Below are 115,866 nucleotides of genomic sequence, written 5' to 3' on the forward strand. Positions count from 1 at the left end.
CCCCACCCCAAAGCACCTTGTCCCCATGTTGACAGGACAAGGGCCTCTTCCCGACAACCCTGGCCGTTGGTTGTCGGGGTCTGCGGGCGGGGGGCTTATCGGAATCCGGGAGCCCCCTTTAATAAGGGGGCCCCCGGATACCGGCCCCCCACCCTATGTGAATGAGTATGGGGTACAATGTACCCCTACCCATTCACCTGTAAAAAAAAAAAAAAAAAAAGTACAAAAAAAAACACAACACACGAGATAAAATACTTGCACAGCTCCGGGGGTCTTCTCGCCGGACTCCTCCGCTATCTTCTTGTAGCTCTTTTGCTAGCGGAGGAGTCCGGCTTTCTTCCTCGCCGTCGGCCTCTTCTCCCGACTTCAGGGGTCTTGTCCCCCTCTTCGGTTCTTCTGCCGGGCCACCGCCCCTTCTTATAGCTCTTTTACAGGCGGTGGCCCGGTCTTCTGTCGCCGCCGCCGCCGCCGCCTTCCGTTCTTCTTCTTCTCCTGGAGATGTTGACTTGACGTTCTCTCCGGCCATAATGCCAGGGACGCACTGCGTGGCCACTTATATAGGGACAAGGGGCGGTGTCACATGGCTTTATGTCACATGGGTTGGTCACATGGGTTGATGTCACATGGGGACTGTGACATCGTAAGGGGGCGGGGTCACCATGTGACACCAACCCATGTGACATAAAGCCATGTGACACCGCCCCTTGTCCCTATATAAGTGGCCGCGCAGTGCGTCCCTGGCATTGTGGCCGGAGAGAGCGTCGAGTCAACATCTCCTGGAGAAGAAGAAGAAGAAGAACGGAAGGCGGCGGCGACAGAAGACCGGGCCACCGCCTGTAAAAGAGCTATAAGAAGGCGCGGTGGCCCGGCAGAAGAACCGAAGAGGGGGACAAGACCCCCGAAGTCGGGAGAAGAGGCCTGCGGCGAGGAAGAAAGCCGGACTCCTCCGCTAGCAAAAGAGCTACAAGAAGATAGCGCAGGAGTCCGGCGAGAAGACCCCCGAAGACGGAAGACCACCGGAGCTGTGCAATAAAGTATTTTATCTCGTGTGTTGTGTTTTTTTTTGTACTTTTTTTTTTACAGGTGAATGGGTAGGGGTACATTGTACCCCATACTCATTCACATAGGGTGGGGGGCCGGTATCCGGGGGCCCCCTTATTAAAGGGAGCTCCCGGATTCCGATAAGCCCCCCGCCCGCAGACCCCGACAACCAACGGCCAGGGTTGTCGGGAAGAGGCCCTTGTCCTCATCAACATGGGGACAAGGTGCTTTGGGGTGGGGGGGCCGCGCGGCCCCCCCCTTCCCCAAGGCACCCCCCCATGTTGAGGGCACGTGGCCTGGTACGGCTCAGGAGGGGGGGCGCTCGCTCGTCCCCTTTTCCTGGCCGGCCGGGTAGCGTGCTCGGACAAGGGTCTGTTGTGGACTTGGGGGGACCCCCACGCCGATTTTTTTCGGCGTTGGGGTTCCCCTTTAAGTTCATACCAGGCGGCGGGGCCAGCGACGTCTCCTTCGCGGGCCCCGCCTACCTGGAGACCCGCTCGAAATGAGCGGACTTTTCTCCGGGCGGGAAAAGTCCGCTCATTTTAAAAGTACGGCGGACTGGCATACACACGGCCGGATTGTCCGCCAAAATGCGAGTACGACGGACAGAATTTCGAAAAAAACGAAATTCTTAGTACGCCGGACTGCACGCTGAAAAAGTCTGCTGAAGCCCACACACCAGCGGATTGTCCGCTAAAATGTGTTTCAACGGACTAAGTATGCCATACAGTCCGCCCGTGTGTACGCGGCATTAGAAATTAAGAATGGGAATCTTTCAGAATCTCCAGCTGTAGATATTTAATGACTCTGTTCCCAGATTTCTTTAAGAAGAATAGTATCCAAAGGACCAGACAAAAAAGCGTCAGTGGAAAATTTACAAAAACTTACACCACAACCACATGTAGAAGGCATCCGTTCCATAAAGGCAATGAAGCTAAATAGAGTGCTGCAGGAACAGGCAAGAAGTAAAGTAAGTAAAGAAGTGTGGTAAAAAAAAAATCACATAGAGACACTAAGCTGCTAGAGTGAAGAGAGCAGTAGTCATACTGTTGAGCATACGAAGAGCTCTGTAACTTAACCGTCTCCAGCACATGGATGTAACCACGATATGGGCAGGATACTACATTTTCTATTTTATGTGAATCATAGCAGAAGTATGAAGTAAAAATTAAAGGCAGTAGACAGGGTTGCGGGGAACGGGGGGGAGCTTGGAGACAGGGAGGTTATGGGGTTGGGACAGGGGTAAGGGGTGGAGGGGAAGTCATATTGGCACAATAGCATGGAAATGGCAAAGCAGTGGGTGGGTGTTGAGAAGAGCCTTGCTCTCATCTGAGTAATCAAACATATTCCAATGGAGCCAGGTTTTGGAGTACTGTTCATGTTTGTTTTGAGCATAAAGCACAAGGTCTTCCATCTGATTTGTCCCCTTCACCCTATGAAGCCATAATGAGATAGAAGGAAGTAAAGGGTCTTTCAATCATAATGAAATTCACAACTTTAAGAGGTTAGGCGGGTGGCGTATAACAGATTTCTTATAGGTCTTGGCAGGGAAGTCTGAAAGATGTAGAAGAAAGAAGGAAGGATCCACAGGGACCAGATACTCAACACATTTCTGAGAGATTCTGCGGACCTCCTTCCAAAAGAGCTCTAAGCATGGACATGACCAAAATATGTGAAGCATGATGTTATTGTAGTCTATCACTATTGTGGCTTCGTGATTTCCTTCACATTTTGTGCGTACCATAAGAGTGGCGGTATTATGAACTGTACTCATTAGGCACAAATCTTTCTTGTCACGCCATCATCGCTCTTCCCAGCATCTCCAGCACTGGTCCATGGCCGCAGGGAAGCATGCATGCAATACCAACAGCATATGATATTATCTGGTCAAGATCTTAAAATTATTTTCTCGTATCCGTGTACAAATAGATGATTTTAGCGCAAAGTGGACAATGGTTCTGCTTTGATCTGCTGTAAAGGTTCTATCTACATTATTCTCTCACTTTTGTAAATAAGGCAATTTAAAGTCATCTGGTGGTGAAACCAGGAGGATATGCATTTTAGAGAGAGTGTGTCAGAGTGCCATGGTCAGAGCCAAATTCTACAAAGCTAGTTAATAGACGTCAAAAAGCGGTTCGGATGATTCAAGAACTGAAAAGTGTTGAAGCTGTAAGGCTTTCGAGAAGTCCAGGCCATAGCGTCCTGTTGGGGACATTAACCTGGCGGTCTGATTATGTCATTAGTTTTAAATGGCAAAGCGGTACATTGTTTTGCATGTAAATTTGTTGTTTTATATTGTAGGCCTGTAATACTAAAGGCCCATACAGATGATCAGACTTTTTGACAACAAAAATGCAAATTAGCTGTTTTGAAGCAACATCCGACCATGTGTACGCTCCATTGGACAAACTTTTTTGGTTTTCATCAGACTTTTGTTGGCTGTGCGAACGGACAAACTTTCTGGCAACAAAAGTCTGATAGAGCAAAGTCTGATCGTGTGTACAGAAAACCATAGGACTTTTGTACAAAGTACAAACAGGCATGCTCAGAACCAATGCAAAAGATCAGACAACAATACAGAAGTTGACCAAAGGTGGCGGTAAAGAGCAGAAAAATCACATGATTTGGTGAAAGTTGGCTGAAAAAGTCCTGCCGCGTGTATGCAATACAAGTTCTCGGCCGTCGACCTTTGTACAAAAATCTACAGGAAAGTTTGTACAAAGTCCGATCGTGTGTATGAGGCTTTAGGAATAACTCACATAAATCTGTCCAAACAAGAGTCTAGTAGACATCCCAGGTATGATAAAGTTTTCAACACAAAATCATATATGATAATATAATAAATAATTATAAATAATGAGGGGGGCGTGGCTACCGAGCTACTGCATGGACGTGTGAGCAGATAGCTCCGTGCTGGAGACCGGGGAACGACGCTTAACGGAGAGGACTTTAACTCTATCTAACCACTACCTGCGTGGGAACTATCCCTCATTCCCTCGGCATGGCCAAAAAGAGGAAAGGAGTCTCACAGCTCCATAAACTTCAACACCTGTTCCCGCAGAAAGACCGCGGCCTACTCCAAGATGGCGCCGGAGATGCCTCGCCGCCTACCTCCAGCGAATCTGCGACATCCTCTCCGAGCCCGAGGCACAGCACCAGCGTGTCCAGAGACCCTCCGGATGTCTCCTCTCCGCTGTCCCGGAGCCCGGCGAAATCTAAACCCCGTCTGACGGTAGACGTGACCGCCGACAAGGTGAGCGGGGACCACGAGGGCTTGGATGATACTAGGGAACTAGCTGAAACGCTCCATTCGTTCCCCACCACCAACCAGCCGGTGTCTGACACCACGTTGAAAGACATGCTAGTGTCCCTTCGCAGCTCCCTCCACGCGGACCTAATGGACTGCATGCGGAGTTTTAAGGCAGACATGGGGGAGCTGGGAGACAGAGTATCTCATGTGGAGGAAAAAATGGGCGATTATGCCACCTCTTATAACTCATTAGTTGATGCCCACAATGAGCAGGCTGACGAGGTGTCCTGGCTTAGGTCAAAGGTCGCTGACCTTGAGGATAGATCCCGCCGCAACAACCTCAAAATCAGGGGGATCCCCGATGTGATCACCCCGGGCCAACTATTGCAATATGCTCAAACTATGATGAGATCCTTTCTGCCGGACGCTACTGACTCTGATTTAGTGATTGACAGGATCCATCGAATCCCCAAACCGTCCCATCTACCAGACAACATCCCTAGGGGTGTTCTTATGCAGGTACATTTTTACCACATTAAGGAAAATTTCATGTCTGCTCATCGCAAAAATAAACAACCACCTGAATGCTTTGCACATATTCAGCTTTTTGCGGATTTGTCCCAGTACACCATGCAGAAACGTAAAGCCCTGCTATCCATTACTAAAGCTCTGCGTAACCACGCCATCTTATACCGCTGGGGATACCCGGCTAAGTTACATATCACTAAAGATGAGCAGGTGTCTGTGGTCAATTCCCTGGAGGAAGGACTGAAGCTGCTTAGAGCATGGGACATCCTTCCAGCTCAATCAGAACCTCACACTTCTCCACCAGCTTCAATGGATGTCGGCGACACCTGAGTGTTTTCTACACCCCATGACATTTAGTGCAGAAATTCTGCCACGGGCTCCTGGAAAGGGCCCTTTTCTTAGTCCGGAGCAGGATAAAGCTCCGAGTTTATTTTTTTTACTGCTTCTCTTTCTCTACGTGCAACCATGTTGGTTTTGCTTTCCCCTGTTTGCTGTTTTTTTCTTTTTTTTCTCTCTCCCTTCTGTTCTATTCCCCCCTCACTTCTTCACAGGATGGACTCGTTCAATTTCTCGGATTCCCAGTCTTACTGCTGAAGATCGTTTCCACAACAGGATACTCGAGGACCTTTATCTGACCAGGACCGCTTGGGTATGCTTACTACACTCTCTTCCCTATAATGGTTGCCAATGGTAAAGTTTGTTTCTTTTAATACACATGGGCTTAACCACCCGGCTAAAAGAGCTGCCCTCTGGAAGGAGGCCGGCAAGCTGAAGGCCGATGTCCTTTGCATACAAGAGTCGCATCTCACACTACAGGACCAACATAGACTCCATCATAAAAAATTCCCACATATTTTCCAAGCCTCGGTGTCACGTAAACATAAAGGAGTTGCTATTCTCATCAGTGCTTCTGTAACCTTCACTCTCAAGTCTTTTACTACTGACCCGGGAGGTCGCTATGTCATTGTTATTGGAGAAATCAACAACAAACTCTATACGGTAGTTAGCCTCTACGCTCCAAACTCTCATCAGCTGAGATTTTTGAAAAGGCTACTGAAAAAAATTAATGAAGTTAAACAGGGTGCTTTACTTATTGGTGGCGATTTCAACATCACTATGGACTACAATATTGACACTACATCTAAGTCCAAGAGGCTTTTACCCACACTCCAATCCACTTTGCACTCCGCAGAACTGTATGACATCTGGAGATGTAGGCATCCTGGTGAAAAGGATTTTTCATTTCACTCAGCTAGGCATAATACTTATTCCCGTATAGATATGATTGTTGGGGATAGAGGTTTATTGCGGGCAACATCCTCCTCCGCTATCCATGACATAACTTGGTCAGATCATGCGCCGGTATCGGTGGTGGTGGCGGAGAGGGATGTCCCTTCGGGAGATTTTGTATGGAGGGCTGACTCGAGTCTGCTTCGGGTACCCGGATATGTGACCTCCTTAACAAAAACACTACAAGAATTTTTTGACATCAACAAAAACTCTGTCTCCGACCCTATGACCCTATGGTGTGCCCACAAGGCGTATATGAGGGGTATTTTGCTACAACTCAGCTCCAGGCTTAAGAAACAGAGATCGAGCAAATTAGATTCTCTGCTTCAAGAAATTAAAACCATTGAGGCTCAAAATAAGGTCACTCCTGGGGCTCCCTTGGCAGACAAGTTGACAGCCCTCCGTTACGAGCTGAGGGGTTTACTTTTGGACTCTCATGATAAATATATCAAGGCTTTGCAAATCAACCACTATGCTTATGGTAATAGGGCTGGGAAACTTCTCGCTAACAAATTAAAAGACCACAAAACCCGTAACAGAATCCCCTTTATTAGGCGAGCTTCTGATGGTGCTAAAATCTCAGATCCTAGGGGTATAGCGGACGCTTTTGCCGAATACTACTCCTCTCTCTATAACATAGATAAAGACCCTGACACAGTCCAACCCTTAGAAGATGATATCCAGACTTTCTTGCAGTCCCTTAATCTCCCAACCTTGTCTCACTCGCAGTTAACTTCCCTCAACGCCCCTATATCTGTGAAAGAAATACAAAAAGCCATACATACCTTACCCCTAGGCAAGTCTCCCGGTCCTGACGGCCTCCCAAATGATTATTATAAAGTATTTAAAACGATGTTATCCCCGACATTACAAGACGTCTTTTCTAAAGCAATTTTAAACGCCTCCTTCCCCCCAGAAATGCTTAGAGCTTATGTAGTTACTATTCCCAAGCCTGGTAAAACTCCTGATGCCCCGTCAAATTTCCGCCCTATATCTCTCCTAAATACTGATGTCAAACTGTATGCAAAAATACTAGCCTTAAGACTTTTAGACACCCTGCCTTCCCTGATCAACCCTGACCAGTCCGGATTCACGACTGGGAGACAACCCTCGGATGCGACCCGAAGAGTTGTCGACCTGCTCCAACACGCGAAGTCCTGTCGGACGCCTTCTCTGCTCCTTTCTTTGGATGCGGAGAAGGCGTTCGACAGGATACACTGGGGGTATATGGTTCAGGTTCTTAAAAAGTTTGGGTTCACTGGGCCCATACTATCTGCTATTCTTGCCCTCTACTCATCTCCATCTGCGCAGGTATACACGTCAAGTACATTATCTCAGATTTTTAAAATTACGAATGGCACGAGGCAGGGGTGTCCCCTCTCTCCTTCCATCTTTAATTTACTTATTGAACCCCTTGCGGAAAAAATCAGAACACACCCAGACATAATTGGCTTCACTTTCCAAAACACCTCCCATAAGATCAACCTGTTTGCAGACGATGTCATCTTATTTTTAAATGCCCCCGCGAAATCCTTACCCGCTGCTCACTCTATTCTACAAAATTTTAGCCAAATTTCATATTATAAAATAAATTTTTCCAAATCCTTAATTTTACCAATCAATGTCCCTACCAATCTTAGCAATACCTTACAAGCCTTGTTTTCCTACACCTGGAGTGAAGTGGGCATAACTTATTTGGGTCTCCGGATAGTTGCTGACCCAACTGAGCTAGCTGACATTAATTACCGCCAGCTCTCCGACCATTTGATTACAGAGACTGCCCGATTATCCAAAGTAGAACTCTCTTGGTCGGGGAGACTGGCTTCATTCAAAATGCTCCTCTTACCACAGATCCTATATGTTTTTCGTACACTACCTGTACCTCTCTCCCCTGCACATTTCAAAAGACTAGATGCCATAATTACTAAATATGTCTGGCAATCCAAAAGACCCAGATGCTCAAAAACTTACTTATTGAAACATAGGAATGCTGGTGGGGTAGGATATCCCATACTCATAGATTACTATAGGGCTTCGCTTCTTGTCCAACTTCGACACTGGTTTCGAAATACGAAGTCCTCGCCTTGGGGATCTATCGAGCAAGCGATATGCCCTACTAGTACGCTGTCAGCTATGCTTTTAATAGACAGGTGGAAACCGTTTCCACTCAAGCAGCTCCCTCTGACCATACAGGCCTCTTTGCTGGCTTGGCGGGCTCTCTGTGCAGCCCCGTCACCTGGCGAAAACTTAATTAATATCCCCGTCCCCATAGATACACTAGCAGACATTATTCCCAACATTCCCACTAAAAGATGGCGGGATAAGGGAATTGAGACGATTGCTGACCTTTTCCATGATAACTCTTTAAAATCCTTTGATGTTCTTGTCCAACAATATGAGTTCCAAGTCCAGGATAACTACCCTTATAGTCAAATCTCCCACTTTTTTAAGTCACTTCCATCCCACAAGTTATATCTCCACGAATCAGCGTGGAATTACCTCACATCCACACAAACTCAAAAGAAGGGAATATCTATATTTTACCTGCTCTTTCAACAAAAAACAGTATTTGTTAAAACCACATCTCATATAAAATGGGAAAGGGACTTGGCAACCACTTATACCATTCAACAGTGGCAGGTAGCATTTAGAACCCTGTATAAGGCCACTAGATGTATCAACCACTGGGAACTCCACCAGAAGATCACCCTGAGATGGTATCTGACACCTTATCGCTTGAGCAAGTTTTCCTGCGATCACTCACAACATTGTTGGAGAGGTTGTGGCGAGATAGGTAATCTTAAGCACATCCTATGGTCTTGCAAAAATCTGAGCAGTTACTGGAACTCAGTGTTTCGTCTGATCTCCTCAACCACTGGAATGCTCACCCCCCCTAATATGAGCCTTGCTCTTCTAAACTTAGGTATAGAGCTTTTCCCTCCCGATCTCCGCACCGTGGTTATCCATATACTCCTTGCTGCTAAATCACTTATAACCAAACAATGGAAAAGTGCCGTAGCGCCAAATATATCTGATTTATACCGTATCCTCCAAACTACTTCCACATATGAAATCCTCCTCGCCCGGAAGCGGGGATCGGAGGGAAGGGCCATTCGGCTCTGGAAGGTTTGGCTAGATCAGTTTCCTGCCTAAGTTCCATCTATCACTAACTTGGAGATTATATTATTATAATTTAATAACTATCCCCTTTGATGAAATGTCTATTTCGACAATGGGCCCCCCGATACCTTTCTGATACTTACCCACACAACTCTCTTCCACTCTTCTCCATCCTCTTTTGCTTAACCTTCTTCTCCTCTTTCTGCTTCCCCTTTTTCTGCCCTCCCTCTTTCCTTCACTACATATGTCGGAATCTCTAGGGTCCTGAGTATATTTTGTTGTAATCTATCAACATTAGATAATGTTCTATACTATCTTAATGCTATTGTTAACAACATTGATGTGGAGTTACTTGTCTAATAATACAACCGATTGCTACATGCTATATGTTTCTCCTTTTATTCTCTGATGTATGTATTACTTTTGTTCTGTTAACCAAAAATCTTTTCAATAAAAATATTGTGAAAATAAATAAATAATTATAAATAATTATAAAAAATTATAATATAATAATTATACATTTTATTCCATAATGTAATCAAATCAAAAACCCTGAAATGTGTCCAAACAAGGGTACAATATTACTAGTCACTGTAATACTAGACACTGCATATTGGTTTAGTAAACATCCCGGGTATGAAAACTTTTGAAACATGGGACTGCACAAAGTCCGACGTCACAATCAGGACAATGGAACCTGGTTTCCTTTCTGATTTTCTTTCCACTGTCATCTCGTTTCGAGCAACAAACAACACACATCCTTCTAGGTGCTGACTTTTTCTTGGTTGGTGGGGTGTAGTCCATGAATTGGCGACCAGTCAGGCGTTCCGGGTTGACAACGCCAACAACACGACCTACAGCTCTATTCACAGCCATTGATGGTGTTTGGTGGTTCACAAAGATATGTTTGGCAACTTACCAAATTAAGTCAGAATAAATCACGGGTTGTGACTCTTTTTTTTCAGTAGAATGTAGGCATTCAACAAGCATTGCTCAAGAAGATGCCTGAAGATCTTCTTGTAGTACTTCTTTTGAGGTTTCCTCATTGCTGGGTAGAATGACATTGCTTGGTCAACTCTGTCGACACCTCCCATGGTGTTATTGTAGTCTATCATTACTTGTGGCTTCATGATTTCTTTCCCACCTTTCGTGCGTACCATAAAAGTGGAGGTATTATGAATTGTACTCACTAGGCACACATCTTTCTTGTCACACCATTGCAGTGCCATCATTTTGCCTTTCTGCCAGGCAACCATTTCTCCAGTCTTCAGCTTCTTATTGCCAAACATTGGCGGCATGTCGCACTGGTTAGCCCTAGCGGTTCTATAGGCATCTGTTTTTTTTTTTTTTCAGAAGAAGCTCATGAAGTTCAGGAGACGTATTAAAGTTGTTTGTTGTTACGCAATAGCCTTGATTTAGCAATGGCTCAATGAGTGAAAGAACGGTAGATGTTGTCATTCCATAGTTGCTGTATTTTGGATTGAATTTTGTTCTTTTTCCAGTGTATATGACTGAATTCCAAATGTAGCCAGTTGACGATTCACGTAGCATGTAAGACTTTACACCAAATTTTGCTCTCTTTGATGCAATGTATTGTACCCAGCTGAGCCTTCCCTTGTAGGCCGTTAGACTTTCATCTATGCTGATATCTCTTTCTGGCACATAGCACCGTTGGAAACTCTTTAGAATTGCTGTATTTATCAGCTTATAATACCCACTTTTTTCCCCTTAAAATTAGGGGGAAATTGTGGGTGCATGTTATACGCCGATCCCCGCCGATCTCCGCTGATTGTGAGCGGAACAGAGCGAGCACCGCCGATATACATATAGCAGAGTGTACGCGGCTAGGCTCAGCTCATCTCGGCTCCGCTCACAGTCACGCCCAATCTTGCCCTATGATGGACATAACACAGGTCCAATGGCGGGACTGGGCGTGACTGTGAGCAGAGCCAAGAGGACCCGAGCCTAGCTGAGTACCCTCGGCTATGTGTATGCTCGTCTCCTCTCAGCTCCGCTCACAGCCACAGGACTGGGAGGGACTGCAAAAGGAGCCGAGAGGAGCCGAAAGGAGCCAAGATACACAGAGACAGATATCCTGTGTATCTCGGTGGCGCCATATTTAAACTGCAAGGCTGCAATGACACTGGGGAAAGGCTGCAAAGACACTGGGGAAAGGCTGCAAAGACACTGGGGCAAGGATGCAATGACACTGGGGCAAGGATGCAATGACACCGGAGCAAGGATGCAATGACACTGGGGAAAGGCTGCAAAGACACTGGGGCAAAGATGCAATGACACTGGGCCAAGGCTGCAATGACACTGGGCCAAGGCTGCAAATAACACTGGACACGGCTGCAATAAGATTGGACACGGCTGCAATGACACTGGGGCAAGGCTGCAATGACACTGGACAAGCCTGTAAATGACACTGATAAGGCTGCAATGACACTGGACAAGGCTGCAGATGGACACTGATAAGGCTGCATTGATGGGCATTTCAATGTAAGTTTTTTTCCTTAAACTTCCCTCCTAAACTTGGGGTGCGTGTTATACACTGGCGCATTTTATACGCCGATAAATACAGTATTTGAGATTCTTTTGTTTTTCTTTTCTTTAGTTTTGGTGCAGGATGAGTAGTTTCATCAAATTCTTTGCTGTTTTGGAAGTATAAATATTTCATGATCAGGGAAAATCTGTACTCTGACATGACCGTGCCAAAGAATGGTGTTTTAAGAGGGAGCCCCATATATTTTTTCCCCAAGTAGTCCCAGAAAAAGAACCTCTAGCGCCCCTAAAGGGAGAAAAGGAGTTAATAAAAATAACTAAAGTTTTAGGATTAAAAAATCATTAGGACTGATCAGTCCTGCACAGTGCAGGACACGACTGGGTGGATACAGAAGCAGCAGGGGCTCTTGCCCCAATTGTGCCACCCCCCTCCCCTCCAGCACAGCACCCAATGTCTCAGCTCGTGCTTGGCAGACCCTTGGCAGTTCTAAACTTTAACCTAATATTTGAGGGCATTATAAGAAATAAAGGAGAAGTTTCCACCCTGTAAAAAAGTTAAACGTTATTTTTACCAGTTTAAAATGGTGAAATCTAATTAGAAAAATAGATTTTTGTAGGATAGTTACACATTAACTGGAAAACATATTCCAAATGTATTTATTTTTTTGCCAAGTCAAGAGGGGTGAAAACAAAATGAAAAAATAGAAAACAAGTGGCCAAATTTTAATTTGTTACCATTTTCATGGCCGAATCCCATGTGGTTGCGACAGGCAACAATTCAGCTATTGCTCAAGCTTGCACATTTTCTCTTGCCTCCAGCACAAACCTACTGGTTGGTAAGGCTGCCCATCACATTGAAGAGGCAATAGCAATGTGTGGGGACAGGGCTTAGTGGCAAGTCCCAGAACTATCCAGGAGTGTGTGCGCTTTGCAAGTCACAACCGGTTGACAGGAGGGAACATTTGGGAAGGTACTGCAGGTAAGTGCCTGTTGTCTTCTTTGTTATTTCTAAGTCTCTTTAAGGAAGTGATATAGCATGATGGTTACCTATACTGAAAATGAAATAATTTATAGGCAGAAAGACTTCATTTTATCTGCTGTAAAATAATTAGGTTCCGACTAATAACTCATGTACAATGTTTTATCTTGTAGGATCTTTGGGGAGACCACCTATGGTGACCTTCAACCCAAACTGGGACAAGATCTTTACAACTGAGTCTTTAACAATGTCCTGTAATGTGAGGTCACCTATTCCAGCAGATACGCGCTACACCTGGTACAAGGATAATAACCTGATACACACAGGGCAAACCTTTGTAATCAGAAATGCAAAACGAGATAACAGTGGAAATTACCAATGTAAAGGCACCAACACAAACCTAAGTGACCCTGTCAAACTAATTGTTAGTAATGGTGAGTAAATACAGTTTTATCATCCTTAAGCTTACCCATAGGAACATAAATTATTAATAAAGGTCCTTCCATTTAGTACTTAGGTGGTTCATTAGGTGTGGGCATTGCCTGTAATAAGTAGGTTCTTATACCTCATTGGTCTGGGGTGTGGTGGTAGATTGTGGACCAAAGGATCCTGAGGAGCTGACCAGAGCTGACCAGGGGTTTCTAGTACAGCTCAGATTTTCCACCAAAAAAAGAAAAGAGAGGGAGGTGGGAGAGCCCCGATAGCAGTGATGGTGAACCTTGGCACCCCAGATGTCTAGGAAATAAATTTCCCATGATGCTCATGCACTTTGCAGTGTAGTTGAGAATTATAGAAAATGTAGTTCCAAAACATCTGGGGTGCCAAGGTTCGCCACCTTTGCCCTAGAGTGTAGTAGATTAATTTAAAAACAAGAATGCAATGCTTGCACAATAAAACGAAAAAAGGTCAATATGGACTTTTGAGGATGCAGTCACCCAACTGTGGGGGAACACGTGGCCTTCCTTGTTCGAGGGTCAGTGTGATCGGTCTCTATGCCTCAGGCATTCCCATTCTGGGTGCTCTTAATGCCGCGTACACACGGTCGAACTGTATGACGTACTTAGTCCGTCATACAATCCGACGGACAATCCGGCGTACTTTCCACTGAACGGACTTGACCACACACGGATACACAAACAGTCCGACGAAAGCTTGCGCGATGACGTACAGCACGTACGACGGGACTAGAAATAGGAAGTCCAAGACACAGCAAAGCCCTGTAAATCCTTTCCGGGCATGCGCCATTCTTAGTCCGTCGGACTAGCATACTGACGACCGTATTGTCCGCTGAAACCAAAGTACGACGGAAAGATTTTTGGAAAAACCGAAATTCTTAGTACTCCGGACTGCACGCTGAAAAAGTCCGCTGAAGCCCACACACGAGCGGATTGTCCGCTGAAATGTGTTTCAACGGACTAAGTACGTCATACAGTTCGACCGTGTGTACGCGGCATAAGGGCTTCTTAGGTGCAAAGGTGAGCAAAGTAGTTGAAAGAGTCAGCGAAAAAAGGGCCCCTGGTTAGTTCTATTGGCAGAGGTGCCCAAAGTGGTTATTTAAAGGATGGGCACCAGTCATCTGCTTTATTAAAACATCCAACTATTTTATTTCACCAAATAAGATGCATTTGTGGCATTAAATTGCCACTTCCTCGGCTCAAGGTAATACAAATTGAATCAACTTGAACTGTGAGTGCAGGGATCAGGAGTATATAATTGTAGCACTAAACCCCGAAGGAGCTGCTGCTTTTATTCGGCTTACCGTTACCTTTTCTGCTCACCTCTTCATCTTAGGGGGGTCCCGTGGAAAGTAGCCCAAAGGAAGATATATCAGACACGTGGTCCTTTTTGAAGATTTATTTAGGGGTCACACCAAAGAAAGACACACAAAGTCCAATAGAGGGTTAGAGGATAAGGGGAGTTCAGGCACCTGGTAATTGCGGGTTAGAGGTATCAGTCAGATCCAGAGGACAAACAGCTCCACAGACGGGATCCGGCAGTCACCGGATAGACCTCTCTCACTTGATCTAGCAGCCGATGATATGCCAAACAAAGTCTCTGCCACAGACTTGTTAACCGAACTTAGAGATTCTTGAAAGTTTTTAGGAAGAACTACCATACAGTACCAGATTCTTTCAGCCAACCCAGCGATACTGTAAGGATATTGATCGGGGATGCGTCCTTAAACTGAGTTTCCAGGCTCCTCCAGAGACACCAGCCTTGCGCTCGGTCCTCCACTGGAAAAGTCCTCCCCTGGATCCTTCAGCTTTCCTTGGCTTCTCCCCGCAGGTGAGACAGCACAGGATCACCCCTGGATCAGTAGGCCCCAAGACATTCCTGGGCCTACACTCTCAGCTGCGAAGCCTCGGGCCAGCCAGCCCCGAGGATAAGGACCATGCGACACAGACCCTAGGCCAGGAGGGCCTTTGGGTTGGGATCACGGACCCCGGAAAACGAACGAAGAAAAATGGCGTTGGCACCTTAAATACCCTCTCCCAGAATGCACAGCAGGAACCATTTACGAGCAAGAGGCGGTATTCAGTGCATCCAGCCTGCTACTGTTCCACACCCACCGATGGTGACAGCGACACCTACAGTCAGGTGGGAAAGACTGCAACCCAACTGGACTGGTACAGAAACCAGAACTTTTAGAGAAATTAGTCTGAGCCAAACTACATGTTCAGATATTTAAATAAAATAAAAAAACAATAGCGTCTGCTCATCAGGAGCAGGGCGCTACATAATTTAGAACATATAATTTACCATTCACAGTGCGGTTGTCATGATTAGGTAACGTACAACATAGCGTGACCCCAAATTACACTTTTTGGGAACCAGTGACATTATTACATTGATCAGTGCTATAAAAATGCAATTACATTGGTAGGGTAAGGGTTAACACTGGGGTGTGAGCAAGGGGTTAAGTGTGTTCCCTAGGTGTGTTTTAATTATGGGGTGATGGGCTTACTGGGACATGACAGAGATCGCTGTTCCTGATCACTGGGAACAGTAGATCTCTGTCATGTCATCTGGCAGAACAGGGAATCGCCTTGTTTACATAGGCAGTTCCCTGTTCTGCCTCTCCTCACCATGATCGCGGGTCACCAGCATACATCGAGTCCGCGGGACATGCAGGTGCACGCCGGCTATCCTCCTTACACGGATCGAGGTACAGCTACGGTTCGCGCAGGAGAGCCGACCTGCCACAGTATATCTACGTGAGCTGGTCGGCTAGTGGTTAATTGATAAAATAGTGATAAGTAGGCATGTAAGTGCCAATACGTCTGAGGCAGTGGCATTGGCGGGGGGGGGGGGGGGGCTGACAGTGGCTGAAGCCCAGAGTGGGACCTCAAATATCCCCGGGTCTCGGGTGGGTACTGTTCTATTATTAGCCCCGAGCGCCGCTGCCTGCCACCGAGCGGGGACCGATCTGATGCCGATCGCCACCGAGTGCGGCTGAGTCACATAGCAGGTCCCGCCTTCTGGAGCCTGCAGCGCCTATGATGGATGTACCCCTGGTCCAATGGCGGGACCTGTGACGTCCATCATAGGCGCTGCAGGCTCCAGAAGGCGGGAATTACAATGCGGCCGCCGCGCCACATCGATCCCCGCATGGCGCTCAGGCGGCTCTCCTCTGGCTGCCTCGCACACCACAGCTGAGCTGAGCTTTAGAACATGTGAAGTCTGTCTCCTGGTCAGGTAGGTCAGTGTGTGTATGTCAGGTAGGTAGGTCAGTGTACGGCAGGTAGGTAGGTCAGTGCATACCAGGTAGGTCAGTGTATGTCAGTGCATGTCAGGTAGGTAGGTCAGTGCATGTCAGGTAGGTCAGTGTATGTGTCAGGTAGGTCAGTGCATGTCAGTGCATGTCAGGTAGGTCAGTGTATGTCAGGTAGGTAGGTCAGCGCATGTCAGATAGGTCAGGGTATGTCAGGTAGGTAGGTCAGTGTATGTGTTAGGTAGGTCAGTGTATGTCAGGTAGGTAGGTCATTGTATGTGTCAAGTAGGTCAGTGCATGTCAGGTAGCTCAGTGTATGGCAGGTAGGTTGGTCAGTGTATGTCAGGTAGGTTAGGGTATGTCAGGTAGGTAGGTCAGTGTATGTGTCAGGTAGGTCAGTGCGTGTCAGGTAGGTAGGTCAGTGCATGTCAGATAGGTAGGTGAGTGTATGTCAGGTAGGTAGGTTAGTTCATGTCAGGTAGGTCAGTGTCAGGTAGGTAGGTCAGTGTATGTGTCAGGTAGGTCAGTGCATGTGTCAGGTAGGTCATTGCATGTCAGGTAGGTAGGTCAGTGTATGTCAGGTAGGTAGGTAGGTCAGTGAATGTCAGGTAGGTAGGTCAGTGTATGTCAGGTGGGTAGGTCAGTGTATGTGTCAGGTAGGTACAGTGGTGTGAAAAAGTGTTTGCCCCCTTCCTCATTTCCTGTTCCTTTGCATGTTTGTCACACTTAAGTGTTTCGGAACATCAAACCAATTTAAACAATAGTCAAGGACAACACAAGTAAACACAAAATGCAATTTGTAAATGAAGGTGTTTATTATTAAAGGTGAAAAAAAATCCAAACCATCATGGCCCTGTGTGAAAAAGTGATTGCCCCCCCCCCCTTGTTAAAACATACTATAACTGTGGTTGTCCACACCTGAGTTCAATTTCTCTAGCCACACCCAGGCCTGATTATTGCCACACCTGTTCACAATCAAGGCATCACTTAAATAGGAGCTGCTTGACACAGTAAGGTCCACCAGAAGATCCTTAAAAGCTACACATCATGCTGAGACCCAAAGAAATTCAGGAACAATTGAGAAAGAAAGTAATTGAGATCTATCAGTCTGGAAAGGGTTATAAAGCCATTTCCAAAGCTTTGGGAATCCAGCGAACCACAGTGAGAGCCATTATCCACAAATGGCGAAGACATGGAACAGTGGTGAACCTTCCCAGGAGTGGCCGGCCGGCCAAAATTACCCCAAGAGCGCAGCGACGACTCATCCAAGAGGTCACAAAAGACCCCACAACAACGTCCAAGGAACTGCAGGCCTCACTTGCCTCAGTTAAGGTCAGCGTTCATGCCTCCACCATCAGGAAAAGACTGGGCAAAAATGGCCTGCATGTAAGAGTTCCAAGGAGAAAACCACTGCTGAGCAAAAAGAACATCAAAGCTCGTCTCAATTTCTCCACAACACATCTTGATGATCCCCAAGACTTTTGGGACAACATTCTGTGGACCGATGAGACAAAAGTGGAACTCTTTGGAAGGTGTGTGTCCAAGTATATCTGGCGTAGAAGGAACACTGCATTTCATAAAAAGAACATTATACCAACAGTAAAATATGGTGGTGGTAGTGTGATGGTCTGGGGCTGTTTTGCTGCTTCAGGACCTGGAAGACTTGCCGTGATAAAAGGAACTATGAATTCTGCTGTCTACCAAGAGATCCTGAAGGAGAATGTCCGACCATCTGTTCGTGTACTCAAGCTGAAACGAACTTGAGTTCTGCAGCAGGACAATGATCCTAAACACACCAGCAAGTCCACCACTGAATGGCTGAAGAAAAACAAAATGAAGACTTTGGAGTGGCCTAGCCAAAGTCCTGACCTGAATCCTATTGAGATGTTGTGGTATGACCTTAAAAAGGCCGTTCATGCTCGAAAACCCTCTAATGTAACTGAATTAGGACAATTCTGCAAAGATGAGTGGGCCAAAATTCCTCCAGGACGCTGTAAAAGCCTCATTGCACGTTATCGCAAACGCTTGGTTGCAGTTGTTGCTGCTAAGGGTGGCCCAACCAGTTATTAGGTTTAGGGGGCAATCACTTTTTCACACAGGCCATGATGGTTTGGATTTTTTTTCACCTTTAATAATAAACACCTTCATTTACAAATTGCATTTTGTGTTTACTTGTGTTGTCCTTGACTATTGTTTAAATTGGTTTGATGTTCCGAAACACTTAAGTGTGACAAACATGCAAAGGAACAGGAAATGAGGAAGGGGGCAAACACTTTTTCACACCACTGTAGGTCAGTGTGTGTAAGGGAACTGGTAAGCAAGGCAGTAATCAGCAAGTGAGCTTACCCCCCCGCCACACAACCCCACTGCCAAGCCAAAAAACCCCGCTCCACTACCCCGTGCTGACCTCGGGCTTCGGGCTGAAGCCCCTGGTCTTTTTTCTACCTAGCAAATCCCCTGGTCTGAGGGTGACACAAGAATCCCCTGGGAGGTGGGGATTTATATGAAGGGGTAGAACGCTCTTTAGTTATCTTTGTTCTTATAGGTTGTCTGTGGTTCTGTTTTTCAGACTTTGTGATCCTCCAGGCTCCTCTCTATATTCATGAAGGTGACGATGTGACTCTGAGATGTCACCATTATCCTACATATTATGGAAGAGAGACTATATTTTACAAGGATAATGACGTCATCAGGAATTGGGTATCTGATCCTGAGTTCCGTATTTATAAAATAAATTTGGGAGGATCCCGTGGATATAAATGTACGAAAGAGGTTTATCACAACCTCATATATTATCGGCACAGTGGAGAAACTTCCATACCTATGAAAGGTAAGTCCTGCAAATTGATTTGGGTGGGATGGGGCAGATTTGACCTCCTCAAGTATTCAGTATTCCCAGAGATCTTCTCTACTCCTCTAGCTTTGATTCCTAACTAGTGATGGCCGAGCGGTTCGCCCGGCGGTCGTTTTGCGGCGAATTTCGGCTGTTCGCGGTCCGCCCGTTCGGCGGACTATTGGCGTCGTTCGCCCGGCGGACTTCGGTGTTTACTGTGTAAAAGAACTTTGACCTATGATGACACATCCATCATGGGGTACAGGACAGCCAATCGAGACATTACAGCACATGGACTCTTGGACAGTCCCCCTAATTTATAAATAGACCCGATCCGGCGGCCATTTTACATTCTTTCTTCTGTCACTATAGGGAGAGGTTGCTGTGTGGAGCAGGGAGAGATTGCAGTGACCCAAATCGCTAGCTATTTGGTACACAAAAGTTCTTTTCAGGACTGGTATAGGTGTTAGGTGTAGTTCAGGATAGGCAGTGCTGTGCTAGTGATTGTTGCAGCAGTCTGAGTGTCTTTTGTCAGTTTAGAGAAAGGGACAGGACGGTGTGCGCTGCAGGGACAGTCAGTTTAGTCATTAGCTGTTACTATCAGGTCCACAAAAGTGCTATTCCAGTTATTGTTCCAGTAGCCTCTGTTTTGTCAGTTTATATAGGGACAGGCAGGAAGCAGTGTGTGAGGCAGTGAGGGTCAGTTTAATCAGTAGCTGTTACTATTAGTTCCACAAAGATTATTTTCAGGACTGGTATCAGTGGTATGGTAATAGGCTTGTACACGTATAATATTCTTTCTTCCAAATATAGAAAGAATATTATACTTGACTGCTGCCCTTCTGCTGCAGTCTGCTAAGGACTGGTAACTTGGTCTGTCTAGGGTGCTACAGCACATAGGGTTGAGTGAGGTACAGTCTGCCATTCTATAAGGACTGGTATAGGTCCACAGTACATAGGGTTGAGGTGCACTACTGCTGACCGCTGCCCTATACTGCAGCAGTCCTTCATCGGTATAGGGACTGACGTACAGTCTGCTAATCACTCACACACAGCCTACTTGGTCCACAAAGGTCCTTATAAGGACTGGTAAGGTATAGGGTACTACAGTACATAGGGTTGAGTGAGGTACAGTCTGCCATTCTATAAGGACTGGTATCGGTCCACAATACATAGGGTTGAGGTGCACTACTGCTGACCGCTGCCCTATACTGCAGCAGTCCTTCATCGGTATAGGGAATGACGTACAGTCTGCTAATCACTCACACACAACCTACTTGGTCCACAAAAGTCCTTATAAGGACTGGTAACTTGGTTTGTCTAGGGTGCTACAGTACATAGGGTTGAGTGAGGTACAGTCTGCCATTCTATAAGGACTGGTATAGGTCCACAATACATAGGGTTGAGGTGCACTACTGTTGACCGCTGCCCTATATTGCAGCAGTCCTTCATCGGTATAGGGACTGATGTACAGTCTGCTAATCACTCACACACAACCTACTTGGTCCACAAAGGTCCTTATAAGGACTGGTAAGGTATAGGGTACTACAGTACATAGGGTTGAATGAGGTACAGTCTGCCATTCTATAAGGACTGGTATCGGTCCACAATACATAGGGTTGAGGTGCACTACTGCTGACCGCTGCCCTATACTGCAGCAGTCCTTCATCGGTATAGGGACTGAGAGTTTTGTCACAGGGTCATTTAAAAAATGACAGGCAGAGGAAGAGGCAGGCCCTTCCGCAGGGGTGGTAGGGGTAGGGCAGGAGCAACAGGCTTGAGCCAAAGTGAGAAGTTGCAGAAGGTGCGTTCAATTACTTTAAAGGATGCACCAGACTTGGTTGTGTGGCTCGCTCAGCCTTACTCTTCTGCACCCTCCTCATCCTCTCGATCTGCACCCTCTTCTTCACTCTCTGCTATGTGCACCCCCAAAGACACTACCACCAACAACACCACCACCACCACATACCTTCCGCTTGAGTCACAGGAATTATTTTCCGATCCATATCAAGACATTTCTGATGCGCAGCCACTCTTGGTATTGGATCAGGAAGAGGAGGCAGCAACAACCGCTACTCAGCAGTCTGACGACAGTACCCAGATCAGCCCAAGGAGGAGGTTGGTCCCTGGTGTTGCTGCCTACTCCGAGATCTCTACTTATAGCGGTGGGGAAGGTGACGTTGATGATGACGTGTCTAGTGATGTCACGTGGGTGCCCACATGAGAGGAAGAGGAGGGGAGTTCAGAGGGAGATATGGACCAGCAGATAGGGAGGAGAAGCAGAACTTACATTGCAAAGGAGGGACAAAGCAGACTGCAAATGTATCAGGAGCGAGTCATCGACCATGTACGGTCACATCTGGCGCTCCCATGACACCGGCACATGGCTCCGCAGTGTGGGTCTTTTTTAACGTGTCCGCTGCTGACAATAGCGTTGCCATCTGCAATCTTTGCAGTCAACGCATAAGTCGCGGTAAGCCCAACACTCACCTAGGGACGACCGCCTTAAGAAGGCACATGAGCAGCCATCACCGAGCCCAGTGGGAGCAACGGAACACACAAAGCCACACTCCAGGCTCTCACTGTCCAGCCTCGTCTTCTACTTCTCCTTCTCCTCTCTCCTCACAATTGTCCTCCACTCCACCTTCCATCACGCCAAGCTCACGTTTTTCTGCAAAAAGGCAGGCTTCCGTGGGCCTAATGTTCGAGCGTAAATAAAATGATGACGCCGGATAACCCTCTTGCCCAACGGTTGACGGCTGGCTTGTCAGAACTCATAGCCTGCCAACTACTGCCATATAAACTGGTGGACTCGGAGGCCTTTTGCAAATTTGTGGCCATTGGAACACCACAATGGCCAGGAAGGAAGTATTTCTCAGAGAAGGGCATCCCAGAGCTATATGGCCATGTTCAGCGGCAAGTGAATGTATCTCTGGCACACAGTGTCGGTGCCAAGATACATCTGACCACCGACACGTGGTCTAGCAAACACGGGCAGGGAAGGTATATCACTTTTACTGCCCACTGGGTGAACCTTCTGATGGCCGTCAAGCATGTAACCCGTGGCACCCGTGTAGATTTGGTTTTACCGCCACGGATTGCATGCAGGCCTGACTCTTCTTCTCCTCCTCCTACTCCATCCTCCTCCCTCTCCTCCTCAGCTGACTCCTCCTTTTCCGCTGCTAGCGTCTCTTCCGCTGCACCGCCCAAGCTCCTCAGAACCTATTCCACATGCCAGGTGAGACGTTGCCATGCCGTGCTGCGTCTGTTGTGCCTGAAAGCCAAGAGCCACACTGGCCCGGCACTACTTTCAGCTTTGCGTTCACAGGCAGATCAGTGGCTAACACCGCTCAATTTGACAGTTGGTAAAGTGGTGTGTGACAACGGTGCCAATCTGCTTAGCGAATTGAAACAGGGCAAATCACGCACGTGCCATGCATGGCACACGTCTTAAACTTGGTCGTGCAGCGATTCCTTGTCAAATACCCTGGGGTCCAGGACATCTTGCGGCAGGCAAGGAAAATCTCGGCCCATTTCAGAAGATCTTACATGGCCATGGCTCGCCTTGCTGACATTCAGCGGCGACACAATCTGCCGGTCAGACGTCTTATTTGCGATTGCCCGACGCGATGGAACTCAACCTTCTATATGCTTGATAGGCTGCTCCAGCAGAAACGTGCAGTTAACGTCTACCGGTATGAACTCTGCGGCAGAACCGGTTCTGGGGAGCTGGGGTTTTTTCACTGCGCCAGTGGCTGCTCATGCGCGACGCATGCAGACTTCTGCACCAATTTGAGGAGATCACCAAACTGGTCAGTCGCAGCCATGGCGCCATCAGTGACATGGTACCTTATGCCTTCTTTATGGAGCATGCATTGTGTCGTGTCATTGATTAAGCTGTGGAGAAGCAGGAGCGGGAAGATGAGGAAGTCGCAATGCTGGATGAATTCCCAGGGGGGGCTACTCTATCTGAGACAAGTCAACAACAGGAGTCTGAAGAGGAGTCAGAAGAGGATGGTGCCGGGGCGGATGAGGAGGAGCAAGAAGAGCATGCTTTAAACCTTTCTGGGACCCCTGTTGTTGTGCATGGATGGGGAGAGGAGAATGAAGAGGACGACATTATCCTGGATGATGAGCAGGAGCCAGGCCACCACACTGCTTCCACTTTAGTGCAAATGGGGGCCTTCATGCTCCAGGGTTTTAATAAGGACCACATATAAAAAGCATAAGGGTCAAGGACCAGTACTGGGTGGCAACGTACTTAGACCCCCGGTACAAACACAAAATGGCGGAAATGTTACCGCCGTCACAGAGGGCTGTCAGAATGCAGCACTTCCAGGCTTTGCTTCGAGAAATGCTGCATTCTGCTTTTACGTGCGCTGGCAGAGGAGCAATTCCCACTCCCAGAGAAGGAGTTGCGGGTACCAATCCAACAGCGCCTGCAAGAAGAGGCCGGTTTGAAGATGTGTTGGTGACTTCTGATATGAGGTCATTCTTTCAGCCGACCCATCGACAGGTGTCATCCGGATCCAGCATCAGGGAACGCCTAGACTGTCAGGTGTCCGACTACATCGGGTTAACGGCCGATGTGGACACTCTGAGGAGTGATGAACCCCTGGACTACTGGGTGGGCAGGCTTGACCTCTGGACAGAGCTTGCCCAATTTGCAATCGAACTGTTGGCTTGCCCCTCATCCAGTGTCCTGTCCGATAAGTGAACTCGCCTAGCTCACGACAGTGTTAACTACCTCACATTTCTAAAAATGAATGAGGCATGGATCTCGGAGGAATTCAACACATGTGACCAGTAGACCATGTATATGTCTATAAACAATTTTTTTAATCGAGCACAGAGACCTTCTTTCTTCATTTGGCTCACTTCCTTGTCCAAAAAAAGCACACCGTACTATATGCCCGTACCCTCCTCTTTGAAGGGGTTGAGCGGTGTCATATTTCTACTGGGGCTGCTTATTATGAGGGGCTCCCACCATCCCTGTGCTGTGCTGACATCCTCCTGGGGCTGTACCTCTGCTGTGCATAATATGAGGGGCTCCCACCGTCCCTGTGCTGTGCTGACTTACTCCTGGGGCTGCTTATTATGAGGGGCTCCCACCATCCCTGTGCTATGCTGACATCCTCCTGGGGCTGCTTATTATGAGGGGCTCCCACCATCCCTGTGCTATGCTGACATCCTCTTGGGCTGCTTATTATGAGGGGCTCCCACCATCCCTGTGCTATGCTGACATCCTCCTGGGGTTGCTTATTATGAGGGGCTCCCACCATCCCTGTGCTATGCTCATTATGAGGGGCTCCCACCATCCCTGTGCTATGCTGACTTCCTCCTGGAGCTGCTTACGGTGCTGGTGTCAGTGCTGTATATCACGGTGCTGATGTCAGTGCTCTCTGTCACGGTGCTGCTGTCAGTGCTGTATATCACGGTGCTGGTGTGAGTGCTTTATGTCACGCTGCTGATGTCAGTGCTCTCTATCACTGTGCTGCTGTCAGTGCTGTATATCACGGTGCTGGTGTGAGTGATTTATGTCACGCTGCTGATGTCAGTGCTCTCTATCACGGTGCTGCTGTCAGTGCTGTATATCACGGTGCTGGTGAGAGTGCTTTATGTCACGCTGCTGATGTCAGTGCTCTCTATCATGGTGCTGTTGTCAGATCACTCTATCACGGTGCAGGTGTCATTGCTGTATGTCACGCTGCTGATGTCAGTGCTCTGTATCACGGTGCTGCTGTCAGATGACTCTATCACAGTGCAGGTGTCATTGCTGTATGTCACGCTGCTGGTGATCATCTCCTGCACCCTCTTCTTTGCCTACCCTGGTCCCTGACCTTCCCTCTCCTCCATTGCCTTCATGCGCTCCACAGTCCTGAATTGTCACAACAATTTCCCATATAAAAAAAGAATGCTTGTAGTTGTCGATCCCAGATTCACCTCATACATGTGTTATGTCATTGGCCATGTGGTGGGACTATGTTTGCACAGCTATTAATTATTTTGTGGCTGCAAATTTGACCTGTAGGTTTGCGAAGTTCGCCTCCCATTGAAGTCAATGGGGCCCGCCGCGAACGTTCCGGTTCGCAAACTATCGGCCACGTTCGCGGTCCGCGTTCGCGAAACGTCCCCTCGGAAGTTCGTCCATCACTATTCCTAACACTGTCCTGAGGAAAAGTGAGAAAAATGAAGGTGACACAACAATGTTTATAATATATGTATATCTGACAATATATGAGCCTTTTCCCCCCTAGTGCCCCGTGTTGTGACAGCTATATCCATACCTCCCAACTTTTTGAGATGGGAATGAAGGACACCTATTAGCAAAAGCATGTAGGCAAAGGGAACACACCCCTTGCCACACCTTTAAAGAAGAGTTATACAAAAAAAAAGAAATTAGTTAAACCCAAAGGTGCTTTTTTTACCACTATTATATCTTTATATTGGTCTTTGACATCTACAAATTCTGCAATTTAAAAACTGGATACAAGATTTAGCACTGGGAAACACTTTTTAACCACTTGCTTACTGTGCTCTCACACTTTCAATGACAATTACTCAGTCATACAACACTGTACCCAAATGAATTTTTTGTCCTTTTTTTCCCACGAATAGAGCTTTCTTTTGGTGGTATTTGATCACCTCTGGGGTTTTTTATTTTTTGCGCTATAAATGAAAAAAGACAGAAAATTTTGAAAAAAAAACGAATTTTTCTTTGTTTCTGTGATAAAATTATGCAAATTATAAATTTTTCTTTATACATTTTGGCCACTATTTATACTGCTACATATCTTTGGTAAAAATAGCCCAAATTAGTGGATATTATTTAGTCTTTGTGAAAGTTAGAGAGTCTACAAGCTGTGGTGCGAATCATACAAAATTGATCACATCTGATGTACTGGTGGCCGATCTCATTTCTTGTGACCCGAACAAGCCAGGAAAGTACAAATCCCCCCAAATGACCCCTTTTTGGAAAATAGACATTCCAAGGTATTTAGTAAGAGGCATGGTGAGCTTTTTGATGTTGTCATTTTTCTTCCCACAATTCTTTGCAAAATGAAGATTTTCTATTTTATTTAAATTTTTTCCACAAAATTCTCATTGTAATAGGCTATTTCTCTCACATGGCATTTGTATACCACAAATAATGCCCCAAAATACATTCTGCTACTCCTCCTGAGTATTACGATACCACATGTGTGGGACTTTTCTACAGCCTTGCCACATAGAGAGGCCCAACATGCAAGGAGCGCCGTCACGTGTTATAGGAGCATAAATTACACATCTAACTTGTTGACTATTACACTTTTGAAGGCCCTGAAGCACTAGAACAATGACACGTCACACTGACGTGGCACTGATGACAGATGGCACTAATACGTGGCACTGATGACATGTGGCACTGATGACATGTGACACTGACAGATGGCACTAATATGTGGCACTGATGACAGATGGCACTTATACGTGGCACTAATGACATGTGGCACCGATGACACATGGCACTGATACGTGGCACTAATATGTGGCACTGATGACACGTGACACTGATGACAGATGGCACTGATACCTGGCATTGATGACATGTGACACTGATAACAGATGGCACGTGACACTGACAGGTGGCACTGATGACAGGTGGCACTGATACGTGGCACTGATGACAGATGGTACTAATATGTGGCACTGATGACACGTGACACTGATATGGCACTGATGACAGATGGCACTATGTGGCACTGATGACACGTGGCACTGATGACACATGGCACTGATGACAGATGGCACTTATACGTGGCACTGATGACAGATGGCACAGAGGACAGGTGGCACTGATGACAAATGGCACTGGGGATAGATGGCACTGATGACAGGTGGCAGTGGGGGCAGATGGCACTGACAGGTGGCAGTGGGGACAGGTGGCAGTGGGGACAGATGGGCACTTTATTTTCGTTTTATTTTATTTTTTTATTTTTATTTTTTTCTCATATAAAGCATGAGGTTTTCTTTAACATGAAAAAAGTGTAAGCGTAGGAGGACATCTCGAGGTATTTGCTCAGATAGGTGGGAAGGTTTGGGTAGCCTGTGTATTCGATCAATGGTAACGTCCAGATCTGTGAGATCAGGAATGAGGGCCTTAAATAACGCTGTGACGTAGGAGTTTAGATCAGATTGTTGTACTGATTCGGGGATCCCCCTTATTTTTAGGTTGTTTCTCCTAGATCTATCTTCCAAATCGGCCAATTTTGCTTTGACCCATGCGGTGTCACTTTCTTTTTCCTCATAAACATCCACTAAGTCATTAATCGTATCAGCATATTCACCCATTTTCACCTCAATGTGGTCAACTCTGTTACCCAGATCACTAATGTCCCGGTTAAACTTAGACATGCAGGATGCCATATCTGATTGTATGGTGCTTCTAAGGGACAGCAACATGTCTTTTAACACAGTGTCCAGTACTGGCTGATTAAGCGTAGGGAAGGATTCGATTGATTCCGGCATGTCCCTCGTGTCATCACCGGAGTCTGGGCCGGGGCTATCCGCAGTTCGCAATCCGTTGCCATCGAGTCTGGGTTTGGACTTGACCGGGCTTCTAGTGGCTGGGGAAGGCGGAGGGGAAGGTCTGAGGTCAGGTGTGGGGGTCAGTGTAGCAGGATTCTCTGCATTGTGAAGACTCTGTGCCGTTGAGGCCGCAGGCCTGGAGTAGGCCTCGGCGCCATCTTGCCTCCCCTCCATACCTTTTGCGTGGAAGAAGTCCGTCAGCCGGTGCGGGTGCCTAGCGTTCCGCCGCTTGTTAGGCATGATCTCGGTCGTTGCCCCCGCTAGGACGCTGGTAGTCCGAGTGAAATCGGTGCACGGAAGGTCTGCTGTTAGCCGCTGAAACCCTGAAGCGCCGGAGCTCTGGTTCTATGCGACCATCCGGCTCCGCTGCAGGCCACGCCCCCCTATTTTTATTTTTTTTACACTCACCGCTTCATCTCTGCAGCTGTTCATCTCTCCCTCCTCACACGCTGTCTGTGTGAGGAGGGAGAGCCGGCGATATGAGATCATCTCTCATTGGGCACGCCAATCGCGCTGTAAACGGCCACTGTGATTGGCCATTTACAGCGATCTGTAACTGGCTGTGTCCGGGGGACACGAGCAGCACAGAACTTCCCAGATGCGTGCCCGCGGCGGCGCGCAGAGGGGAAGTTAAAGGGAGGATGTCCAGGGACGCCCTCCCGGCAGATAGCGTCCGCGCTGTAGCCGTCTTTTGGCTATAGCGTGGGCGCGAAGTGGTTAAAAGATAAACAGTGCATTTATATACAACTATATAGATCAGACCAATATGAGGAACAAATGAGGAAGAAAGAGGGACAGAGGGGCTTTATTACAAATCAGGGACAGTCCCTCAAAATCAGGGACAGTTGCAAGCTATGGCTACATCACTTCCTGTTAGCAGACTAGAGCCAAGCCTCCTGGACAGCAGAGGATCTTGGGCCACGTAGTCCTACAGTCAATGCATACTGTATTCCTGAGTGCTGACTGAACTACAAATACAGAAAAAAGGGGGGCGGCCTGGATACTATATATGATACAACTCCATCCCTAATACATAATACAAAACAAATTCGCCCATGGGACTTTAAATGAGTTGTTCATAGAGGTCATAACAAATAAGTGTAGTACATTGATAAAGATTTTATTTGCGTTTCACAGACATAATCGTAGATAAATATAAAAACCATCATAAACCATAGCTTAACCATGAACATATTTGTTACAATATTAAAAGTACATAATATACATATACAGCTTATTTATTTGGCGCGTTTCGCGAGCTCTGCTCGCTTCCTCAGGAGTAGATGTATATGTGGAGTATCTAAAAAGACAGTAAGTATCGGTAAGATATGGCAGACAGTGATGATTATATTAGAGAAGAAGCATGTGGCCTCAAAGAGGCACTCCATACTCACATTGTAGTCAGCTGGTCCAATGGACTGATCTCCAGGGGTGAAAGCAGTGAATGCCTCCACCGGGAGCTGAAGAGACATGGTTCGCAAACGCATGTGGAGCAGGTGGAGGGCGGGTGTTGCAACAAGAAGAAGAGTGGATGTGATGTATCCTGAAATACCCCATGGCCAAATATGTCGTAAAACTGAAAATAAGAATGTAAGTATTATCTAAATAAAATTATCAAAGTACTTAATAAAGACCTTAGAGTATAAATAGTATGATATCACTGTTGTAAAGTGAAATACATGGCATTGTGGAGGTGGATACATATAGGAGAAAGTGTATGAAAAGGAGGATTCAAAGAGTGCAAAAATGTGAGAAAGGAAATAGGGAAAAGGAAAAGAAAAGAGGAAGAAGGGAGGACGAGAAAAACACAAAAAAAAAGTGTGGTCAGATCAGGAAGGATCCAGAGGCACCCTGACAGAGGTAACCGAAGACTCCTGTTGACCTTGTGAAGTTGAACAGCGTGACGGCGTGGCCGCATCAAACAGACTGAGACCAGCGGAGCCGAGCTGTTCCATTATTCAAACCCAGTTTGGTGAGAGGGCTGTTGCCCACAGTTTCTTACGCACTTGCACAGTGTTGCTGGGACATGTAATCCCACGGAAGAGAACTGAACAAAGAGACTGAGTTAAGCAGGCCTCAAGCCTATTCATCACAATACTATTAGCACTCTGTTATTCCAAAGCAGTTACAAGTGTATCACACTACAGGAACAGTTCTGATATTAATCTCACGTTAACCCTTGTTTTTCCACTGTTGGATTACAAATTGTTACAACGACTATAGCTAGCAGAAGAAAGAAGATCAAAGACTGCATCTTGTATTGCAAGGCCTTGGGCCTAGAACTAAAGTAGGGGGAGCTCCCTTGTAGTTGTGCTGTGCTACATTTATCATTCTCATTCCTGTATTCTCCTGAGTGTTCTGGAAGTGGGAAGGTGCCCAGAGTAGGCCGTGGTTGCTCTGAACACTAGTCCCAATTGGAGCCGCATTCTCAGGGATCACTTAGGACAGTGATGGCAAACCTTGACACCCCAGATGTTTTCAAACTACATTTCCCATGATGCTCAACTACACTGCAGAGTGCATGAGCATCATGGGAAATGTAGTTCCAAAACATCTGAGGTGCCAAGGTTCTCCATCACTGACTTAGGACAACTGTACCGGTACAAATTGTTGTGTATGCCTACTGTGCTGTCACATTATGTTGGTGTGACGGTTCAAATGCTGTAATTGCTCTTTTACTCTAACCTCAGTAAAAATCTATTTCTGGTTAAGTACAACTGGTGTGGAGTGTTGTTCCTTTTACAACAGGTGGAGCCATTGGATACCCAGGTAATAACAAAGGTATACCGTTATTATATTGCATATTGTGGGGTTATCCTTTACCATTAGCTTCATACCAACATTGCACCACAGCTGTGTCAAGGGGACTGAGCCAAGTCAGTGGGGGTTCACTAGCAGAGTACAGGCCCAAACAAATTCAGCAGCTCCTTTGGGGGTCAGTGCTACATCAATAATATTCACGGCCCCACCATTGCTAGCAGAAGACAATGGATACCACCATACTAGGAACCTTCTGCATCACAGGATTCAAGCTGCAGTTTCTAGTTAAAGGGAACTCTTCCTTTAGAAGGCCATTATTAAGCAAACAAGGGTATCTACATATATTTATATATCAGTACACATCTATATAGGATTTTCTGCATGCCAGCTTGATGTCCAGTCAGTGATTAGCCATGGCCACTTCGGCACGCAGAACCTGCTTTGAACCTTTCCCCCTTGAAATCATCTGACATGGCACATGAACTCTCTCTGTTGTCAAGAACGGCTGGAGAGCATCCTTGTTCCATGAATAAAGCCTCATGCCTTAAGTCCTGGAGGCATCCAAGGACTGTTAGGTCTACTTTCCATTAGGGAAGGATGGCTGCTATAGGTTAAAATGTATTCACCCCCTTGGCTTTTTACCTATTTTGTTACATTACAGCCTTTAGTTCAATGTTTTTTTTTTAATCTGAATTCTATGTGATGGATCAGAACACAATAGTCTAAGTTGGTGAAGTGAAATTAGAAAAATATATACATAAAACCATTTTTCAGAAATCAAAAACTGATAATTGGCATGTGCGTATGTATTCACCCCCTTTGTTATGAAGCCCATAAAAAGCTCCGGTGCAACCAATTACCTTCAGAAGTCACACAATTAGTGAAATGATGTCCACCTGTGTGCAATCTAAGTGTCACATGATCTGTCATTACATAGACACACCTTTTTTGAAAGGCCCCAGAGGCTGCAACACCTAAGCAAGAGGCACCACTAACCAAACACTGCCATGAAGACCAAGGAACTCTCCAAACAAGTAAGGGACAATGTTGTTGAGAAGTACAAGTCAGGGTTAGGTTACAAAAAAATATCCAAATCTTTGATGATCCCTAGGAGCACCATCACATCTATCATAACCAAATGGAAAGAACATGGCACAACAGCAAACCTGCCAAGAGACGGCTGCAGACCAAAACTCACGGACCGGGCAAGGAGGGCATTAATCAGAGAGGAGCACAGAGACCTAAGGTAACCCTGGAGGAGCTGCAGAGTTCCACAGCAGAGACTGGAGTATCTGTACATAGGACGACAATAAGCTCTACGGTCCATAGATTTGGACTTTATGGCAGAGTGGCCAGAAGAAAGTCATTACTTTCAGCAAAAAACAAAATGACAGGTTCTGAGTTTGTGAAAAGACATGTGGGAGACTCCCAAAATGTATGGAGGAAGGTGTTCTGGTCCGATGAGACTAAAATTTAGCTTTTTGGCCATCAAATAAAATGCTATATCTGGTGCAAACCCAACACATCACATCACCCAAAGAACACCAGAACACTGTGAAACATGGTGGTGGCAGCATCATGCTGTGGGGATTTTTCAGCAGTCGGGACTGGAAACTGGTCAGAGTTGAGGGAAAGATGGATGGTGCTAAATACAGGGATATTCTTGCGCAAAACCTGTAGCACTTTTTGTGTGATTTGAGACTAGGATGGAGATTCACCTTCCGGCAGCACAATGACCCTAAACACACTGCTTAAGCAACACTTGAGTGGTTTAAGGGGAAACATGTAAATGTGTTGGAATAGCTTAGTCAAAGCTCAGACCTCAATCCAATAGAAAATCTGTGGCCAGACTTAGAGATTGCTGTTCACAAGCGCAAACCATCCAACTTGAAGGAGCTGGAGCAGTATTGCAAGGAGGAGGAATGGGCAAAAATCCCAGTGGTAAGATGTAGCAAGACTCATAGAGACTTATCCAAGCAACTTGGAGCTGTGATAGCCACAAAAGGCGGCTCTACAAAGTATTGACTTTAGGGTGGTGAATAGTGATGCACATTGACTTTTTCTGTTATTTTGTCCTATTTGTTTTTTGCTTCACATAAAAAAAAAAAAATCCTCAAAGTTGTAGGCGTGTTCTGTAAATTAAATGATGCAAATCCTCAAACAATCCATGTCAATTCCAGGTTGTGAGGCAACAAAACATGAAAAATACTTTTGCAAGACACTGTATATATCAGTTAAAAAAAAGGGGGGTGTCCTGGACAGGAGACGGAACTGGGGGAGGGGGCACAGGTTATTTGAAATTAGACTTTAAGAAAGGATTTTACTTCCGCTCAGCAAATAATGAATCTGAAGACTGTGGGGTATTAACTGCTGTTCTTACTAAGAATATATTAGCACTCCAAGCTCATTGGTGTAAGGAAATGTACAATGTCATTGATAGGTATTATACTGCAGCTATGGGCAGTACCGGGACAGGGCCGTCCATCGCCCAGGGCAAAGATCCAGAATTGCGCCACCTTCCCCCACTGTTAATACCACCCTGCATCCATTTTTTGCCCCTTTGGTTCACTGAGCCCAGGGCAGCTTCCCCTCCTGCGCACCCTGTGTCCCGTCCCTGGCTATGGGCAATGTGTTTACACCTATAAAACAAAATCTAATTTTAAAAATGCAGAGAAAGTTATATTAAGTAACGATACTCCTATTATTGAATCTGGTAAAACCTAATGGTTCATTCATGGTGAAATAATGGAGGTCTACTGTTTAATATTTGTGTTTTACAGAACTCTTCACAACTCCAGAAATAAAAGTGACCCCGCTTCCGGTAGCGGAAGGAGATAATGTAACTGTGACATGTCACTCGAATGTGTCTCCATACAGACCAGAGACAGAGCTGCAGTTTGCTTTCTACAAAGATACTCAGAATGTCCAGAGTTTTAATTCATCCAACCAATATGGACTCCAGTGCGCTAAGGTGGAGAATTCTGGGAGATATCACTGTGAAGCGAAAACAGTTTCTGGCAGAATAATAGTGAAAAAGAGTAAAATGTTGAACATTGAATTAAATGGTAAGTATAGAATTCACAGATATGGTGAAGTTTCAGACAACTGGTAAGGTTGACAAGAGAGAAATACTTTCTGAGAGCGGCATATAGACAGCTTGTAAGTATAGAATATAGTAAATATGTAGAAAATTGACCACTGCACAGGAATCAAAGAAGAAACACAAATTATGGAAATAAATGTAATAAAAGAAAACCTAGCGAAAAAGGACATCAGGGAGTTACTATTGCTGATCTCCTTCTGACAATGCCAGTCACCTGGCTTTTAAGTGAAGCCAGATCCCTCAACCTGTATAAATGTTCTGAGTCAATGACTCCTAGCTAATTAAATAAAGAAGATCTGCTGTACATGAAAGGGCAATGTGTACTTCCCAAGAAAGTTACAAAGGCAGCTGCACATCTCTATAACAATTTGTTCCCTTGAAACCAGTGATGAGCTGGTTGGAGGTTCAAATCAGCCAGCATGGATATTTATCAGGTTCCAGCCAATCCCTGAAGGGGAGTGTCCAGTAGGGGGCTGGGATGGTGATAAAAAGTCTGAGGCACTAAAGAGCAGGGTTCCTTCTCCCCAAGGGGGCTCCAGAGGTAAAGGGTTGCTGCTGTGAAGAAATCCATGGACTGTAAAACTGCTCTAATGCCGCGTACACATGTATCAGACTATCCGGCGGACTTAGTCTGGCAGACTGTCCGCCGGACTTTCCGAACGACCTACCTGCCCACACACTGATTCAACCGGATCATCCACCGTACTTTTGAAATGAACGGACTCGCCCACACACGCGGAGGAAAGTCCGCTCATTTTGAGCGCGGCTCCAGGTAGCCGGGACCAGCGAAGGAGGTGTCGCTGGCCCCGTCACCTGGTATGGACTTAAAAGGGAATCTCTACGCTGAACAAAACGGCGTGGGGGTCCCCCCAGGTCCATATCAGACCCTTATCCGAACACGCTACCCGGCCAGCCAGGAAAGGGGGTGAGGACGAGCGAGCTGTACCAGGCCACGTGCCCTCAACATGGGGGGTGCCTTGGGGAAGGGGGGCCGCGCTGCCTCCCCACCCCAAAGCACCTTGTCCCCATGTTGATGAGGACAAGGGCCTCTTCCCGACAACCCTGGCCATTGGTTGTCGGGGTCTGCGGGCGGGAGGCTTATCGGAATCCGTGAACCCCCTTTAATAAGGGGGCCTCCAGATCCCGGTCCCCCACACTATGTGAATAAGTATGGGGTAAAATGTACCCCTACCCATTCACCTGTGAAAACAATGTAAAAAGAGGCACCCCCCATCCACCCTGCCTGGTATGGCTCTTGGGGGGGGGGGGGGGGCGCTCGCTTGTCCCTATCCCGTTTCCTGGTCGGCCGGATAGCCTGCTCGGATAGGGGTCTGATATGGACCTAGGGGGGGACCCCCACTCCGTTTTTTCAGCGTAGGGATTCCCCTTTAAGTCCATACCAGGTGATGGAGCCAGCGATGCCTCCTTCGCTGGTCCCGGCTACCTGGAGCCGCGCTCAAAATGAGCGGACTTTTCTCCGGGCGGGAAAAGTCCGTTCATTTCAAAAGTACGGCGGACTGGCACACACTCGGCCGCACTTTTCCACCGGATTGTTTGATCGTGTGTAGGCGGAATTAGAGGCAGAAGCCCCAGGATTTCATGGACTTCACTATTTCATGGAACTTATAACTAAATGCAGACCCACATAAGAGATTGATTGCTTAACTAGACAAGAAGCACAGCATGCCCAAGTAATAAGCAAATCTGGTTGCCCCTTCTACTTAAATTATTTACAACAAAAAAGAAATGTTCTTAAAACCTTAGCACATACGTGAGTGAGGTTATCACATTCACTCAGGTCACATTTTACCACTAATGCATTTTTATTACTTTTATTTTCAGCGATTTTCACACAACCAGAAATCATAATGACTCCAAATGAAATGACAGAAGGAGACAATATGACCCTGACCTGTCACACAGAACGTAGCAAACTCATTCCTGATACAGGTCTGGAATTTGCTTTTTACAGAGATGGACAAAATGTTCAGGAATTCAGATTATCTGACCGATATGAAGTCCAGTCCATTGAGCTAAAGCATTCTGGGAGTTATTCCTGTGAAGTGAGGGCTTCAACCAAAAACGTCACAAGGAGTAGTGAAGAGTTATACATCCAGATACAAGGTGAGCAGAACGGGTGCCATGGTCTTATCCTATAAGAGGAAAAATAGATTTACTATTTACTATACTGTCCATTTGTGAATTATACTATATATAATTCTGTATACTGATCGTGTGTAATATGCTTTAACTTTATCTCTTTATTAATTTCTTTTCAATTTAAATAAAACACATAACATTCCCGTATAAAAACAAGCGAAAACACAGATACAGGTTTTGTAAAAACCCTTTTACACCCTTCCATTCCCTGCATTCACCCCATTTCCCCCCTCACACAAACCCTCTCCTCACACTATTTTCATGACTAGCAGCCCTTCCACTTTTAAATTTAAGCACCTTTATTCGTTTTCTCACTCCACAACTTCCAAATCTTATCAAATTTTTTCTTTCAAACCAGAGTTTGAGTTTACAAACCAGAGAGAACAATACAGCACAGTACAGTCATCACACCTCTTGCGTCGAAGACATAAGACACTGTTAACAAATTCAGATATGGTTACTTAGAAGATAACATGGAACTAGGATTTTAGCATTCTTGATTATAGTCTCCTTTCCCAACTACTTGTGATATATTTAGGTTTTACCTGAGGAACACCTGCTGGGCCTCCCCTGCACCCCAATTGGGAACATGCTGTGCAGGGTGAGAGCCCCGTGGTATCTTGCGTCCTCTGCAAGAGGTGAAGGACCTCAACTGTAATGGAGGAGGGGGATTCTGTTAGGGGTGTGACTAAAGCTCCAACACCTCTTCTCTCCAGTACTATATAGCAAATAAAAAAGGGGTATGTTACAGGTCCTGGAGATTGAGGGAGCAAAAGGAAACTCTGTACAGACAAACAAGGGATGGGGGGTGTGGGTAGGTGGGAGAGGGGGGGAAGGGGGGAAGCGTGTCAGCGGGCGAGCGACACCCACATCCCAGAGAGGTCTGGGGAACTAGGGCTGGACTCCTGGAATCAGCGATATGCCCATGTATTGAGCCCAAGGCTCCCATGTAGCCTCGAACTGGGCTGTGGAGTCTAGTAGAATGCCGGTAAGTTTCTCTTGTAACATTAGCCAAGAAATTTTTTTAATGGTAGCTGCAAAGGAGACTCTAGGAAGTTTCCATTCTTTGGCTATTGTCATTTTGGCACCCAGGAATATAAATTGAATTCGTTTACGAGTGTGTTTCGAGACCTTAGGAAGATTAGCATTAAGGAGAGCAATGGCAGGGCTTCTCGGGAGGGTAAGATTTGTGATTTTCCTTATTAAGGCCAGGATTTTTTTCCAGAAAGGCCTTATTCTGGGGCATTCCCACCAGATGTGGGTCATGGTCCCGACCAGTTGGCATCCCCGGAAGCATTTGGGGTCAGCTGTGGGATACATTAAAGAGAGTCTCGAGGGAGTTAAGTACCATCTGGTAAGGACCTTTATGTTGGCCTCAATTAGTGAGACATTTCTGATGCCTTTAAAGGCTCTGGAGAAGGAGGCCCGCCATTGCTCCACAGACGTGCTGATTGCTAGGTCAGTCTCCCAAGCTGTCATGTAAGTGAATTTATTCCGTTGATGAGCCAGAGCCTTGTAAACAACTGAGACTGCCCCTCTCTGCTCCGTGGCCTGTCCGCACCATGATTCGTACGGAGTGCAGCCCAAGGAAGCCTTCTTATCCGTCCATAACTTTAGTAGGAAATGACGGATCTGGTGGAATCTAAAGCATTCTGCGGGAGGCATCTCGAGCTGGTTCACACAATGTCCCAATGTGATAGGGCCATGAGCATCCAAAAAGTGCCCTATTCTATATAGACCCTTGTCCAGCCACCACATAAAAGCTTTGATATCCTGGCCTGGTGGGAAATCCGGGTTGTTGAACAAGTGAGCCAAAGGTTTTAGGGGCGATATGAGGTGGGGGCATTTTTTCATCCTGTCCCATAGCTGTATCGATTGTGATAGAATCGGGGAGAGAATAGGGGGTCGGAGCCTGGGAGGGGACCAGAGAAGAAAATCAATGGTATAAGCCGGGACTGCCTGACTCTCCAGGGAGACCCAGTCTGGTTTCTCATTTCTACTGTATACTGTGGATAGCTGTGCTATTCTTGCTGCCTGAAAGTACCAGAGCAGTCTCGGGAGACCCAAGCCTCCCTGAGATTTGTGGTTGTACATGGTCCGCTGGGGGATCCTATGGCCTCTCCCTCCCCACACAAATTTGTTTATCTTGGCTTGGAAAGACCGTAAGTGATCTAGTTTGATATTAATGGGTAAGGCCCTGAAAAGGTATAGCAATCTCGGAAGTAAAGTAATTTTAATGGAGTATATCCTTCCTAGCCATGATAATTCTCCCTTCTCCCAGTGTCCCAGATCCTCTTCGAGCTTTCGATATATGGGGGGGTAGTTAGCCTCATATAACTGTTCCACCTTGGCAGTGAGGTTGATTCCCAAGTAGTCTATGGAGGAATAGCTCCATTTAAATTTGAAAGCGCTCTGCAGAGCTGATTTAGTTTCAGGTCTGAGAGAGATATTCAGGGCATGGGATTTAGTGTAATTTACTATGAGTCCTGAGACGACTGAGAGTTCTTGAAGGAGTTTACATAGGTTGGGGAGGGAGATGGTCGGTGAAGTCAGGAAAAGGAGTAGATCATCGGCGAATAGACCGCATTTATGAATTTGTTTCCCGTCCGTGACACCTTGTATGTCTGGGTTTGATCGAATTGCAATGGCCAGGGTCTCTATCGCCATTGCAAAGGTTAGAGGGGAGAGCGGGCAGCCCTGCCGGGTTCCCCTGGCTATTGTTAGTGGTTCGGAGTGTTGGCCTTGTATGCGAATCATGGCTTTAGGGTTAGAGTACAAAGAGCCCAGGATCCCTTTAAAGCGGGGACCAAATCCCCATTTGTCTAGTAGGATGAAAATGTATTTCCAGTCTATGGCGTCAAATGCCTTGTGTAGGTCTAGGGATAAAAGCATCCCTTCCTGAGCTTGTTTGCCGTTCCAGCCCGATTGGAGGAGGGAGACAATATCGACCGCTCTTCTAATTTGGTCAGGTCCCTGTCTGCCCGGTATAAAGCCCACTTTGTGAATGTAATTTTTAATAAAGGAAGAGAGGCGATTAGCTAAAATTTTGGTCAGAATTTTGAGGTCATTATTGATGAGGGAGATGGGCCTAAAATTTTCAACTTCTTCGTGGTTTTTGTTGGGTTTGGGAATCACTGTGATGTAGGCAGTGTTGAGGTGTGGGTCTAGGGGGGATCCCTCTGTTTTGAAATTGAAAACAGAAGACCGGGCCACCGCCTGAAAAAGAGCTATAAGAAGGCGCGGTGGCCCGGCAGAAGAACCGAAGAGGGGGACAAGACCCCCGAAGTCGGGAGAAGAGGCCAGCGGCGAGGAAGAAAGCCGGACTCCTCCGCTAGCAAAAGAGCTACAAGAAGATAGCGGAGGAGTCCTGCGAGAAGACCCCCGAAGACGGAAGACCACCGGAGCTGTGCAATAAAATATTTTAACCCTGTGTTGTGTTTTTTTTGTACTTTTTTTCACAGGTGAATGGGTAGGGGTACATTGTACCCCATACTCATTCACATAGGGTGAGGGGCCGGTATCCGGGGGCCCCCTTATTAAAGGGGGCTCCCGGATTCCGATAAGCCCCCCGCCCGCAGACCCCGACAACCAACGGCCAGGGTTGTCGGGAAGAGGCCCTTGTCCTCATCAACATGGGGACAAGGTGCTTTGGGGTGGGGGGGGCGTGCGGCTCGCCCCCCTTTCCTGGCCGACCGGGTAGCGTGCTCGGACAAGGGTCTGTTGTGGACTTGGGGGGGAACCCCACGCCGATTTTTTTCGGCGTTGGGGTTCCCCTTTAAGTCCATTCCAGGCGGCGGGGTCAGCGACTTCTCCTTCGTGGGCCCCGCCTACCTGGAGACGCGCTCGAAATGAGCGGACTTTCCTCCGCGTGTGTGGGCGAGTCCGTTCATTTCAAAAGTAGGGCAGATAGTATGGCGGACTTAGTCCGCCGTATTAGTCCGCTCAAAAAGTGCCGTGTGTGGGCAAGTCCGTTCATTCGAAAGTAGGACGGACTGTCTGTCGGATTGTCTGACGGACTTAGTTGGCCAGACAGTCCGCCCGTGTGTACGCGGCTTTACACAGATTTGCATAGGTTTTAGATATTAACCCTTTCCCCGATTTTGCTCGCAATATATCCTTAATTACTGGTATCTCACACCATTCTATTGCGACATCCCCGAATAGTTTTTCCAAAGCGTGTTTAACCTGCAAATATCTAAAAAAGGACTTTTTCGGGATTGCAAACTGATCTCTTAAATCTTGGAATTGTTTCAAATGATCATTCTGGTAGATCTGGTAAATAAACTTTATGCCGCTTCTTTCCCACTCCCTTATTTGCCCTATTTTTTGTATCTCGCCCAACTTGATATTAACCCATAGGGGAAGTACTCCCTATATCCCAGTATTCTTTTGGTTGTTTCCCACACCTTTGTCATCAACCCTAGAGTAGGAATATCTTGCATAGAGATCCCTGCCTCTAGTGCCACTACCAGCGCTCTACCGAGAAATTGTTCAAGGGGCATTTTCTTTTTCAGTCCACCATCCTCTATGTCCTCACCAGGCAGATGTTGTAGCTGGGCCGCTAGAAAATAACTAAATGGGTGTGGGAGTGCCACTCCCCCTTCATTGCTTGGAAGTTGCAGGGTCTTTAAGCTGATACGTGCTTGGCCCCCTTTCCAGATCAATTCTCTGAATATGGAATCCACCTTATAAAACCATTTCTTGTAGATCCATATTGGAGAATTATGTAAAATGTACAAAAGCTGCAGTAAAAATATAATTTTAATTAAGTTACATCGGCCTGCTGCCGATAAAGGAAGTTTCTTCCAGATGTTGATTTTATCCTTAAATTTTGATAATAATGGAGCCAGGTTATTCACTATATACTGTTTGAGATCTTTGGTGATACAAATACCCAGATATTTCATTTGACTCACTATTTGCAGATGTGCTGCTTCTCGGGGTAGAGGGCTATCCAGGGGATCAATTGGTAATATACAAGATTTCTCCCAATTTATCTTTAGTCCTGCAAGGTCCCCAAAGTTTTTAATTCTATACATTACTTCCCCTATTGAGTTCTGTATATCTCCGAGAAGCAGAAGGAGGTCATCTGCAAATAGTACTATTTTTTCTTCCTCCTCTCCTAAATCCTTTTATCCCCACATTTGATCTAAGGGACACGGCCAGGGGTTCAATCACCATAGCAAACAGGAGGGGAGACAGAGGACACCCCTGCCTCGTACCTCTCTTCAGTCGAATCCCAACCGAGCTGTCATTATTTATTCTTATCCTTGCTTCCGGGGATCTATACAGCATGTTTACCCATTTTACAAATACCGGTCCCACGTGGAATTCTTCTAAGACTCTCCACAGGTAGCTCCATTCTAAAGTATCAAAGGCCTTGGCGGCGTCCAAAGAGAGAACAGCTCTCTGACCATCTCCATCCACTGGTATTTGAAGGTTTAAATAAACCCGTCTTATGTTTATGCTTGTGGATCTACCAGGAATAAAACCTGATTGATCGGGATGAATGAGCTTTTCTATCACTCTGTTTAGTCTAGCCGCCAAGACCTTTGCCAAGATCTTTGCCAAGATCAGGGTCTTTGTTTTCTTTTGGTATCACTATTATAGTTGATTCCATCATTGAAGAGGGAAGTTCCCCTTTTCTTATCGCCCAATTAAAAACTTTTAACATTTCCGGGATTAGCACCTCGCCAAAGTGGCGGTAGACCTCCGCCGGGAGGCCGTCTGGGCCTGGGGCTTTTTGTCCTGCCATTTCCTGCACAGTACGCTGGATCTCTTCCAGCGTTAGAGGGCCATCGAGGGTAGCCCTATCTTCCTTAGAGAGGCAAGGGATTGTCAGTGCCTTAAAAAATATGCTTACAGTTATATTAATTTCCTATACAGAGCTTTTCTCTAAGCCAAACATTGAGATGATCCCAGACGTGGACATAGAACGCAATCAAACGATCCTAACATGTAATACAATTGTAATGAGAAATGACATTGAACTGCAGTTTGCTTTCTACAAGAATGGACAGAAAATTCAGGAATTTGGTTCTTCTCATCAGTATGTAATCCAATCAACTCAGCTGGAGGATCCGGGAAATTATTATTGTGAAGTAAGAATTTCAAGGAACGGTGTGAAAAAGAGGAGCGAGGCATTAACTGTGGGCCAACAAGGTAACTATAACATATTTTGAAATGGAGGTCTCAATAACATTTCAGTTGACTGCCTTTACACGCACATGAAATTTAAAGGCATCCCAGTCTTAGTCTGTAGGGTTCAATATTGGGTTTGGCCCGCCCTTTGCAGCTATAACAGCTTCAACTCTTCTGGGAAGGCTGTCCACAAGGTTTAGGAGTGTGTCTATGGGAATGTTTGACCATTCTTCCAGAAGCACATTTGTGAAGTCAGGTACTGATGTTGAACGAGAATGCCTGGCTCACCGTGTCCGCTCTAATTTATCCCAAAGGTATGGAGAGGAATGGATGGTGCTGGGCGGCGGTGGGTATATATTATGGAGAGGGATGGATGGTGCTGGTCGGAGGTGAGGATATATTATGGAGAGGGATGGATGGTGCTGGGCGAAGGTGGGGATATATTATGGAGAGGGATGGATGGTGCTGGTCGTAGGTGGGGATATATTATGGAGAGGGATAGATGGTGCTGGGCAGAGGTGGGGATATATCATGGAGAGGGATGGATGGTGCTGGTCGGAGGTGGGGATATATTATGGAGAGGGATGAATGGTGCTGGGTGGAGGTGGGGATATATTATGGAGAAGGATGGATAGTGCTGGGCAGAAGTGGAGATATATTATGGAGAGGGATAGATAGTGACGGGCAGAGGTAGGGATATATTATGGGGAGGGATGAATGGTGCTGGGTGGAGGTGGGGATATATTATGGAGAGGAATGGATGGTGCTGGGAGGAGGTGGGCACATATTGTGGAGAGGGATGGATGGTGCTGGGCGGAAGTGGTGATATATTACGAAGAGGGATGGGTGGTGCTGGTCAGAGGTGGGGATATATTACGGAGAGGGATGGATGGTGCTGGGAAGAGGTGGGAATATATTGTGGAGAGGGATGGATGGTGACGGGCGGAGGTGGGAATATATTATGGAGAGAGAGGGATGGATGGTGCTGGGTCAGAAGTGGGGATATATTATGGAGAGGGATAGATGGTGCTTGATGGAGGTGGGGATATATTATGGAGAGGGATAGATGGTGCTGGCTCGGAGGTGGGGATATATTGTGGAGAGGGATGAATGGTGACGGGCGGAGGTGGGAATATATTATGGAGAGGGATGGATGGTGCTAGGCAGAGGTGGGGATATATTATGGAGAGGGATGGATGGTGCTGGTTGGTAGTGGGGATATATTATGGAGAGGGATGAATGGTGCTGGGCAGAGGTGGGAATATATTGTGGAGAGCGATGGATGGTGATGGGCGGAGGTGGGAATACATCATGGAGAGGGATGGATGGAGCTGGGTGGAGGTGGGGATATATTATGGAGAGGGATGGATGGTGCTGGGCGGAGGTGGGAATATATTGTGGAGAGGGATGGATGGTGAGGGGCGGAGGTGGGAATATATCATGGAGAGGGATGGATGGTGCTGGGTGGAGGTGGGGATATATTATGGAGAGGGATGGATCGTGATTTGCAGAGGTGGGAATATATTATGGAGAGGGATGGATGGTGCTGGGCGGAGATGGGGATATATTGTGGAGAGGGATAGATGGTGCTGGTCAGAGGTGGGGATATATTATGGGGAGGGATGGATAGTGCTGGGTCGGAGGTGGGGATATATTATGGAGAGGGATGGATGGTGATGTGCGGAGGTGGGAATATATTGTGGAGAGGGATGGATGGTGATTTGCGGAGGTGGGAATATATTATGGAGAGGGGTGGATGGTGCTGGGCGGAGATGGGGATATATTGTGGAGAGGGATAGATGGTGCTGGTCAGAGGTGGGGATATATTATGGGGAGGGATGGATAGTGCTGGGTCGGAGGTGGGGATATATTATGGAGCGGTATGGATGGTGATGTGCGGAGGTGGGAATATATTATGGAGAGGGATGGATGGTGCTGGGCGGAGACGGGGATATATTGTGGAGAGGGATAGATGGTGCTGGTCGGAGGTAGGGATATATTATGGAGAGGGAAAGATGGTGATGGGCGCAGGTGGGGATGTATTATGGAGAGAGATGGATGGTGCTGGGTCGGAGGTGGGGATATATTGTGGAGAGGGATAGATGGTGCTGGGCGGAGGTGGGGATGTATTATGGAGAGGGATGGATGGTGTTGGTCGGAGGGGAGGATATATTGTGGAGAGGGATGGATGGTGCTGGTCGGAGGTGGGGATATAATATGGAGAGGGATGGATGGTGCTAGGCGGAGGTGGGAATATATTATGTAGAGGGATGGATGGTGCTGGGCGGAGGTGGGAATATATTATGTAGAGGGATGGATGGTGCTGGGCGGAGGTGGGAATATATTATGGAGAGGGATGGACGGTGCTGAGTCGGAGGTGGGGATATATTATGGAGAGGGATGGATAGTGCTGGGTCGGAGGTGGGGATATATTATGGAGAGGGATGGATGGTTCTGGGCGGAGATGGGGATATATTGTGGAGAGGGATAGATGGTGCTGGTCGGAGGTGGGGATATATCATGGAGAGGCATGGATAGTGCTGGGTCGGAGGTGGGGATATATTGTGGAAAGGGATGGATGGTGACGGGCGGAGGTGGGAATATATTATGGAGAGGGATGGACGGTGCTGAGTCGGAGGTGGGGATATATTATGGAGAGGGATGGATAGTGCTGGGTCGGAGGTGGGGATATATTATGGAGAGGGATGGATGGTTCTGGGCGGAGATGGGGATATATTATGGAGAGGGATAGATGGTGCTGGTCGGAGGTGGGGATATATCATGGAGAGGCATGGATAGTGCTGGGTCGGAGGTGGGGATATATTGTGGAAAGGGATGGATGGTGACGGGCGGAGGTGGGAATATATTATGGAGAGGGATGGATGGTGCTGGGCAGAGGTGGGGATATATTATGGAGAGGGATGGATGATGCTGGTCGGAGGTGGGGATATATTACAGAGAGGGATGGATGGTGCTGGTCAGAGGTGGGGATATATTACGGAGAGGGATGGATGTTGCTGGGCAGAGGTGGGAATATATTGTGGAGAGGGGTGGATGGTGACGGGCGGAGGTGGGAATATATCATGGAGAGGGATGGATGGTGCTGGGTGGAGGTGGAGATATATTATGGAAAGGGATGGATGGTGCTGGGTGGAGGTGGGAATATATTGTGGAGAGGGATGGATGGTGACGTGCGGAGGTGGGAATATATTATAGAGAGGGATGGATGGTGCTGGGCGGAGATGGGGATATATTGTGGAGAGGGATAGATGGTGCTGGTCGGAGGTGGGGATATATTATGGAGAGGGATAGATGGTGCTGGGCGGAGGTGGGGATGTATTATGGAGAGGGATGGATGGTGCTGGGTCGGAGGTGGGGATATGTTGTGGAGAGGGATAGATGGTGCTGGGCGGAGGTGGGGATGTATTATGGAGAGGGATGGATAGTGCTGGGTCGGAGTTGGGGATATATTATGGGGTGGGATGGATAGTGCTGGGTCGGAGGTGGGGATATATTATGGAGAAGGATGGATGGTGATGTGCGGAGGTGGGAATATATTATGGAGAGGGATGGATGGTGATGTGTGGAGGTGGGAATATATTATGGAGAGGAATGGATGGTGCTGGGTCGGAGGTGGGGATATGTTGTGGAGAGGGATAGATGGTGCTGGGTGGAGGTGGGGATGTATTATGGAGAGGGATGGATGGTGTTGGTCGGAGGTGAGGATATATTGTGGAGAGGGATGAATGGTGCTGGTCGGAGGTGGGGATATATTATGGAGAGGGATGGATGGTGCTAGGCGAAGGTGGGGATATATTGTTGAGAGGGATGGATGGTGACGGGCGGAGGTGGGAATATATTATGGAGAGAGATGGATGGTGCTGGTGGTAGCTGGGGATATATTACGGAGAGGGATGGATGGTGCTGGTCGGAGGTGGGGATATATTATGGAGAGGGATGGATAGTGCTGGGTCGGAGGTCGGGATATATTATGGAGAGGGATGGATGGTGCTGGGTGGAGGTGGAAATATATTATGGAGAGGGATGGATGGTGCTGGGCGGAGATGGGGATATATTGTGGAGAGGGATAGATGGTGCTGGTTGGAGGTGGGGATATATTATAGAGAGGGATGGATGGTGCTGGTTGGAGGTGGGAATATATTATGGAGAGGGATAGATGGTGCTGGGCAGAGGTTGGGATGTATTATGGAGAGGGATGGATGGTGCTGGTCGGAGGTGAGGATATATTATGGAGAGGGATTGATGGTGATGGGCGGAGGTGGGAATATATTATGGAGAGGGATGGATGGTGACAGGCGGAGGTGGGAATATATTATGGAGAGGGATGGATGGTGACGGGCGGAAGTGGGAATATATTATGGAGAGGGATGGATGGTGCTGGGTCGGAGGTGGGGATATATTACGGAGAGGGATGGATGGTGCTGGTCGTAGCTGGGGATATATTACGGAGAGGGATGGATGTTGCTGGTCGGAGGTGGGGATATATTATGGAGAGGCATGGATAGTGCTGGGTCGGAGGTGGGGATATATTGTGGAGAGGGATAGATGGTGCTGGTCAGAGGTGGGGATATATTATGGAGAGGGATAGATGGTGTTGGGCGGAGGTGGGGATGTATTATGGAGAGGGATGGATGGTGCTGGTCGGAGGTGAGGATATATTATGGAGAGGGATTGATGGTGATGGGCGGAGGTGGGAATATATTATGGAGAGGGATGGATGGTGACAGGCGGAGGTGGGAATATATTATGGAGAGGGATGGATGGTGACGGGCGGAAGTGGGAATATATTATGGAGAGGGATGGATGGTGCTGGGTCGGAGGTGGGGATATATTACGGAGAGGGATGGATGGTGCTGGTCGTAGCTGGGGATATATTACGGAGAGGGATGGATGTTGCTGGTCGGAGGTGGGGATATATTATGGAGAGGCATGGATAGTGCTGGGTCGGAGGTGGGGATATATTGTGGAGAGGGATAGATGGTGCTGGTCAGAGGTGGGGATATATTATGGAGAGGGATGGATGGTGCTTGTTGGAGGTGGGGATATATTATGGAGAGGAATAGATGGTGCTGGGCAAAGGTTGGGATGTATTATGGAGAGGGATGGATGGTGCTGGGTCAGAGGTGGGGATATATTGTGGAGAGGGATAGATGGTGTTGGGTGGAGGTGGAGATGTATTATGGAGAGGCATGGATGGTGCTGGTCGGAGGTGAGGATATATTATGAAGAGGGATGGATGATGCTGGGCGGAGGTGGGGATATTTTGTTGAGAGGGATGGAGGGTGATGGGCGGAGGTGGGAATATATTATGGAGAGGGATGGATGGTGACAGGCGGAGGTGGGAATATATTATGGAGAGGGATGGATGGTGTTGGGTGGAGGTGAGGATATATTATGGAGAGGGATGGATGGTGCTGGGTCAGAGGTGGGGATATATTGTGGAGAGGGATAGATGGTGTTGGGCGGAGGTGGGGATGTATTATGGAAAGGGATGGATGGTGCTGGTCGGAGGTGAGGATATATTATGGAGAGGGATGGATGGTGCTGGGCGGAGGTGGGGATATATTGTTGAGAGGGATGGATGGGGATGGGTGGAGGTGGGAATATATTATGGAGAGGGATGGATGGTGACAGGCGGAGGTGGTAATATATTATGGAGAGGGATGGATGGTGTTGGGTGGAGGTGAGGATATATTATGGAGAGGGATGGATATTGTTGAGTGGAGGTGGGGATATATTATGGAGAGGGATGAATGGTGTTGGGTGGAGGTGGGGATATATTACGGAGAGGGATGGGTGGTGCTGGTCAGAGTTGGGGATATATTATGGAGAGGGATGGATGGTGCTGGGTGGAGGTGGACTCACTGGGGCGGCCAGTAGGTGGGCCCTGGGGAATGTTGGTGGTCAGGCCCCAGGGGGCCCAGGCCTGAAGCTGTGTAAGGGGTCCCAAATTTCTGATGACTGGCCTGGCTACATTCAGTCCTTCAATGCAGCTCTGGAGGAGAACGTAGACACCCTTGGAAATCAGCATTGTCAAACCTAAAAGTGGAAGTAAACTCCCCTATCGTTTTCAGCCAAGGAAGCTGCCATCTTTGCCTCTGTTTAATCTTCAGCTGCTATGCATAGTGCTGCACATGTGATTCGTTACGACACCAGCCATTGGATGATAATGTGCAGTTAGCATTCCCGGCATGCCTTTTATTTTAAACTGTTTAAATCGATGGGTTTACTTCCACTACAGACAACACCACATTCAAACAACCTGCAAGTTATTATTTGGTATTCTTTGGTTGCAAATTAGTGGAGAGCTTACTTTATTTTTTATTTTTTCCTTAGGTGAATATGACCCAGTAGTGATACAGAACATGACCCGGGTAATACTATCAGGATTTCTGCTGATTATTATTTTTCTTTTCATCTTTTATCACATAAAATTTATCAAATCTCTTGAACCTGTAAATAAAGGATCCAGGGCTCCAAGACTGTGATAAGAATGATGGCCTACTACCTACCGGACTGTCAGATTACGTCTACATACAATAGTGACATCCTCTTGGATCACCAGTCTAATTAAAGAACAACATTGAGATAAATTTGAAACTGTGCTATAGGGAATGTCTGTACCGAAAATAAAATAAGGGGAGAGGGCATAGGCGTGCGCAGCCTATTGCATATGTATGTGTATATATATATATATATATATATATATATATATATATATATATATATACACACACACACATATACACTGTATTACCAGAAGTATTGGGACGCCTGCCTTTACACGCACAAGAACTTTAATGGCATCCCAGTCTTAGTCCATAGGGTTCCATATTGGGTTGGCCCACCCTTTGCAGCTATAACAGTTTAAACTCTTCTGGGAAGGCTGTCCACAAGGTTTAGGAGTGTGTCTATGGAAATGCTTAGCCATTCTTCCAGAAGAGCATTTGTGATCTCAGGCACTGATATTGGATGAGAAGGTCTGGCTCGCAGTCTCCACTTTAATGTGAAGGCCAGTCAAGTTCCTCCACCCCAAACTCATTCATCCATGCCTTTATGGACCTTGCTTTGTGCACTGGTCCATATCATTTGGTGGAGGGGGGGGGGGGATTATGGTGGGGGGTTGTTTTTCAGGGGTTGGGCTTGGCCCCTTAGTTCCAGTGAAGGGAACTCTTAAAGTGGTTGTAAACCCTTATAACACACTTTGACCTACAAGTAAGCCTAGATTAAGGCTTACCTGTGAGAATATGGATGCTCCGGACTACAGGGGACAGTGGTGACTTTGCTGGCTCCTGTGTCAGGTAAATGACACATAATGGACTACTATGCGATGCGATGTGATGTGATGCATAGTAGTCCATTATGCTTTGCCTTTACAGGGAATCAAAGAGGAAGTAAACTCATCAGGGTTTACTTCCTCTTTAAGGCGTCAGCATACCAAGATATTTTGGATACTTTCATGCTCCCAACGTTGTGGGGACAGTTTGGGGACGTCCCCTTTCTGTTCCAACATGACTGCCCACCAGTGCACAAAGCAAGGTCCATAAAGACATGGATGAGCAAGGGTGGTGGAAAATTAACTTCAAGCGCAAAAATTCACATTATAATAGTAACTAAAACATATAAAATTAAGTGTAACAATTTAAACAATAAAAAATCCAAAGGGCTATAATGGTGTGAACTTCCCAACTAAAAAGTTGTTGCACTTGAAGTTAATTTGTATTGCAATTATCTGTAGAGGGGTTTCCACCATCCCTGCCAAGTAAAAAAAAAGATGTCTTATTATCATTTTGATCTGTATTACATGTGAAATCACATATCAGTGGAATTATTGCACTTGTAGTTAATCCCTGCTAAGTTTAATTTTTTATTTCTTTTTTCAGTTTGATGTGTATTATATGTGACATTACATATCACCGGTATTGTGGTAATATTGACGTTTATTGAGATTTCCATACATTTGAGGGTTCCACAATTATTGTTACGTTATTGATTAGTAAGTTAGCGCTGCACTTTTTTTTTTTGTGCCGTGGGAACACATAACAGTGCTTATGGCAGGCCTTTTACTGACACTTTTTTAATTTACCTCCATTCGTTTATTGTAAATAGTAGTGTGGTGATTATTAATTATACTAAAGATCGCCACGTGGCATTAATAAACAGACGGATTTCAGTCGTGCCCCACCAGGCCATCCCCCATAGACAATGTGCCTAGCTGCTGAGTTCAAGTGCCCATCCCTGCACTCAGTGCACTGATGGGCACTGATAGCCAGCACTGATTGGCACTGATAGATGACACTGATTGGCAGCACTCATGGGAACTCACAGCTGAGGAAAAAACCTCAGTAATATATACAGGGGTTGAAATGCCAGAAGCAGTTGCAGCCCCTGACCCCGACGGCTCACTCTGACCAGCCTCCCCAGGTCTTTCGGGGGAAGATGGCATTGCAGAGGTGAGTCCTCAGAGCCTGGCGAAGATCTCTTTGAGACACCATTTTTCAGGGAATTTGTACCTCCCCTTCTGCCCATAGTGCTAAGCACAAATGCAGAGATACTAACAGAAATGCACCCACCGCTGAGCAAAATAGTTCAGCAACTGCCGCTACTATCAAGGCTCAGTCTGATGCTAAGTAAACGTGCCTAGGAATGCCTGTGTCACCCACACTCACATGCCATCCACCTGCCGGTGTCCCTCCTTTAGCTGTGTGCACCTGCAAAAAGTGCACCCTTATAGCTATGCATGGCCCGTGTTGTGGGCGTTGAACAGGGGCGGACTGACAACTCATGGGGCCCCCGGGGAATAGGAGATTATGGGGCCCCCGGGCAATAGGAGATTATGGGCCCCCCCGGGCAATCAGAGATTATGGGGCCACACAGTGTACACACACACAGTATACAATCACACAGTCATGCTTCTATTGGCTGAGAAGGTACTGGAGAGGTGGGGCAGCTATAATCTCGGGATTTTTAGGATGTCGGTAAGGGATATTTCAGAGACAGATGTAAAAAAAAACACAGATTTTTACATACTGTCCCTGGTTTTACTGAGGCTGGCAACCCTGAAACGGCCCCCTAGTGGCCCGGGGCCATCGTGAAGTGCTCGTGTAGCCAAATGGTCAGTCCGCCCCTGGCGTTGAACCACGCCGACGCCATGCTGATGCTCTGCCCCCCCTCCGTCGTCCACCCTGGAAGGAAAGCTGTGGGGGGACATTCCTAAAAAGAAAAAAAAAACCTTCCCACATCCTACCTGGAGCTTGGGCTCGGAGGAAGCCTGCAGCTTGTGACACAGAGCAAGACCGACAAGCATGGAACAGGTATGTGCTCTTGACAGCCCCCGGTGGCGACTTTAGGCATAGCAACGTTTACTTAAAGGAGAAAACCCACAAGAATTAGAAGAATTCCTTAGGAATCTCCCTTACCTTATCCGGCTGCAGGGTTCTGTGGTAAACCAAACAGACCCAATCTTCACCACTCACGGTGGGCTCCATTAAAAAACCTTCAGGAACCGGGGCCCCTTGTTATCGGGTGATCCACAATCCTGGGTCTGTAAAGCACCCCGCCAGGAAAATATGGTTGAAAAAAACCAAACACTGGATCCCGGGGTCCAGCTCTCTAGAAAGAGAAGCGTTACAGGTAAAACCTTGTTTATTCAGACACAAGGCCCGGGTACCATTCAATTCGGCCTGGAAAAGACATTAGAATGGATCTGGTTGCATGGCCTGCCCCAGCAAAGATTTCTCCAGTGGAGCTCAGTACAGCACATTTTTAATCGTGACCAACATATTAGACACTGGCAAAAAAACTGAGGTACTCCCAGTAAGGGGAAGGGTTATGTAGGGAGCTAAACTTCCTGTCTAGGGTGTGCCAGTATCCATGACCTAGAGGTGCCTATATAACCCATTCAGTAAATACTGTGGCCCTGTGTTCCGTGATGTACGAAAAAGAAATTGAGGTAGTGTGCTTTCCCAGAGGCCCAACAGGAGAAATCCTGTTCCAATATTACCACAAATTGATCCACTTAGGGAACATCTTCGCTACACCAGCAAAAGGGGCCAGACTGAAGGGATCTCGCAGGGCTACAGGGATCTTTCATTTTTATACTTCCTCATTGTTCACCTCAGTACATCTGTGGTGTATTACAACATGTCTGCTCTGTGTGCACACAGATTCACACAGATTCACACGGTCTCGTAGTTCCCACTCATTATCTATAGTATTGCAATACTATTATTGTATCACTGCAGCAGACTTCACTATTTTTGTCACATTACCTTTTGCTATACAACGAGTGATGTGCAATTTTGGAATAACTGGCAATGCCGGTTGTCACTATTTCCATTAATTCTCATTAAATGTGGCTTGATTATGCAGATAGGGAAAACTTGGCCATTGTCACACAGAGATATAGGATGTTTTAAAGCGGAGAAGTTTTAGGGTCTATTTGTTACCAAGGGCCACAATATTAATAAAGTGAAACTGATATAATAGAAGATAGCAGAATGGTGATAGAAGCCTGCTTGGCATGTACACTATATTACCACAAGGTTTAGGAGTGTGTCTATGGGAAGGTTTGACCATTCTTCCAGAAGCACATTTGTGAGGTCAGGCATGGAAGTGGATGAAAAGGTCTGGCTTGCAGTCTCCACTCTAATTGATGCCAAAGGTGTTTTATCAGGTTGAGGTCAATTCCTCAACCCCAAACTCGCTCATCCATGTCTTTATGGACCTTGCTTTGTGCACTGGTCCAAATCATTTGATGGATGGGGGATTATGGTGTGGGGTTGTTTTTCAGGGGTTGGGCTTGGCCTCTTAGTTCCAGTGAAGGGAACTCTTAAGGCAGGGGTAGGCAACCTCGGCCCTCTAGCTGTGGTGAAAATACAAATCCCATCATGCCTCTATGAGTCAAGTCTGCGATTCATATGCCCCGTACACACGATCAGACCAGAGTCCGCTGGACAATCCGCCTGTGTGTGAGCTCCGGCTGACTTTTTTTTCCCAAAAGTCCGGTGGACTTAGAAAGAAGTTTTGACTCAAAATTGCCTGCTGGACTTAGCAGACAATTCACCCGTCTGTGCGCTAATCCGCCGGACTTTTCATATGAATGGACTTGCCCACACACGGAGAAAAGTCTGTTAATTTTGAACGCGGCTCCAGGTAGACGGGACTAGCACAGGAAGTCAATATTGCCGCCTCCATTGGCGAGATTGACACGTCGCTAGCCCCGTTACCTGGTATGGGCATAAAGGGGAGGACCTACGCTGAAAAAAACAGCGTGGAGGTCCCCCCAAAGTCTATATCAGACCCTTATCCGAGCACGCAGCCCGGCCAGTCAGGAAAGGGCGTGGGGACGAGCAGTGGCGTAACTAGAACCTTCAGGGCCCCAATGCAAGAAACCATGAAGGGCCCCCCTGAACCCCAGCCAGAGCCCTTCCTTCCGAGTCCGGCGGTGGAACTCCAGGGCATGGTCATAGGTATGACCTTTGTGAGCCCTGTAGTTCCACCACTGGCATCAGTAGTTTTTTTTATTTTATTGTTTTACATTTTTTGGTGCCCCATTGGGGGACTGTCCCTAGGCAGGATGGGGTCCCCGTCCCCAGAAGAAATTAGGTCCTTTTCTCCAGGGCAGATCAAGTTACTGCCCCCAGGTGAGAAGGGGTCCCTGTCCCCAGGGGAGATGGGGGTCCCTGTCCCCACATGAGATGGGGCCCCTGTCCCCAGGGGGAGATGGAGGGGGTAAGTAATGGTTTGTGGGGGATGGGGTCCTCTCACTCACCATGACCAAGCTGCAGGCCACGCACGCATCCATGTTGGCCTGGGCTCCATCCAGTGTGCTGGACGGGTGATCAGCATATCTCCCAGAAATACCTTTCATCATCTTTGTATGACGGGGGAGGAGGGGGGCTGGTAGACAAGCCTGCAGTGTCCTCCGGGGAGCTCTCATAGGACTGCACTGCATCTGTGTGCTTAAAGTTTGTTTACCCGGGAGAAGTATGTAGTGCAGTGTGGGCCGGACTCGGGGGGGGGGGGGGACTCTGGCTGGGGAGAACAGACATTGGACTAAGAGGCAATGCATGGAGCAGGAGAGGGGTACTCTGAGGAGCCAGCTGAGGACACAGGTCATGTGAGGAATGCACAACTAAAGAGCAGCCAGTGCGATAGTCGAGCATAGAGCTCTGCTAGTCACCCTCCACCTCCAGCCACCCGTGTGCATGGTGCACTGGTACCCCTAGCTGCCTATGCTGCTGCCGGCCATATGTAGAGGGGGCTGCATGGGCCCCCTGCAGCACAGGGCCCAGTTTCAGTCGCGACTGCTGCACCCCCTATAGTTACGCCCCTGGGGACGAGCACCCCCCTCCTGAGCCATACCAGGCCGCGTGCCCTCAACATGGGGGGGATGCTTTGGGGAAAGGGGGGCCCTGCGGCCCCCCAACCCCAAAGCACTTTGTCCCCATGTTGAACAGGACAAAGGCCTCTGCTGCAAAGTCTGGCCTAGGTCCGACTAAGTCCGCCGGATAGTCCGATTATGTGTACGTGGCACTAGGGTGTTGCAATTTCTCATGGGACTTGTAGTTTCACTTAGGGAACATCTTCACTTTTGGATAGGACTTTGCTTTGAAATGCTCATGTGTGAATAACCATTGAAAGGAACCCTCTACTATCTCCTGAAATGTGGCCATCAGGCTTCTCTATAATACCACTTTGCAAAATGTATAGAGTCTTGTCCAATATATGTTTATGAGTAGAAAGCAACAGATTTTTTTGGATGCCACAAATAAATGTAATGTTGATCTGTTTTTATTTTGGTTTCTTTTTGCAAAACTGCAGCAAAAACTTGAATAAAAAAATAAAAATTTCCAAACACATTTTTGTCTTTTAATTTGACTTTTTATTTTTATTTTGTTGCTATAAAAAAAATAACATCTAACAGGATGGTTGCATTTTATTATTACTTAATTGTCCCTAACTTTATTTTTAAACATACAAGAAAAGCATTTTATCCCGGAAAACAAGTATTATTGTTCTATGGACATATTATTAAATCATTCGAAAATCTCCCAGCACTCCATTCAGACAACCTAATTAATAAATAAAAAATTCTGGTGTAGAGAGTTTGTTTCATACATTTGCTAATACATATGAAGCCACCCTGTTGTATCCTGGCACATCTACAAAGTGGGCCCTCGAACTGTAGACTATCTGAGCTCCCAAGATGGAGGACAGCGCCATTGTTCCAAAAGGTGCAATAATTCATCGGAAACCCAGATAGGTTGAAGGCAACTGAAGAACCCCTGTGTGTGTCTACAAGATGTTCCCCTACCCAATGTAAGCCTGTCCTTTGATGGTTATAAATTGAGGACTTGACATTTTTTATTTTTTTTTGCAATGATAAAGTAGATGTAATGACTAAGCCCTTGTACACACGGTCGGAAATTCCGATGGAAAGGGTCCAATCGGATTATATTGGCGGAAAATCCGATCGTGTGTCTATTGGACTTTTTCCATCGGTATTTCCGACGGAAAAGATTCGAGAGAAGGATCTCAAATTTTCCGACAACAAAATCCGATCAGACTTTTTCCAATTGTTTGTAGAGAATTCCGATGGGACAAAGTGCCACTCATGCTCAGATCAAAGTACGAGAGCAAAGCTATTGGCTACTAGGCTGAACGTAGTCCTGTCAGAAAGAACGAACGTCATCACGTTCCAAAAGATCGGATTTTTCGACAACTTTGTCCGACCGTGTGTATGCAACACCAGTTTCGGACAAAATTAGTCGGAAAAAATCGGAAAACGGATATTGTGGTCGGAATTTCCGACCATGTGTACAAGGGCTTATAGTTTTCTAAAGTACTGTGCATCATTTTAAAATACAATACTAATTTTCACATTTTTTTTTTTCATCCATTGCTGCATAGCAGTACCTTCTTGTCTTCATGCTCTCTAATAATGGTTGCATTGCATTTCTCAAGGTGGGTTTGTTGACACTGACAGCAGTAGGCCATGCCTGTGTAATGTATGTTGAAATACGCACTTGTTGCCTCCATCACCAACCCATGTCAAGGGAGGGAAATTACAAAGCTGAAGCAAGAGGAAGTTAAATTTATAGTTACATAATCAGATTGAAAAATGTAAATCTATTTCATCCAACAGAGAAAAAAAATAGAATAATACATAGAAAGCCTTCATATACCATACCCTATAATCACCGTTGACCCAAAAGGATGGCAAAAAAAAACTATAAGCCCTATACACAGGGTCGGACATTCCAACAGAAAATGTCCGATTGGACCATGTTGTCGGATAATCCGACCGTGTGTGGGCTTCATCTGACTTTATCCGTCGGAATGTCCAACCAACAAACTTTGAGAGCTGGATATAACATTTTCCGACAACATGATCCGATCGGACTTTGTCCAATTGTTTGTAGAGAATTCCGATAGGACAAAGTGCCACACATGCTCAGATCAAATTCCTAGACCAAAGCTATTGGCTACTAGCCTAAATGTAGTCCCGTCGTAACTAAATAACGTCATCACATTCTGTCCAACCGTGTGTATGCAACACCAGTTTTGGACAAAATCCGTCAGAAAAAATCAGACGGATTTTGTTGTCGGAATGTCAGACCGTGTGTACAAGGGCTTAGACATTCCAAATTGTTCCAGTGGGGGGAAAAAAAACTTCTCTGTCCCCTCGGCACTCATCTTCTGCTGTGGCTAACTAGTGTAGCACCCTCCTACATAAGCTGTTAGGTAAAATCTAGTTTGAAGCTTCTGCTGTAGCTACAGGAGCCAGAATTGTTTAGTTTGGTCTACTCAAGACTCCACAAGACTGGGAGTTTAATTACCGGTACCTTCCCCTGACTCTGAATCAAGCTTCTGGACAGTAGAGTGAGGGGATTCAAATACCCAGCCTGAATATTTAGTAGGGTCTATCGAAACCTTGGAGAGCTGTGCCCATATGGTGGATGGGTTCCTGTTAAATATGCTGGAGTCTAGAAGCGGAGAGGGTCTTCCCCTGAATGAGAATGGATCCATGAGTGCCAGGGGGCTGTGTGCCCTAGAACACTCCTGGGCTGGATGCTGGACAGCTTTGTTTGGGCTGCACCTATGGACTATGTACATTCTGGGACCCTCTGAGTAAATTTTCCTCTCTTTTGCTGAAAGTTTCTTGGACCCCATCTGTGAAAATGTGGACTTCTTCAGTCTCCATTGACTTGCTCTACATTTTTTGGTGCAAGGTCTCCAGCTGTGCTAATATAGACTGTCCTAGCTTACCACCATGACCTTGGTGATTACTGATGCTACTACTACGATTGAAGTGTCCTCTGTTGGCAATCTGTTCCATTTTGGAGTATCCTGCATCACTCCTGGAAATTCCTTCCTCAAGTTATACTAGCAATACCTTCATAAAAGTCCCCCCCAGTGTTTATTGAGACAGACTGGATGGATGGCTGTTGTGCGCTTGGATCCTTTGCACTAACTTGGGAAAGTCCCTATCTAAATCCCTATGGGGATCTGACATTAGGGAACAGCTAATTATTTTCTCTACTTTTACATTTTCTTTTTCTAATATCATTTTGCAAATTGCAGAAGTTTCTGAAAAAAAGAAGTTTCTACAAGTTTGCTTAACCCTTCTTGTTAAATACAGGAAGAACATCGGGTTTATTTTCTTCTCCTTTTGAAATATTCAGCATTACTTGTATCTACATTATCTTGCCGACATGAGCCCAAAATTCTCTGCGCTGTTGATCTGTAAGTAAATTCAATTAATTGTTTTTCTAGGACTGTCCCTAGGCAGGATGGGGTCCCCGTCCCCAGAAGAAATTAGGTCCTTTTCTCCAGGGCAGATCAAGTTACTGCCCCCAGGTGAGAAGGGGTCTTATCTAGGATCTTATAGCAGTGAAGGTTTAATTATTAAGGAAAATACCAAAGGACAATGGATCATAACCCATAGACAATCGTCAATCATCTTTCATCATTGTGAATGCACTAAATGTATCAAAGGAAAATCTATTTCGGTTTAATGAATTAACATGTATTATGGATTTTTGTACTACATGATGGAAGAAACTTTAGTTAACCAATTGACCTTCTGAAGATTTACCCCCCTTTACGACCAGGACATTTTCTTTGCGATACGGCACTATGTTACTTTAACTGACAATTCTGCAGTCATACTACTCTGTCTATAAATTAAAATTATGTTCTTTTTTTCCCCACAAATAGAGATTTCTTTCGGTAGTATTTGAACACCTAAAAAATAAAAATAAAACAGAGAAACCGCAGGGGAAAAAAATGATATGTTTAATATTGTTGTGCTTTTAAAGGAATTTTCCCGCACAATATTTACTAAGTAATTTTTAACGAAGATATTTTTAAGATACAGAATCAGTCTATATGACACAGTCTATATATGTGAAACTTATTCACGGAGACGAGTGATCATACAAAATAGCTACATTTATTGGTTGACAGAAAACAAATATTTTTCATGAAATATTAAACTACAGATTGCATTACTTGATCACTTTGACAATTACTGGAAACACCCTCAAACTGGGCGTAGTAATACCTTGGACACAATTATCACCATTATCACTTCTCGGTAGAATCAATAACCTTTTGATATTTGACAATTTAACAGAATGTCTGTATTTCACACGTCCAACCGTTACTATACTGCAGGTAAGTAAGTGGTTAACAATGTGAAATAAATTAGACATTTGTTTGTCAATAAAATTGGCATCTATGCAAAAAGAAATTTATAATGAAAAATAAATTTAGAGAAAAATCTAAAAGGCGGTTATTGATTCGGGAGAAATATTTTCAATAATAGAACATTCAAAAAAATCTATATTTAAGAGAACATAGAATAGATAATAAACATATATTTACCCATTTCCAATATGGCTACTAGTGTGGATTGTTGGTTACCAGGAATTTTAAGATGGCTGCCGTGGCTTTCAACATGGATTCTCTTATAGAGGAATTACTTGGTGTGACCTCCGTGTTCCAAGGAGCAGGGATCTTTTTGAATGTAAAAATGTGTATTCATGCATGTCTTCCAGTGTCCCTTCTCAGGGGGGGGTCCCTAAGCTTCCCCCTGACTCTCTCCCCCCAGCTCTCCTCCAAACGTCCTTTTTATTCCTCCTTCCCTATCACCATCTTTCTATTTTCTTAAATATCCTTTTAAACAAAAAGATCATAAAATTATACTAAGTTCTGCCCAGAGGGTATGTGTTCCCTCCTCATTGGCCGGCAGACTTAATGGTTAGCTTTCCCGGGAGTCTCGTGATTTTAAGGTAATAGCACCTTCCACCACCAGGTGTCTCACATGTGTTTGGTGTTTAATTTCTTTAAGTTAATATTTTTTTTAATTCTGTAATATGCGTTCGTTGTTTATATTTGTTCTAACGAATATATCTCTAGTGTTCAAGAATTATGGCATAATATAAAATACGCTTTAACATAAATTTCAATAATCACTTGCATAAAATGGTGATATATATGTATATCAATGTATATCTGTTAATCTTTAGTCCATTTAGAAAGGGCACAGGTTAGATATATATCAAACAAATCACATACAATTATTATCTATATGGATACACGTATAATTCGGGTATCCAATCAATATTTGTTTATCTAAACATAGGTTAAATTCTATATAGTTATAATCACGATTATATGTTTTTTCATAATACTAATTTCTTGCTAAAACACTTCTACTTATAATCACACTTTCATATATAATTTCTTTATGACACAGTTCTTTAGATCATTAGATACTAAAATTATAATCTCTGTTGTGACCTATGTATAATTTAAATGGCTTAGAAAAATATGGATGATACTGGTATATGAATCTTACAGCATGTTTTGAGATGAACTCTGAGCTTCCAATAAATGATTAAATGGGTTAGTTGTGTCCTTCAATAGATTTTGTTGGATAAGGCGTCAGCTATCTGCAGGGTTGTATATTGTCCAAACAGTCTTTTTACTTACGCACAATGGGGTTCTCTAGTTAAGGGTTATTTCCATGTGATAAATACTTATGCAAGTTTGGTCTTCTCACTCTGACCAACAAATAAGTAAACAGCTTTTTGTTTGGTGACAGAAAATACCATTGTTTCAGGCTCTTGTTTCAACACAGGTTTTGTAAAAGTTTAAAAAGAACTAATCCTTTTAACATTTGGAAAAAACCTGAGAGATCTTGTACTTTGCTTTAAAGGTCTCCAAGAGGTCACAGTTCAATAATATCAACATTATAGTTCATCCACCTTTTTTTTAGGCCTACTGAAATCCCTCATCTCTGCCAGCGAATATTAAATGTATTTCTTCATGAATTCACAACAATATTGACATATAATCTACGCTGACTGATATTATAAAAAGTACCCCACTGACTCGCTTAAACACTTGCCTACTGGGCACTTAATCACCACTCCTGCCCAGACCAATTTTCAGCTTTTGGTGCTCTCACACTTTGAATGACAATTACTCAGTCATGCAACACTGTACCCAAATGAATTTTTTGTCCTTTTTTTCCCACAAATAGAGCTTTCTTTTGGTGGTATTTGATCACCTCTGGGTTTTTTATTTTTTGCGCTATAAATGAAAAAATCCAAAAATTTTGAAAAAAAACTAACAATTTATACTGCTACATATCTTTGGTAAAAATAACCCAAATTAGTAGATATTATTTGGTCTTTGTGAAAGTTAGAGAGTCCACAAGCTGTGGTGCAAATCATAAAAAATTGATCACATCTGATGTACTGGTGATTTCATTTTTTGCGACCCGAACAAGCCAGGAAAGTACAAATACCCCCCAAATTACCCCGTTTTGGAAAGTAGACATTCCAAGGTATTTAGTAAGAGGTATAGTTAGGTTTTTGGTGTTGTCATTTTTTCCCACAATTCTTTGCAATATGAAGATTTTTTTGTTTTTTATTTTTTTTTCCACAAAATTGTCATTGTAATAGGTTATTTCTCTCAGGTGGCATGTGTATACCACAAATGACACCCCAAAATAAATTCTGCTACTCCTCCTGAGTATTACGATACCACATGTGTGGGACTTTTTCACAGCCTGGCCACTTAGAGAGGCCCAACATGCAGGGAGCGCCATCATGTGTTCTAGGAGCACAGGGGACAGATGGCACTGATAGGTGGCACTGGGGACAGGTGGGCATGTGTGTGTTTCACTGTGTGTGTGTTTTACTCTGTGTAAGTGTGTGTGTGTGTGTGTGTGTGTGTGTGTGTGTACTCACTGACACTGCAGCTGCAGCACGGAAGCTCTCCCTCCTCACACGCTGTCTCTTTGTGAGGAGGGGAGCCGGGGATGAGAGATGATCTCATATGTTTACATATGAGATCACCTCTCATTGGACAGGCCGATCGAGTGCTAAATGGCTGCTGTGATTGGCCATTTAGCACAATCTGTGATTGGCTGTGTCTAAGGGACACGGCCAATGCAGAATTTCCCCAATGCGCGCCCGTGGCGGTGCGCAGATTGGAAGTAAATGGGAGGACGTCCAGGGACGCCCTCCCGGCAGATAGCGCCCGCTCTGTAGCCGTCTTTTGGCTATAGAGCGGCACGAAGTGGTTAAATAAAGCTGGGGTTTCTGAAGGCATGGGAAACATGCAAACAGAAAAAGCAAACCAAAGGTTTAAATAGAAGCCTTAACTGAGTGACTAGATGTGTGACAGTCTGGGAATAGGCATCCGGTAATACTAAGTACTGGGAAGCATGAAGTTTAAGGATCCCTTGAATCAACCGGTGAAACAAAAATGTCTCAGAGCCAAAAATGCCACTCTGGGGGAACAGCCACTGTGAACCAACAGTGGGGAAAGTGCTGAGATGAACTGTCCAATGCCCCGTACACGTGATCGAATTTTCCGACAACAAATGTTGGATGCGAGCTTGTTGGTGGAAAGTCCAACCGTGTGTATGCGTCATCCAACATTTGCTGTCGGATTTTCCACCAGCAAATGTTTGCTAGCAGGTTCTCAAATTTTCAGCCAACAAAACGTTGTTGTCGGAAAGTCCGATCATGTGTACGAAAGTCCGTCGCACAAATGTTCACGCATGATTGGAATCAAGCAGAAGGAGTCACGCTGGCTATTAAACTTAATTTTTCTCGGCTCATTGTATGTCTTTACCTTACCGCTTTCCCGCGTTCTTAATTGTTGGCCAACATTTGTGTGACCGTGTGTATGCAAGTTTGAGCCAACAACCTTTGGAAAAAAATCCACGTTTTTTTTTGGCAGAAAGTCAGATCATGTGTATGGGGCATAATAGTTATTCACGTGGATGTATGTAGACAGATCCCAAATGGAGATGGTGCAGAAATGGAGACTGTCAGTGAAAGAGCATATAGGTGGAGATAGTTTATGTCTGATGAGTGAAGTTGCAGAAATATATTGGTGTGAGAGTCTATATAATCAAAACACAGTGTGAAGATATAAAGCGGGACAAACTGTCCCATAGATAGGTCTCACCCATCATGCAGCCTTCTTCAATGGTCCGTCCATGACCATGAAATGTTACCACCAAAAGGCTCACAAGGTCTCCCGATTAGTCTGTCTTACGTTCCATGATACCATTGGAATGAACCTCATCCAGGTATATATTGCTTGGAGCTCTTCCACAATGGGACTTTGCAGTGGGGCTGTATATTAAACTTTTGTGGTACCGCAATACCTAACATGTTCCATGCTATGCAGGGTGAAGCGGGGGGAAAGACTGCATGTGTGCGGCAAGATAGCCGAGCTGTAGGACAGGGTTCTCCTAACCATGGCCCTCCAGATGTTCAGGAACTACAATTACCATCATGCCTAGTCATGTCTGTGAATGTCAGAGTTTTACAATGCCTCATGGGATGTGTAGTTCCACAACAGCTGGAGGGCCCAAGTTTGGAGATCACACATTCATATTTATTTACAAACGAGCTGCTCCTATTGTTATTCACTTATAGTTTTATACGTTTGTTTTTTTTGCCATTTGCGCAGGTTGGTGGTAGGCCCACTTATTTTTACCACCAAAAGAAAGCTCTATTTATGGGAAAAAAGGACATACATTTTATTTGGGTACAGCATCGCATGTGTGCAATCGTCAGTTAAAGTGCCATATCGCAAAAAATGGCCTGGTCATGAAAGGGGAGGGGGAGACCTTCCAGAGCTGAAGTGGTTAAAGGTTATCTTTAGCTTTTTTCGTTTTGGATAGACAGGAAGGGTTAGAACCCATCTGTGTTGTTACTGGAGAGATTCACCTTCTCTATTGTAAGGTTTAGTTCACCTTTTCAGAAGAAATTAAAAGGTGATCTAACACCCTTCACCCTTCCCACCCACCCTCTTCGGTCCCTGCTGTACCAGGACCAGGACATGGGGAGGGTGTGGGGTTGTTAGTCCACCTTTTCTGAAAGGGTAAATTTACAATTTGACTGAAGGGTATTGGAAAACCCCCAGAACAGAAATAATAGAGAAATGTTCCAATGGGGACACCTTTTTCTGATAACAACTGTCTAGAAGAGGAGCCCTTTGGGGACGTTTAATCGTATATGCTTTTGTATACCCAGGACAGAAATTGAAGGAAAAAATTCACAACCTGATAATTTGCATGGGAAACTTTTTTTTTTTCTTTTTTATTCTTTCTACAAGTTATTTCCTTCTTTCCTGGTTATGAAGTTCCCCAAAAATACACTTTATTTTCGTTTCCAAAAATCAGAGTGTGCAAAATATGCTGTCTGGCCATGTACTAGGAGTGTGGAGTAGGCTTCACTAATTTCCTGAACAATTACATGGTCACTTGATCTTTGTTGAAAGGGGAGATTGGAGTTAAGGCTAATACTAGCCTTCATAAAGGATCACGTGGCCAATGCCGAGGCTCCAATGGAATCCTGGAACAGGAACCTGACTTAGATAAGGCTTGTGTGGGCTCCACTAATGAAGGCCCCTTGAAAAGGGAACCTTGGCTGCTGGATGCTTGGCAACCTAATCAGGGAGTCGGAGTGACTCCATTAGGATTGACTAAAATGGCACGAGGTGACTGGGTGAAGACGGAACTCTAGAAAAGGCTACGCAGAAGCACATCCCACTACTTTCCAGAGAATTTGACAAAACAAGAGTTGCCCACCCACCTACCCTTTGTGTGTTTCGTCACAGCTTCATTGTCAGTTTTATCTTGCCAGCAATTGGTATTACTTTATGGGCTAAGCTTAGATTACACTGCGGGGTAACAAGTCTTCTCAATCCCCAAGCTGATCCTGTCAGCTACAGGGTAACACATCTCCTTAGTTTCCTAGCTCTTCCCATCAGCTGCAGGGTAACAAGTCTACTAAGTATACCCATTAGCTGTGTAGGGTAACAAGTCTGATCACAAACACCCTAGCTTGATTGGTCCTCAGGGCAAGAAACGCCTTATTTAAACCTAATTTGCCTATGTCTCTGTAAGATAAAAATATAATTTTTAGGGCTGTGGAAATTAAAGATTAATTCCTCAATTAATAAATTTTTTTTTTTGATTGATCAAAATTCTTTTGAACGATCAAAAGAGTTCCGTCGGAGATCCGGTGACATCACGGACATCAACGTCATTGGACTCCTTCCCCTTTCCCCAAGTGCCTTTCGTCTGCTAACGAATTGAAAGTGGGAGGAGTCCGGTGACGTCGAAGTTCTGATTGAATGTACCGCATATGGGGGAGGAGCTACGCATGACGTCACCCGCTGCTGCCCTACGGAACTAACACGATTGTCGGCTTTACATGCTGTGTTTTTATCATCTTTATGTGAGTAGTTTGTGTTTGAACACAAAAATGAAATCTTATACTTAAGCGGTGAGCACTTAGATCTTTTCTTTCTACCCATGACCTGGCATCTTTGCTGAGATCTAAGGAGACATGAGAGAAGTTTATGGTCCGTGTTAACCCTTTTGATACCTGCTTGCATGAGCACCTGTTTGCACAGGGGTCCATGCCATGAGGTGAGAGTGATTAGTTAGACCGGAGGTGGAGGGATTGTCACGCTACTGTGGGAAAAAAAATGACTTACGTCAGTGCTACAGTCTGAATTCAAAACATATTGGTATGAACTGTGAAGTTGAGTCATGGATTGTGGAAACTAACTAGTGTCGGGTGATTGTATATAGTGTATATCACATTTACTACTGACTACTGCAGAGTTGCAATGCAAGGAGATCAGCTAAAAGGAGTTGGATCTGTATGTGCGTTATAATTAATCGAAATTAATCGATTAAAAAAATCAATTAATCGAACATGAAAATTTTAATCAGTAACAGCCCTAATAATTTTGCATTGACTTTCTCTTTTATTTTTTTAGTGATCATTTTGGACAAAGCAGGTAAGTGTTGCTCCTTTATCAGATAATGAAAGCTGTAATGACTTAAAATACATCAATAATGACATAACTGGCAGACATATTTTAAAACATGGCAACTGTATCATTTTTTCCAGTCTCTTATATTAGAAAATTCACTGTGTTACAGGAGTTCAAAGGGTCCCCGTTTATTGGGGTTTGCTCACTAGCATCTGGAGCAATCATGCTAACTACCCCTTTAGGATCCCACCAATTTTATTAGCCCAGGGCCTGTTTTGTTCATTAGTACTAATCTCTGATGAAAGATTGCACATTGGCTTTTGATGACATTGGAGTCTGAATGAAATGTATTCTCAACTTTATATGTTCTGTTTTTGACTCTTGCCCCCTTGCACACACTGTTCCCTACTCAAGCTTAAAGCCCACTTTTATCCACCACTCCTTGGAGATCTGCCTAAGGAAAATCATATTCTTTACACTGACTAGACATGACTGGACTGACCACCACCTTTAGGAGATCCATCACTCCACACCATTTCTACTTCCTGAGCGTTAGAAATTAAGAATGGGAATCTTCCAGAATCTCCAGCTGTAGATATTTAATGAATCTCAGTGGATGTGGTATTTCTAGATTATAGGCATGAGGACTCTGTTCCCAGATTTCTTTATTTAAGAAGAATAGTATCTAAAGGACCAGACAAAAAAGCGTCAGTAGAAAATATACAAACACTTGCACCACAACCAGGGCAGGACTTAGGGTGGTGGGGGCCCCTGGGCTTGAGTCCCTTCTGGCCCTAACTTCTATACATTACCGTATTTATCGGCACACGTACCCCAAGTTTAGGAGGGAAGTTTAAGGAAAAAACTTTCAATTAAATGCCCATCAATGCAGCCTTATTAGTGTCCATCTGCAGCCTTGCCCATCCATCTGTAGCCTTGTCCAGTGTAATTTGCAGCCTTGTCAGTGTAGCCTTGTCATTTGTATACTTGTTATTGCAGTCTTGAAGTTTAAAAATGATGGAGATACACAGTCCTGTGTATCTCGGCGGCTCTCGAGTCCTCTCGCAGTCCCGAGCGTAGCCAAGAGTAGCCGGGTGTACTCGGCTCGGCTTACAGTCACGCCTAGTCCCTGTATTAGGTCCATTGTAGGGTGGGACTAGGCGTGACTGTGAGCGCAGCCGAGCCGAGTACACTCAGCTATGTATCTCGGTGGGGCCCATGGTGCCCTCTGTTGGAAGGGGCCCATGGGCTTGAGCCCAGTTAAGCCCAATGGTAAGTCCAGCCCTGACCACAACCACATGTAGAAGGCATCAATTCCATAAAGGCAATGAAGCTAAATAGAGTGCTGCAGGAACAGGCAAGAAGTAAAGTAAGTAAAGAAGTAGGGTAAAAAAAAAATCACATAGAGACACTCAGCTACTAGACTGAAGAGAGCAGTAGTCATACTGTTGAGCATACGAAGAGCTCTGTAATTTAAGTGTCTCCAGCACATGGATGTAACCACGATATGGGCAGGATACTACATTTTCAATTTTATGGGAATCATAGCAGAAGTATGAAGTAAAAATTAAAGGCAGTAGACAGGGTTGCGGGGAACGGGGGGGGGGGGGGGGGGCTTGGAGACAGGGAGGTTATGGGGTTGGGACAGGGGTAAGGGGAGGAGGGGAAGTCATATTGGCACAATAGCATGGAAATGGCAAAGCAGTGGGTGGGTGTTGAGAAGAGCCTTGCTCTCATCTGAGTAATCAGACATATTCCAATGAAGCCAGGTTTTGGAGTACTGTTCATGTTTGTTTTGAGCATAAAGCACAAGGTCTTCCATCTGATTTGTCCCCTTCACCCTATGAAGCCATAATGAGATAGAAGGAAGTAATAGGTCTTTCCATCATAATGAAATTCACAACTTTAAGACGTTAGGAGGGTGGCGTATAACAGATTTCTTATAGGTCTTGGCAGGGAAGTCTGAAAGATGTAGAAGAAAAAAGGAAGGATCCACAGGGATCAGATACTCAACACATTTCTGAGAGATTCTGCGGACCTCCTTCCAAAAGAGCTCTAAGCATGGACATGACCAAAATATGTGAAGCATGGTGTTATTGTAGTCTATCACTATTGTGGCTTCATGATTTCCTTCACACATTTCGTGCGTACCATAAGAGTGGCGGTATTATGAACTGTACTCATTAGGCACAAATCTTTCTTGTCACGCCATCACGCCATCATCGCTCTTCCCAGCATGTCCAGCACTGGTCCGTGGCTGCAGGGAAGCATGCATGCAATACCAACAGCATATGATATTATCTGGTCAAGATCTTAAAATTATTTTCTCGTATACGTGTACAAATAGATGATTTTAGCGCAAAGTGGACAATGGTTCTGCTTTGATCTGCTGTAAAGGTTCTATCTACATTATTCTCTCACTTTTGTAAATAAGGCAATTTAAAGTCATCTGGTGGTGAAACCAGGAGGATATGCAATTTAGAGAGAGTGTGTGTCAGAGTGCCATGGTCAGCCATGGTCAGACTAGAAAGCTAGTTAATAGACTCGAAAAGTGGTTCCGATGATTTAATAACTGAAGAAATGTTGAAGCTGTAAGGCTTTCCAGAAGTCCAGGCCATAGCGTCCTGTTGGGGACATTAACCTGGCGGTCTGATTATGTCAGTAGTTTTAAATGTCAAAGCGGTACATTGTTTTGCATGGACATTTGTTGTTTTCTATTGTAGGCCTGTAGTTCTTACATAAATCTGTCCAAACAAGAGTCTAGTAGACACCCCAGGTATGATAAATTTTTAAACACAAAATCATATATGATAATATAATAAAAAAAATATATAAAAATTTATAATATAATAATTATACATTTTATTCTATAATGTAATCAAATCAAAAACCCTGAAATTTGTCCAAACAAGGGTGCAATATTACTAGTCACTGTAATACTAGACACTGCATATTGGTTTAGTAAAATCCCGGTTATGAAAAATTTTGAAACATGGGACTGCACAAATTCCGACGTCATAATCAGGACAATGGAACCTGGTTTCCTTTCTGATTTTCCTTCCACTGTCATCTAGTTTTGAGCAAAAAACTATGCACATCCTTGTAGGTGCTGACTTTTTCTCTGTTGGTGGGATGTAGTCCATGAATTGATGACCACTCAGGCGTTCCGGGTTGACAACGCCAACAGCCCGACCTACAGCTCTATTCACAGCCATTGATGGTGTTTGGTGGTTCACAAAGTTTAGTTTGGCAACTTACCAAATTAAGTCAGAATAAATCACAGGCTTGTCACTCTTTTTGTTGCGTAGAATGTAGTCATTCAACAAGCATTGCTCAAGAAGATGCCTGAAGATCTTCCTGTAGTACTTCTTTTGCTGTTTCCTCATTGCTGGGTAGAATGACATTGCTTGGTCAACTCTGTTTCTTTCCCACCTTTCATGCGTACCATAAAAGTGGAGGTATTATGAACTGTACTCACTAGGAACACATCTTTCTTGTCACACCATTGCAGTGCCATCATTTTGCCTTTCTGCCAGGCAACCATTTCTCCAGTCTTCAGCTTCTTATTGCCAAACATTGGCGGCATGTCGCACCGGTTAGCCCTAACGGTTCTATAGGCATCTGTTTTTTCTTTTTCATAAGAGGCTCATGAAGTTCAGGAGACGCATTAAAGTTGTTTGTTGTTACGCAATAGCCTTGATTTAGCAATGGCTCAATGAGTGAAAGAACGATAGATGTTGTCATTCCATAGTTGCTGTATTTTGGATTGAATTTTGTTCTTTTTCCAATGTATATGACTGAATTCCAAATGTAGCCAGTTGACGATTCACGTAGCATGTAAGCCCTTGTACACACGGTCGGAGATTCCGATGGAATGTGTCTGATCGGACCGTTTTGTCGGATATTCCGACAGTGTGTTGTCTCCATCGGACTGTTTCCGTTGGAGTATCCGACAGACCAAGTTTTCCAACTTGGTAAAATTTTCCGACAAAATGCTCCGATCGGACATACTCCGATCATGTGTAGAGAATTCCGATCGGACAAAGTGCCACGCATGCTCAGATCAAATTCCTACACCAAAGCTATTGGCTACTAGCGTGAACATAGTGCAATCGTAACGAAATTACGTCATCACGTCGGTTTTTCCGACAACTTTGTCCGACCGTGTGTATGCAGCAGTTTCGGACAAAATCCGTCGGACAAAATCCGGCGGACAAAATCCGATGGATCTGGTTGTCGGAAATCTCTGACCGTGTGTACAGGGGCTAAGACTTTACACCAAATTGTGCTCTCTTTGATGCAATGTATTGTACCCAGCTGAGCCTTCCCTTGTAGGCCGTTAGACTTTCGTCTATGCTGATATCTCTTTCTGGCACATAACACTGTTAGAAATTCTTTAGAATTGCCGTATTTATGAGCATATCATACCCACTTTTTTCCCCTTAAAATCAGGGGAAAATCGTGGGTGCGTGTTATACGCCGATCCCCACCGATCTCCGCTGATTGTGAGCGGAGCAGAGCGAGCGCCGCCGATATACACATAGCAGGGTGTACTCGACTAGGCTCGGCTCCTCTCGGCTCTGCTCATAGTCACGCCCAATCTTGCCCTATGATGGACATAACACAGGTCCATGGGCGGGACTGGGGGTGTGACTGTGAGCAGAGCGGAGAGGACCCGAGCCTAGCCGAGTACCCTCGGCTATGTGTATATCGGCGGCACTCGTCTCCTCTCACAGGACCAGGAGGGACTGCAAAAGGAGCTGAGAGGAGCCGATAGGAGCCAAGATACACAGGATATCTGTCTCTGTGTATCTCGGCGGCACCATATTTAAACTGCAAGGCTGCAATGACACTGGGACAAGGCTGCAATGACACTGGGGAAAGGCTGCAAATACACTGGGGCAAGGCTGCAATGACACTGATAAGGCTGCAAATGACACTGGACAAAGCTGCAATGACATTGGACATGGCTGCAATGACACTGGGGCAAGGCTACACTGACAAGGCTGCAAATGAGGGAGCCCCATATAATTTTTCCCCAAGCAGTGCCAGAAAAAGGACCTCTAGCACCCAGAGTGAGGATTCCAACAGTGCCCCAACTCCCCTTTACCCCCAGCTATTTAATGCTGTAGTGTTCTAAAAAATTTAAGATACATACAAACAAAAGGGAAAAGGGTCAAAAGAGTTAATAAAAATAATTAAAGTTTTAGGATTAAAAAAATCGTTAGGATTGATCAGTCCTGCACAGTGCAGGACACGACTGGGTGGATGCAGAAGCAGCAGGGGCTCTTGCCTCAATTGTGCCACCCTCCCCCCCCCCCCTCCAACACAGCACCCAATGCCTCAGCTCATGCTTGGCAGAGCCTTGGCAGTTCTAAACTTGAACCTAATATTTGAGGGCATTATAAGAAATAAAGGAGAAGTTTCCACCGTGTAAAAAAGTTAACAATTATTTTTACCAGTTTAAAATGGTAAAATCTAATTAGAAAAATAGATTTTTGTAGGATAGTTACACATCAACTGGAAAACATATTTCAATTTTTTTTATTTTGCCAAGTCAGGAGGGGTTAAAACAAATGAGAAAATAGAGAACAAGTGGCCAAATTTTAATTTGTTCCTATTCTCATGGCCGAATCCCATGTGGTTGCGACAGGCAATAATTCAGCTATTGCTCAAGCTTGCACATTTTCTCTTGCCTCCAGCACAAACCTACTGGTTGGTAAAGCTGCCCATCACATTGATGAGGTGATAGCAATGTGTGGGGACAGGGCTTAGTGGTAAGTCCCAGAATTGTCCAGGAGTGTCTGTGCTTTGCAAGTCACAACCGGTTGACAGGAGGGAACATTTGGGAAGGTACTGCAGGTAAGTGCACATCTAGGTGCCTGCTGTCTTCTTTGTTATTTCTAAGTCTCTTTAAGGAAGGGATATAGCATGATGGTTACCTATACTGAAAATGAAATAATTTATAGGCCGAAAGACTTCATTTTATCTGCTGTAAAATAATTAGGTTCCGACTAATAACTCATGTACAATGTTCTACGGTATCTTGTAGGATCTTTTGTGAGACCACCTATGGTGACCTTCAACCCAAACTGGGACAAGATCTTTACAACTGAGTCTCTAACAATGTCCTGTAATGTGAGGTCACCTATTCCAGCAGATATGAGCTACACCTGGTTCAAGAATAATAACCTGATACACAGAGGGCAAAGCTTTGTAATCAGAAATGCAAAACAAGTTAACAGTGGAAATTACCAATGTAAAGGCACCAACACAAACCTAAGTGACCCTGTCAAACTAATTGTTAGTCATGGTGAGTAAATACAGAGTTTTATCATCCTTAAGATTACCCATAGGAACATAAATTATTAATAAAGGTCCTTCCATTTAGTGCTTAGGTGGTATTGGGCATTGTCTGTAATAAGTAGGTTCTTATACCTCATTGGTCTGGGGTGTGGTGGTAGATTGTGGACCAAAGGATCCTGAGGAGCTGACCAGAGCTGACCAGGGGTTTCTAGTACAGCTCAGATTTTCCACCAAAAAAAGAAAAGAGGGAGGTGGGAGAGCCCCTATAGCAGTGATGGTGAACAGGCATGTACTGGCGATTGGGACTACCGGGAATTTCCCGGTGGGCCGATGGCTCAGTGGGCCATTCTGATGTAAGAGGGCTGGTGATGGGACACTCTGATGTAAGGGGGTGCTGCTGGGACACTCTGATGTAAGGGGGTGCTGATGGGACAATCTGATGTAAGGGGGCTGGTGATGGGACACTCTGATGTAAGGGAGTGCTGATGGGACACTCAAAATGTAAGTGGGCCGGTCTGGATGAAGTCCAGGGCCAAATGTCTGTCCCAGTCCAGCCCTGATGGTGAACCTTGGCAGATGTATCGGATATAAATTGCCCATGATGCTCATGCACTTTGAAGTGTAGTTGAGAATTATGGAAAATGTAGTTCCAAAACATCTGGGGTGCCAAGGTTCCCCATCATTGCCCTATAGTGTAGTAGAAACAAGAATGCAATGCTTACATAATAAAATGAAAAAAGGTCAATATGGACTTTTGAGGATGCAGTCACCCAACTGTGGGGGAACATGTGGCCTTCCTTGTTCGAGGGTCAGTGTGATCGGTCTCCATGCCTCAGGCATTCCCATTCTGGGTGCTCTTAAGGGCTTCTCAGGTGGATGAGCGAAGTAGTTGAAAGAGTCAGCGAAAAAAGGGCCCCTGGGTAGTTCTATTGGCAGAGGTGCCCAAAGTGGTTATTTAAAGGATAGGCACCAGTCATCTGCTTTATTTAAACATCCAACTACTTTATTTCACCAAATAAGATGCATTTTGTGGCATTAAATTGCCACTTCCTCGGCTCAAGGTAATACAAATTGAATCAACTTGAACTGTGAGTGCAGGGATCAGGAGTATATAATTGTAGCACTAAACCCCGAAGGAGCTGCTGCTTTTATTCGGCTTACCGTTACCTTTTCTGCTCGCCTCTTCATCTTAGGGGGGTCCCGTGGAAAGTAGCCCAAAGGAAGATATATCAGACACGTGGTCCTTTTTGAAGATTTATTTAGGGGTAACACCAAAGAAAGACAAAAGACACAGTCCTTCAATAGAGGGTTAGAGGATAAAGGGGGAGTTCAGGCACCTGGTAATTGTGGGTTAGAGGTATCAGTCAGATCCAGAGGACAAACAGCTCCACAGACTGGATCCAGCAGTCACCGGATAGACCTCTCTCACTTGACCTAGCAGCCAATGATATGCTAAACAAAGTCTCTGCCACAGACTTGTTAATTAAACTTAGTGGTTCTTGAGAGTAGATGCGCAAGAAAAAGTCTCTGCCACAGACTTGTTAACTGAACTTAGAGATTCTTGAGAGTTTTTAGGTAGAATTACCATACAGTACCAGATTCTTTCAGCCAACCCGGCGATACTGTAAGGATATTGATAGGGGATGCGTCCTCAAACTGAGTTTCCAGGCTCCTCCAGACACACCAGCCTTGCGCTCAGTCCTCCACTGGAAAAGTCCTCCCCTGAATCCTTCAGCTTTCCTTGGTTTTTCCCCGTGGGTGAGACAGCACAGGACTACCCCTGTATCAGTAGGCTCCAAGACATTCCTGGGCTTACACTCTATGTGAAGCCTCGGGCCAGCCAGCTCAGAGGAACAGGACCAAGCTTTACAGACCCCAGGCCAGGAGGGCCCTGGGGTTGGGATCACGTACCCAACTGGACTGGTACAGAAACCAGAACTTTTAGAGAAATTAGTCTGAGCCAAACTACAGCTTCAGATATTTAAATAAAAAAAAAAAAAACAATAGCGTCTGCTCATCAGGAGCAGGGCGCTACATAATTTACAACACATAATTTACCATTCACAGTGCGGTTGTCATGATTATGTAATGTACAACATAGCGTGACCCCAAATTACACTTTTTGGGAACCAGTGACATTATTACATTGACCAGTGCTATAAAAATGCACTGATTAATGTAAAAATGACACTGGGGGGCGAGCAAGGGGTTAAGTGTGTTCCCTAGGTGTGTTTTAACTGTGGGGGGGTGGGCTTAGTAGGACATGACAGAGATCGCTGTTCCTGATCACTGGGAGCAGTAGATCTCTGTCATGTCATCCGGCAAAACAGGGAATCACTTTGTTTACATAGGCGGTTCCCTGTTCTGCATTTCCTCACCGTGATCGCGAGTCACCAGCGGACATCGAGTCTGCAGGACATGCGGGAGCGCGCCCACTATCCTCCTTGCACGGACCGAGGTACAGGTACGGTTCATGCAGGAGAGCCGACCTGCCACAGTATATCTACGTCGGCTAGTGATTAATTGATAAAATAGTGATAAGTAGTGATTATCTTTATTTGATCAATTAAAGGGTCTTTTATCTGTACTGCCCAGTGCGCTCTGTTTTGTTCTACTTCTTCTTCCAGTTAAATACGTCTCTGGACATACGTGGAGCTTGGAAGAAAGAGATGTCTGCTTTAGTTCCACTGAGGGGCACTGCCCCTGATGATCCTACTCTTGGTCTAGCAATGCCTATGCACAGCATTATGCCATGTCATGAAAGTATGAGGCAGTGGCATCGGCAGGGGGGGGTGGGCTGACAGTGGCTGCAGCCCCGAGTGGGACCCCAAAAATCCCCGGGTCTCCGGTGGGTACTGTTCTAGTATTAGCCCTGAGCGTCGCTGCCTGCCACCGAGCGGGGACCGGTCTGATCCCGATCGCCACCGAGTGCGGCCGAGTCACATAGCAGGTCCCACCTTCTGGAGCCTGCAGTGCCTATGATGAATGTCCCACTGGTCCAATGGCGGGACGTGTGCAGACTCCAGAAGGCGGGAATTACAATGCGGCCGCAGCACCACATCGATTTCCGCTCGGCGCTCAGACAACTCTCATCCTCTCCTCTGGCTGCCTCGCACACCACGGCTGAGCTGAGCTGCAGAACATGTGAAGTCTGTCTCCTGGTCGGGTAGGTCATTGTGTGTATGTCAGGTAGGTAGGTCAGTGCATACCAGGTAGGTCAGTGTATGTCAGTGCATGTCAGGTAGGTAGGTCAGTGCATGTCAGGTAGGTAGGTCAGTGCATGTCAGATAGGCCAGAGTATGTCAGGTAGATAGGTCAGTGCATGTGTCAGGTAGGTAGGTCAGTGCATGTGTCAGGTAGGTCAGTGCATGTATCAGGTAGGTCAGTGTATGTTAGGTAGGTCAGTGCATGCGTCAGGTAGGTAGGTCAGTGTGTGTAAGGGCACTGATAAGCAAGGCAGCAACCAGCAAGTGAGCTTACCCCCTGAAACACAACTACACAACCCCACCGCCCAGCCAAAAAACCCCGCTCCACTACCCCGTGCCGGCCTTGGACTTCGGGCTGAAGCCCCTGGTCTTTTTTCTACCTAGCAACTCCCCTGGTCTGAGGGTGACACAAGAATCCCCTGGGAGGTGGTGATTTATATGAAGGGGTAGAACATTCTTTAGTTATCTTTGCTCTTATAGGTTGTCTGTGATTCTGTTTTTCAGACTATGTGATCCTGCAGTCTCCTCTCTATATTCATGAAGGTGACGATGTGAATCTGAGATGTCACCATTATCCCGGATATTCTGGAAGAGAGACTATATTTTACAAGGATAATGGCGTCATCAGGAATTGGGGATCTGATCCTGAGTTCCGTATTTATAACATATATCTGGGAGGATCCCGTGGATATAAATGTACGAAAGAGGTTTATCACCACCTCGGATATTATCAGCACAGTGGAGGAACTTCCATACCTATGAAAGGTAAGTCCTGCAAATTGATTTAGGTGGTATGGGGCAGATTTGACCTCCTCAAGTATTCAGTATTCCCGGAGATCTTCTCTATTCCTCTAGCTTTGATTTCTAACACTGTCCTGAGGAAAAGTGAGAAAAATGAAGGTGACACAACAATGTTTGTAATATATGTGTATTTGGCAATATATGAGTCTTTTCCCCCCTAGTGCCCCGTATTGGGACAGCTATATCCATACCTCCCAACTTTTTGAGATGGGAATGAGGGACACCTCAGGGCACTTTTGCTGCCAGTGTCCATCTGGGTTTTCAAAACAGATGGGTCTTGTGCTTCTTCCTGAAGGCCAGATAGTTTTCCTCCAAGCGGATGTTCGCGGGTAGAGCATTCTATAGCTGTAGTCCTTGTACTGAGAACCTTTGTTCGCCTTTTAATTTGTAAGGGGTCTTGGGGATGTGGAGGAGGTTCTGGCTAGTTGACCAGAGAGTGCGACATGGGGTGTAGTACTTTATTTTGTTGCAGAGGTATTGCAGGGCTTTTCCTTGTGCACATTTGTGAGTGAGGCAGAGAGTCTTGAATGTAACTTGACCCTTCACGGCTAGCCAATGGAGAGTCCTCAGGGAAGGGGTGATTGATTCCCAGGGTTTTTTTTTCCAGTTACCAGTATGGCTGCTGTGTTCTGGACGGTTTGTAGACGTGAAATTTGGTATTTTGGAAGTCCTAGGTAGAGGGAATTTGCGTAGTCGATTCGGAAATTGATGATTGTTCCAACTACTGCTGCTGTATCTCCTTCCGGGATGAAGGGGATGAGTCTACGCAATAGGCGAAGAAAGTAGTGGGATCTGCTGACTACTGATCCTATTTGTGCATCCATCGTCATGTTTGAGTCAAAGATGACTCCAAAGGCTTTTGGCTTTAGTGTTGGGAGTGATGGGTTGTCCTAGGATGGTAATTTGTGTGGACATCATGCCAGGGTTTTTGTTTCGGTTTGCGTGAAGAAAGAGAAGTTCTTTTTTGGATCCGTTGAGTTTAAGGGAGCTCTCCGTCATCCAATTGTCGATCAGTGAGAGACAGTTTTCTAGTGCCTGGTATTGGTCTTTTGTGTTGGTGATGCGTAGGTAGAATTGGATGTCATCTGCATAGGAGTGATAAAGTTGATCTTGGTTGCTGATGAATTTGAGGAGTGGGTGAAGATAGATGTTAAAGAGCACGGGTGACAGGGGTGATCCTTGAGGGACACCACATGTAATTTTTCTCTGAGCTGGACACAGGTAGCCTGCCATTTTTCTTGAGAGAGACATCGGGTTTGCAGCCTGGCCTGAGGCTGCGGTACCTTTGATAGGGGATCTGCATTGCTGGGACGCTAGTCATCTAGATCGCATCGGTTCTTCTCTGCACCGGGACTGCCACTGTCCACTGTCAGGTGGTTACTCTACATATCTCTGCAGACATTTGAGAGCCTGTGCAAGAACTCATTGTTCCTAGGACGCTGTGCTATCATCAGGACTGATGAGCGCGTGGATGCCCAACCATCTATCTAGAGATACCTTTACACCTTAGTTACCAGGAGACATTTTCTTTGAGCAGTACAATAGCTTATCTGTTTAATCTCATTGACTTACCAGTACTCAATAATATTTACGGCCCCACCATTGCCAGCAGAAGACAACGGATACCACCATACTAGGAACCTTCAACAGAACAGGATTCAAGCTGCAGTTTCTAGTTAAAGGGAACTCTTCCTTTAGAAGGCCAAAATTAAGCAAACAAGGGTATCTGCATATATTTATATATCATGTACAGGACGCCAAGGTTGGGTCCTGGACGGGTGCTATGTAGCACCTATATTCGGGTTGTGGTCCCTTTAAGGGAATCCTGGTAGGCCTCAGGGGGTCACCCAAAAATGGGTGACAAATTCCAGGGATAGTTTTAGGAGAAGACTGACTCGCGGTCCTCTCTATATTAAGAGAAATAGTTGGGACCCGGAATTTGGGAGGCTTTAAAGTGACATTTGGGTGGGAAAGAGCCTCCCTCCCTGACCACAGGGATTCGGCACACAGGGGGATAAAGGCCTCCAAGAAGACAGCCCATAAGACAGGAAGTAGTAGAGAGGTGGTGGTGTGGAAGAGAAGGAAATGAACACCTGTCTGAGGAGCTGTCTGGCTGTGTTGCTGTCTTGCTGCTTTGGAGGCTGCAAAAGATGTCTGTAAGGACTCTAAAAACTTTTGGGAGAAGACCCAACTACAGAACTGTAGGTGCTTCCTTTTCTTATTATTTGTGCTGAAGATAAGCGGACTTTCATTTACGTTTTTGTATGCTGAAGAAAAGCCTTATTTTTGATTTAATTATAAATAAAAGTATTTTGGTTTCACCTTATACCGGTTTATGCACTTGGTCCCGCGGAGCTAGTATCCCCAAACTTTACAATCAGTACACATCTATACAGGGCTGTCTTTAATATTGATTGGACCCTGGGCAAAACTTTTCTTGGGGCCCCCCCATGCAGTTTCGTTCTCCACCTGCTCTGAGACATACAATAAATAGCAGCCAGACTCAAAATCAGTTTACTGAATCAGATCAGGCAGCTATTGCGATTGGTTGCCAGAGGTTACAGTGTATTTTTACCGCTCACTGACTGGTTGCTATAGGTTACACACACATTACAGCTCACTGGTTAGTTCCTAGAGGTTACAGCACATGATTTCTGCGTCTTGATTGGTTGCTAGAGATTACTGTGGATATGACCTCAGGGGGCATGATATACATATCAATGCCGCCAGCCGCCTTTATTTACATATGAATGCCAGTAATTTACATGTAAACACAGGGCCTGCAGGTGAGTCATCTGTACACAACAATAGGGTAGAGCTGGGCAGCATTAGTAGCAGCACTTCACACTGAGATATTGGGACACAGCACAGGACTAAAACCTCAAGGGGCGAGGGAATTTAAGCCAGGATAGTTGGCAAGTAGGAAGCAGCTGCTTTCGGCCCCACAACAATGACAGGGCCCAGGGCAGCTGCCCCTTTTGCCCTGCCTTAAAAACGGCCCTGCATCTATATAGGATTTTCTGCATGCTAGCTTGACGTCCAGTCAGTGATACTGATTAGCCATGGTCACTTCAGAACGCAGTACCTGCTTTGTACCTTTCCTCCTTGAAATCATCTGACATGGCACATGAACTCTCTCTGTTGTGAAGGACGGCTGGAGAGCATCCTTGTTCCATGAATAAAGCATCATGCCTTAAGTCCTGGGGGCATCCAAGGACTGTTAGCCATCCTCCCATAAAGGCAAGTATACCTGCTATAGGTTAACCTGTGCTTTGATATTTTCGTAGAACAGAATGCAAACTGGCAAGCCTTACATCATCGCCTGACATGATTGGAGAGAAGATCCCTTGATAAAAGATATATATATATATATATATATATATATATATTATATATATTTTCTTTCCTTTTTTTTTATTATCAAATTTTATTTTATATCATTTCATACAACTTTGTATTCAATAGTTCAAAAAAAAACTACAAACGAAACTACATGAATACCAAACAATCCTATACATTCTATTACAAAAAACTTACATGCTCACCCCACCCATCTTAAGGGAAAAAGAGAAGAAAAAAAAAAGAAAAGGGAAAAAGAAAAAAAGGGGGACTCCCCCATCAGCTTCCTCCCTCTTCAGGACCCATCCTTCTTAGCCCTTGTACACACGGACGGAGAATCCGTCGGAATGTGTCCTATCAGACCGTGTTGTCGGATAATCCGACTGTGTGTGGTATGCATCGGACTGTTTCCGTCTGAATATCCGTCGGACCAAATTTTACAACATGTTGGAAATATTTTCCGACCAACTGGTCCGATAGGACATCCTCCGATCATGTGTAGAGAATTTCGATTGGACAAAGTGCCACGCATGCTCAGATCAAATTCCTACATCAAAGCTATTGGCTACTAGCCTGAATGTAGTCCCATCGTAACGAAATTACGTCATCACGTTCTGAATGATCGGATTTTTCGACAACTTTGTCCGACCGTGTGTATGCAACAGTTTCGGACAAGATCCGACGGACAAAATCCAATGGATTTGGTTGTCGAAATGTCCGACCGTGTGTACAAGGGCTTATAGTAAACTTCAGACTGTCCCACCACCTCCCTTCCTGATGACCACCTTTTCTACTCCAAATCCTATTATCTTTAATTCTGCCATACCCCCCTATATTCCTGTAACACTCTTATTTAACACTCTTATTCTTTTACTCCATGATCCCCACTTAGTGGCCACACTATCACACAGCTCTTGTTGCATTATATATTTTTTTTTTAATTGTATTTTTTATTAAATTTCAAAGCAAGTACAAAATAATCAAGCAATGAAATGATCAGTAAGCAGAAATAAACATAGATTATGTTGCATTATATATAAAAAAAAAAAAAAAATAATATATATATATATATATATATATATATATATATATATATATATATATATATATATATATATATACATAAATTAACTGCCCTAACCCAAAATGTGTAGGAGGCCGTTAGTGGCCATACTATCACCCATCTCTTGTTGTATATAAAAAATAAATAAAACCCTCCCTGGTCCCAAAATGCCGCGTACACACGGTCAGAAATTCGGCCAGCAAAAGACCGATGAAAGCTTTTCATTGGAAAATGCGACCGTGTGTAGGCTCCATCGGACTTTTGCTGGTGGAATTTCGGCCAGCAAAAGATTGAGGGCTAGTTCTCAATTTTTCAGATTCCGATCGTCTGTATGCAATTCCGACACGCAAAATTCTGACACATTCTCGGAAACAATTCGACGCATGCTTGGAAGCATTGAACATTTTCACGGCTCGTCGTAGTGTTGTACGTCACCGCGTTATTGGCGGTCGGAATTTGGTGTGACCGTGTGTAGGCAACACAAGCTTGAGTGGAATTCCTTCGGAAAAACCATCCAAGGCTTTTCCGACGAGAATTCTGATCATGTGTACGTGGCATAAGAGGCCCATAAATGGCCACCTTCTCACCCAAGGATTTTACTTCCCCTCAGCAAATAATGAATCTGAAGACTGTGGGGTATTAACTGCTGTTCTTACTACACTCCAGGCTCATTGGTGTAAGGAAATGTACAATGTCATTGATAGATAGTATACTGCAGCTATGGGCAGTATCGGGAAGGGTTTTTCATCGCCCAGGGTAAAGATCCAGAATTACACGCCCTTCCCCCACTATTAATACATGCGGTAGCAGGGGTGTACCATACTGCGTCCATTTTTTGCCCCTTTGCTTCACTGAGCCAAGGGCAGCTGCCCCTCCTGCCCACCCTGTGTCCCGTCCCTGGCTATGGGCAATGTGTTTACGCCTATAAAACAAAATCACATTTTTTCAATGCAGAGAAAGTTATATTAACCTCCCTAGCGGTGATCCCGAGTCTGGCTCGGGATCGCATCGCTGGATACAGGGAGGACACGGAGAAGTTACTTACCTTGTCTCCTGGATCCAGCGATGTCCTCCGCGCTGTGTGATCGAGCTGTCCTCCGCTCGATTCACAGAGCCCGAATGTCGCCGAGCTCCGTTCCCTGCGACGCTACGGCGCACGGAAGCGAAGATCGGCGCCAAATTCAAAAAAGTAAAAGTACACAAAACACACACAATACTTTAATCTTACAGATTACAGTACTGTATAAAAAAATACACACCCCCTTTGTCCCTAGTGGTCTGTGCAGTGCCCTGCATGCACTTCTATATTATAAATACTGTTTTTTATGGCTGGAATTTGGAGATTGTCCATAGCAACCAGACAGTGTCCCTTTTTCAGTGTTTTAGGATTTGATTACATAATTGAATATTTTTTATTATTATTTCTTATATTATAAACTTTATCATACCCGGGATGTCTGCTAGACTCTGGTTTGAACAGATTTAAGAGAGTTATTCCTAAGAATTACAGGACGACAATATAAAACGCCAAATTTTCATGCAAAATAATTGTACCGCTTTCAGCACCTAAAACCAGAACGAATCATACCGCCAGGGAGGTTAAGTAACGATACTCCTACTATTGAATCTGGTAAAACCTAATGGTTCCTTCATGTCCTGGTGAAATAATGGAGGTCTACTGTTTAATATTTGTGTCTTACAGAAATCTTCACAACTCCAGAAATTAAAGTGACCCCGCTTCCGGTAACGGAAGGAGATAATGTAACCGTGACATGTCACACGAATGTGTCTCCATACAGACCAGAGACAGAGCTGCAGTTTGCTTTCTACAAAGATATGCAGAATGTCCAGAGTTTTAATTCATCCAACCAATATAGACTCCAGTCCGCTAAGGTGGAGAATTCTGGGAGATATTACTGTGAAGCGAAAACAGTTTCTGGCAGAATAATAGTGAAAAGCAGTAAAATGTTGAACATTGAATTAAATGGTAAGTATAGATGAAGAATTGACAGATATGGTGAAGTTTCAGACCACTGGTAAGGTTGACCAGAGAGAAATACTTTCTGAGAGCGGCATATAGACAGCTTGTAAGTATAGAATATAGTAAATATGTAGAAAATTTACCACTGGGCAGGAATCAAAGAAGAAATACAAATTATGGAAATAAATGTAATAAAAGAAAACCTAGCGAAAAAGGACATACGTGGTTTACTTTTGCTGACCTCCTTCCGACAATGCCAGTCACCTGGCTTTCATAATACATGAAGCCAGATCTCCTAACCTGTATAAATGTTCTGAGTCAATGACTCCTAGCTAATTAAATAAAGAAGATCTGCTGTACATGAAACGACAACGTGTATTTCCCAAGAAGGTTACAAAGGCAGCTGCACATCTCTATAACAATTTGTTACCTTGAAACCAGTGATGAACTGGTTGGAAGTTCAAATCAGCCAGCATGGATATTTATCAGGTTCCAGCCAATCCCTGAAGAGGAGTGTCCAGTAGGGGGCTGGGATGGTGATAAAAAGTCTGAGACGCTGAAGAGCAGGGTTCCTTCTCCCCGGGAGGGCTCCAGAGGTAAAGGGTTGCTGCTGTGAAGAAGTCCATGGACTGTAAAACTGCTCTAAGAGGCCTCATGGACTTCACTATTTCATGGACTTATAACTAAATGCCGACCCAAGTAAGAGATTGATTGCTTATCGAGACAAGACGCACAGCATGCCCAAGTAATAAGCAAATCTGGTTGCCCCTTCTACTTAAGTTATTTACAAAAAAAATTTTTTTTCTTAAAACCTTAGCACATACGTGAGTGAGGTTATCACATTCATCTTGCAAACATAAACATGAATCATAGCCAAGCCACTGAAATTATATATAGAGTAAAAAACTTCATTGCACGTATCATGGTATAAAATTTAAATTTGCAGGGTACACAGGCATAAAAAGTATCCCACCACGTTTCGCAAGACCATGCTCGCTTCATCAGGGGTAGAGGCATGTGTAGTACATCTGTAGGGGGTATAATGAACCAAATAAGTAAACACAGACATGGTATCATGACAATTAGTCAAGAGGGTGTAATGTTTCAGGCAGTGTGCTAGTAGTGATTGGAGTGGATCACAGCTTCGGACGTACATGCATACTAAGTTACTAATTGGTAACACCATATTGGCAAATATAAGGTAAAAGTACAAAGGTATGTTGTGAGAATAGATTGGTTTTTATTTAGAGTGGTTATACACCGCCATAAGGTAGGTATCAGGAGATTCTGATAAGCAGAAGCAGTTCAAAGGTATAAACTTTATACGGAACAGGTATACTTGCAGTGAGTAGAAATACGATGATGGGGAACACTCAGCGCCTTCTGAAGAGATGTTCTGGTAGCCTTTGTGGAGAGAGGTTGGTGAGGCGTTTCCCGACTCAAACGAAGAGTACTACGTGGGGGCTCTGTCTGGCCCAGACAAAGAGTAGAAAGCAGGGCTCTGTCTGGCCCAAACGAAGAGTAGTGAGTGGGGCTCTGTCCAGCCCAAGCGAAGAGTAGTGAGTGGGGCTCTGTCCGGCCCAAGCGAAGAGTAGGATGTGGGGGCTCTGTCCAGCCCAAGCGAAGAGTAGTGAGTGGGGGCTCTGTCCGGCCCAAGCGAAGATTAGTGAGTGGGGGCTCTGTCCGGCCCAAGCGAAGAGTAGTGAGTGGGGGCTCTGTCCGGCCCAAGCGAAGAGTAGTGAGTGGGGGCTCTGTCCGGCCCAAGTGAAGAGTAGTGAGTGGGGGCTCTGTCCGGCCCAACCGAAGAGTAGTGAGTGGGGGCTCTGTCCGGCCCAAGCGAAGAGTGGAGAGAGGGGGCTCTGTCCGGCCAAAACGTAGAGTAGCAAGCGCCGACATGCAGATCATGATCTTCACCTGGTAACAGGTTCCTAGCACGAGCGATGAGTAATTGGCTGTTTAAATAGGAACAAGAGGAGGAGTCAGGTGATGTGGCTGTGATGTCATCAATTTGCTACGGAGATAGTGGAGATGACTGAGCCCCCAGTGGTTAGATAATACTTTACAGGATAGATGTCAGAGCCCCCAGTGGATGGATCAGATATTGCAGAGGGTCCAAAAACACATGGCCCTATACTCACCAAAGGCTGGATCAGGCTACCAATTGCATAGTTGCCAACTGTCCCCAATTTCCCAGGACATTCCCGGGATTAGGACATTTGTCCCGAATTAATTTTGTCCCGGGAAATTGAATTTCCCTTTTTTTTTGCCGCTGGAGGTCCGCGGCCGCCATTTTTAAGAAGACCAGAATTTGTTCTACAATAGAGTACCTGTGGCGCCACAGTTAAATGACTCTCCGCGCGGCAACGGCGGCATGCCGGGGGCCAGTCTGTCACTGTGGATGCATTGTCGGGGTGGGGGCCAGTGGGATGTCGGGGGCCAGTCTGTGAATGTGGGGGCCAGTGGGATGTCGGGGGCCAGTCTGTGAATGTGGGGGCCAGTCTGTGGATGTGGGGGCCAGTCTGTGGATGTTGGGGCCAGTCTGTGGATGTCGGGGGCCAGTCTGTGGATGTCGGGGGCCAGTCTGTGGATGGTGGGGGCCAGTCTGTGGATGTGGGGGCCAGTCTGTGGATGTCGGGGGCCAGTCTGTGGATGTCGGGGCCAGTCTGTGGATGCCAGGGGCCAGTGGTATGTCGGGGGCCAGTCTGTGGATGTCGGGGGCCAGTGGTATGTCAGGGGCCAGTCTGTGGATGTTGGGGGCCAGTCTGTTGATGCGGGGGCCAGTCTGTGGATGTCGGGGGCCAGTCTGTGGATGTGGGGGCCAGTCTGTGGATGTCGGGGACCAGTGGTATGTCGGTGGCCAGTGGTATGTCGGGGCCAGTCTGTCGATGTAGAAGGGCCAGTCTGTGGATGTTGGGGGCCAGTGGTATGTCGGGGGCCAGTGGTATGTCAGGGGCCAGGCTGTGGATGTCGGGGGTCAGTCTGGAGATGTGGGGGCAGGTCTGAGGAGTATGTGGGGGGGCGGTCTGTGGATGTGGGGGGGTGGTCTGTGGATGTCAGAGGGGCACCAGATGTAAGGAGGGGCTTTGCTGATGGACACAGATGCGAGGAAGGTACCTCTGATGGGGCACCTGATGTAAGGACAGACTCCGCTTGGGACATCTGATGGCATCTGGTGGCAGGCAACGTGGCTAGTGACGCGCTCATGGCTCCCACTGATTCTGCATTATGGTGAGTTGAATGATTTAATTTCATATTACAATGTAATAATAGAAATAATGCGCTTCAATCATCCTGACACCATAACAATCATGGCGCCGGGATGATTGAAGCGCCAACATCAGGTATTTGGAGTATCTTTATCTGCTGATTGTCAAACTCTGGAACACACATATTGCTATTGTGGTGTAGGATCGGAGGGCTGCTGTCCCTCCTTTCCCTCCCCCCCCTCTCTCCATCCCCCTCTTTTTCCTCTCTCCATCCCGCATTCATCTCAGACGCTAACCACACCCCTTTGAGCCACGCCCCATGTAAGTCCCGCCCACTATTTTACGTAAACCATGCCCATATTCCGCCGCTTCGCGCCCTGCATTTTTACCTTTTCCTATGCCACACCTATAAACGCATGCCCCGCCCCCTAATTATACCACAACTCCGCCTACTGCCAAAAAAGTGTCCCGAATTTTTTTTTTTTACAATGTTGGCAACTATGCAATTGCTTGATACCCAGATTACATTGTATACTCCATGGTTACTCTGTTGGTATAGTACAAACTGACATAAATATATTCTTATCTTAGCTGACATATACAATGGACTTGGATACATGCAATACGGGACACACACTTTATCACACTGTTTTTGTCATATTTTCTTTATATTATTTCTTTCTTTATTTTTTTTCTCCATTGCCCCCTAGATTTCTAGCTCATTATTGAACCAGTTTGGTTCATGCCTATACCTACTTTTATCATATACTACTTCTATGCTGGTATGGCGGCACCTATTGATACATATACATTCATGTTACAGTTGACATTATTAATGGAGACTAGGAGATCTTTGGTGACACATTCCCCCATCCCGGCCATGTCTGCCCCCCGTTTGTGCTCTCTTGGGTTGGTTTTTCCTCTGCCTCCTCAGCTCCCGAGCCAGACACTCATTACTGCCGCCTCTGGGTATCAAGCAATTGGTAGTCTGATCCAGCCTTCGGTGAGTATAGGGCCATGCGTTTTGGACTAATTGTCATGATACCATGTCTGTGTTGATGCTTATTTGGTTCATTATACCCCCTATAAATGTACTACACATGCATCTACCCCTGATGAAGAGAGCATGGTCTTGAAAAATGCATTGGGATACTTTTTATGCCTGTGTACTCTGCAAATTGAAATTTTTACCATGATACGTGTAATGACATTTTTTACTGTATGTATTATTTCAGTGGCTTGGCTATGATTCATGTTTATGTTTGCATGACTATTTTAATACATTTTGAGACTTCTCTGTCAATTGTTGGCTAACCGCATTCACCTCATTTAAAGTACCGGGGCGATTTCCTGTTTTTTGGTGCATATATTAGGATGTAGGTGGTTTGTGGGTGACACCAGACCTTTTCGTCTATATATGTAGCATACTCCTAGAGCAGAATGATAGGTAAATTTAGTTTTTGATTCTCTCCACAATCAATGGAACAGCAATTGTTTGTTCTGGCCAGATCAGGGTTTCACAGGCTGGGAGATTGATTGCTTCCCCCTGCCTCTGCAAGAAGTTTTCAAAGCTCTGGAGCGGGAGGTTCAAATCAACCAGCTTGGATATTTATCAGGTTCCAGCCAATCCCTGAAGAGGAGTGTCCAGTAGGGGGCTGGGATGGTGATAAAAAGTCTGAGACACTGAAGAGCAGGGTTCCTTCTCCCCAGGAGGGCTCCAGAGGTAAAGGGTTGCTGCTGTGAAGAAGTCCATGGACTGTAAAACTGCTCTAAGAGGCCTCAGAAGCCCCAAGATTTTGTGGACTTCATTTATAACTAAATGCCAGACCCACGTAACCAGGGATCCGGTCCTGAGAAGTGCCATCACACTCACTAGGTGGTGTCCAAAGTAAGCCGGAAGGTGCCAGCTGTCCTCTGGCTTGGGAGTATTGACCCAAAGATGATCCTTGGGACTGTGTGCTGGACAACTACATTGGTTATCAATAATTGTGCACTGCGCAAGGCAGCCAAATGCTCAAAATACTTGCCCCATGGCCTTCAACTATATGGCCTTAGGGCCCTTTCACACTGCAGCACATGTATTTTTAGATTGCAGCATTTTAAAAATGCATAGTGTGTTTTACATTTGTTGCATGCAGTGCATAAGCTATGAATAGCTGGTTGTTAAGGACACCATTGGGGGAAGCTACTTAACAACCAGCTATTTATTAGTTGTTAAGGATGCCGGCGGGTGGTTGTTAAGGAGCCAGAACCCAACATTGTCCTTAAGCATTTCCTGCTTGTCATATAGCAAAATGATGGGTGCAAAGTGGTTGTATTATCCTAACTGGACGTCATATGACCTCCAGCAGGATAAGCCGCGATTGTGCGCTCACGGGGGCGCACAGCTCGGGGATCGGTGGTGTGGTGTGTCAGTCTGACACACCGCATCTCCGATCGAGTTAAAGAGCCTATGACGTAGGCTTTTTATCATGTGATCAGCTGTATCCAATCACAGCTGATCACATGGTAAACAGGTAGAGCCATTTATTGACTTTTCCTCTATTCGCGTTGACAGGCGTGAGTAGAGGAGAGCCGATCAGCTGCTCTCCTGACAGGAGGAGTCTGCGCTGATTGTCAGCGCATTGATTAGCAGTGCATACCCATTAAGGATACCCAGTGTAGACCACCAGGTATGCCCACTAGAGCCCACAAGGGATGTCAATAAGTGCAAATCAGTGCCCATTAGGAATGGCACTCTGTGCCCATCAGTGTTGACTGCCAGGGCCTCCTGATCAATGATGTACGTTCATTTCCTGTTCAGAAACAAGAGAGGAAAATGCTCAAAATTTAGGAGAAATCCCATTGGATAGTTGTTACTAGAACAGATGTCCTTATTGATAAAACGTAGTATTTGACGTTGCTTTTGGTCCCTGCTTTGGTCACCAAGACAAATAAAGGGGCAACTCTCTTTAAAAAGGACACAGAATAGCAATCAATGCCTGTTCTCACCACTCACCACTCTACCCACAACAACAACAAAAATATGTTTTAGTTTAGATACACTTTAATGCAAGGCATATTAAAATTGGAGGAGTCAAATACCCTGACAATGTTGTTTACCTAGACAAGAAGCACAGCATGCCCAAGTAATAAGCAAATCTGGTTGCCCCTTCTACTTAAGTTATTTACAAAAAAAAACAATGTTCTTAAAACCTTAGTACATATGTGAGTGAGGTTATCACATTCACTCAGGTCACATTTTACCACTAATGCATTTTTATTACTTTTATTTTCAGCGATTTTCACACAACCAGAAATCATAATGACTCCAAATGAAATAACAGAAGGAGACAATATGACCCTGACCTGTCACACAGAACGTAGCAAACTCATCCTTGATATAGGTCTGGAATTTGCTTTTTACAGAGATGGACAAAATGTTCAGGAATTCAGATTATCTGACCGATATGAAGTCCAGTCCATTGAGCTAAAGCATTCTGGGAATTATTCCTGTGAAGTGAGGGCTTCAACCAAAAACATCACAAGGAGTAGTGAAGAGTTATACATCCAGATACAAGGTGAGCAGAACGGGTGCCATGGTCTTATCTTTTAAGCCCTTGTACACATGGTCGGAGATTCTGACAACCAAATCCGTCGGATTTTGTCCGAAACTGTTGTATACACACGGTCGGACGAAGTTGTCGGAAAATCCGACGTGATGACGTTATTTCGTTACAACGGGACTATGTTCAGGCTAGTAGCCAATAGCCTTGGTGTAGGAATTTGATCTGAGCATGCGTGGCACTTTGTCCGATCGGAATTCTCTACACATGATCAGAGTATGTCCGATCGGAGCATTTTGTCTGAAAATTTTACCGGATACTCCGAGGGAAACAGTCCGATGTAGACCACACACAGTCGGAATATCCGACAAAACGGTCCAATCGGACACATTCCATCGGAATCTCCGACCGTGTGTACAAGGGCTAAGGGGAAAAATATATTTACTATTTACTATACAGTCCATTTGTGAATTATACTATATATAATTCTGTATACTGATCGTGTGTAATATGCTTACAGTTATATTAATTTCCTATACAGAGCTTTTCTCCAAGCCAAACATTGAGATGATCCCAGACGTGGACATAGAACGCAATCAAACGATCCTAACATGTAATACAATTGTAATGAGAAATGACATTGAACTGCAGTTTGCTTTCTACAAGAATGGACAGAAAATTCAGGAATTCGGTTCTTCTCATCAGTATGTAATCCCATCAACTCAGCTGGAGGATCCGGGAAATTATTATTGTGAAGTAAGATCTTCAAGGAACGGTGTGAAAAAGAGGAGCGAGGAATTACCTGTGGGCCAACAAGGTAACTATAACATATTTTGAAGGAGAAGGGATCTCACCGCTCCAGGAGCACACATGGAGGCTGTAAACTGTCTCTTCGGCTGGGAAGCCACAGGTGCTGGCTATTACCACTAGCAACAGACAAAAAACAAGCGCTGGACTGCCGCACTCTTCCGAAGACCACTTTCTTTTATTGGAAAATCACATCAGAGCTCAACAAACACAGCGAACAAGGAAAAATTGCTGACGTTTCGCACTAGCTATGAATAAGCACTACAGCTAGTGCAAAACGTCAGCAACTTTTCCTTGTTCGCTGTGTTTGTTGAGCTGTGATGTGATTTTCCAATAAAAGAAAGTGGTCTTCTGAAGAGTGCGGCAGTCCAGAGCCGTTGACTTTAACTTTATACACGCTATGCCAATATACACTATATATTGGGGCGCCTGCCTTTACCCGCACATGAACTTTAATGGCATCCCAGTCTTAGTCTGTAGGGTTCAATACTGAGTTGGCCCAACCTTTGCAGCTTGTTGTACTGCTTCAAAAAATGGTTCATATCTCATTTGTCCCTCAACAAACTTGGCCTATTAGATTAATGTTATCACCTCTACACATGATTTGCTTTTTGAATAGTAAGCATAGCATGTACATTATATTGTCTAAAGTACTGGGACACCTGCCTTTACACACAGACATGAACTTTAATGGCATCCCAGTCCTAGTCCGTAGGGTTCAATATTGAGTTGGCCCAACCTTTGCACCTAAAACAGCTTCAACTCTTCTGGGAAGGCCGTCCACAAGGTTTAGGAGTGCGTTTATGGGAATGTTTGACCATTCTTCCAAAAGATCATTTGTGAGGTCAGGTACTGTTGTTGGACAAGAAGGCCTGGCTCACAGTCTCTGCTCTAATTTATCCCAAAGGTCTTCTATCGGGCTGAGGTTGGGGCTCTGTCCAGGCCAGTCAAGTTTCCCCACCCCAAACTCGCTCATCCATGTCTTTATGGACCTCGCTTTGTGCACTAGTCCAAATCATTTGGTGGAGGGGGGATTATGGTGTGGGGGGTTGTTTTTCAAGGGTTGGTCTTGGCCCCTTATTTCCAGTAAAGGGAACTCTTAAGGAGTCAGTATACCAAGAAATTTTGGACAATTTCATGCACCCAACTTTGTGGGAACAGTTTGGGGATGGCCCCTTCCTGTTCCAACATGACTGCGGACCAGTCCATTATTGGTGTCAGCAGGTGGAATAGTGCCTCTTTATTGGTATCAACAGGAGGAATAGTGCCCCATCATTGGTGTCAGTGGGGGGAATAGTGCTCCATTATTGGTGTCAGTGGGAGGAATAGTGCCCCATCATTGGTATCAGTAGGAGAAAAAGTCCCCAATCACTGGTGTCAGTGGGAGGAAAAGTGCTCCATCATTGTATATTGAGCTCACTAATGAAGACATGTAGATTTTTTTTTAAATTGTCAGTATTCCCAGCTAATTCTACTACCTGGGGAAGGGAGTTCCACGTTTTTGCTGCTCTGATTGCAGAGAAACCCCTCCACAATTTCAGATAAAACCTCCTTTCCTCCAACCTTAAATTGTGTCCATGTGTTCTCTTTAGAAACCTAAGATTAATTAAGTTGTTACCGTCTGTACAGTCACCATTGGTTGGTTATATAGCTTCTGCTACCCTATATTTACCCATGATGAAGACAGTGATGAGTATTGTTTCCATACAGGTAATACAGGGCTCTTGACAATTCTTCTTCCGCTGGCTCTAGTATTATTACTCCTCCTTGTTGCTATCCTGGTGACCCTCTTCATTTGCAGCAAACATCACTCCGTTAAAACACATGAACCCACAACCGGTAATTCTACTTCCTAATTATTGTGTAATTATTAAATAAAACATGTGCTGAGACAAATACAGAAGATGCCACTGCATACCTGCTTCTGAAAGTTTCTTGGCTGTCTCTATGTTCGAGACTTTTAGCGACACTGATCTGCACCAGGTAGGCAGCCAGTGAGTACAAAGTGAAGACAGAGCCAGGAGTGTATGGATTTATTCTCAGTTTATTGCAAATTCAGCCTCACAGCAAGATTTACATGATGAGTAGGGATGAGCAAACGTGGTTGGGTATGGTTTGCAAGAGGTCCAGCAAATCCATCGGGAATTCCACCAACCCAGAGGTGTAAATTGAAGCTTGTGGGCCCTCACTACCTCACTGCAAACGTTGACTTGGGGCCCTCACTACCACCTGCCGCTTCCACTGTGCACTTGCTCCATCCCCTTCTGAAGGTGAAACCTGAAACTCAGGGGGCCCGGGACAGGCCTGGATGGTAGGGTTGCCACCTCATCCCTTTAAACCCAAACACATATTAATTACACAGGTTCTGTGGCTGATTACGGTGGTAATTAAAATCACTTGGTGCTTTATCTGCAATAAATTAGCCTCAGAACCTGTGTAATTCATATGTGTTCGGGTTTAAAGGGATGAGGTGGCAACTCTAATGGATGGACCCTTGCCGGCTGGCCCATGCCCTGTGAATCTACTGAATTACTTGCACAGGGCGATACAGCGGGTGCTTTTCCAAAGCAATATAGTGTAAAACAGATGTAGGCTGAGAAGTAAATATATACCTGAATAACATGAAAGAGATCAAAGATCACCAGGATTCAGTGCCCCCCCTTTTTTTAATAAATTAGAAAATATAATAAAACAAATGTCGCTGTAAAAATATAAAAATATAAACTTAGCCTACCATGCAAGTGGACAGTGTCAATCAGTGGAACAGTGAGCGGTGTGGACAGGGTAGATAGGGTAGTGCACGGTGTGAGTAGGTGGACCATGTGAGTAGAGCACTGGAAGGTGTCCGTAGGGCACATGTTGGTATTAGTAGAGCAGAGGACGGTGTCAGTAAAGCAGAGGTTGGTCTCACTAGGACAGTGGATGGTGCCAGGCAGTAGAACAGTGGATGGTATTGGTAGAGCAGTGGATGGTGTTAGTAGGACGGTGGACAGTATCAGTAGGGCAGGGGACAGTATCAGTCGGGCAGTGGACAGTATCAGTAGGACAGTGGACAGTATCAGTAGGACAGTATCAGTAGGACAGTGGACAATATCAGTAGGACAGTGGACGGTATCAGTAGGACAGTGGACGGTATCAGTAGGACAGTGGACAGTATCAGTAGGACAGTGGACAATATCAGTAGGACAGTGGACGGTATCAGTAGGAGAGTGGATGGTATCAGTAGGAGAGTGGATGGTATCAGTAGGAGAGTGGACAATATCAGTAGGAGAGTGGACAATATCAGTAGGACAGTGGGCTTTAGTAGTAGGGCAGTGGACCGTATCAGTAGGGCAGTGGACAGTATCAGTAGGGCAGTGGATGTTATCAGTAGAGCAGTGGATGGTGTTAGTGGGACAGTGGATGGTGTCAGTAGAACAGTGGACAGTATCAGTAGGACAGTGGACAATATCAGTAGGACAGTGGACGGTATCAGTAGGACAGTGGACAGTATCAGTAGAAGAGTGGACGGTATCAGTCGGAGAGTGGACGGTATCAGTAGGAGAGTGGACAATATTAGTAGGAGAGTGGACAATATCAGTAGGACAGTGGGCTTTAGTAGTAGGGCAGTGGACAGTATCAGTAGGGCAGTGGATGTTATCAGCAGAGCAGTGGATGGTGTTAGTGGGACAGTGGACAGTATCAGTAGGACAGTGGATGGTGTCAGTAGATTTTTAGAGAAAGGGATTCCCCAGTCCCATTCTCTGCAGCCTCAACAGTGAATGAATGGGAAGAGCTCTGTGCTGAGCGGCTTCCTGTCCATTCACAAACTGAAGCATCCAAGTTGTGAGTTCTGCCTGTCTGCCTGCATGCCTTGCAGCTTCTCCTCAATTTCTAAGGACTACATATCCCATGGTACCTTGCTGCTTGCAAGCAGTGTTACCTGTACTGACTCCGTATTCTGAAACTCCTCCTCTATAGTTTAGAAGGCAGGCTCTGTGAAATGTGTGACACAGCAGTGCCTACTCACAGGGTGTAGTGACTTGACTTTGAGTCAAAGAATTCAAGGAAGTAAATGTGTGGGGGTCTTCACAAAGCAATTTTACAAACTTCAAAATTGTTCAGATTAATAAGAACAGGCAAGAAATAATTGAAATGCAATGTTAAAATATAGTTTATTGTACAATTTGACCAAAGATAAGCTTGTAAACCCAAATTGATTAACATTTCGTTCATAAAAGCACTTGTTCTCATAAATAATTGCCATTTTTGGCTATGGCTATCTCATTTTAACTTGCTGTTCCGTATTTTGATTTAGGTATTTTGAATATAGAGCAGTAAAGAGCATAGGGTGGGAGGATTGATTTGCATGTTCAGTTCAGTGATGCCTTCCCTATCTGTATCTTACCAGAGCCCACTTCATCCAGTGACTGTCATGTACAACCTGAGATCTCGTACTCTGTTCTCACCATGTTCCCTATGTCACAAAGTAAGTACCTTGTATATGTATTGGTTTTAATATGTCCATAATTTCCTGGTTTCACGGTTTTGATTTGTCGTGGAAGGGAAGAAGTTGCAGGGAGTGGACCTGTTGCTATGAAAACTGACTATAATGTCTATGAATTCACGTTTCTCAAACTTTGAGGTCCCATCCACATTCGGCATTTATGCCCATGCATGGGGCTCCATCGTTTAGCTGTGGGGGCGGAGGGCACAGGTGTCCCATTAAGTCTTGCAGCCTCTCAAAGTCTATGAGTGGTATGCACCATTAGGGCAGTATGCGCCCAAGGATGAATGCCCAAAACCCAAGAAGTCTGCATTCCGGGCTTTCGTCCTTGGGCACACCCTGCCCCAAATGGAAGTACTTCTAGATGCACCCTACAGCCCCATCCAGGCACTGTTATAGTAGGCCTGTTATAGTGGGCCTGTTATAGTGGGCCTGTTATAGTGGACCCTGAGGACAGGGTTGATGACCACTGCTGTAATGTACTTGAATGAACCCTCCTGCATGCACGACTTGTCTAGCTTAACACCCTGCGGCTCGGTCCCTAGGGTCGCCACCACGTGGGTTGCTATAAAAAATACTTAGAACCCCCAAACATTATAAAAAAAAATTTTTCTAACTTGCATTTTTTTTTTTCATTGCAATACTTTGTCACACCGAATTTGCGCAGCAGACTTACAAGCGCAATTTGTTTGAAAAAAATACACTTTTTTGAATAAAAAAATAAGACAATAGTAAAGTCAGCCCAATTTAATTTTTTTTATGTTGTGAAAGATAATGTTACGCCGAGTAAATTGATACTCAACATGTCACTCTTCTCTCGCTCGTGGAATGGCGACAAACTTTTACCCTTAAAAATCTCCATAGACGACGTTTAAAAAATTCTATAGGTTGTATGTTTTGAGTTGCAGAGGGGCTAGAATTATTGCTCTTACTCTACCGATCGCGGTGATGCCTCACATGTGTGGTTTGAACACAGTTTTGATATGCAGGCGCTACTCACGTATGCGTTCGCTTCTGCACGCGAGCTTGGCGGGACGGGTCGCATTTAAAAAACAAAAAAAAATCGTATTTATTTTACCTTTTATTTTTTATTTTTACACTGTTTTTTTTTTTTTAAATTGTCACTTTTGTAAACATACCTTGTAATAGAAAAAAAAGCATTAAATATGAGATCGGGGGTCAAAAAGACCTCCGATCTCATATTTACACTAAAATGCAATCAAAAAAAAGAAAAAAAAATGTTGTCATTTAAAAATAAAATAAAAATGGCCCTTTAAGAGCTATGGGCGGAAGTGATGTTTTGACGTCGCTTCCGCCCAGTAATGGTATGGAGACAGGTGGGGGCCATCTTCCCCTCACTGGTCTCCATACCACGCAAGGGAGAAGATCCGATCGCCTCCGCTGCTGCCGACAGCTCCGGTAAGCGGTGGTGGGCACCGAATCTGCCGCAGAGACCACTATTATCGGAAACCAGACCGAAGAAAAGGATACCAGGGTTATGGCAGATAGCTGCTGCCATAATGTCGATATTCCACTTCAAAGTTAGGACGTATATCGGCGTGCGGTGGTCCAGAAGTGGTTAATTTGCTACATAGTTGATAGTTGCATTGTTAGCCAAACTTTTTCATCTGCTGATGGAAGGGGTAAACTAAGGGAGAATTATTTAAAGGTCCTCATATGCCCTTAGGCACTGTCCCATAATTTCCATTATGGTAAGTTGAGTTTTGTCCATTGTCTCTCCTGTCATTCAGAGCATTCAAATGTGGGCATTGCCTGCAGAGTAGTAGGGTTGCCACCTGATCCCTTTAAACCTGGCAGCACAGTGATGTAGTGGGTAGCACTCTCACCTAGCAGTAAGCCCCTGTACACACGGTCGGAGATTTCCACAACCAAATCCGTCGGATTCTGCCCGTCGGATTTTGTCCGTCGGATCTTGTCCGAAACTGTTGCATACACACGTTCAGGCCAAGTTGGTGAAAAATCCGATCTTTCAGAACATGATGACGTAATTTCGTTACGACGGGACTACATTCAGGCTAGTAGCCAATAGCTTTGATGTAGGAATTTGATCTGAGCATGCGTGGCACTTGGTCCGATGAAAATGCTCTACACATGATCGGATTAGGTCCGTCCGCCCCAGTTGGTCGGGAAATATTTCCAACATGTTGGAAATTGGGTCGGACGGAGATTCGGACAGAATCAGTCCGATGCATACCACACACAGTAGGATTATCCAACGACACGGTCCGATAGGACACATTCCGATGGATTCTCCGACCGTGTGTACAAGGCTTAAGAAGGGTTGTTGGTTCAAATCCCAACCACGACGCTACCTGCCTGGAGTTTGCATGTTCTCCCTGTGCCTGTGTGGGTTTCCTCCAGGTACTCTGGTTTCCTCCCACAATCCAAAGACATGCAGGTAGGTTAATTTGCTTCTGTCCAAATTGGCCCTAGTATATGAATGGGGACCTTGGATTGTGGGCTCCTTGAGGGCAGGGACTGATGTGAGTGTGCAATGTACAGGGATAGGGACAATTGTAGACACTCACTCAGGTTGAACTGGATGGACTGGTGTCTTTATTCAACCTTACTAACTATGAAACTATGAAACTATGAAACCTGAACACATATTAATTACACGGGTTCTGTGGCTCATTAAGGTGATAATTAAACTCACTTAGTGCCTTATCGTCATTAAGTTAGCCTCAAAACCTGTGTAATTTATATGTATTCAGGGTTTAAAGGATGAGGTTGGAACCCTACAGAGTAGACTGAATCAACACATTTCAAAATGACCCACTATTGACCTTAGACCAGGCATGTACTGGCCATCGGAACTACCTGGAGTTTCCCGGTGGGCCGATTGCTCAGTGGGCCACTCTGATGTAAGGGGCTGGTGATGGGACACTCTGATGTAAGGGGGCTGGTGATGGGACACTCTGATGTAAGGGGGCTGGTGATGGGACACTCTGATGTAAGGGGGCTGGTGATGGGACACTCTGATGTAAGGGGGCTGCTGATGGGACACTCTGATGTAAGGGGGCTGCTGATGGGACACTCTGATGTAAGGGGGCTGCTCATGGGACACTCTGATGTAAGGGGGCTGCTGATGGGACACTCTGATGTAAGGGGGCTGCTGATGGGACACTCTGATGTAAGGGGGCTGCTCATGGGACACTCTGATGTAAGGGGGCGGCTCATGGGACACTCTGATGTAAGGGGGCTGTTAATGGGACACTCTGATGTAAGGGGGCTGCTGATGGGACACTCTGATGTAAGGGGGCTGCTCATGGGACACTCTGATATAAGGGGGCTGGTAATGGGACACTCTGTTGTAAGGGGGCTGCTCATGGGACACTCTGATGTAAGGGAGTGCTGATGGGACACTCAAAATATAAGTGGGCCGGTCTGGATGAAGTCCAGGGCCAAATTTCTGTCCCAGTCCAGCCCTGCCTTAGACCAGTGTTACTCAACTCCAGGCCCCAACAGTTCATGTTTTCAGGATTTGTGGCAATTACTAAGGCAGCGAAACCCATCAAAGCACCTGTACAAAATAATGGAGAGCCTGAAAACAAGACCCATTGAGGCGCCTTGAGGAATGGAGTTGAGAAGCACTGCCTTAGACAAACCAGCCTTTGAAGCAAACACCAAAATTCCCAATTTCCCAAGCTAGCCACCAGTCATCGCAGGTATCTGTCACTATGAGGTTGATTTACTAAAACTGGAGAGTGCAAAATCTGGTGCAGCTTTGCATAAAAACCAATCAGTTTCCAGTTTTTTTTTGTCAAAGCTTAATTGAACAAGCTGAAGTTAGATGCTAATTGGCTACTATGCAAAGCTGCACTAAATTCTGAGCGCTCCAATTTTAGTAAATTAACCCCTATGCATTGGCAGTGGTTAGTTTATCAGTGTAAACTTTCTGTCTATATTATATTCTTTATTTATTGTATAACATTTTTTCATTTAAATCTTTCAGATACTCCATTGACGGCAAGTGAAAACCAGGAAAATGTGAGTATTGAAAAAGTGTTTGGTGTATTGGATGGTAGACATAGCATAGCTTGACTCTTGAAATAAATAAAGTGCCTGGCCCATGACTAAGCATTTTTTCCCCAGCCTTCAAAGAGCCCAACCACTGGCCCAGGGGCCACATGTTGCCCACGGAGTCCTCTGATGTGGCCCACGACATCCTGCATCCTGCCCAGATCACAGGTTGCCGGCCTGCCATCCCAGAGCATCGGTGTTATGCATGAAGCCGGCGGCAGAGGAAGCTCCTAAACCGCCCCTGCCCATTGGAATGCATGGGCAGCACTTCCAAAGCGATTCGGCATCTGCGCTATGCGGGCGCTTTTAACCCCTTCTAGGGGGCTAAAAGAACCCAGCTCCAAACAAACACCGATATAAAAACGGTAAAGCGCCGATATAACTAAAACGCTACCGCCCCAGTGTGAAAGGGCTCTTACAGAACCCCATCTGGCTCTCTTTACCGCAAACGCGAGTGGCTAGTGGACATCGTGGCCTCCAGCCACACGCATCGGGTTCCCCCGCTGTACAGCGCGTGCCTGCTATGGCTCTTAATGGAGCTGACGTACACCTATGGCGATTTGCGGGAACAAGCCGACCTGGTGACGGCGGCTGGTCGGCAAGTGGTTAAAAAAAAAGTGGTAGGCACTTTAACCACTTCAGCCCCGGAAGATTTGCCCCCTTAAGGACCAGGCCATTTTTTGCGATTCGGCATTTTAACTGACAATTGCGCGTGCGTGCGACTTTTTACTATAAACAGAATTGCTGCTCTTCTTCTGTTTATAGTGCAAAAAATAAAAACTGCAGAGGCGATCAAATTCCACCAAAAGAAAACTCTCCTTGTGGGAAAAAAAGGACGTCAATTTTGTTTGGGTGCCACCCTGCATGGCCGCGCAATTGTCAGTTAAAGCGACACAGTGCCCTAAATCGCAAAAAATGACCTGGTCATTTAGCAACTAATTCTTTTGAGGCTGAAGTGGTTAAGTCATAGGCATTCATACCAACTTACTGAAACATTATTTATAAAAAAAAAATATTGCTTGTCTTTAGCTGATTTGTAATTGTCATATTTTTGTACTAATTATTTGGTGTGTTTATTTGTTAGAATGTCACCTACGCTATTGTGAAGCCAAGATCAAGAAGGCAACCTGCTGCTGACCCTGACAGCATTTATCAGAACACCTAATCTTGAAGAGCTCTCCCCTGGGGTCCCATATATTAAAGCTGAACTCTAGGCATGGTTTGTATTGTGTAGTTATATTTTATGTGTAAGCCCTTGTACACAGAATCGGAGATTCCGACGGAATGTGTCCGATCGGAGCGTTTTGTCGGATATTCCGACTGTGTGGGCTCTGCATCGGACTGTTTCCGTCGGAATATCCGTCGGACCAAATTTTCCAACTTGCCGGAAATATTTTCCGACAAACTGCTCCGATCGGACATACTCCGATCATGTGTAGAGAATTCCGATCGGACAAAGTGCCACGCATGCTCAGATCAAATTCCTACATCAAAGCTATTGGCTACTAGCCTGAACATAGTCCCGTCGTAACGAAATAACGCCATCACGTTCTGAACGATCGGATTTTCTGACAACTTCGTTCGACCGTGTGTATGCAACAGTTTCGGACAAAATCCGACGGACGAAATCCGACGGACAAAATCCAACAGATTTGGTTGTCGGAATCTCCGACCGTGTGTACAAGGGCTAAGTATTCATAGTCCGTACCAGCGATCTATGAGGAAGCTGAGAATCACTGTAGTAGGTACCACTACTACAGTGGTCACTGGAGTCTTCCAATTGGCTTCCCTGTTGCACAGTAACCACAGCAGGTCACTCGCTCGGCCTGGTCACCATTCACATAATGCCTTGCAGTTTTCTTAATGAATACAAAGCATTTTCTAACAAACAAAATACTCTTGTCAATGTGTGGGGAGGAACGGCATGGTGTGGCGGCAGTAAACACAGAGTCCAGTTGCAGAGAACAGAACTTGTATTGAAAAATACCATAATTCCATATGGCGGCCCTCGACTCGACCCCGCGGACCTCTCTTCTTCCCTTCCTAGTTTCTTCTCTTCCTATCTTTCCTTTCTTCTCTATCTATTCCTATTTTGATTTTGAAGCTCTTTCCTACTTAAGAAGCTAATTCCTCTAATAAACCATACCATTAATATGCGTTATTGTTATAGTAGTAATTATAGTTGAATATATCATTTACATTGTATTGAATATAGAACTCTGAGCTTCGTTATTTCTGTTGTATATTATGTACTTAAAGAGGAAGTAAAGGCAAAAGAAAAAATCACACCCTGTAAGGCAAAGGCATAATGAGCTAGTATACATAGCATACTAGTTCATTATGAATTACTTACCTGAGAACGAAGCCCCCGAAGCGGTCCACCGTCTTCCTCTTCGCCGCTGCCATGGATCCCGGAGTGACTTCCGGGTCTCACTGCTCCAGCGATGTGATTCGCCGGAGCCGCGATGGCGTCACTCCCATGCATGCGCACGGGAGCCGACACTCGCGGCATATCGCCACGATCTGCGGCCTGCCCAGTGCGCCTGCACGCCACTGTCTACGGCGCATGTAGTGGCTGTCTTCGGGTAAATATCTCCTAAACTGTATAGGTTTTGGAGATATTTCTTGGACCTACAGGTAAGCCTTAATCTAGGCTTACATGTAGGTCAAAGTGGTTTGTAAGGGTTTACAACCACTTTAACCTATTATCAAATACTCTATTGTATGTTCAATAAAATCTTTTTGACAAGGAAAAATACCATACTTCCACAAACACGAAAAAAAATCACTTTAAAACCGTGATTGTATAGATATATTTACTTAAAGAGGAAGTAAACTCTGATGGGTTTACTTCCTCTTTCATTCCCTGCAAAGGCAAAGCATAATGGACTACTATGCATCGCATAGTAGCCCATTATGTGTCACTTACCTGACACAGGAGCCAGCGAAGTCACCGCTGTCCCCTGTAGTCCGGCGCATCTATCTTTTCGGTGGGGTCTCGCTGCTCCGCTACTGTCATTCGGCGAAGCCGCGTTGACGTCACTCCCGTGCGTGCGCACGGGAGCCGACACATCTTCGTCGTTGACGATGCCGCGCTCAGTGCGCCTGTGCCGTAGACAGCGGTGCCTGTCTTTCGGCAAATATCTCCTAAACCGTGTAGGTTTAGGAGATATTTCTTTAACACACAGGTAAGCCTTAATCTAGGCTTACCTGTAGGTCAAAGTGTGTTGTAAAGGTTTACAACCACTTTAAGAAAAAGGTCTACATCATATCTCAGGTTCATGCCATGGGGTATCCTTGCATTGAAATGAAAAATCCACCAAACTTCTCATTCCAGGAGTCTCGGATGAAGATCCCCTCCTCGAGGCAGATTCCTAACTTTCTCCAAACCATAAAAATTAAAGCCTGACATATCGCCTGAGTGTTGATGTTTAAAATGTTTGGATACGTTGGACAGACCTTTATCGGAAGAATGTAATGCTCTCCAATTCTAGTTCTCACTTCTCAATCTCATTTGGAGAGCATAACCATGGTGCTTCATAGTCTTCCGATAAAGGTCTGTCCAACTTCTCCAAACATTTTAAACATCAACACAACATCAACGATATGTCAGGCTTTAATTTTTATGGTTTGGAGAAAGTTAGGAATCTGCCTCGAGGAGGGGATCTTCATCCGAGACTCCTGGAACGAGAAGTTTGGTGGATTTCTTATGTAAATACAAGGATACCCCATGGCATGAACTTGAGATATGATGTAGACCTTTATCTATACAGTCACGGTTTTAAAGTTATTTTATTCGTGTTTGTGGAAGTATGGTATTTTTTTTTTTCCTGTGCTCTTTCCATTTTTTTTTTTTACTTCTTCTTTCTCTACAGATCCGTCTTCTATGTTTAATGTTGATTTTATTTGATATTTTATGCCCTTTTTTTTTTTTATTACTATGTAATGTACCTCCCTCGCAATCATGTAGCATTGTTTTCCACTTGTGTTGATCGACATCATCTGATGAATTGATTGATTTGAGGAAGGAAGGCTTTTGTTCATTTTCTTGTGTATGTATGTTGTGTTTGTCATTCTTGGACAGAGCTGTGAACAAGGCATGCGCCGAAACGCGTAGGCTTGCCCTTTTCATACTTGTCATGATACAATAAAGACCACAGATGATATGTCCAGAGTTTCACGTTTGGATGTAAGAAGGACATCCTGAGCCTCAGGGGCACCTGGATTTTGGGTGTGCCGAAGTTACCACTTCTCTGCTATCTGGATATCGTAGTTCAGAGCGATGTTACTGTGCGTTGTCGCCATAGTTCCTTTAGCCCACTGCATTTTTAACCAAATTTCCAGAGATTTTTGGCTAATTTGTAAAAAAGGTCTCTAAAACTGCTGGAGACCGTTTAAAATACCTTTTTGCAAGTTATCCAAAATCTGCAACCCTGCAAAGTAGACTACATTGACTCTTGGGGATAACACAAGCAGAGAGCACAGCAAACCGAACATCTCTGAATTAATGACTTTATGATCTGAATTTCTGATTTAAGATCAACAGGTTATTTTTTTGCACAGATATTAAAAATGCTTTTAATAAAATATTTAACAGCTGAAAATCAAGCAAATAAAAAGTAAATTTTGGTGTTTTTGCATACACTTTAAGTACCTGACCTGTATAGGCGCACCGTATATATATATATATATATATATATATATATATATATATATATATACTGTATATACATTGTATTTATAATTTTTATACTAAATACTATTTTATATTGTATTTTATAAAAAATACATTTGCATTCAAAAATTTCTTTGGTTTGATTCATTTGAGTAAGCAATTTATCAGATCTCCCCCTATAAAAAAGCAAACAAAACAAAAAAATTACATATATACATTATTTTTTATATTTGCATTTTTTATTAGCCCTTTTTAACCACTTCCCATCTGGGCCAATTCTGGTATTTTGCTCCCACATATAAAAATCATAATTTTTTTTCTTTTATATATATATATATATACACACATATATACATAATAAATACATTTTCTAGAAAATTACTCAGAACCCCCAAACATTATATATGTTTTTTTTTGTTTTTTTTTAGCAGAGATAGGGGAATAAAATGGCGGTTGTTGCAACTTTTTATGTCGCACAGTATTTGCGCAGCGATTTTTCAAACGCGTTTTTAAAAAAAAATGTCGTAAAGTTAGCACAATTTTTTTATTTATTTTTTTTGTAATGTGAAAGATGATGTTATGTAAATTAGTTAGTAAATAGATACCTAACATGTCATGCTTTAAAATTGCGCACACTTATGGAATGGCACCAAACTTTGGTACCACTTCCATACCGGGCCTATTCTGGCACTTCTCTCCTACATGTAAAAAAAATCATAATTTTGTTTGCTAGAAAATTACTCAGAACCTCCAAACATTATATATGTTTTTTTTAGCAGATATCCTAGGGAATAAAATGGCGGTCATTGCTTTTTATCTCACACGGTATTTGCGCAATAATTTTTCAAACACCTTTTTTTTTTGGAAAAAAAAAACGGTTTCATGAATTAAAACCTAACAAATCAGTAAAGTTAGCCCAATTTTTTTGTATAATGTGAAAGATGATTCATATAGGTACAGTGTTGCATGACTGAGTAATTGTCATTCAAAGTTTGAGAGCACTGAAAGCTGAAAATTGGTCTGGTTAGGAAGGGGGTTTAAGTGCCTGGTTGTCAAGTGGTTAATCAACAAATGAGTGTAATATCCTGTGGCGCATGTGTGAGCTTCCACTAGACATGTGTATGCTGCAAATTTTAATTTTGTTTCGGATGCATTCCTTAATTGAGGAATTTTGTTTCAAAATATTTGTTACGTTGAACCGATTCGCGTTCAGAATTCGTTTCATATCTTCGGCATTCATTTCATTTAATTCGGAATAGCTGGTTGTTAAGGAGCGGGTGGCCACAGTGTCCTTCACAACCATGACTCAGCTGCTGTCAGCAGGATTACCCGCTGACAGCAGAATGTAAACCAAAAAAGTGTGGGCCTAACACCCCGTACACAACGGAAAATGTGCAATCGGATTTTGTTGTCGGAAAATCCGACCGCGTGTGGGCTCCATCTGACTTTATTCCCTCTGATTTTTCCAACGCACAAAGTTTGAGAGCAGGATCTAAAATTTTCCGATGACAAAATCCGATCGCATGGATACCAAAATCCATACCAGACTCTTATCCGAGCATGCAGCCCAGCAGGCCAGGAAATAAATCACTCCCCCTCCACCCTGAATCATACCAGGTCACGTGACCTTAACATGGGGGGGGGGTAATTTTTTATTATTTTGGTATGGGTTCCACCTAGTAAAAAAAAATACTGTGAGATCTCGTAGCTTAGGTACAAGATCGCTTTGAAGGCACTGATAATGCTACCTTCTCTAATGGGCATCTGTTTGGCCAAGGCTAGGTTACCAGTACCTTCAGAAAAGGTCAGGAAGTGAACACAAAAAAGGTAAGTGATTTTTCCACCAGCTTTCAGATGGAAAAGGTCAACTTTAGGTGCATTCAAAATTGTTGTCATTGCAATCTGTTGCACTGTCATTGTGGGAAGGCCTACAGGAGCCGTGATCCTAGAATCACAGCTATTCACAGAGGCGGAGGAGGAACCTACGGGTTGGTTCTGATTTTTTAAAGAAAACACAAAAGCTCAAGTTGGGAGAAAGAGAAACAGTACAAGGGGCTAATCAGTTGTGGCGCGGTGCTCTCTGCGACCCAAGCCTAGCCTATATTGAAGCTATTATGCCCTTGTACACACGGTCGGACTTTCCGACGTAAAATGTGTGATCGGATCTTGTTGTTGGAAAATCCGATCGTATGTGGGCTCCATCTGACTTTTTCCGTTGGAATTTCCGACACACAAAATTTGAGAGCCGGATCTAAAATTTTCTGACAACAAAATCCGATCGTGTGTAGACAATTCCAATGGACAAAGTGCCACGCATGCTCAGAATAAATTATGAGACAAAAGCTACTGCCCTCTTTATAGTCCCGTTGTACATCACTGCGTTCTGACCAATCGGATTTTCCGACAATCCGACGGATTTTGTAGTCGGAATGTCCGACCGTGTGTACGGGGCATTAGAGTCTCTGGCTCTAATTGGCGCTTGAAAAAAAAACAGCCCCCCCCTGCATTGGAATCCATGCGCCGGTGTCCTGAAAGGGGCCGGACGCACGGATAGGGGAGGGGTGCCTGTGCATTGTTAATGGACGGGCCGTCCCTGCCTGTGAGTGTTGCTGAACTTCAGCAGAAAAAATCAGGTCTCGTACAGGGTAGCACTTTCCCAATGAATGCAAAGCATTCTCTACTAGGATGCGGAGGAGATTGTGATGAAATTCCGACGGAAAAAAATTTGAGAACAGAATCTCAAATTTTCCGAAAAAAAAAAAATCCGATCTGACTTTTTCCGATCTTTTGTAGAGAATTCCGATCTGACAAAGTGCCACACATGCTCAGATTAAATTACGAGACCAAAGCTACTGGCTACTAGCCTCAATGTAGTTCCGTCATATGCAACGAACGTCACCACATTTTTTCCAACCGTGTGTATGCAACACCAGTTTAGGACAAAATCCATCGGAAAAAAATCCGATGAATTTTGTTGTCGGAATGTCCGACCGTGTGTGCAAGGCATTAGAGTTTAGGCAAACCCTTCCAGAAAATCAGCAATAAAAATCAGGAAATAAACTGCTCCCGGTCAACAACACAACGCGTTTCCGTTATGAGCTCTGCAATAAACGTCCTTCCTCATATCACCCAGTGAAAGTGATATTACTCCAATATCCTGTAAGAATTAAAGAAAAATGAGCTACAAAAATGTTATCAAGCAACAAAAACTCTGGTTGGTGGAGCTCAGTGGGAAAAAACTGACATTGTAGTTACTGAAAACAACCAACACAATTGGCGCACAATAAATTAATTCCAGAAAAATCCAACCAACTGAAACCACTTCATTCTCATGTTTATCATGACTGTAGATTTATTGTAAAGATGTTCAGATGAACAAACTAAAGAAAAAACCTTGACACGTTTCTCACAAAGCTTTTATGATTATGTACATTGTGTGAAACGCGTAAGTTTTCTTTTTTTTGCTGTCTGTTCATCTGTGCATCTTTACAATAAATCCACAGGTGCCATTTAAAGAACACTTTGTGTTTTTTTTTTTTATGGAAGCAAAGCAATCTCAGATTGGATAAGGTGGAGATTATCATGCCACCTCTCCACCCTATCCATTCAGGAAATGTATTAATTAGGAAATGCTAATTCCGCATACACACAATCAGACTTTCCAGCAGACTTGGTCCGGCGGTGTGGGCTCCAGACTTTCCTCAAAAGTCTAGACTAAAAATCAGGAAAACCGTTCGTCTGTATGCTGGTCCGATGGACCAAATACAATGCAAGAGCAGCTATTGGCTACTGGCTATTGAACTTCCTTGTTTAGTCCCGTTTACGTCATCACGTTCAAAATGAACGGACTTAGTCCGGTCGTGTGTGGCCAAGTCCGTTTCATTCAGAAACTCCGTCGGACCTCCGGCGAAAGTCCGTCTGGAAGACCGGTCGTGTGTACGCGGCATAAGTGTTCTCTGAATGGTGCCCATGCTAAGCAAGTGAACCCCCTTTTTTCACTAAGCAGAAGGGCAGCCACTCAGCAGGGGACCTTAACCGCTTCCGGACCACCCCATTCGGGTGGCACAGTGGTGTAGTGGTTAGCACTCTCGCCTAGCAGTAAGAAGGTTCACTGCTTCGAATCCCAACCACAACACTACCTGCCTGGAGTTTGCATGTTCTCCCTGTGCCTACGTGGGTTTCCTCTGGGTACTCCGGTTTCCTCCCTCACTCCATAGACGTGCAGGTAGGTTATTTGGCTTCTGTCTAAAACTGGCCCTAGTACATGAATGGGGACCTTGGATTGTGGGCTCTTTGAGAGTAGGGACCAATGTGAGTGTGCAATGTACAAGGATAGGGAGAATTGTAGACACTCACTCAGGTTGAACTGGATGGACTGGTGTCTTTATTCAACCTTACTAACTATGTAACTATGTACATTTACTGCAGCAGGGGGCGGCCCGGCTGTGCAAAATCACATACCTATACGTGATTAAGTGCACACGGTTTAGGGGGAGCATGTGCACTGCTCCTACTGTAATTGGACTCAGTGGGCACAGGGGCCGCGATGCCCGCTGTGACCCACCGATTGTTCACAGGAGAGAAGGATCAGACGTCTGCTTGTATAAACGGCAGATCTGTCTGGAAGGAAAAGAGAGATCTTGTGATTCAGCTAAGCTGACTCGCGGATCTCTCCTTTCCTTCAGTGTGATGCTGTCCTACACAGTTAGTAAACACCTCTGTTTTCTAGCTGGTCTAAAAGCACTTTTGATGTAAACTGACATTTTTTGGTTGCTATGGACAATCTCCAGTTTCCTGGCAGAAAGAACAGTATTTATAATATAAAACTGCATGCAGGACACTGGACAAACCACTAGGGACTAAAGGGATGTGTAATTATTTGATACAGTACAGTAATCTGTAAGATTACATTATACTGTATATATACAGTTTTTTACTTTTTCAATTTGGCGCCGAACTCCGTCCCCGTGCGTCACAATGCTCGCAGGGAACAGAGCCCGGCACTGTGACAGATCGAGCGACACACGGTGGCTCGCAAATCACAGCGGGGGGACATAGCAGGATCAAGGGGACAAGGTAAGTAACCTCTACATGGATCCTGCGATGAGATCCCGAGTCTGGCTCGGGTTTACCACTTTTGGTACTGAAATCTCACCCCGAGCCAGACTCAAAATACCGCCAGGGAGACTACATAAAGTACAACAATCATTTTCAGCTTCAACTGTAATTGGCCAAGTATGGCGCGTACATACTCCAGTCCAAGCTTGATCAATGTAACTATGTAGAAAAAAAAAAAAAAATATATATATATATATATATATATATATATATATATATATATACCTGAAATTTAGCTTTAAGGAGTAGAACATTGTAATTTGAAAATCCACCTGAACCTTTCTATTAAGTTTTGAAGTCATGATTTTATTGCTCTGACTGACTCAGCTGAGGAGATCTGTCATGGTCAGGGGGTCATACACGGAGACCAGTAGCTATAGCAGTAGATAGGCTCCCCCTGACCAGCAGTATAGGTATATAAGCACGTCACCCTGGTGGATGACGCAGGCTCATCCGAGGTGCGGGATCTAAGCACTAACCGGTATTCACCAGAGCTCCTGATGGTGGAGATGGTTTTTTCTGCGTGCTAGTACCAGGCCACAGTCCTCAGGATCTCCCCATCAGGAGGTGAGCAAGCCAGGGTCCAGTAGCAGATATAGCAGGTAAGGATCAAGCAGAAGCATAGGCAGTAAACAAGCCAAAGGTCAGTAACAAGTGGTTGCAGGTTGGGATCAAATGGAAGCATAGTCGAGAAACAAGCCAAAGGTCATTAACGAGTGCTAGTGAAGATACTTCAGCAGCTGGAGAGACGAGAGACAATTGGCTGGAGAGAGAACAGTTTTTCTAATTTATCTAGCCCTAAATCTAAATATTTGGTTGAGTTTACCATATAATGACTTTGAAGCGGAGGTCCACCCTAAAGTGGACCTTCCGCTCATCGGAACCCTCCCCCCCTCCGGCGCCACAATTGGCACCTTTCAGGGGGGAGGGGGGTGCAGATACCTGTACAGTACAGGTATCTGCACCCACTTCCGGGATAGCTCTCTGCGGAAAGGGGCGTAGATTACGCCCCTTTTCCGAAAGTCCCCCGCTGCCTGCTGGGAAACATACAGATCCCAGAGGCAGCGGGTCCATCCTTATTGCGCAGTGCGACTCGCACATGCACAGTAGGGAACCGGGAAATGAAGCCGAAAGGCTCCACTTCCTGATTCCCATACCCAAGATGGCGGCGGCAGCACCCGAGAGACGATCGAGAGATCGGCTTCGGGTGCCGACATCGCGGGCGCGCTGGACAGGTAAGTGTCACTATTTTAAAAGTCAGCAGCTGCAGTATTTGTAGCTGCTGGCTTTTAAAAAAAAAAAAAAAAAAACGCGGAGTCCCGGCGGACTCCCGCTTTAACCAGATGCTTGGAGCACAGTGGGATAAGAATAGCAAAAAAAAAAAAAAAAAAACTAAAGGTACCTAGTGTTTCTTAGTAATGAAGTCATAGTGTGTTGTGTGTTCCAGTGTCTACCTGCCAAAATTAGGGCCTTGAAAGAATTGTTCTGCTTCAGTTCTCCTGGTGCCTTCCTGTGATTATTAATAGCTGGATTATTCCTCTAATTATATCCATGTGTGTTTTCCAGATTTCATTTTTCTTAAACAGGTGGAAATTACATCAATGTATTCATATAAAACGGCCTTCGCTGCTTTTTCAAATGCGGCTCATCGTATTCTACCTCTCAGGGTAATCCTGAAGACCAGATGCAGTTTAAAACTAGTTTAAAACTAGTGGAACTCTAGCCATAGAAGAAGATTTGAATGTTAAAGTGCCCAAACAGGGTAGAGCACTTTAATGGTGGTCCCACCATCAACAAACGCTTACCCTCCCCTCACTTCCCATGCCCCATGTACTTCCAGGTATGAGGCAACATCTAGCCCTCTCCCCTTCCCTCCATGGTGCTTGGCAATTGGCCACTTAAAGCGGGAGTAAACCCAGTTTAAAAAAACACTTACATTCCCAGCATGCTGGAAATGCTAACTTTCACATTGGTTGTGCTCTCAACCAAACTTTCAAACCATCCAATGGCTGGTTTCATAACTGATCACATGTGCAGCAATATGGCAGTTGAAGAATCATTAGAGGCCAAGATGGCAGCTTCCTTGACAAAAAACAATAGAAGGGTTTACTTCCACTTTAAGCCCAAGGACTATCCTTGGTCCTCAGGTCATAACTAGGAGATTATTAAGGTCTTCTTTATTTTTTTACTCAGTCGAGCATCAAGGTAAAGGTAAGTGGTAAAAACCTGTAACATGTCCTGCACATCCGATATGTTTCCTATAGAATATTGCGGGGCTGCTGTTAGAAATCATGGGGGGCCCCGTACAGTCTAGTATCAGTATGGCTATCCTTACAAACGCATAGATTAACCAATATAGAGTCCAGGCTCACATATCCAGAAGACAGTTTAGTATAAGGTGACCAGATTTTTTAAATTAAATCCGGGGACATATTTTTTTTTTTACTAGTAATGGCGGCGATTGGCGACTCTCTGCCTGTCACTGCCCGCCTCCCAGCCTGTCAAGTCTTACTCTCTGAGCCCCAGGTACTACTGGGTGAGGAGCGGATGAAGATCACTCCGCCAGGGGAGGCAAGGAGATGGGCAGGTGGCTGGCCGGGACTTGATCCAAGGCAGAAGAACATATGAGCAGGAGCAGGCATGCACCCGAAACTGAATAAATATTCTCTCCCTTCCGACCAGCACATGATCATCAGAAAGGGGCATAGAATAACTACCATAATTCTAGTGGTACTAAAGCTAGTTTTTTTTAAATTCTGCACTGACTTACCTGAATTGTCCCAGCCCCTGTCCAAATCCAATCCGGGGAAAAAACCGGGGACAGACTTGGTCCGGGGACAGTGTCCTCAATCCGGGGACTGTCCCCGGAAACCGGGGATGTCTGGTCACCATAGTTTAGTATGTTTCAGTGATCGGTACTGACTGCTCACTGTGTCCATTCAGGAAAGGAAGGACCAGTAAATATGGCATAGTCCCCAGTCCCCCCACTATCCATCCTGAAATGAGCCCGCTGTTTGCCTGCTTTTGGACATATGTGGTCAAGGCTTAGTACAGGGGGGAAGCTGTACTACCTTATCTGTGGCCCTAGATTAAGTTCTGGTTGGCATGACTGATCACCAGCTGACATGTTCCAACTGCTCACCAAGATACTGTTTCAGCCACGACTTCATTACGCTCCAGAAGATCACATGTGACTCCATTGCTTAGGATCAAGCCAAGCAAGGAATCCGACAGATGAATAGAGAATGAAGATGAAGTTGTAATGAGAGCACCATGATGACTTTCAGCTATTTAATATACTGTACTATTAGCTGCCGAACAACTGATCTGGATGTAGGGTTGACACTTTTTCTTCAAGTCAAACCCAATTTTTTTTTGTTTTTCTTTTAGTATACAATATAGGATTGTAACAGACCTGGGACACCTTTGAGCGCTCCAAAGAGAATAGTAATGTTGTCAGTGGCGGCCCGCGCATTGTGGGTGCATGAGCGCCGCCCCCACCACTGCTGCCGCCACCCCCTATCCATGTGCCCGGCCCCTTTCCGTACGCCGGATGCATGAATTATAATTGTAGGGATGGGGAGGGGGGTGGTGTGTCTTTCAAAGCTTCAAAATAGGGTAGGACTTGGGGCACAGAGAGTGCATACCGAATTGTGTGACGGTAGTGAAAAAATAATGTTAGCTGTTTTCACACTGAAGTTCCTCCCCGCCAATCAGGAGGCAGGTCATGAGACCTGTTTCCAGATTGGCCAAAGCGTCAGGCTATCCTATTGGATGCCTAGCTTTGGAGGAACAGAGAGGAGACGGAAGAGGCTGTGGGAGAAGCAGGCAACGGAGCTGCTGCCCGCACCGGAGGAGAGGAAGAGAGGCCGAGATCGGGTAGGCTGGCAGGGAGGAAGGTGATGTCTGTCAGTCCCACAGGCTTGGCAAGGAGTTCTGGGTTGGATGTCTTTTAATCCCGCGCTTTGGGCTGGGGGGTGTGGATGTCTGTTAGTCCTATACCGTGGGCCCATGGGGGGGAGGGTGCTGCCAGTACTGCCCTTAGAGGGTGGGGTGCTTGTTTGCTGCCTCCCCAAAGGAAATCCCCACCTGCCGCCACTGAATGTGGTGCTTATAGTGCCCCCTCACCCCCCTGTCAGGCCCTGTTCTGAGTCACATTCCTGTCTGAATAATGTGTCTGGGTTTGAGACGGGCTGGTGGCAACCCTATCTGGATGTATGCCAGTGATTCTATAACTCCTTTTGATAAACTCCATTGAGTCTCACAATTCTAGCTTATCTAGCCTTTAATCCCCGGTGGAGGGGAAATGCTAGGCCCCAAAACCCTTTGGCTGTTATCCTAAGTAAAAAAGGTAATTAAAAATCATCTCGGGCTACTATTGTTGTCTTATTACATCAATAGCACCTTATATTTACACAGTCCCTGAAATTCATAAAGATTAGCGCAGGCAGATTTTGCGAAAGTGTTCTAAAAGTTGTATGTACCAGCATGTACCAAATTCATGTGCTGGTCTAGAACTTCTACTTGAATTTGGCGCATGCTACAGTAAGGACATATTACAGCCACTTCCCGCGCTACTCTGCATGTCGGCCGATACTCGATCTACCAGTCAGGTGTCTGTGATTGACGGGTAGATCGCCGCAGAGCTGGTCGCTTTGCGGCATAACAGACTGGGAAACCACCACTGTTAAACACTGCAATCTGCAAACTAGGCGGCCGCGAGGCCCCGGTGAGGAGCGAGGCCTTAGGCGACCACCTAATTTGCCTAATTATAGAGCTGCCTCTGCCAGTGGCAACCTGTGAACTCCATGCCCAAGAGGGTTAAGGCAGTGCTGGAAAATAATGGTGGCCACACAAAATATTGACACTTTGTACCCAATTTGGACATTTTCACTTAGGGGTGTACTCACTTTTATTGCCAGCGGTTTACACATTAATGGCTGCATTTGAGTTATTTTGAGGGAACAGAAAATTTACACTGTTATACAAGCTGTACACTCACTACTTTTCATTGTAGTAAAGTGTAATTTCTTCAGTGTTGTCACAGGAAAAGACATAATAAAATATTTACAAAAATGTGAGGGATGTACGGTACTCACTTTTGTGAGATACTGTATATACTCTGTAAAAAAAACTGCTTAAAAAATTTAGGAACATTCAAACAGGAACTATTTACAATATTTAAAGATCATTGAGAACATACACATGACTCGTCTACAAAGAGTTTTATTTATATGACCTTACTTTATTAAGTACATGTGGTCATTAATACAAATCATGTGGCCGAAACCTAATATATGAAGAATGCATAGATAGATGGGAATTTCAGTTGTTAAGCCAAACATTTGAATGGAGGAGATGTGTGATTTAAGTGACCTTGACTGTGCAATGACTCTTTGTAACAGGCCTGGCGGGTGAAGCATTCCACAAGCTGGTGACCTCTTGGGATTTGCATGGACTACAGTATCTGGAGTTTATGGGGAATAGTATGGAAAAAAATCCAGCTACCAGTAACTCTTTTTGGGGGGAAGCACCCTATATATTACATTTATTTATGAAGATGGACTCAAGAGCGAGTACAAAACTTTCAGTGAAAAAAAAAAAATGAAGAAGAAATACAACAAAGAGGCTACCATTGAATTATCAGCCTTTGGTCTACATTGTCAGCTGGACATGGGTAGCTCTGGAAAAGGTCCAGATAGTGGCAGGATCTGCAGTTGTTATTTTGTCTATATCCAGGAAAAATTTTGGGGGAAAAATAACATATTGGGTCCAGTCGATTTGAAGGAATCCAAAAACACCAAATCATGTTTTAGGGTTACATATACAGTACTTTATAGCCCAACTCTGAGCAACAATTTTTTAATGTACTGTATAAAGTAAAAGACTTATGCCGCATACACATGATTGGAATTTCAATCAGCAAAAGACAGATGAGAGCTTTTCATCGGAAAATGCGACTGTGTATATGCTCCATTGAAATTTCCGAATTCCCGCCAGTAAAAATTTGATAGCAGGTTCTCAATTTTCCATAGGAAATTCCAATCGTGTGTATGCAATTCCGACACGTAAAAACTCACGTATGCTCAGATTCAACCACGAGATGGAAGCTATTGGCTACTAGGTTTTGAACTTCCTTTTCCAGTCCCGCCATATGTGTTGTATGTCACCGCGTTGTTGGCGGTCTGAATTTGGTGTGACCGTGTGTAGGCTAAAAAGTTTGAGCGGAATTCCGTTGGAATTTCCGATGGGAAAACCATCAGAACTTTTTCCGAAGAGCATTCCGATCGTGTGTACGCGGCATTAGATTTCTGGGTTGCTTTCCGCAAACACCTCGTCCTGGTACATAAGGAGATGGAGTCTTCAATACTCAACTCTTCCTTGCTCTGGGGATCTTGTTTCCTGCCCTGGGGACCATGTAGTAGTTTCAGCTGTACATTATCTTTTTGGGGACCTCTCTGCTCTCTAAACCCTAAAGTTCTGCTTCCTTCAAAAGCCTCAGTGAAATGACCCCCCATGCCGTAATTTACACTTCCACCAATAGGAAGTGTCCAAATTACACAGGCAGTGATGTAGACACCTGAAAGAAGGACCCATTAGATGAAAACAAAAGAAGAGAGGCAGCTGTTCAGGACCTGAATGTTACATGACTGTGGCTTCAGTTAAGTAAATCAAGCAATTCGATTTTTTTTGTGTTTTAGTGATCCGCTGGAGGGGGTTGAAAGGCAGGGAATGGAGGATGTTCTAGCTTTGCCTCGGTTTGGGCTTTAAAGCCCACCTCCCGGCAAAGTGGAATCCCCTCATGCTCCTCCCTCTCACCCATTCATGAGCTTTTGCCAACAAAAAAAATCTTTGTGAAGTTGTATTTATGTATCAAACTCACCTATTCCTCACCAGTGAGGTTCTTTAACCCCTTGCAAACTTGAACGCCCTCCTTTCCCCCTGCCATCGCATGAGCTTTTAAGAAAAAATAAAAACCTTCTGATGCTGTATTTACTCACCTAACTCCGCTGTTCCAGGCCCATTATACTTCTGGGAGTGGAGACCGGTGACCCAGCACTGCCAGTCTCTGTCCATGCCAACTGGTCCCCTTGTAGTAATATCATCACATGGTGTAGTGCTAATAAGCCTAAGGGAACCTGCCCCTCAACAGCCAATGGGAAGTGTCTATGTCAACTAGGTAGCAATGCGGACACCCAAAGAAGGACCCTCTCACTCTGCTGTAGAAAGAAGAGAAGACGTGAGGTCTGGTGCATCACATGACCATGGATTTAGGCCAGGGGTCTGCAAACTTTATAAACGGAGGGACAGTTTACTAGCCTTCAGATGTTAGGGGGCTTGACTGTGGTCAGTGGGAGTAGAAGATGTCAAAACACCAGTGGAAGTTAACAATGCCTTAGCCTTGGTGATCAGTGGGAATAGAACAATTACACAGCATCTGTGGCCAATAGAAGGAGCAAATAGTGTCTCACCATTGGTCTAAGTTGAAGCAATTGTGTCCCATCATAGGTATTAGTTAAAGGAATAGTGCCCCATTGTTGGTAATAGTTGGAGGTATAGTGCCCCATCGTTGGTACCATTGGGTGGGAAAGTGCCCCAACGTTGGTTTCGGGGGGGGGGGGGGGGGGGGGGGGAATGAGCAACAATAAATTTTTGACTGTACTGTATAAAGTAAAATACTTGGATTTCTCCTGGGTTGGTTTCTGCAAACACCTCGTCCTGGCACATAAGGAGATGGAGTCTTCAATACTCAACTCTTCCTTGCTCTGGGAATAGAACAATTACACAGCATTTGTGGCCAATAGAAGGAGTAAATAGTGTCTCACCATTGGTCTAAGTTGAAGCAATTGTGTCCCATCATAGGTATCAGTTAAAGGAATAGTGTCCCATTGTTGGTATTAGTTGGAGGTATAGTGCCCCATCGTTGGTATCATTGGGTGGGAAAGT

General features: G+C 45.2%; 2 protein-coding genes across 2 annotated transcripts; both read left to right on the plus strand.

Moving 5' to 3' along the window:
• The first annotated feature begins 12,890 nt into the window (after positions 1-12,890).
• LOC143958863 (high affinity immunoglobulin gamma Fc receptor I-like) lies at positions 12,891-49,058 on the plus strand. Its single transcript, XM_077467843.1, has 6 exons — positions 12,891-13,147; positions 18,995-19,255; positions 33,367-33,651; positions 35,532-35,813; positions 41,736-42,011; positions 48,348-49,058. Exons 1-6 carry the CDS (start codon positions 12,907-12,909, stop codon positions 48,497-48,499), a joined length of 1,497 nt encoding a protein of 498 aa, XP_077323969.1. The 5' UTR covers positions 12,891-12,906; the 3' UTR covers positions 48,500-49,058.
• An 8,617-nt stretch (positions 49,059-57,675) lies between these two features.
• On the plus strand, positions 57,676-101,440 carry LOC143958864 (Fc receptor-like protein 5). Its single transcript, XM_077467844.1, has 11 exons — positions 57,676-57,761; positions 65,346-65,366; positions 71,395-71,655; positions 75,359-75,619; positions 81,760-82,044; positions 88,523-88,804; positions 89,331-89,606; positions 91,307-91,435; positions 93,987-94,064; positions 98,059-98,093; positions 99,211-101,440. The coding sequence occupies exons 1-11, from the start codon at positions 57,731-57,733 to the stop codon at positions 99,289-99,291; spliced, it is 1,740 nt and encodes a 579-aa protein (XP_077323970.1). The 5' UTR covers positions 57,676-57,730; the 3' UTR covers positions 99,292-101,440.
• The last annotated feature ends 14,426 nt before the right edge of the window (positions 101,441-115,866 follow it).

Source organism: Lithobates pipiens, unplaced genomic scaffold (assembly GCF_037356315.1).
Source record: "Lithobates pipiens isolate NorthernLeopardFrog02 unplaced genomic scaffold, aLitPip1_a1.2 Scaffold_62, whole genome shotgun sequence".
NCBI lineage: Eukaryota > Metazoa > Chordata > Amphibia > Anura > Ranidae > Lithobates > Lithobates pipiens.

Excerpts from the sequence above, each read along its gene's own strand:
- LOC143958863 (XM_077467843.1), top strand. The coding sequence starts at position 12,907 with ATGGTGACCTTCAACCCAAACTGGGACAAGATCTTTACAACTGAGTCT. Across the intron at positions 33,652-35,531 it reads GTTGAACATTGAATTAAATG|CGATTTTCACACAACCAGAA; the intron begins GTAAGTATAGAA and ends TTTTATTTTCAG. Across the intron at positions 35,814-41,735 it reads GTTATACATCCAGATACAAG|AGCTTTTCTCTAAGCCAAAC; the intron begins GTGAGCAGAACG and ends TTTCCTATACAG.
- LOC143958864 (XM_077467844.1), top strand. The coding sequence starts at position 57,731 with ATGAGCCCAAAATTCTCTGCGCTGTTGATCT. Across the intron at positions 82,045-88,522 it reads GTTGAACATTGAATTAAATG|CGATTTTCACACAACCAGAA; the intron begins GTAAGTATAGAT and ends TTTTATTTTCAG. Across the intron at positions 94,065-98,058 it reads CATGTTCCCTATGTCACAAA|ATACTCCATTGACGGCAAGT; the intron begins GTAAGTACCTTG and ends TAAATCTTTCAG.